At 50.9% G+C, this 108,772-nt stretch overlaps 6 protein-coding genes across 18 annotated transcripts; 3 read left to right on the forward strand and 3 right to left on the reverse strand.

The window, feature by feature from the left end:
- The first annotated feature begins 5,376 nt into the window (after positions 1–5,376).
- Positions 5,377–9,323, forward strand: IGFBP6 (insulin like growth factor binding protein 6). Its single transcript, XM_059934614.1, has 4 exons — positions 5,377–5,918; positions 8,031–8,170; positions 8,328–8,447; positions 9,001–9,323. Exons 1-4 carry the CDS (start codon positions 5,591–5,593, stop codon positions 9,121–9,123), a joined length of 711 nt encoding a protein of 236 aa, XP_059790597.1. The 5' UTR covers positions 5,377–5,590; the 3' UTR covers positions 9,124–9,323.
- Positions 9,324–10,490: 1,167 nt separating this feature from the next.
- SOAT2 (sterol O-acyltransferase 2) lies at positions 10,491–21,098 on the forward strand. 3 transcript variants are annotated; one of them, XM_059934617.1, is made up of 15 exons: positions 10,491–10,701; positions 11,158–11,213; positions 11,723–11,859; positions 12,211–12,270; positions 12,620–12,727; positions 15,189–15,465; positions 15,876–15,945; positions 16,376–16,460; positions 16,966–17,011; positions 17,223–17,352; positions 17,783–17,880; positions 18,991–19,089; positions 19,616–19,751; positions 20,292–20,437; positions 20,646–21,098. In XM_059934617.1, exons 1-15 carry the CDS (start codon positions 10,593–10,595, stop codon positions 20,694–20,696), a joined length of 1,608 nt encoding a protein of 535 aa, XP_059790600.1. In that variant the 5' UTR covers positions 10,491–10,592; the 3' UTR covers positions 20,697–21,098. The 3 variants fall into 3 exon arrangements, with proteins under 3 accessions (XP_059790600.1, XP_059790598.1, XP_059790599.1); XM_059934615.1 differs by lacking the exon at positions 16,966–17,011 and having other exon boundaries at positions 17,297–17,352; XM_059934616.1 differs by lacking the exon at positions 16,966–17,011 and having other exon boundaries at positions 17,297–17,352; positions 20,375–20,437.
- Positions 21,099–36,218: 15,120 nt separating this feature from the next.
- On the reverse strand, positions 36,219–62,089 carry CSAD (cysteine sulfinic acid decarboxylase). 5 transcript variants are annotated; one of them, XM_059935974.1, is made up of 16 exons: positions 62,005–62,089; positions 61,667–61,804; positions 46,214–46,350; positions 45,804–45,930; positions 45,634–45,724; positions 45,206–45,312; positions 44,637–44,752; positions 44,087–44,166; positions 43,719–43,773; positions 39,733–39,849; positions 39,586–39,650; positions 39,219–39,300; positions 38,598–38,797; positions 38,391–38,442; positions 38,141–38,230; positions 36,219–36,599 (listed from the first exon to the last, which is right to left on the reverse strand). In XM_059935974.1, exons 3-16 carry the CDS (start codon positions 46,337–46,339, stop codon positions 36,426–36,428), a joined length of 1,482 nt encoding a protein of 493 aa, XP_059791957.1. In that variant the 5' UTR covers positions 46,340–46,350; positions 61,667–61,804; positions 62,005–62,089; the 3' UTR covers positions 36,219–36,425. The 5 variants fall into 5 exon arrangements, with proteins under 5 accessions (XP_059791957.1, XP_059791958.1, XP_059791955.1 ...); XM_059935975.1 differs by lacking the exons at positions 61,667–61,804; positions 62,005–62,089 and adding an exon at positions 61,446–61,524; XM_059935972.1 differs by lacking the exons at positions 61,667–61,804; positions 62,005–62,089 and adding an exon at positions 61,366–61,438.
- On the forward strand, positions 61,636–70,933 carry ZNF740 (zinc finger protein 740). 4 transcript variants are annotated; one of them, XM_059935980.1, is made up of 7 exons: positions 61,636–61,772; positions 62,598–62,912; positions 64,833–65,014; positions 65,377–65,466; positions 66,059–66,182; positions 66,490–66,608; positions 67,600–70,933. In XM_059935980.1, the coding sequence occupies exons 3-7, from the start codon at positions 64,931–64,933 to the stop codon at positions 67,687–67,689; spliced, it is 507 nt and encodes a 168-aa protein (XP_059791963.1). In that variant the 5' UTR covers positions 61,636–61,772; positions 62,598–62,912; positions 64,833–64,930; the 3' UTR covers positions 67,690–70,933. The 4 variants fall into 4 exon arrangements, with proteins under 4 accessions (XP_059791963.1, XP_059791960.1, XP_059791962.1 ...); XM_059935977.1 differs by having other exon boundaries at positions 64,865–65,014; XM_059935979.1 differs by having other exon boundaries at positions 64,865–65,014; positions 68,306–70,933.
- A 479-nt stretch (positions 70,934–71,412) lies between these two features.
- ITGB7 (integrin subunit beta 7) lies at positions 71,413–80,994 on the reverse strand. Its single transcript, XM_059935982.1, has 14 exons — positions 80,411–80,994; positions 78,351–78,552; positions 78,091–78,261; positions 76,929–77,170; positions 76,193–76,351; positions 75,786–75,881; positions 75,538–75,627; positions 74,348–74,500; positions 73,861–74,054; positions 73,287–73,510; positions 72,822–73,041; positions 72,480–72,688; positions 71,993–72,153; positions 71,413–71,713 (listed from the first exon to the last, which is right to left on the reverse strand). The coding sequence occupies exons 1-14, from the start codon at positions 80,609–80,611 to the stop codon at positions 71,633–71,635; spliced, it is 2,403 nt and encodes an 800-aa protein (XP_059791965.1). The 5' UTR covers positions 80,612–80,994; the 3' UTR covers positions 71,413–71,632.
- A 6,132-nt stretch (positions 80,995–87,126) lies between these two features.
- Positions 87,127–107,457, reverse strand: RARG (retinoic acid receptor gamma). 4 transcript variants are annotated; one of them, XM_059935983.1, is made up of 9 exons: positions 107,231–107,457; positions 102,859–103,190; positions 91,928–92,076; positions 91,569–91,710; positions 90,741–90,901; positions 90,362–90,538; positions 89,765–89,969; positions 89,212–89,370; positions 87,127–88,430 (listed from the first exon to the last, which is right to left on the reverse strand). In XM_059935983.1, exons 2-9 carry the CDS (start codon positions 103,040–103,042, stop codon positions 88,231–88,233), a joined length of 1,377 nt encoding a protein of 458 aa, XP_059791966.1. In that variant the 5' UTR covers positions 103,043–103,190; positions 107,231–107,457; the 3' UTR covers positions 87,127–88,230. The 4 variants fall into 4 exon arrangements, with proteins under 4 accessions (XP_059791966.1, XP_059791970.1, XP_059791968.1 ...); XM_059935987.1 differs by lacking the exon at positions 102,859–103,190; XM_059935985.1 differs by lacking the exons at positions 102,859–103,190; positions 107,231–107,457 and adding an exon at positions 96,928–96,951.
- Between the last annotated feature and the right edge of the window lie 1,315 nt (positions 107,458–108,772).

Here is a 108,772-nt window from a genome sequence, read left to right on the forward strand (position 1 = left end):
CATGAGGATTGTACTGAAGTCTCTTACTCTGATCCAGTACCACAGGGTTCATTCTAGCCTTCCTCCCTACTTCTCTCTGACAGTGAGAAACCCAATATCCATTACTTATTTGCTCAACCCCAGTACATATTAAGCAGTTGCAAAAATTTTAACCCATAAGCCCATGAGAAACAAATTTATCAACCAGAGTACAGTGTTTATGTAGAGTGTAGAGTATGCCATTACATTTATCTTTAGCCTTACAGTTTCCAGTCATAACACTGTTTTCCAAATTACTTAGGTCAGCACCTTTTTTTTCCCTCACCCCCTCAGTGTATTTTTGTCATACGTATATAATACATTTAGATTCACCTGTTACAGTCTGCATTCTATCCTGGAATACCCTACCATCTCGATTGGTTTTTTAGGTGTTTATTAAGTGTGTGTTGGATGGACAGATATTAATTCTAAGCTCCTTGGGAGAACAATTCCTCCCTATTTATGTCCATATAAGGTAGTTACATCCACATAAATAAATGCTCTATCAGTCTACTGAATATATTTTTATTCATGTAATTACCAAGAAAAGCAAAACTCAGACCCCCAGTTATGATTTCTTTTCCACTAATGATTCCCAGCTCCCAACCATCTGGCTGACTCCAGCCCAGTCTAGAAAACTGCTCTGCTCCCTTCCCAGTTCTCCTTTCTCTGATATCACTGGGACACTGGGAATCTAGACAGAACAAATCATGCACACACATCCACATGCATGCCTCTTTCCCCTCATCTCTGTTACACAAAGATGTGCTTTCCTATCTGAGATGCCCTCCTCCCTCTTCTCCTAAACTCTTTTTTTTTTTTTTTTTTCAGCCTTGCCATGAGGCATGTGGGATCCTAGTTCCCCGACCAGGGATTGAACCCGGGGCCCACAGCGATGATAGCACCAGGTCCTAACCACAGGACTGCCAGGGAAGTCCCCTAAACTCTACTTTAAAGCCCTATTCTCGGGACTTCCCTGGTGGCGCAGTGGTCAAGAATCTACCTGCCAATGCAGGGACACGGGTTCCATCCCTGGTCTGGGAAGATCCCACGTGCCCTGGTCCTGGAAGATCCCACATGCTGCGGAGCAACTAAGCCCGTGCGCCACAACTACTGAGCCCATGCGCCGCAAATACTGAAGCCCACGCGCCACAACTACTGAAGCCCACGCGCCTAGAGCCCATGCTCCGCAACAAGAGAAGCCACCGCAAGGAGAAGCCCTCGCACCACAACGAAGAGTAGCCCCCGCGCGCCGCAACTAGAGAAAGCCCACACTAAGCAACAAAGACCCAACGCAGCCAAAAATATAAATAAATAAATAAATAAATAATAAAAATAAATTAAAAAAAAAATAAAGCCCTATTCTCCGGGAAATCCTCTTTGGTTTATCCTGGGGCCAGGTTTCCCTCTCTTATTGAACTCTGACCACACTCTGGCCTCTCAGTCTCTTTGGCCTTTACTTGGAGAACAAGGGGGAGAAATAGGAAAAGAGAGAGGAGGGGCTAAAGGAGTTGGAGAGCCACAAGACCCTCTGGGGTGGGTGGCCTGGGCTAGCTCAGAAGTAGAGGAGCACCGGTGGAGCCTCCAGAAGAGTTACAATGCGCCCACTTCACCTCTCAAGGCCCTCCCCCAGGACTGCCTTTGCTCCCACCCAAAACAACAACTTTTACCTGTATCAATTCCTAACTCCTTATATGAGCTGAGAGCTGGGGGGTCCAGAGGTGAAGAAGGTATGGGGCTCCTGTTCTCAAAACACTCAGAATCTGAGACTTCCCTGGTGGCGCAGTGGTTAAGAATCCGCCTGCCAGTGCAGGGGACATGGGTTCGATCCCTGGCCCGGGAAGGTCCCACATGCCGCGGAGCAGCTAAGCCGGTGAGCCACAACTACTGAGCCTGAGCTCTAGAGCCCATGCGCCTAGGGCCGGTGCTCCGCAGCAAGAGAAGCCACCGCAATGAGAAGCCCTCGCAACGCAACGAAGAGTAGCCCCCGCTCGCCACAACTAGAGAGAAAGCCCGTGCACAGCAACCAAGACCCAACGCAGCCATAAATTAATTAATTAAAAAAAAAACCCAACACTCATAATCTAACTGGAAAAATAAGACAAGAAAAGATGAGCAAAAATTTAAGATAGCAACACAACAATGTGTATGAATTCAAAGAAAGGCAGACAGCTGGCTGAGCAGGTGGGGATGAGGTGGCAGAATTTGGTTTGTGGTGAGAGGAATGGGGGGTGGGGAGAATTTCATCCTTATGAGCTAAAAATTTGGAGTCCAGGGGAAGAAATTACCTCTGAGCACAACACCTTCCCTTCCCCTAATCTCAGTTCAGACTCAGAGATGAGAAACTGCCAAGAGGTTTTGGGGAAGGTGATCCCACCAGATGGCTGAACCAGAGTGTGCTTCCAGGGCCAGCTGTCCACAGGGTCATGATTGGCATATGAGAGCATGGGTCCTTGCGGGGAGAGGGGTCATGGAGTACCACCAAAGGCCTTTGAGGAGGAGAGAGTCACAGGAGCAAGACCAATTGTGTGTGTGGGACAGATGGCAGAAACCAGAGGCTGGAGACCAGCGGAGGTTATCGTAACAGTTCCCATCAGACCCACACCAGACAGGCCATGTCATGATGTGGTCATTGAGCCTCCTCTTTGGTGCTTTCTGTCTGTGGACTGTGCCACCACTTGTCTTTCCTCAGACTCAAAGCTCAAAAGGATCCAGGCAGGCTCCCTCCTTTACCCCTGGTTCTCAAAAGAAAGTCAGCACCTGGGGGTGCTGTGGATTTGGAGGGCTGGGCTGGGTGTGAGAGATGCAGAGCATAAGGGAGCAGGACGACAGAGTGTAACCTGCAAGAGCAGAAGGAAGTCCTGTCAAAGTTTATTTATAAAAAGGCTAGGGCTTCCCTGGTGGCGCAGTGGTTGAGAATCTGCCTGCCAATGCAGGGGACACGGGTTCGAGCCCTGGTCTGGGAAGATCCCACATGCCGCGGAGCAACTGCGCCCGTGAGCCACAATTACTGAGCCTGCGCGTCTGGAGGCTGTGCTCCACAACGAGAGAGGCCGCGACAGTGAGAGGCCCGCGCACCGCGATGAAGAGTGGCCCCCTCTTGCTGCAACTAGAGAAAGCCCTCACACAGAAACAAAGACCCAACACAGCCATAAATAAATTAAAAAAATAAAAAATTAAAAAAAAAAAAAAGCCTAAGTAACAGCCCAAGCTGTTTAGTCTTTTCACAGCCCTGACAGAAGCTTTCCGCAAGCTCTTCTCTCCACAGAGGCCAGACAGAGTCCCAGAGGTTTGTTTGCACCTTGGCCCACACTCCATCCTGGGCACTCACCATGAGCTTCCTACCTCTGCTCTGGGTGCTGAGGTGAAGGGCATCCTAAAGGGAGGAAAAGCAGAGTTCGAGAGTCTCAGACTTCGAGAAAGAGCCTGGTTAGACCCCAGCACTGACAGCACAGCTCGCCGCTCTGGACATCCATGCTGGAGGCATGGGGACGAGGGAAGAGCAGTGCTGGGGTGGCGGGTGGGACTGGGCTGTGCAGTGGCTGTACTTAGACTGCATGGAGGAACCAAGCTGGGCAGCGGGTAGCAGTAAACAGGGGAAATCTGTAAGTGTGGCGGTGGTGATGTGGGAGGGGGAAGGGGGAATTTGGGAAGGCAGCGGTGGATGTGAGAGGCTAGCAGAGTATTGGGCGTCTCTGCAATGTAACCTACCAAAGAATACAAACTTCTTTAAAAAGCCACACTGGGATCCTGCAGGGAGTATGGCCATCTCTTCCGCATCTCAACTTTCCACAGACCTTTCCATCTTACTCAGAAGCAGCAAGATGGAGCTGAGGAGAAAAGCCCTAGCTAGAACCAAGTGCAGGGCGAAATAAATCGTGATAAGGACGGAGGGACAGGATGGAGCTCGCTACCCTGGGGTCAGAGCTTGGAGGAGGAGGTCCCAGAGCCTCCCAGAGGAGAGCCTCCAGAGAGGGGAGAGCTGCTCCTCCCACTCCCCCAGCACCCCCTCCTCCCTGTCTGCCCAATCTGCGTCACAGTCTCAGGGCTACTGGAAGACGCTGCTCGCCAAATGCTGGTCCTAGGGTCCCAGGGTAGCCCTAGGGGGCGGGCTGGGAGTAGAGTTCTTTTTATTTTGTATTTATCTGAAAGTTCAGGAAGCCCTTGCTTACATTCTTGCTTGGAGGCCCAGAATTTAAACTTAGTCACTGCCCAGAGCCGTTGTTTTAGGAAAGAATGAGATGGCCGGTGTTGCGTAACCCAGAGCTGGGTGGGTGTGGGTTGCAGAAGGAAATGGTCCTTCTTCCTCCCTCTAGGAAGGAAGGCTCAGCCAGGAGTTCTCAGATGGGCGGGGCACTGCCTGGAGAAGGGCGGCCAGGGGTGGGGAGGGGGGATAGACAGACCAGCGTGTGAAAGCCTGGGGAGCAGGCAGACTGAAACACTCAGACCAGTCACCATCCAACCCCCCTGGGTAGAGCACAGCCTGAATAATCCAGAAAACCCAAAGGGTGGTACTGGGTGGGTGTGGAGTGGAGGACAGATTCTGGGAAAGGAGAGGAATGGAGGGGTGGGCTGACCTGGATGAAGGGCAGGGTGGGTTGGGGATCTGCTCTCTGGCCGCTGTCCCTAAGAGCACCCAGAGTATGGGTTCCTCTAATCCTCCCCCCCCCCCCCCCCCGCCACCATAATTTCAGCTGGCCAGTCCCCCGTCCCTACCTCCCAGGTGTTCAGCCAGTTCTGCGGGCACGCTCCGCCCCCTGCAATCCCTCCAGACTCCCATGGCCCCAACACAATGCTAGGATTTCTGACAGTTCATTCAGGGTGTGCCTCCTCCTCCCCCCACCTCACCCCTTGCTTCCCCCAACCCCTTCTATCATCTTACCCAAGTCTGGCCCCCAGTACCCGCCTTCCCCTCAGTCACATCTCAGGGAGACCTTCTCTTGCTCCTGCCTCAGCTTTGCTCTTCCTCTCCTCGCCCCTGGTTTACTCTCCTCCATCAGCAGTCGGTTCTCCCAAGACCCCACTCTCCGTCGTCTCCGCCTTTTCTCTCTTTTCGCCCGCATTCCTCTCATGACCCCCACACCATCCCTTCTCCGTCCACTTAAGTCCGCCATCTTCTCACTCCCCATCGGAGTCCCTCCGTCTCCTTCATCCGCCACACATGTACCCGAACTGGATTTCAGGTTTCCCCTTCATCCCTACTGCCGCTTCCACCCCTCCTGCTTCCACCCCTTCCCACCCTCCAGGGCCTCCAGCCAGCTGTCCAGCTCCCAAAATCCGGGCGAGATTCCCGGGAACAAAGCAAGAAAAATCAGAGTAATTTGGGAAGTAAACAGAAACCGGGAGGAGGGAGGAGGTAGAGAAGAGTGGGGAGGACCCAGGTGGAGGGGGGGCCTCTCCAGTCCCACCCAGTTTAGGGAATGCCCCTGCCTTCTCCACCGCCCCCCCCCCTTCACCTGGCTCTTAAAGGGCCTGGCCCCTGCCGGCGGCTACTTAAGGCAGAGGGGCGGCGACGGGCAGCAGCTGCGCTACGACTGCTCTGGGAGGAGTGGACGGGGCAAAAATCTTGACCATGACCCCCCACAGGCTGTTGCCGCCACTGCTGCTAACTCTGCTGCTCGCTGCCCGCCCAGGAGGCGCCTTGGCAAGGTGCCCAGGCTGCGGGCAGGGGGTGCAGGCGGGTTGTCCAGGGGGCTGCGTGGAGGAGGAGGATGGAGGGCCGCCGGCGGAGGGCTGTTCGGAAGCTGGGGGCTGTCTCAGGAGGGAGGGGCAGCAGTGCGGGGTCTACACTCCAAACTGCGCCCCAGGACTGCAGTGCCAGCCGCCGGAGAAAGACGAGGCGCCTTTGCGGGCGCTGCTGCTGGGCCGGGGCCGCTGCGGCCGGGCGCGCGCGCCCTCGGGTGAGTCCGCGCCCCGCCCCTGCCCCGCCCACGTGAGCCCCGCAACTCTGACGGCAGGGTCCGGGAGGGATGCGCACGGGCAACCCTGCTATTAGGGTCCTGAGATTGATGCTTCCTCCTCCCCAACCCTGGTGGGGATACATTTTCGAGGCTGAAGGGGCCAGTGCGGGGAGCTCCTAGGAGTCTGGAGTACGGCTGGGGGCCCTAGGGATGAAGCAGGGAGATGTCTGAGCCCGCAACCCTTTTTTTGCCCCCTCGACCTATTTTCTCTTGAGGGGAAAGGGAGGGATGGAAGGGTTTAGGGACGTGCTGTATGCAACAGAGGCCCAGCTCATTCAGCCCTAGACACCCAAGCTGCAGAAAGGACCCAGGCATTGTTACCAGCTTCCACTTGGAGAAAGAGGGAAGAGAACTCCAGACTCCCAAATCCTGCACACACTGAGAAATATCTCCTCTTAATATCAGGGTGTCCAAAGCACCCGAACATGGGGTGGAGAATAGAAGATGGCTCAAATCCAGAGCAGTTTCAGACTAGACTAGGGTCAGATGTCTGGCGCTGGCCCTCCCCACTCCCCACCCGGAGCGGGGGATAGAGGTGGGAAAAGAAGGAGTCTGCCAAATCAGGGTTATGATTTAAAGCTTCTCAGAACCCTCCACCCACCCCACCCCACCCCACCCTAACCCAGAGAGGAGAATAGAAGGCTGAGTCATTGGGTGGGTGGGACAGAAGTGAGTCAGAACCTGAAAGATGGGGGGCAGCAGGGAGATGGGAAGAGGAGGAAATACAAACGGCCCCCACCCCAGGGGCATCTGAGCTCCCAGTTTTTTCCGCAGGGAAGGATGGGAAATCAACTTGGAGTTTCTTTCAGTCCTAAATGCCTGGGTCCAGGCTGCTAGGGGTCTTCCTGGAAAGAGGTGGTCTGGATGGGTCAGAGGAGGCAGCTGGGAGCATGGTTGTGGTAGGATGCTGAATAGACGGAATGAGGGGCAAGGTCTGAGGAGTGTGGAGAAAGAGGGATCCGACTCAGGATTGCAGAGGAAACGGTTCTTGGCTTTTGAGTAGTAGGCAGATGGGAGCAACTTCAGGACTCATAATATCTCATTTTGCAGCTGGGGCAAATTCCAAACAGTGCCCGCTCCCCTCCCTGTCTTTTCTTTGCCCTGACACCCTGACTTTCCCTTCCCACCCTGAGCTTTCCCCAAACTCCCCAGTACAACGTGTGAAACTTTCTCCAGAGCCAGGGGCAGCCTGAAGGTTGGAAGCCACTCATTCCTGCACCTTTGCAGCCTGCCCACCTTCCACCTCCTGGTTAAGGGCTGAATCACACATGCTCCTGGGACCACTGGGGTTGAGCTGGGCTGAGTCTCAGGGGACCAGAAGGGAGAGGCCCCCACTGCAGTGCCCCCAAAGTAACCATGTCTCAGCCCTGGGAGGGGTGGGCTGAGTCACAGCAGGGTCACAGCGGGGACACACATTCCACTTGGGTCCCTGCTGACCCTCCTCTCACCGCCATTGCTCTTCTGCCCCATCTCCCTGCCTTGGTGCACCCCCTGCTGGCCTCTGGTGGAACAGCCCGGTCTTTTCACCCAAAGCCCCAGGCTTCTCAATCAATGAACGTATTGATTTTTGCTTTCCAAAGTGCTTCTCCTTTATAAGCCTTAAAACTAGTCTGCGGGGGACTTCCCTGGTGGTCCAGTGGGTAAGACTCCGTGCTCTAAACGCGGGGGGCCTGGCTTCGATCCCTGGTCTGGGAACTAGATCCCGCATGCATGCAGCAACTAAGAGTTCGCACGCTGCAACTGAGAGTCCGTATGCCACAACTAAGAAGCCCACATGATGCAACTAAAGATCCCGCATGATGCAACTAAGACCTGGTGCAGCCAAAATAAATAAATAAATATTTTTTAAAAAAACTAGTCTGGGGATATTATCATGAAAGGTAATACTACCATTTGTCAGAGAAAGAAACTGAGGCCAGGAGAAGGTAACAGTGGAGCCAAACTGTAAACCCCCTCGCTACTCTGAAAGCTCCTCTCATTTCCACTCGGCTCTGGCCTTTGACATCTGGTTGATTTCCGGCCTCTTCTTCCCCATTCCTCTTGTGGCTGTAGGGGAGAATCCTAAGGAGAGTAAGCCCCAAGCAGGGACAACTCGCCAGCAGGACATGAACCGCAGAGACCAACAGAGGAATCCGGGGACCTCTACCACTTCTGCCCGGCCCAATCCTGGGGGCGTCCAAGACACTGAGATGGTGCGTTTGAGGCGGGCAGGGAACAGGAGGGGTGGGGAGTCCTGGAGATTCCCATCGGAGACTGCTCCCTTGGGCTTGGCGAAGTCTTCCATCCCAGTCCTGGGAGCCTGGCTGGTGGGGCCAGCAGACTCTGCAGCAGAGCTATCCCTTCCTCCAGGGCCCCTGCCGCAGACATCTGGACTCAGTGCTGCAGCAACTCCAGACCGAGATCTACCGCGGGGCTCACACCCTCTACGTGCCTAATTGTGACCATCGGGGCTTCTACCGGAAGCGGCAGGTGAGGCCATTCCTCTCCTCCCTTGGTCTATCAGTACGAGGGTCCTACCAGCAATTGGGTAGGGGGGCTTACAAAGTTGCATAAATAAGACACTTGCCCTGCCCTTAGGGCTCTCCCAACTTTAGAGCCCACACAAACATAGAGAATAACCAACCACAGCTATGGGAGAGCAGTTAGACTATCTAAGCAATGCCTGACTCAGAGGTTCACAAACATGAGGAGCATCAGAATCACCCTGGTGTGAACACAGGTGGCTGAGCCCCGCCCACAGAGCCTGAAAATTTGCATTTCTAATGCGGCCTCTAGTGATGCTGATGCTGTTGGTTTGGAAACCACACTCTGAGAACCACTGTTCTGGCCTAGAAGAACAGGCACAATTTGGTGGGTGGAGAAGAGAAGCCATGCAAGGGAACCCAGCGGGCCTCGCTGTCCTGAGAACACTCAGATGTTTCCACAGACTCAGACTCAGGAGTCGACAGCCCGGGCCCCAACCCACGGGGCCCCTCCCATCTCTCCTGGGCCACACCTCTGATCCTTGTGCCTCTCTCCCCAGTGCCGGTCCTCCCAGGGGCAGCGCCGAGGTCCCTGCTGGTGTGTGGATCGCATGGGCCAGCCCCTGCCCGGGTCCCCAGATGGCGATGGAAGCTCCCCTTGCCCCACCGGGAGCAGTGGCTAAGGCTGGGTGGGAGGCTGCATGGCCACTGGCAGGAGCGTGGGGCTGTCATCTTGGGTTATTTGTTGAGTGCTGAGTAACTCAGGGGCCCAGAGCCCCACACTCCACCTGCAGGCCCTGCCCCATTGTCAACCTCACACATGGAAAGATTGTTGGTGTTGGCTTGGGGTGTTAATAAAGCTGTGTTGGGGGTCTCTGGCCTACGTCTCTGTGTCACCTCTTACATTGTGGAGTCCCTGGCCCTCCTCTCTACCCCTGTCCAGCCTCTTATAGCAGCTCTCTTCTCCTGTGGACTACCATCTGTCCTTCCCGCCACACTTGGAATGTCAGAGACAGCCACTGGTAGAGGTTTCATGGCCTCAAGCCTCACCCAACTGCCCACCAGGGAGTGGAAGGCAGCAGGTGGGGGCAGGGAGACACTGAGGTCGTGGCCTTGGTCTGAAGTTGTGACCTTGTTTCTAACACTGATCTTTGGACACAAAGGGAGAGGAACGATTAATAGTTAATCCCCACCAGGAACCCAACAAAGAGGAATTCTCAAGGCACTTACCCTTCTGTTACTTCTTACTAAAAAGGGAAGGAAATTATTATTTATTGCACTCTTGCCATGGGCTATGCCCTGGACCATGTGCTTTTACCTGGACTACCTCATTTTATGCTTACAATAACCTTATGAGGTAGGGACTTTTGCCCCTGTTTTTCAGAGGAAGAAACTGTAGCTTAAACTATTAGGGTCATTTGCCTGAAATTCCACAGCCGGTAAATGATTGAGGGAGGATTTAAATCTGGTTCTTCCATAAGTGACAATGCCTGGCATTCCTCAGGTGCTGATTAAGTGTTTGTTTTGCCTCTTTTCTGCCTACCTGCTAACCTAAGCAGGTGTAGGGAAGAGGTGGTGTTCAGGGCCCCCAGCACCTAGCCTTCTACTGGAGGGGCCACAGTACGGCAGTCGTCACAGGTACCAACCTCACAGAATAGTAATCACATGCACAGAAAGCTTTGTTGACAAGGTTCTTTCACGCACCTTATCATGGTCTACGGGAGCTGAGTGCCCTGATACCTGAAGATGTTTCTGACTCCTTCCCGACCTTCAGCCTACTGAGAAAGAGATTGGGAAGCAGCCATACCAGATGATAAGCCTCAGAGGAGCAAAGTCCCCCTCCCCGTGACATGTATGGGTGCAGAGCTCCCATTCCTGTGGGAGGGAGCTGGGCATCTGGGTGGTGGTTGGGCTATCTGTTCAAGGGTTGTGTCCATCCCTGTGACAGCCAGTAGAGCAGAGCCTGTAGCTGAGATGGTACTGCCTTCCGGAAGGGGATCATGGATCGGATAACTTATAACCCCTCCTCCTGAAAGGACTTTAGTCTTTGGAGCTGTCAGAGGAGCTGAGTGAGATAAGAGCTCTGCCAGGCAAGCCTGAAGGAAGGGAGGGAACACTTACCAGCTGCCGCTGCCCAGTCAAGACACACATCATGGAGCCAAGGGCGGCCCAACTGCGGAGGAGAGAAGGGCTAGGAGGAGAGCAGGAGGACCGGCCCTCCAGAGAAGGGGAGCCCCACTTTGGGAATGCAGAATGCCCAGGTGGGGCTGGAGGTGGGGTGCACTGTCGAGAGGGGGTTCCTGCTGTCTACCTTCAATCCTTCCTGCTGTCCTGGGAGGCCAGTGAAGGCAGATTCCAGCCTCTGCCCCCTAACTACCCAGCTGGGGAAGGGAGGAGAAAAGAGCTATTCAGTACCTTGCCTTATCTTTCTGACTCTTTTACCCCAGATGGTTATTAGAGTAGCTTCCTGTTCCCTGGGTACCCTGTTTCCAGGAAGGTCATCAGGCTCCCTGCTTGCCAGTGACCTCCTCACCCCCTGCAAAAATAACTTCCCCTTCTGATTGCTCCCCGCCCCCCCCCCCATGATACTAGATATTGACTGGTTGGGGGTGGGGAGGCTGCTGAGCACACAGAAAGCACTTCCTGGTCAGAGGATGCCTCTGGGTCTGCACTAGGCAGCAGAACCCCAACTCCTCCCCTTTGACCCTTTATCCTAGGAAACAATGAGACACATAGAGGCCCAGATTTGCTACAATGGACCCGACATATGCAGGTGAGGGAGGTCAGAGGTCAAAATGGACAGGTCCTGGAGTAGAGGGAGGGAGGGGTGAGGACTGGCTTGATGATAAAGACAATTTGTTCTCGGGTTCAAACCCCTCAGGTCAGAGCTACGAGTTAAGACAGAGGGGTTTGAAACACAGGTCATCAGGACAGGGGCCAAAGGTCAGCCAGTGAACAGTCTTCTGTTCGTGGGGCTAGAGGTCAGGAGAGGGAAGGCTGGGGTCAGGGAGAAGAGAGTAGGATCAGAGATGACAAGGTGGTTGAGGTTCAGACCCGGAGTCTGAAAGTATCTTTCCTGGATCCTCACTGCTGCCCTGGGAAACCAGAGGGAGTTAAACTGGGGGTGGAAACCTCTGGGCAGGAGCCATGCTTGTTCATCTTTCCATCCCTAGCACTTAGCAATGTGCCTGGCATGGAGGGAGGCTCAGTAAATGTTTGGTGAGTGGGAGGATGGCTGACTGGATGGAGGGACCGCGGGCCCTGCCCTGCTTTGTCCTGTAGGCTGTGAAGACGCAGTTGCTGGAACAAGCACAAGGCCAGCTGACGGAGCTGCTGGATCAGGCCATGTGCGAGGCTATTCAAGCCTACCCGCCACAAGACAGACCAGTGCCCTCCATCCCTCCAGATTCCTTGCGCAAGTAAGAGTCTGAGGAGCCAGGGGGCTGGGGAGTGGCTGCGCAGCCTCCTGCATCGTAAGGATTATGAGCCACAGATGCTATCCCATGTGCCCTTTGCCAGCACTGATGTAACTCCAACTTCAGTCTTCCCTCTTCTCCCCTTATCGCCTCTGCCTTCCTGACCTCCTCTGCTGGGCTTTGCTCTGCCCTGGCCCTCCCTGACCTTCCACCTGGTCCTGCCCGCTGGCCCTAACCCTGACCTTCCCCTACTACTGCCCTCGGCTCCCAAATATTGACATCCCGCAAGGCCCTACCCTCTGCCTACTGCCTTCTTCCTTTGGGTCCTGGCCCAGAACAACTGTCTCAATTCAGGACCCGGGAGCCATCCCTGGGGAAACGGAAAGTTTTCATCAACCGCAAGTCCCTGCTTGAGTAAGTCAAGGGTGAGGACGGGATGAGAAGAAAAGAAAGAGCTTTGTCTGGGGGGTCCAGGGCACCTCATTTGTCATCCTCAGGCTCTAGGTGGTTTGGGGGAGGACTTGGAGAAGGTTTCTAAGGTTCTGTTTCTCTGTCTGCCTTGGGTGTGATTGTGGAAGAAAGGCCACCAGGATGAGAATTGTCTGGGCTGGAAAGAGCTTTGGACAGAAGTCCTAGCCATATTGCAGCCCGTAGCTGCAAGTTCCCAATCACTAGGTCCCATCCCCACTTGTGTACAGTGCCTGAGCTAGTCTGCATGACCTTGAGGACTCTCCCACTGACACTCGGGCCCCTGTCCTTCCAGCGAGCTGATGGAGGTGCAGCATTTCCGCACCATCTACCACATGTTTATCGCCGGCCTGTGTGTCTTCATCATCAGCACCCTGGCCATCGACTTCATTGATGAGGGCAGGTAGGCCCCCCTCCCGCTCGGGATAGGCCCACAGGTAAGATCAGACCACCTGGGTTCCCGGTGTTCCACTTGCCACCGGCCTGAGAGAGCACGGGCCCGTTTGATTGTTAGACACACATCAACATTGCTTTCCAACCACCTTCCCACCCAAAAAGCCCTCTTAGCACAGCCTTGGATGGCCTTTGGTCTGTTTTCCCAGAGTTAGCCCTCTGGAACACTACTCCCCCACTCAAATCCTTCTCAATTGGACCCTTGTCCTGAGGCAAACATACATGTATGTGCACACACAAGCATGGATCTCACCCCACTGCTCTCACACAGTCCTTTCCAAGGCAGTGGTGTTCGGTTCAAGTAACCTCCAGTGAGCCCCTCCTAAGTACAAGCCCTGGGGGGCAGAGTGATGAGGGGCCAACCCCAGCCCTCTCTGTGAGGCACTCCCAATCTTGTGGGGAAGACAAGATCTTGTGCACACAAGTGCCTTGGTGGATCGCTTCCCCCAAAAAGCAGCTCCCCACTCTGGGGATGAGCCTCAGGGAGCTGTAGAGCCCTGGGGGTCTGGACTTGCATGACCCCACCTCACCCTACATATGGCTTAGGAAGCAGTAAAAGGAAGAGGACCAAGGATCTGCAGGTTCAGCAACAGCACTTCCTTTTGGCAAACTTGTTGTTCATCCTTATAATTAAGGATCAAATCTCAGGAAAAGTTTCAAATATATGTAAGATGGCTCGTTCTCCATCACCCCCCTCCATCCCAGACCACTCCCCAGGGGTAACATTTTTAATGGTTTTGAGAGCTTCCCTCCAGAGCATTTCGATGCATCCACTTCCAGATGTATATAAGAACCAAGGGAATGTATTTTATGGGGGTTTACATTAATAAGATACTGTACCTATTGTTTCCTTTTCACTCCCTAATGACCCATATTAGAGATCTTTCCATGTTGGTCCATTGATTTTAATGACCGCAGAGTCTGGAAGTGCCAGCTTTTGTTCATTTAGTTCTTTACTAATGGACGTTTGGGTCGCTTCTAATTTTCTAATTTTTCACCATTACAAACCATACGCTCTTTTTTGGCTGCACAGCGAGGCTTGTAGGATCTTAGTTCCCTGACCCTAGGGATCGAACCCGGGCCACGGCAGTGAAATCACTGAGTCCTAACCACTGGACCTCCAGGGAATTCCCCAAACCATATACTCTTTTTTTTTTTTTTAAGTATTTATTTATTTATTTATTTGGCTGCGCCGGGTCTTTGTTGTGGCATGCAGGATTTTTAGTTGTGGCATGTGGGATCTAGTTCCCTGACCAGGGATCAAACCCGGGCCCCCTGCATTAGGAGCTTGGAGTCTTAGCCACTGGACCACCAGGGAAGTCCCCAAACCGTATACTCTTTTTTTAAATTAATTAATTTATTTAGCTAATAATAAATTAGCTAAATTTATTTAGCTAATAATAAATTATTAATAAATTATAATAATTATTATTAATTAATTTATTTGTTTTATTTATTAATTTATTTTTTAATTAATTAATTTATTTGGCTGCATTTGATCTTAGTTGCAGCACACGGGCTCTCTAGTTGCCCTGCAGCACGTGGGATCTTAGTTCCCTGACCAGGGATCAAACCCACATCCCCTGCATTGGTAGGTGGATTCGTAACCACTGGACCACCAGGGAAGTTCCAAACTGTATATTCGTTTTTTTTTTTTTTTAATAAATTTATTTATTTTATTTACTTATTTTTGGCTGCGTTGGGTCTTCGTTGCTGTGCGCGGGCTTTCTCTAGGTGAGGCAAGCGGAGACTACTCTTTGTTGCGGTGCGTGTGCTTCTCATTGCGGTGGCTTCTCTTGTTGTGGAGCATGGGCTCTAGGCACGCGGGCTTCTGTAGTTGTGGCTCGCGGGCTCCAGAGCGCAGGCTCAGTCGTTGTGGCGCACGGGCTTAGTTGCTCCGCGGCATGTGGGATCCTCCCGGACCAGGGATCGAACCCATGTCCCCTGCATTGGCAGGCAGATTCTTAAGCACTGTACCACCAGAGAAGTCCCCAGACCGTATACTCTTAACCTAAGCAAACAAAACACTCAACAACCTGCTTTCTATTAATTCAAGTCTACAGCTCCAGACACCCCAAAAGTACAAAACTAACAAAAATCAAAGTTAAACTCTAGGCACCTCATACCCTAACACCGGTGGCACGGGATGTACTGAACCCTTCTGCAGTGCCACAGAGGGCTCTAAAGGTAATTTGGAAGCAAAGCCATCCCATGATTGAGTCTCCTCGGGCAATGCCTTGTTGCTAGAAGTCCTGGGCAACAGAGGTGCCATCTTGAACACTTTCAGAGATCGGGAGCTCACAACCTTGGCAAGATGCCTCAGTTTATCTTCCAAGAGCTCTGACTGCAGAGGAAGGGGACAAGGATGGGCCTCACACTTGTCTACTTTGTCTCTCCTTCCCCACTCCCAGGCTGATGCTGGAGTTTGACCTACTGATCTTCAGCTTCGGACAGCTGCCCTTGGCGCTGGTAACGTGGGTCCCCATGTTCCTGTCCACTCTGCTGGTGCCCTACCAGGCCCTGCGGCTGTGGGCGAGGCCCCAGTCCAGAGTGGCCTGGACGCTGGGGGTGGGCCTGGGCTTCATGCTGCTGGCCGGCCACACAGCAGTGCTCAGCATCCTTCCGGTCCATGTAGCAGTGGAGTATCAGCTCCCGCCAGCCTCCCGCTGTGTCCTAGTCTTTGAGCAGGTAGGTGATGGGCGGGACCAATGGTGGGCGGGGCCCCTGGGAAGGAGGGCATTGGATACTGTATTGGTGGGGGCGGAGCTAGTTACCAGGGGCAGAGTCCTTTGCGAGGGATTTGAGACAAACAGCAGGCTCCAAGGAAATGTAAACGAACCGGACCCTGCTACGCAAGTATAATCGATTGGGTTGGCCAGCTGGAGACTCTGCCCTTTCCGGTACCCCTTTATCCTCGATTCATCCCAGCAGCCGTCTGTGTTAGGCTATAAGACAGTCCAACAAAAAGATAAAGTATGGGCTTTGACTGTACAAAGTTTACAATCTGCCTGCCCCTCTCCCGTAAAAGAGACACAGAGAGGTTAAGTGATCTGCTCAAAGTCCCACAGCACCTTAACCTCTTTTCCATTCCATCTCAGGTCAGGCTCCTGATGAAAAGCTACTCCTTCCTGAGAGAGATTGTGCCTGGGACACTTCGGGCCAGAGGAGGTGAGGCCTTCAGCAGGCGCTGCTGTGAACTCAGTCCTCTTGGCTGGTTGCATGAAGCCACTAGCTGCAGGATCCTCATAAAAGCTCCAACCTCCTAAGGCCATCTTGCCCACGGGTCACAGCTCCGGCCCCCAGGTGGGCTCTGTGGGCCTTAGTCATTAGGCATTCTCTTAGGTCCCACCTCTGAGACCCCTCCCCTGCTGCCCAGGACTTCTGGCTCATTCTTATTAAGACCCAGGGTATGAGAGCCTTCCATTAGGTAGTCAAAACAGGAGAGAGAAGTGGATGGTGCAACTTGTGGGTGCCAAATGAAGCTCTGGCCACAGCAGGTCCTGTGCCAGAAGATGGGGGTGCCATTCCCAGCATCCCACCCAGCTGTGTCCTCTCTCCCTTCCCTCTTCACTGATGGACCCCTCTTACTCCTCCCCAGGTGAGGGGATCCGGGCCCCCAGTTTCTCCAGCTACCTCTATTTCCTCTTCTGCCCCACACTCATCTACAGGGAGACTTACCCCAGGTAAGACCCTGCACGCCCTTCCCCAAATGCCCAGGCCCGTCAGGGATCTAGCCCTTCTACTCTCCTCTCCCTGAGGTCTTTAGCCTCATCCCAGACACTGGCCACTTTCTCAGGCAGCACCCCATAATAAAAATGGGAAGTAAGGAGCAGGTATATTACCCCTTCTCCTTGCCCCAGCTCATGGTGACACAAGGGTGACTAACTGTCCTGGTTCGCCCAGGACTGCCCCAGTTTTAGCACTGAAATTCTTACATCCTGGGAAACCTCTCAGTCTGGAGCAAACTCCAGATGGTTGGTCACCTTAGTGGACACTCAAGCTAAAAATCCACTTGTCGTCTCTGTTATAGAAGGTCCAAAGTGTTCTAGACCCCCACCTCCCCAGATAATCCTCCCAGGCCTGAGCAATTGAGGGAGCTGTGGAGAGAGGGCCCCAGGTGCTGGGCCCCGGCCCAGGCAGGAACAAGATAAAAGGATGAGAAACATATTATCCCCATTGCTGCTGCAGGACACCCAGCGTCAGGTGGAATTATGTGGCCAAGAACTTTGCCCAGGTCAGAAGACGGGGTCAAAGGGTGGACTACCCGTGACTCATGGTGGCTGAGGGGACATTTCTGGGAGTGAAGTAAGGGAGGCCTGGGGGAGAGGTCAGAGGGTGGCACTAAGGAAAGAGGAGGCAGTTGCTGGGCCAGAGTCTGATTCCAGAAGGAGGGGCAGCAACCAGTGATTCCTTTCAAAGTTATGCGTCCTCCACCCCCTCCCCAGGCCCTGGGCTGCGTGCTCTATGCCTGTTTCATCCTGGGCCGCCTCTGTGTTCCTGTCTTTGCCAACATGAGCAGGGAGCCCTTCAGCACCCGTGCCCTGGTGCTCTCCATCATGCACGCCACCTTGCCAGGTATGCCCACCAGAGGCAGGGCTGCAGAAGGCTGCACCCTGGGGAAGGCTTAGCAGGGAACCCCTCCCTCCGCTCACTCTTAGTTTCAACACCTTTTCCCCCTGACTCTCCCTTATCTGCCCCCTCCTATGGTTGCTCATCGTCAGGGTCTCACTTCAGATTGCCACCTACTCCCTACCTTTCAACCACTCTATGAACTCCCAACGGGCAGAGGTTTTGACATTCATCTCTGTATCCCCAACATGTGGCATGGGCTTCATGAGCAAATGGAATGAATGAATGAGTGCATGAACTAGTGAATGATTAACAAATGATCGGTAGGGGTTGGGGCCCTGGTTGCTGGGTGAGGGCTTCCTGGGGGGACCCCTGGAGCTTCATGGGGGATCAGGGGGGCCAGGCTGACTTGCAGCCCCTTGTCTCCACTTACCAGGCATTTTCATGCTGCTGCTCATCTTCTTTGCCTTCCTTCACTGCTGGCTCAACGCCTTCGCAGAGATGCTACGATTTGGAGACAGAATGTTCTATCGGGTGGGGCCTGGACCTGGGCTACTTGGGAGCTGGATGCAGGGAGGGCCAGGGAAGGATGTGGGGAGGATGGTGGCTATGTTGGCTGTCACCTTGTTACCGAACCAGGTGCATTTGACCAATTCGCAGTAAGCCAGACACTAAGACACCAAGATTTACAGCAGAGAGAGGGTTTATTCACAAGGCAGCCAAGTGAGGAGAAGGGAGAACAATCTCATATTCGCCTCCCCAAAGGCCAGGGGCTTGAGATATTTATGGGATAAAGAAGCAAGATGATCTTAGGTATGGGGAAAAGTGATTGGAGGTAGAGAAAAGGTGAGGTAATCGGTGTTCTGCACAGGTGTATCTGAGTTACATGCTTCTTCATGGGATGCATGTTAAAAAATGGAGGCATTTAGCATGATCTGAGGGTGGAGTTTTTGGCCCTCTGATGTCAAAAGGTCATTCATCCGACACCTGTGCAAGCCCAGTTTTAGGGTCAGTGGTCCCAACCAGTCTTAGCCCGCTTGAACTAGACAAGAGCCAACTCCAAGTTCCTGGAAAACTTATGCCCCCTGTTACTATAGTGACCCATACATCAGAGGTGTTATCTATACGGGGCAGTTAAGGAGTCAAAAAAAAAAAAAAAATTTAAGGCTTAGTCAGTGAAGGCAGGTTACAAGCAGAAGGGTTTTTTTAACAAGCTGTTCCCTTACCTGCTGTTCTGTAAGACGAGCTCAGGAATTTCCATTAGTCACCAGTTTCTCTTAACCCTGTGGGGCAGGATTTCAACATCAGCTGTGCTGTCAATCTTCCACAGTGAGAAATGTGCTCCTCTGGGTATGGTTGTTTTGTCACCCCTCTACCCCCTGACCAGCCAGGGCTAACTGCTCTTGTGGGGATGCTAATTTGGAATCTTCTTCTCCTGAAAGGGAGAGTAGGAGGGAGGGCAAGGACCCCAGATGCTGAAGAGGGAGTTGGGAGGATGCTTGCTGTCTCTCTCCTGCTGGGAGCCAGCCCTTGTGGAGAACACTGGGACAGGGGGCAGGAAGCAGGGGAGAGAAGCTGGGGCCTGGGCAGAGACAGGGCCCTGATGCTCACCTCCTCTCCCCCCCTGAACCTCCCCCCCCCCAGGACTGGTGGAACTCGACATCCTTCTCCAACTACTACCGCACTTGGAACGTGGTGGTCCACGACTGGCTGTACAGCTACGTATATCAGGATGGGCTGTGGGTATGGGCTCTGCACACTCCATCAGCTCCCAAAGTTAATGGAACCTCTCTGGGGTATCCTCTCCTTCCCTTTCTCTGCACCATTCCTCTTTTCCAGACCTAGGGGCCCCTTTGACTTTCACCTGTCCCCATTCTACCCAACCCAATGGGCAGAAAGTCCTTCTTATGATCTAACTGCCTTCCTTCCTTGTCCTCAACTACACCTCCTCCACAGGGCATTTCTCCCCTCCTTAGCCTTCTAAGGAACATGCATATAGCAATTTTCAGTTACCAAGAATTTGCACATACTACATAATCTGCCCTGTAACCCTGAGAAGTAAGTATTATTATATCCCCTTTTGAAAGTTGCATCTAAGGCCCAATGGACTAATAAAATGCTCTTAAATAGGACATGTCAGCCCTTCTGATCGCAAATCCCATATTCTTTCCGCTGTACTACACAACCTCTGGCTTCCTTAAGGAGGGGGCTCTTTGTGGAGGGGGCTTAGGGAGACTCACTCCACCCTCCTCCCCCCGGCTCCTGCCAGCTCCTTGGTGGCCGGGCCCGAGGGGCAGCCATGCTGGGCGTGTTCCTGGTCTCTGCAGTGGTCCACGAGTACATCTTCTGCTTCGTCCTGGGATTCTTCTACCCTGTCATGCTGTTGCTCTTCCTTGTCATTGGAGGTGAGCTTGGCCTCTTTATGCCCCTGGAGAGGGAGACATCCAGAGGGAAGAGACCTGGAGTCCCGCTCCTGGAGATTCCAGACTGATGGGAGAGGCCATGTACCCAAGACAGAGGGGGAAATGTGTGTGCCTTCTGGGGGAAGGCATGAGAGTTGTGTGTGAGAGTTGGTGGGGGGTGGGGGACGGACTTGGGAGCAGGGAGGGAGGCAGCAAAGGGGTATCCTGGGGGATGTGGGAAAAGACTTCTGGCTGGAGAGGAGCATCTGAGCAGGGCACACATACAGGAAGACAAAGGGGAGAAAACTGGTGTGAGGTTGGGAGGTTTAGTAAGAGATCCAGGATACTGAAGTGTAGACTGAGGAATCCTGGTTTTACATGAGCCACTTGAGACCTCTGTGAGCTTCTGGAGCTGGGTTCAAGAGCTTCCTCAATGGTGCCTTCCTGTTCCAACTCTTCCCCGTGCCCTGAGATAGGAAGGCAGCCAGGAAGATTAGATACAGGTATCTGGAGCTGAGGTGACAACATTTCCTCCTGCATCAGGGCCACTGAACTTCATGATGCATGACCGGCGCACGGGCCCAGCGTGGAACGTGCTCATGTGGACCATGCTCTTTCTGGGCCAGGGTATCCAGGTCAGCCTGTACTGCCAGGAGTGGTATGCACGGCGCCACTGCCCCCTGCCCCAGGTAAGGGGCCATGACCCTCGCTCAGCTCCCCACCCAGGAGGACCTGCCTCCCCTTCAAAAGAGCCAGCCCCCTATTGTTGCCCAATTCCACAGCCACGGTCAGGAGCCAGGGCCCGGTTTGGGGGTGAGGGACGGGGTCCCGTGTCTTAGATGCACAGGGTGGGCACTGGGAGGGACCTTATTCACAACTCACCTTTCTCTGGCACAGACAACCTTCTGGGGGCTGGTGACACCTCGATCTTGGTCCTGCCATACCTAGAGGTCAGGGCACGCTCACTGCCCAGATGACACCACCAAGTCCTCTGCCTGCAAAGCCTGGGACCAGGGCTCCTCTCTGAATTCCCAGACCTAGCTCTGAGTCAAGGGGGCCTGCCATACCTGACCCCACCAGAGAACTCCAAGGACTGAGATCTGTGGACCTGTGGGCAGGTGAGCACAGACTCAGAATGGTGGTGGCTCTTGAGCCCCCAGCCCCGTGGGTTGGGCAAAGGGCCCCCTCTCACTCCATGGCTGTTCAGACTGGGGGAGACACGAAGGACCTTACAGATTTGGTGAAGGTGGGGTGACTTAAAGCAACTCGGGCCATCAAGGTCTGAGAGGTGTTTGTTTCTTTCTTTGTGCTCTTTCCAATACAATAATAAACTCTTTGTATCGCTTTTTATTCATTCGTTTATTCATTCATTCATCATTTGTTGAAGACCCATTTAAAAAAAATTATTAATTGAAGTATAGTTGATTTACAGTGTTGTGTTAATTTCTGCTGTACAGCAAAGTGATTTCGTTATACATATATATGCATTCTTTTTTATATTCTTTTCCATTATGGTTTATCCCAGGACACTGAATATAGTTCCCTGTGCTATACAGTAGGACCTTGTTGTTTATCCATTCTATATGTAATAGTTTCATCTATTAACCCCAAACTCCCAGTCCATCCCTCCCCCACCCCCCCTCCCCCTTGGCAACCACAAGTCTGTTCTCTATGTGAAGACCCACTTTTTTTTTTTTTTTAATCATCTTTATTGAAGTATAATTGCCTTACAATGGTGTGTTAGCTTCTGCTTTATAACAAAGTGAATCAGTTATACATATACAATATGTTCCCATATCTCTTCCCTCTTGCATCTCCCTCCCTCCCACCCTCCCCAAGACCCACTTTTGACAGGCATGACTGAAGACAGGCAAAGTCTGCAGAGGCAAGACTTTGTGATGGGAGGGGCTGAGGGTCTTGGGTGACATCCTCCTTTACCTATTCTATGCCACCCCATCTCCCCAAAACTCAGCTTCACCCCCTCTTCCACCTCTACTCCTTCAGATCACATTTCCCCAACCCTTGAATCCTGCTCCTGGCAACCTCCAGCACATCCTGAGAGGGCACATGGCTGGCCTCCTTTCCTTCAGAGGACCCAGGAGAGGAGCCTCCTGTACAGACCTTAGCCAAATCTTTTAACTTCGTGAACCTCAGCTTCCACAGCTATAAAATGGACATTTAGGCAGTTCGCTGGTGGTCTAGGCGTTAGGATTCAGCGCTTTCACTGCTGTGGTCCAGGTTCAGTCCCTAGTAGGGGAACTGAGATGCCGCAAGCCACGGGTTGCGGCCAAAAAAAAAAAAAGGACACTTAGGTGCTTTGTGACCACCTAGAGGGGTGGGATAGGGAGGGTGGGAGGGAGACGCAAGAGGGAAGAGATATGGGGATATATGTATATGTATAGCTGATTCACTTTGTTATAAAGCAGAAACTAACACACCATTGTAAAGCAATTATACTCCAATAAAGATGTTAAAAAAAAAAAAAAAGGACATTTAAGTTAGAAGTGTCTTGACTCTATGGGGACATACTGTTCCCTCATGCCCCTTTCCAGTCTACTCCTCAGCCAAAGGCAACTACTTTCTGATTTCTACCCTCATATATTAGTTTTGCTTCTTCTACAACTTCACAGGAATAGAGCTCTACAGTATGTGCTCCTGTAGGGATGTAGTCTTGCTTTGCTGAATATAGTTCTTAAGATTATTCCATGTTTTGGATGTATCAATTGTTTGTACTTTCTTCCTGCTCAGCAGTATTCCATTTATGAATATACCACAATTTGTTTATCCATTTACCTGTTGATGGACATTTGAATTGGGGTTGCTATGAATAAGGCTGCTCTGAAGATTCACGTACAAATCATTTTGTGGGTAAATTTTTTCATTTCTTTTGGGTAAATGCCAAGAAACAGAATAGCTGGATCATAGAGGTGATACATGCTTGACTTTATAAAAAGGTGCAAAACTTTTTTCCAATGTGGTTATATCGTTTTACATTGCCACCAGCAGTGTATGAGAATTCTAGTTGGGCACAGGACTTCTCACCAATGTTTGATTTTGCTAGTTCATTTTTATTTTGGTCATTCTAGTGGAGTGTAATTATAATTTACATTTCTCTGATAATCAATGGCATTGAACACTTTTCCATGTGTTTATTGACCGCTCATGTATCTTCCTTTATGAACAATCTATTTAATTCTTCTGCCCATTTAATTTTTTAAATTTTATTTTATTTATTTATTTTTGGCTGCATTGGGTCTTCGTTGCTGTGCACGGGCTTTCTCTCGTTGTGGTGAGCGGGGGTACTCTTCGTTGCGGTGCACGGGCTTCTCATTGCAGTGGCTTCTCTTGTTGCGGAGCACGGGCTCTAGGCACATGGGCTTCAGTAGTCGTGGCTCGCGGGCTCTAGAGCACAGGCTCAGTAATTGTGGCACACGGGCTTAGTTGCTCCAAGGCATGTGGGATCTTCCCGGACCAGGGCTCGAACCCGTGTCCCCTGCATTGGCAGGCGGATTCTTAACCGCTGCGCCACCAGGGAAGCCCAATCGCCATAAACATTTAACAGTATAATATTTTGCCAGGTTTGTTGCTCACTGCTTGTTCTTTCTCCTTTTCATCTTCCTCTATCTTGACTTCTCTGTTCTCTAACCAAAATTTTCTTGAGTAGTTTCCTCAGGTGAGATATGGGATTGATATACTCTCTGAATCCTTTATATCTCCATATATCTTTCTTTCGTGCTAACAGGTGAATGCTTCCTCAGCTGGGTATGAGATTCCGGGGTAGCCATCCTTTTCTCTCAGTATTCCTACTGTTAACTTCCAGTGTTGCAGATGAAAAGTCCTGTGTCAATCTGATTCTTTTCGCTTTGTAAATAACTTGCTTTTTCTTTCTAGACACTTGAAAATATCTTTCTTTAATCTTGGAATTCAGGAGTTCCATGCTTAGATGTATGTCTTCTCTTTTTGTATCTTCCTATGCCCCTTCAGTCTGCAAGCTCAGAACTTTCTTCAGGTCGGCAAAATATTCTATTTTTAAAGTATAGCCTCTCCTCCATTTATGCCTTTTCTTTCTTTTGGAACTAAAATATTTGAATGTTAGGATTACTGGGTCTCTTCTCCAAATCTCATATTTTCCTCATTATTTCCATCTCTTCATATTATTTGCTCTGTGCTTTGAAATATTTTTCCACTTCTTCTTCCAAGCCACTAATTTGAGTCCTGCCAGTGACCAGACTTCTTTCTTTCAGTAAATAGGCTGATTTTTTTGTTGTTGTTGAAAATAATGTTTTTTTGGTTCCAGAAGGTATTTTTGGGGTACAGTACTTGAATCTCTTTAGCTGCTCCTAATATTTTCTTAAGTTGTCACATACCTCTTCAGTGGTTCCTGTGCTGTCCCATAGGCAGGAACACCAGCTATAATGACCTCATCCCTGTAGGGCCAAGGCCCTCTGAGTCATGTTCTTCCAGTATCCCTACAGTCCTGACCTCTGCTCAGGGGCTCTCCAGAGCTGGTCTCCAGGCTCCTGTGTGGTGAGAATGAGGCAGCTCCTCACCTGTCTCCACACCAGGCCTTCCCCATACTAATGCCAAGTCCAAGCCTTCACTTCTATACCCTGATGCCACTGGTCCCAGCTGCAATATGGCTAAGAAGAAGCACATGTTTGGAGATGGAAGTAAAAAATCCCCTTAGAACAGTGGTTCTCAAATTTGAGCATGCATTAGAATCATCTCCAGGGCTTGTGAATATGGATGGTTGAACCCCACCCCAGGAGTTTCTGATTCATGAGGTCTGGGGTAGGGCCTGAGAATTACTAACCAGTTCCCAGAGAATGCTGTTGCTGCTGATCTGGGAACCACACTCTGAGAACCACTGCGTTAGAATACACCAAACCAAGCCCTCCTCCTTCATCTTCTTCAAAATTTTACCTTTTTTTCTCCGGTAAGGAAATTAATCCAATAGCAGGGAGATATCATCTCCTTATTTTATATTGGGTTCTTCAATTTGTTCATGATACGGAGGCCTGTACACAGCTGGTCTCCATCCAGACCCCCTCCTCCACCAAAGCTCTCACAGGCCCTTCAAGACCCTGACTCCCAGTCTGAGAAGGGCACCCAGGTAAGGATGCCTTGAAGCTGGGCTGAAGTGGAATAGAGGTGTCAGGGGAAAGGCGTCCTGAGCCTGTGCAAAGGAGGACCCCTTTCCCCTGGCGGCACCCTTGTTTTACCCTTGTACCCAGAGGGCAGCATCGGAGCTGCCCGGCACTCCCTCCACGACCCCCTGGGGTCAGTGGGGACTCGGGGTGGAAGCGCCTGGAGTGGGGATGAACGTGGGAGGCAATGAGGGCTCTCTGGCCACCCTCCTGCCCAGTGGGGCTCTGCTCCCGGGCTAGGGCTAGGAACCCCGTCTTCCTGTCTGGAGTCTCCTTGCCCTGCCCCACCTGTGTCCCCAAACTCTGTGCCCACTCCCTTGCTTCAATCACACTCTCTTTACCCCTTTGATTCGGTCCTCTGTTTTCTCCAAATTTCCCTGCCTGTCCAGGAACCCCCGTATAGCACCCACTCCACTCTTCTGTGGTCCCCTAATTTGCGCTGGCCCAGTGGTCTATGAGCTCCATAACACCTTCACATCAAAGGCCAGTCTCTCTCACCATCTCAAACACTTAGTCCGTTTGATGAGTTCTGGGCACCACCCTGTCCTTTTCCCTATCAAATTTCTCCCATTGGCATCCAGATATGCTCCTCTACTACAATCATCTCTTCACCCCACATTCTCATCAAGCTGTCTCACTTCTCAGCTTTCTGTCATAGCCAAACTTCTGGAAAGAGTTGTCTGAGCTCCCTCTTGCTGGCTTCTCACACCCATGGGTCTCCATATTTTAGTATGGGTTGCTTACTCCAGTTCCCGTCCCTTACTGCCATTTCCTCTGCACCAAACGTATCCGCTCTAATACATGACAAACCTATACATATTCTTGAAATATACGGTGTTGTACTGCACCTTTTTAATTTATATAAAGTAATTTATGCCATAATTCTCATCCCATTTCATCCATCGTTTTAAAAGATGTACAACGGTGTTACAGGTAAAGTTAGTTAATTTCTGCTGATAGTTCATTCCATCATATGCATGCACCACATTTTATATATGTCTTTTGGACATTTAATAGTGGATATTTAGCATGGGCTTGAGGAGACAGGGGTTCTCTGTGGGATTTCCTAGGAACTTGTTCTTAAGACATATTTAATTTCATTAAGAACAGCCAGATGTTCTCCAGAATAGCTAGACTTAGAGCCATTTACATGTTCACCATCATTCCATGAGGTTTCCTCCATTTTAAAAGCAGGAGGTATCTAACTTAACGTTGCATATAAATAGCCAGTTGTTCCACCACCATTTGTTGAAAAGACTGTACTTTCTCCACTGAATTGCCTTTGCAACTTGGTTAAAAACCAATTCATCGTATATGTATGGATCTATTTACGGACTCTCATTTCTGTTCCATTTATCTATAATTATGCTAATACCACACTGTTTTTTTTTTTTTAAAGGAAGTGGGAAGGAGAAAGGATTTTTTAAAATTAATTAATTTATTAATTAATTAATTTATTTATGGCTGCATTGGGTCTTCGTTGCTGCGCGCGGGCTTTCTCTGGTTGCGATGCGCAGGCTTCTCACTGCGGTGGCTTCTCTTATTGCGGAGCACAGGCTCTAGGCGGGGGGGCTTCAGTAGTTGTGGCACATGCACTCAGCAGTTGTGGAGCATGGGCTTAGTTGCTCCGAGGCATATGGGATCTTCCCGGACCAGGGATTGAACCCGTGTCCCCTGCATTGGCAGGTGGATTCTTAACCACTGCGCCATCAGGGAAGTCCCACTCTGTCTTGATTACTGCTTTTTATTAAGTCTTGAAATCAGGTAGTATAAGTCTTCCTATTTTTTCTTTTTCAAAGTTGGTTTTGGCTATTCTAGATCACTTGCGTTTCCACATGAATTTTAGAATCAACTGTTAATTTCTACAAAAATCATACTGGGATTTTGATTGAGATTACATTGACTTTCTAGATCAGTTTGGGGAGAACTGACATCTCAGCAATATTGTGTCTTTCAATCCATAAACATGGTATACCTCTCCATTTAAGTCTTGTTTAATTTCTCTTAGCAATGTTTCTAGTTTTCAGTGTATAGAATTTGCACATCGTTCGTCAGAGTTGTCTCTAAACATTTCATTTTCTGATGATATTGTAAATGATATTGTCTTTTAATTTCAACTTCCAATAGTTTGTTGCTAGTATATAGAAATACAACTGGTTTCTGCATTTTATATCTTGTGTCTTATAACCTCGCTAAACTAGTCCTAGTAACATTTTTGTAGCTTCATCAGAATGTTCTAAACAGATGATTATATCACCTGCAAATAAAGACAATTTTACTTTTTCCTTTTCAATCATTATTTCTTTTATTTATTTTTCTTGCCTTATTGCCTGGGTAGAACCTCTAGTACAACTTTAAATAGAATGAGTGAGTGTGGACATCTTTGCCTTGTTCCTGATTTAGAGGGAAAGGTGTGTATAGATACATATATACATATATATGAGCTATTTTATCAGTTTTATTCAAATATAATTCACATACCATTCAATGTATCCACATTAAAAGGGTACAAGTTAGGGCTTCCCTGGTGGCGCAGTGGTTGAGAATCCGCCTGCCAATGCAGGGGACACAGGTTCGATCCCTGGTCCGGGAAGATCCCACATGCCACAGAGCAACTAAGCCCGTGCGCCACAACTATTGAGCCGGTGCTCTAGAGCCCGTGAGCCACAACTACTGAGCCCACGTGCCTCAACTACTGAAGCCCACGTGCCTAGAGCCTGTGCTCCACAACAAGAGAAGCCACTGCAATGAGAAGCCCGCGCACTGCAACGAAGAGTAGCCCCTGCTCGCCGCAACTAGCGAAAGCCCGCGCGCAAGAACGAAGACCCAACACAGCCAAAAATAAATAAATAAAAATAAATAAATTTATTTTTTAAAAAAAAGGGTACAAGTTAATAGTTTTAGTATATTCACAGATTTGTGCAACGATCTCCAGAATTCATTAATTTCAGTACATTTTCATCACTGTCTCAAAAAATCTTGTACCCATTCCCCCAATCCCTCCAGCTTTGGGCACCTGTTTTCTAAAGTGACTGTACCAGGGCTTCCCTGGTGGCGCAGTGGTTGAGAATCTGCCTGCCAATGCAGGGGACACGGGTTCGAGCCCTGCTCCAGGAAGATCCCACATGCCGCGGAGCAACTAAGCCCCTGCGCCACAACTACTGAGCCTGCGCTCTAGAGCCCGCGAGCCACAACTACTGAGCCCACGTGCCACAACTACTGAAGCCTGTGCACCTAGATCCTGTGCTCTGCAACAAGAGAAGCCACCGCAATGAGAAGCCCGCACACCACAACGAAGAATAGCCCCCGCTCGCCGCAGCTAGAGAAAGCCCGCGTGCAGCAACGAAGATCCAATGCAGCCAAAAAAAAAAAAAAAAATTATAAAGGGCTTCCCCGGTGGCGCAGTGGTTGGGAATCTGCCTGCTAATGCGGGGGACATGGGTTCGAGCCCTGGTCTGGGAAGATCCCACATGCCGCAGAGCAGCTGGGCCCGTGAGCCACAATTACTGAGCCTGCGCGTCTGGAGCCTGTGCTCCGCAACAAGAGAGGCCGCGATAGTGAGAGGCCCGCGCACCGCGATGAAGAGTGGCCCCCGCTTGCCACAACTAGAGAAAGCCCTCGCACAGAAACGGAGACCCAACACAGCCATAAATTAATTAATTAATTAATTAATTTAAAAAAATTATAAAAAAATAAAAAATAAAAAAAATAAAGTGACTGCACTAGGTTACAACCCCACCAGAAGTGTATGAGGTTCCAATTCCTCCATACCCTCACCAACACTTGCTATTTCTCTTTTTAATTATAGCCATCTTATTGGGTATGAAGTGGTATCTTGTTGTGGTTTTTATTTGCATTTCCCTGATAATGATGTTGAGCATTTTGTCAGTTGCTTATTGGCCATTTATATATCTTCTCTGGAGAAATGTCTATTCAGATCCCTTGCCCATTTTTTAACTGGGTTATTTGTCTTTTATTACTGAGTTGCAAGAGTTCTTCATCTACTCTAGATATAAGTCCCTTATCAGATATATGATTTGCAAATATCTTCTTCCATTCTTTAGGTTTTCTTTTCACCTCCTCGATGCACAAACTTTAAAGCACAAAAGTTTTAAATTTTGATGAGATTCAATTTATCTATTTTTTTCTTTGGTTGCTTGTGCTTTGGTGTCATTCGTAAGAAGGCTTTGCCTGACCCAACCTCACAAAGATTTACTCCTCTATTTTGTTCCAAGAGTTTTATAGTTTTAGCTCTTACATTTGGTTCCATGATCTATTATGAGTTAATTTTTGTGTATAATGTGACAAGGGGGTTCGACTTTGCATGAGGCTATCCAGTTGTCCCAGCATCATTTGTTGAAAAGACTATTCTTTCCTCTAATGAATTGTCTTGGCATCCTTGTTGAAAATCAATTAAGTGGAAATGTGAGCGTTTACTTCTGGATTCTCAATCTATTCCGTTGACCTGCATGTGTATCCTGTAAACCACATTGTCTTGATTACTATAGCTTTGCAGTAATCAAAGCTTCCATTGTAATCAAAGTTCCATTCAGGACATGGTACTGTCTCAGCATTGATGTGTGACAGTATGTAGCAGAAGGGAACAGCACCACAACACCTCCAGTTGACAGTAAAAACATTTAAACCTCTGAGCCAACTTTAAAATGTATGTGATTATAAGAAAAAACTAAAAATACCATGCTACAAACTAAGGAAATGTGCAAGCTCATTATGCTGGCACCAGAGAATTTGCTAAAAATGAACTTCAGGAATTTTTCAAAACTAGGCCATCAGACTACTGGATTCCTCTAACATGTGGAAACTGGATCTCAAGAGCCAAAAAAGTATCAGTCTAGAAAAGAAAGAACAGAATTATTGCATTTGGGGTATAAAATTAAAGAGATGCTGGCTTGTACAAACAAAAGATATTCCTCTTTTTTTTTTTTTAAGATTTAGTTATTTAATTTATTTATTTTTGGCTGCGTTGGGTCTTCGTTGCTGCACACGGGCTTTCTCTAGTTGCGGTGAGCGGGGGCTACTCTTCGTTGTGGTGCGCGGGCTTCTCATTGCGGTGGCTTCTCTTGTTGTGGAGCATGGGCTCTAGGCACGCGAGCTTCAGTAGTTGCGGCACGTGGGCTCAGTAGTTGTGGCTCGCAGGCTCTAGAGCGCAGGCTCATTAGTTTTGGCGCACAGGCTTAGTTGCTCCGTGGCATGTGGGATCTTCCTGGACCAGGGCTCGAACCCGTGTCCCCTGCATTGGCAGGCAGATTCTTAACCACTGGACCACCAGGGAAGTCCCAGATATTCCTCTTTAGAATAAAATACATCTTCTGCTTAAGAGACAGACACTTTTGTGACCTTGTCAAGAACCTGAGCTTTGCCCAGCCTCAGCTGCCTTATTTGTAAAATACGGCTTTAAAAAATCTACCTAAAGGCCAAGGTTGTACAGATGAGTACCTGTTCTGTCCTTTTAATTGCAAGACCAAAAATTCTATGAAACTTGGAATGCTAATGCTAAACCAGGGTCTGCAAGGGCATTGCCATCTTCATACAGTACCCAATCTGCAAGGTTCTCCACTTAACATTAAAAAAAACTCTCTAAAAAAAGAGATGAATCAACTAAGCATCCCAACTCTGTACCTCACCCCCCACCTACCATCCTAGTTTATCAACCTATTCTCTCTGCTGCCCCTGTGCTAGCTCTCAGGGGAACCGCATTTCCCCCTTTAGAACTCTGGCTTTTTGTTTCCCTCAGCACAGTTATGATGGGTTAGGAGATCCAAAAGGATGTTAGTTTAAATTTTTAAATTACGTGAATAGGGAATTCCCTGGTGGCACAGTGGTTAAGGATTCACCTGCCAATGCAGGGGACACGGGTTTGAGCCCTGGTCTGGGAAGATCCCGCATGCCGCAGAGCAACTACGCCCGTGCGCCACAACTACTGAGCCTGCACTCTAGAGCCCGCGAGCCACAACTACTGAGCCCACGTGCCACAACTACTGAAGCCCGCACTCTTAGAGCCTGTGCTCCACAACAAGAGAAGCCACCACAATGAGAAGCTTGTGCACTGCAACGAAGAGTAGCCCCCCTCGCCACAACTAGAGAAAAGCCCACGTGCAGCACCAAAGACCCGACGCAGCCAAAAATAAATAAATAAATAAATAAAGTACATGAATATATCCAGTACCAATGAACATACCTGGTGCCTAGATTGTGGTTTCTAAATGCCGTTCTCCAGTAAAAGGAATCAGGGCTCCTTGCTGATTGCAAGACTGGGCAGAGAAGGGACAAGATTTTTGCTGTGCCAGGAGGAAAGGCAGTGTTTTAAAAAAAAAACAAAAAGTCATGTTTAAAGGACATGGGAGCCAGATTAAAGCAGCTCTCTATGGTCAAAACTGGGACAATCTGAGCATTAAAAATAAGTAAGGTTAGAAATGGATTATAAGTTACTTAATAAAACAAGGGTCTGGGACATCCCTGGTGGTCCAGTGGTTAAGACTCCGCGCTCCCAATGCAGGGGGCCTGGGTTGGATCCCTGGTTGGGGAACTAAGATCCCACATACCGCAACTAAGCCCACGCGCCGCAACTAGAGAAGCCCGCGCACCCCAACGAAGACCCACCGCAGCCAAAAATGAAGGGTCCATATTGAAAAAAATATATGACTAAATGAATAAGGAGAAAGGAGGGCTCTTCTTTATAGTCAAATGCCAAATTATAAAAGTGGAGGGAATGTTGGAGTTAGAAAACCACCATTTGGCAATCATTATGATAAAAGTTGGTTTGGCAAGCATTGTGAATGGATACTAAGTCTAGATGGGGAAAATATGAAGAGGAACAGGATATCTGCAAAATCTCAAAATGTCTCCTCACAGATTATTAGCTGCAAAGGGCACAATAGTAACCATGCCTTGCAGAAGCCAGACACCACCCTGACCACTTTTGACTTTGATCAAAGTTACATCACCAGTAAGGAGCAGATGGACATTGTGGCCCTCGTGATGTGCTTCTCTGAAAAGGACACACGTGACAAGTCATATTGCAGCTTAGAATGCTAACCTGCATCCAGTCGTGAGGAAGCATCAGGAAAAAACAAACTGATGAACATTCTATAATATAACTGGCTTGTATTCTTTTAAAATGTCAATGTTAATGATACAGAAAGGCTGGAAACAACATGATCCTGGACTGGGGTCTTGTACTGGAAGGGGGAAATGCCATAAAGAGCATTGTTGGGACAATCAACAACTTTGGAATATAGACTTTATTTTATCTATCATCTATTTATTTATTTATTTAGGCTGTGCCGGGTCTTAGTTGCAGCATGAGGGCTCTTTGTTGTGGCACGGGCTTCTCTCTAGTTGTGGTATGTGGATTTTCTCTCTCTAGTTGTGGCGTGCAGGCTCCAGAGGGCATGGGCTCTGTAGTTTGTGGCACGCGGGCTCTCTCGTTGAGGCGTGGGAGCTCAGTAGTTGTGGCGCATGGGCTTGGTTGCCCCGCAGCATGTGGGATCTTAGTTCCCCGACCAGGGATCGAACCCGCGTCCCTTGCATTGGAAGGCGGATTCATTACCACTGGACCACCAGGGAAGTCCCTGGAATATGGACTTTAGATGAAAGTATGGTGTCAGTGTTAAATTTCCTGAATTCGATCATCATATCATGGTTAAAATAATATTCTTGTCCTTGGGAAATATGCACTAGAGTATTAAGAAATAAAGAGGCATATTGTTTATAACCGACTCTCAAACGGTTCTGAAAAAAATAAGTTATAGTACATACATAATGATAAAGAAAATTTGTCAAAATGTGAAAATTGATAAATTCAGGTAAAGAGTATATAGACGTTCTTGCAACTTTCCTCTAAGTTTCAAATTATTTCAAAATAAAAAGATTTTTTAAAGGTATATAAAGAGGAGAAATAGCCAGCTTAGGACCTAGGGCGCATAAGAACAGTTCCAAGTGTCCAAATTCTGACTTTACTGTAGTTTGCACCCTTCCATCCACTCTCCTAAAAAGACTCTTACCCCAACCTTGCCATATCCAAGGTGCCCCACCCAGCTTTTAGCTTCCCAGCCCTTGGCCTACCACCCTGTGAAGTCACCATTTTCCTTCCCCAGTCATGGGGAGGCTAGCCTCTTGAATACTTTGACCCCTTTAAACAAAAGAGAAAACCCACTCAAACATTGTAATTCACCCAGGTGTTCCCAACGACCTTGTTTTCTGTTTGATGGTAATACGATTTCTCCAGGCCAAGGGCAAGATGGGTGACCAAACCTGTGAATGCCTTCATTCTTCCCGCAAGCAACAGATCCACAGCATACGGTTAATAAAATGGCCCTGATACCACACACTATGAATTATGTACACCTGTCAACAGAAGCAGACTAGACCCATGGTTAAGAGCCAGAGGAAGATGGTCTGAATTTGGCTTTGACCCACCACTTAAAAGATGTGTGACTGAGAGCAAGTCAACTAGTACCTGGAGCTCATTAACCATTCACTTAACATTACCCACCTTGTAAGTACCAGACTCCACTTTCGGAAGCAATGATACAAAATCTCTGCTCCCAGAGCTTACATTCTAGCTGAGTGAGACCAGGGGAGGCAGGTGTAGGGGAAGTAAGTAAGTAAGTAAGTAAGTAAATAAATAAATAAATAAAATACAGTGTATGCCAGATGCTTATACATGCCATGGAGAAAAACAAGGCAGATGTAACAACAGAGGGTGAAAATGTAATTTTAGATCAACAATTCAAGGAAGGCTTCAATAAGTCGGTGACATCTGAACAAAAATCTAAAGGCAATGAGGGAGCGAATCATGTAGATGGGTGAACACCCAGGCCAAAGGGGCAGCAGGTGCAAAGGGCCTACAGCAGGGACAGGCCTCAGTTGAGGGATGATTGCTTTAGTCTTAGGTGGGCTCTTGGAAGGCAAGAAAAGGAATTACGCACAGCAGGAGCTCAGTAAATGTTGATGGGAGAGAAGAAGGAAGAGAGAGACTACCATATTGTATCCAGAGATTTTAAGATTGAATTTTGGGAATGGAGGAAAAGAAGAATCCGTTTCATAAAGCTGGAGAAAAATAGATGATTCACTGATTTTATGTCCTGTCTTTCTAGCCTTCTCTTTTTTTTTTTATTTTAATTAATTTATTTATTTAGTTTCGGCTGCGTTGGGTCTTCATTGCTGCGCACAGGCTTTGTCTAGTTGCGGCAAGTGGGGACTACTCTTCGTTGTGGTGCATGGGCTTCTCATTGTGGTGGCTTCTCTTGTGGAGCACGGGATCTAGGTGTGTGGGATTCAGTAGTTGTGGCGCGTGAGCTCAGTAGTTCTGGCGCACGGGCTTAGCTGCTCTGTGGCATGTGGGATCTTCCCGGACCAGGGATCGAACCCTTGTCTCCTGCATTGGCAGGCGGATTCTTAACCACTGCGCCACCAGGGAAGTCCTCTAGCCTTCTCTTAAACATACTTCAGAGATGGAGATGATTCAAGGAATTTGAAGATTTTCATTTTTGTTTGGCTTTCTGGCTTTGCTTTGAGCTGAAAAATAAGGACTTTTTTAGTTTGCTTTTACTATGTTTAAGACATTTTTCAGATAAATAGAACTCTTTAAGATTAGGGCTTGGAGCTCAAATTATTAGTACTCTTAAAACAAATTTATTATTTGGAAGAAATTAGAGACCATTTATTGCAAGAATAACAAGTTTATAGGGAAATTATTAGTAATTTATGAATAGAAAATCTTTTTTCCCCCAAATGGTCAAGAGAATTGGGTTTGAGATTTGGATGTTCTTTTGCTATGGTTTGTACGGTCTGTATTTGCTTCTTCAAATAACTTTGGATGACTTTTACATGACCACGTTATTGTTTTCATAAATGGTATTTTTAGGAATTGGAAATAACAGAAAGTTCTGGTAGACTTGCCACTTGTCCTAAATAACTTGTGTAGCTAAATGCCTCTTTCCCAAAAAGTGACTGAGAAGCAACATCAGGCCAGGATTTTAAGTGTTAAATGGATATTTTTATGTAAGACAGTAGCAATAACAGAAGACATAACAGTGGTTGGTTCCGTTGCTGGGCTTTTTTTTTTTTTTCAACTTGCTTTCTGTTGTTTAAATTACAGAGGGAACATTCTTACTTTTTTGGTGTGTGCGAAGATTTTTCAAGAGTGATAAGTGGACAAGGTTCTGGTCTCAAGATACAACCAGTGCCCGTTTTGTTTTCAGTGTCATTAAAGTATAATTAACTTTATTTAAAAAATTAATTAATTTATTTATTTGGCTGCACCAGGTCTCAGTTGCGGCAGGCGGGCTCCGTAGTTGCGGCTCACCAGCTCTGTAGTTGTGGCAATGTGGGCTCCTTAGTTGTGGCATGTGAACTCTTAGTTGCAGCACGCATGTGGGATCTAGTTCCCAGGCCTGGGACCGAACCTGGGCCCCCTGCATTGGGAGCACAGAGTCTTATCCACTGCACCACCAGGGAAGTCCCAAAGTACAGTTAATTTTAGAGTAACTCCGCTTTTGGTCTTCCCCCTCCCACTCAAGATTTTTGGGAAAATTTTTTCCTATTTTTAGCCTCTCTTATACCTTTACTTTTTTGCAAATTTGCGTTCTCCAATATTTTGTTGAAAGATAACAAACTTCACGATATACCAAAATAATACAGCTGAAAATTTAACTTTATTATTTTCCTATTTAAAAGTAATAGAGGGGGGCTTCCCTGGTGGCGCAGTGGTTAAGAGTCTGCCTGCCAAAGCAGGGAACACGGGTTTGAGCCCTGGTCCAGGAATATCCCAAATGCCGTGGAGCAACTAAGCCCGTGCGCCACAATTACTGAGCCTGTGATCTAGAGCCCACGAGCCACAACTACTGAGTCCGTGTGCCACAACTACTGAAGCCCACGCGCCTAGAGCCCATGCTCCACAACAAGAGAAGCCACCGCAATGAGGAGCCCAAGCACCGCGACAAAGAGGGGCCCCCGCTCCCTGCAACTAGAGAAAGCCCACACACAGCAACGAAGACCCAATGCAGCCAAAAATAAATAAATTTATAAAAAAAAAAGCAACAGATACTCCTTATATCATAAAAGGGGAGCACAAAAGGTATAAAGAAGTTAATTTTCAAATTGCCTATAATCCCATCCCAGAGAAAACTATTAACATTTTGGCATATTTCATCTCATCAGTCTTTTCCTATGTATTTTTGAATGCAGCTCAGATATTACCATATATAAAGTCTTATATCCAGCTTTTTCAACATTATATTAAAATTATTTTTCTCTTATCTATAAAAATCCTCTTTGTAAACATAATTTTAATGGCAGAGTAATATTCCATCATATGGATATACTATCATTTATTTAAACATTCTCTTAATATCAAATACTTAAAGGAGAGTTAGTGGGTCAAAGCACATAAAAATTAAGACGGCTTTGTTTCCTGGAGAGGTTGTTCTTGAGAACACGGGGAGGGGATACAGGGAGATGGTAAGGGTTGGGGGAGGGGTCCAGGCCAGCAGTGAGAAGGAGCGGCTCAGAGGTCCTGGCCCAGCCGTTCCAGTTCATTCAGCAGGAAGTCCATATCTGCCTGCGTCAGCACAGGGTTGGCCACGACCATGCGGAAGAAGTTGCCCCGGGTACCGTGGGGCTGGTAGCCAATCATCATGGAGCCCTTCCTCACCATGCGCTCCTTGAGGACTGGGGCCACCTGTGGGAGGAGTGGAGCGACCTTCCAGCTGCAGCCTGGGGTCAGGTGAGGGGGTGGGCTCCCCGACTTGCACCTCCCTCCACCCAGACACCTTCCAGAGACAGCAACTCACGGCTCGGATCCTGACGTGGCCCCAGTTTACCCTTGCCACCATATCCAGCCCACTGGACCTTCTCTACCTCCTGCATTCTTTCACAACTCACCATTCTCCACGTTACCACATGGGCCATTTTCTGCTAAAACCTGACTTTTCACTGAATCTCAACACTGCTTTTTCAGTCTAACTTCAAGCCTTCATCATCCTCGACACCTTCTTCTCCCCTCTCTGAATTCCTATAACATTTTTGATCTGTACCCTGTGATCTAATACAGTGGTCCCCAAACCTTTTGGCACCAGGGACCGGTTTCGTGGAAGACAATTTTTCCACGGACCGGTGGAGGGGGGTGGTTTGGGATGATTCAAGGGCATTACATTTATTGTGCACTTTATTTCTATTATCATTACATTGCAATATATAATGAAATAATTACACAACTCACGATAATGCAGAATCAGTGGGAGCCCTGAGCTTGTTTTCACTTGCCATTCACTGATAGGGTTTTGATATGAGTCTGCAAGCATTGATTTATTATGGTCTCTGCACAGTCAAACCTCTCTGCTAATGATAATCTGTATTAGCAGCCGCTCTCCAGCCCTCGCATCACCGCCTCAGCTCCACCTCAGATCATCAGGCACTAGATTCTCATAAGGAGCACGCAACCTAGATCCCTAGATGCATCACATGCACAATTCACAGCAGGGTTCGAGCTCCTATGAGAATCTAATGCCACCGCTGATCTAACAGGAAGCGGAGCTCAGGTGGTAATGTGAGCAATGGGGAGAGGCTGTAAATACAGATGAAGCTTCACTCGCTCGCCCATTGCTCACCTCTGGCTGTGCGGCCCAGTTCCTGACAGGCCATGGACCGGTACTGGTCCGTGGCCCGGGGGTTGGGGACCCCTGATCTAATATGTAATTTCCAAGACTGCCTTGAACACACTGGTTTCAAATAGGTAACGCTTGTTTTCTGAAATAACTCCTTAAGGGTAAGAACATTCTCGTCCTTTCATATCATCTGCAGCACCTAGTACCGATCTATCCTTAGCGACCAGGACATACCTCCTGGCCTGACAGGGTTGTTCTGTCCCCAGCATTAGTGAGCAAAACTTCCAAGATCTTTCTGCCTCACATCTCTGTCCTGAGCCTGAGCTCCCAGCAGAATGCCCCACACCATGGATCTATGTACTGTACACTGGTGACTTCTCTTGTAATGCCCCTCTCCGTCTTCTTCTTACTTTCCAGAAGCATACCTTATCTCCCATTCCCAGGCTCACAGAAATGAGGACAAGTGGGTGTCGTCTTCCCATTCATGGTCCCCACCTCGGGAGCAAGAGACTAGCCAAGGGAACTGCCATGCCACTCACAGCCAGCAGGGGGCAGAAACACACCAGCTGCATCGGATCCCTAATGGGTTAACCAGAGCAGGGAGGAGACTGCCTACCTTAGCCAGCCTTTCACCGTAATCCGGACTCCCCTTCTTCTCCTGCAGACTGGGGGGCACGTACCAGAAACACACGTTGACAAATTCAGGCTGGGAGGAATGAGGAAGAGGAAGGTGTGAGCTGAGGAAGGGGGACCGTTCCCCTCTCACTGCCCCTCTTCCCCAACCAGGGCTCTGCTGGGGAAGAGGGGCAGTGAGAGGGGAACGGTGGGGGGGCGGGGGATGCAAAAGAGCACAAGGTCGGTCGTACCTCCATGACCAACTCAAAAGCTTCCCGCTTCTTCAATTCCTCCACCAGGTACCTGTGAACACAGAGTGAGACATCATGGGTGGAGGAGGAAAGGCAGAGATACAGAAACAAAAGCAACCCAGAGAGTGAGCCAAAAGACACTAAGAGCAGGAAAGGGGTGCAGGGCTGGAGCCCGGGGAGGGGAAACGGGACCGCCCCCACTCCTACCGGGCAAGGGCAAAGGCCTGGTCCACACGCCGCTCCAGCCCCTGCCCGCCCTGTGCCTTCCACATGAGCCACAGCTTCAGACAGTCCACGCGACGGCCACACTGCACCACCTTGTCTCCAGTGTCCAGAGCCACATCGTAGAACTTGTCCTGCTGGAACAGGTAGCTGGCCTGGGACCCGTGGCAGCGCTTGAGCAGGTTCTGTGGAGGGTGAGGAGACAGTCAGACCCACCCTCCCCGCCGAGGTTTCCTCCAGAGCTGCACTGGGCCATTTCTTAGCTCAGTCCACATGCTTCTTTCCCTGGAACCAGGCGGCACTGATGGGACGGCTGCCAGCTGACTGAAACCCTCTCTCTGGGTTTTCTTCCAACACTCAAGAGTTCTTCCCAAATGACCCAGGATCCCTCCGATTACAACTTAAGCTGGGAACTTTTTCCTTTGCATTACGACAGGGGAATGAGGGAGCCCACTACAGGGGATTAGGGTGGTCACAGATATTCAGCTTCAGATGGCATGGTAAGGAGAACATGGTAAGGCCAGGAGCTCCCCTCAGGTGGGATAGAAAAGAAGACAGAGGTCCAGGGTGGGAAGTGGCACCAGGGCTGGGGAGGGGCAGACCCACCGAGGTGTCCCGGAGAAGAAGAGCTGAGCACTGCAGGCCTGCGGAGAGGAGCTTATGGGGATTCCAGGCCACGGAGTCAGCCCTGGGGTGCACACAGCAAAGCAGGGTCAGCTGGCTCCCCCTCAAGCTGCCCAACCAGAGCCCCCACCTTTCCAGATCTCCAGTAAAAGGGGCTTCGGTCTCACCCCAGCCCAGCAGAAGAATTTCCAGGTCTGACGTCTGACCTCCCAGCCCCAATCAACCACCTCTCCAATCTCCCTCCTACCAGCCTCCTTCCCCTACTCCCATCTGAGCGCCCTAGTCCAAAACTACTCTCTGGATCAAGGATTTGAAGGGTGAGATTCAGGGCGTAGGGGGCTGTATGCACCTCTGGATCCCATTCAGGAGATGTCTATGTGTCTGTGACAGCAGGACGCTCCCACCCCAGGCGGCCTGTGGAGCGAAAGGAACAATGTGGGCCTTGGCCTTGGCCTCAGTTCAGCCCACCCCATCCTCAGGCCTGAGTACCACTCACGTCCACGTGCAGCCACAGCCCATGACGCTGGCACACGTCTGCAACTGCCTCCAGAGGGTCAAAGGCCCCCAGCACGGTAGTGCCAGAGGTGGCACTGACCAGGAATGGCACAGCACCCTGTGGCAAAAATGCAGAGGGAGAAAGAGGCTGTGAAGTCATCTCAAGAGCTACCAAGAGCCTGGTGCTGAGATCCAGCTCTATAAACTTCACATGCCTGACCTGGGCCCTTGCAACCTTACAACGTGTTACTGTCCCCTTTAATTTGCAAGTGAGGACACTGAGATTCAGAGGAGTTAAGAAACCTGCCCCCAAGCTGAAACTCCAGAGATGGAATTCAAACCTAGGTCTGTCTGATGGTCTATTTCCAAAGTTCATACTCTTTCAAAAAAGTTGAATGTCTTACTGGAAGATCAAAATGCTATTTTAAATATCCTAATAGTACAAAAGTTGATGAAGAAATTGAATTAGTATTCAAAAAACTACTACAAAGAAAAGCACAGGCCCAGATGGCTTCACTGACGAGTTGTACAAAACATTTAAAAAAGAATTGATACCAGCTAGGGCTTCCCTGGTGGCGCAGTGGTTAACAGTCCGCCTGCCAATGCAGGGGACATGGGTTCAAGCCCTGGTCCGGGAAGATCCCACATGCCGCGGAGCAACTAAGCCCGTGTGCCACAACTATTAAGCTTGCGCTCTAGAGCCCGCGAGCCACAACTACTGAGCCCACGTGCCACAACTACTGAAGCCCGCATGCCTAGAGCCCATGCTCCGCAAGAAGAGAAGCCACCGCAATGAGAAGCCCGCACCGCAGCGAAGAGTAGACCCCGCTCGCCACAACTAGAGAAAGCCCGCGTGCAGCAACAAAGACCCAACACAGCTAAAAATAAATAAATTAAAAATAAATTAAAAAAAAAAAGAAAAGAATTGATACCAGCTCTTCATCCGCTTCCAAAAAAAAAAAAAAGAGGAAGGAACACTTCTGAATTCATCCTATGAAGTGAGTATTACCCTGATACCAAAACCAGACAATATATCAAAAGAAAACTACAGAATATATCTCTTCTAAATATAGACATAAAAATCTACAAAACACTAGCAAAACAAAATCAGCAACATATAAAAATAATTATACACCATGACAAAGTGGGATTTGTCCCAAGAGTGCAAGCTTGGTTTAACATCCAAAAATCAATTAATGTAATACATCTTATCAATAGAATAAAGGAAAAAACCCACATTTCAATGTGGTTTATTGATCATCTCAGTAGACACAGAAAAACATTTGACAAAATCCAACACTCCTTCATGATATAAACACTCAAAAAACTAGGATTTGAAGGGAACTTCCTTAACCTGATAAAGGGCAACTACAAAAAAAACCCACAGCTAACATCATACTCAACGGCAAAAGACTGAACGCCTTCCCCCTAAGATCAGGAACAAGACAAGGATGTTCACGCTCCTCATTTCTATTCAACATTGTGTTGAGGTTCTAGCAGGGCAATTAGGTAAAAAAAAATAAGAGCCACCCAGATTGGAAAGGAAAAAAGCAAAATTATCTGTATTTACAGATAACATTATATTATACCGAGTAAATCCTAAGGAATCCAGTAAAAAATACTATTAGAGGGCTTCCCTGGTGGCGCAGTGGTTGAGAGTCTGCCTGCTAGTGCGGAGGACACGGGTTCGAGCCCTGGTCTGGGAAGATCCCACATGCCGCGGAGCAAATGGGCCTGTGAGCCACGATTACTGAGCCTGCGCGTCTGGAGCCTGTGCTCCGCAACAAGAGAGGCCGCGATAGTGAGGGGCCCGTGCACCGCGATGAAGAGTGGTCCCCGCTTGCCGCAACTAGAGGGAGCCCTCGCACAGAAACGAAGACCCGACACAGCCATAAATAAATAAATTAATTAAAAAAAAATACTATTAGAATTAATAAATGAGTTCAGCAAGTTCACAGGGTACAAGATCAATATTCAAAAATCAGTTGTATTTCTACACATTAGCAGTGAACAATCCCAAAATGGAATTAAGAAAACAATTTCATTTATAAGAACATCAAAAAGAATAAAATACTTAGGAATAAATTCAACAAAAGAAGTGCAAAACATATACTCCGAAAACTACAAAGCACTATTGAAAGAAATCAAAGAAGACCTAAATAAATGGAGGCATTCCATGTTCATGGATCTACAGATTGAACATATCCCTATCAAAATTCCAGTTGGCTTCTTTGCAGAAATTGACAAGCTGATCCTAAAATTCAAATGGAAATTTAAGGGACCCAGAAAGCCAAAACCATCCTGAAAAGGAACAAAGTTGGAGGACTCACACATCTGATTTCAAAATTTACTACAAAGCTATATTAAGACAACGTGGTCTATAGGATAGACATGCAGATCAATGGAATAGACCGAGAGTCCAGAAATAAATCCTCACACTTACACTCAATGGATTTTAACAAGGATGCCAAGACAATTCATTGCGGAAAGAACAGTCTTCTCAAAAACTGATGCTGCAACCATTTGCATGTGGAGATATATATATATTTTTTAAATTTATACTTAAATACATAGTTGAGGTATTTTCAGGTTAACATATATATTCCCATCTTATTCTTTTAAATGGCTACATACTACTCCAATAATAACAATAACAACAATGGCAGCTAATATTTATATACTGCTTCACTCTTCTAAGTGCTTTACACATAATTCATTTAAGCCTTACAACAACCCCATAAGTTCTATATTATGCTCATTTTACAAAGGAAGAAACTGATACAGATACATCATAATTTATCTATTGATGGATATTTAAAATTTTTTTTTAAATTTTACACTTCGCTCCAGTGCACACAATTCTAAGCACTTGTGATGATGATTTATAGACTAATCCTAGCAGCAGAACTCAGAGTCAGTGGATAGATACATTTTAAAATGGTATAGGACTTCCCTGGTGGTCCAGTGGCTAAGACTCCGTGCTCCCAAAGCAGGGGGCTCGGGTTCGATCCTTGGTCAGGGAACTAGATCCCACATGCCACAACTAAGAGTTCACATGGGACTTCCCTGGTGGCGCAGTGGTTAAGAATCCGCCCGCCAATGCGGGGGACATGGGTTCGAGCCCTGGTCCGGGAAGATTCCACATGCCGCGGAGCAACTAAGCCCATGCGCCACAACTACTGAGCCTGCGCTCTAGAGCCCGCAAGGGGGAACCCCGTGCCACAACTACTGAAGACCACGCGCCTAGAGCCTGTGCTCCACAACAAGAGAAGCCACCACAATGAGAAGCCCACACACCTCAAAGAAAAGTAGCCCCCTCTCGACGCAACTAGAGAAAAGCCCGCACGCAGCAACGAAGACCCAATGCAGCCAAAAATAAATAAATAAATTTATTCAAAAAAAAAAAAAAGAGTTCACATGCCGCAACTAAAAGATTCCGCATGCCACAACTAAGACCCGGAGCAGCCAAATAAATAAATAAATATTTGTAAATAAACAAATAAATAAATAAGTAAATAAAAATGGTATAGATAGTGCTGAAACGCCCTCCAAGACGGCTGCAGCAGCTCCCATGTCCACCAGCGCGGAGGGGCGTGCAGGGGCCTCCACATCTCCCATTGCTCCAAGTCTGCATTGCTCACCACTGGCCCGCACATCTTCCTGAACTTCTCCCTGCACAGACCCTGCCAGCTCACAGAAACCTTCTGTGCTACACCTCAGGTCCCCAACATCCTCCCTGCGGTGCCCCTTGGGACTCCACTCAGTGAATCAGTCCTGCCCCTGCCCTGGGATCCGATCCTGCCCATAGGTCTCAGCAGGACTACAGTGTCCTTGCTCCCCAGGGATCACTTCAACCCACCAGGGAAATGGGCACAGAGATCAAGGAGAGGGATGAGGGGAGCCTTGAGTAGGGACAGGCCAAAGAACCCTCCAAGAAAGGAACAGAAGGGTCCTGTTCCACTGCCTCATCACCCCTCACTCACTCACCTCAGCCTCGGCCAGACCGATCTGCCTCTCCAGATCCTCAGGGATCATTTTCCCTCTGGAAAAGAAAACTTAGTGGGTAGGGGAGTAATAGGTTCTCTAGGCTGGGCAGCAGAACTGTCGAGAGCAGGGTAATGTGCGGTTAGCAATGCAGAGGCCACAGTGTTGATTTTTCCCTAAGAGGGGTAAACAGATCTCAGGGGACAGGGCAGAGACTCTAGCAGGCACTGGTAGACAGCAGAGGCAATTCGGCGGGAACAGGGCAGGGAGAGAAGTCCACCGGGGTGTGCGCCAGAGGCCAGAGCCTCTGGCAATGAGAAGGCACACTGTGCCAGGCTGGGTCTGAGACACGCAGACGGAAGGACCTTCACCTCTCATCTGCCTTGACCATTCGGACACTGTCGGTGCCAAGTCCCAGAAAAGCAGCTCCTTTCTTGACGGAGTAATGACACTGTGGAGGAAGGCAGAGGGCAGGGAGGGTGGGGAGGAGAGAGACTGGTCAAACAGATGAGACCCTGTAGACCAGGGCTTCTGAAACACTCATGGGCCTACAAATCACCAGTGTGTCTGGTTAAAATGCAGATTCATATTCAGTAGGTCTGGGCTGGGGCCCGAGATTCTGCATGTCTAACAAGCTCCCAGGTGATACTGATGCTGCTGGTCCGTGGCCCATACTCTTAGCAGAAAGGGTGTGGACTGTGTACACTGCACTGGATGCCCCTCTGCTACCCCCACACAGGAGGCAAGGTGAACGGGGAGCGTTTACACAGCCCCCTTGGTTGGAAGGAAGCACATCCGCCTGGGGGCAGGCTGGTCTCCGAAGAGATGGGTCTGAGCAGACAGAGGACCTGACAGGTCTCGGACTCAGCTGGCTGGAGATTAGAATCGGGGAGCCCAGGGTAGGCCTGTGCCTCTTCCCACCTCCTTTGATGTGAAAAGGGCCAGGGGCGGCAGTGCTCGGAGGCCCCTCTGTTTGCAATCCGGGTAGCGCTGATAGCGGGCCAGGTTCACAGCATACATGTTGGAGATGGAGCCACCTGTCACAGGGAAGGGGTGGTGGCAAGAGGGAGGGGCAGTGGGTCAAAACTGGAGCTTGGCTCTCTTGACCTCTCCACCCAGAAGAACTGATCAAAGAAGCACGAGTGATTGGTTACCAGGCCACGAGTTCCGAGGGCTCGACAAATGGCACGCTGGTAACCCAGAACAGCGGGATCTGCAGATCCCCTGACTCCCCCTCCTTATCCTGGGCTGATCCCAGGATCCACCACCCCACCCCACCCCCCGCCAGGACAGCAGGCACCGATCCCATGTATTATCTGGCAAACACGAGGATACAGGGGACTGGGCAGCTTCTCTCTGGTTTGGCCCGAGTCCAGCTGGAGAAGAAACAAAGAAGAATCACCCCTCCCTGCCAGCTTAGAGCAAGAGAACAGTGGGGAAGGAGGAACCCTTGAAAAGGCCAAAGAAAGGCCGCCCTCCTGTTTACATACCAGGGCAGAAGACGCCATCCCCAGAGCTCCAGCCCACCAGGGCCCGGAGTTTCTTCAGCACCTCTTCTTCCATGAGGACAAACACGGGGGCGATCTCATATGTGTACCTGCCAGGAGAGGGAATGATGAGAATGGGAAAGAGACAGGGAGAGAGGAGGTGGAGAGAGTGAGTGAGAGGAGGGTCCAAAGAGAGGACTGAGTTGGTGAAAAAGAACCAGGGAGGAAAAGGTGAGAAAAAACTGGAGCCAGGAGACATGGGAAAGCTTGGGAAAGGAAGCCCAAAGGGTACGAGGGGAAAGACTCTGCCAGCAGAGATTCCCAGAAAAGACAGGGGGGCAAGCACCATTCTCCTCTCCCACCCACAGAGTGTGTCTCCCGCAAACCCAAATCCTTTCGGGGTGGTGGAAGGGGGCCCTGGGATGGCTCACTGGCTGGTGTTGAGGCTCTCAGTGACAATGCGCCCGGCCAGGGCATGAGGATCCAACCCTGAGAAGAGCTGGTTGAAGAAACGAGGGTGACCTGGAGAAGGGGGACGGGGGCTCAGAGTGGAGCTGAGTACGAATTCTAGACACGCCTCCCCGCAGGACCCAGGACCCACAGGTCTTCACACTGTAGCGGATCACAGCCCGGCAGCGCTCCAGGATCTGCTCCTGTGACTCCCCCTCATTCCGCAGCTCCAAATCCAGAAGCTGCTTCAGCTCCTCCGGCTCCTTCCACTCGCAGACCTAGGAGGAGAAGCGGGAGATTCTGGGGGCACTGAGGCACCCCACTGACTGGCTGCCCAAACCACATCTCAGCAGACAGAAGACACCACCAAGCTGCACTTACAGCAAGTTAGGAATATTTTCCAAGCAACACATGAACAAGGGTAAATAAACACAGTCTGGCCCAGTATGTAATCCCTGAGGCACACAGTGAGAGTGATGAATTCTGGGGAGAAGTCTGGACAGAGGAGGAAAGTTCTCAGCCAGGTTTGATGGGCAGGAGGAGGAGGGAGAAAAGACCCACCTTCTCGGAGGCACTGGTCCCTTTCCGAATGACCTCATCCACCACAATCCCAAACACATCCTGGAGCAAGGCTTCTGCAGCCACGGCGTCCCCATCAAGGGAGAGGAGTGGTTTAGAGTCAGCCATCAGGAGAAAATCTGTGAGCAGAGCAGGAGTTATTCCCTACTCAGCCTGTGGACCCCACCTGGACCTAACCAGCAGGAACTTCAACTCCGTAATGGGCCTAAGGCCTAGCCCCAGCCTTCACTGTACAGATAAGGGCAAGTGAGAGTGTCCAGGGAGAGAGCCAGCAGAAACAGGTGGGAAAGAAAAAGGCAGTTAGTGCTGAGCAGGTAGAATCCAGTGGCCACTGCTCACCAAAGGCAAAGGTGAGAAGCTTACCTTTCTGCTCAGGTCTTTGTCCAGGTGAGCTGGAAGCAGGGGACACAATTGGCTTTTTAGAGTGTTAGGACTAGGGCAGCAGAGGGAGCAAGGTATAGGCAGCAGTCACATGACCATGACATCATTCTCATGACCCTTGCCCAAAAGATTTGGGATAGGGCCAGCAGGTTGAGAGAAGTTTCCTGAATAACCATTAGCTGACATGAAGAAGGGGGGAGATGAGATGTAAGGCAAAAACACATGCCACTTTCACTTAGGCTGGAGAAGAGCAGAGAAATGGTTTAGGCAGGCCTCAGAGGCCAATCTCTTTGCATCCCAGCCCCCAGAGTCTTCTCAGAACTGTCCTGATTTCTACAGCCCTCTTCTCCAAAGAGCAGGAAGAAAAGGAGGCCACACTGAGGAGGCAGATTGTTAAGCAAGTATAATCCTGTGCCTTGCAGGTTGAGAGTGCTCAAGAAACAGGGAGTGGCTGTTTGAAATGACCACCAACTGTGTTCACACCAGGGTGCCGGGGTCGGGGTCGGGGTTGGGGGGGGAGGGTGGACACTGACGCACGTGCAACAGTTACAGCCCAGGGCACTGGCTAGATACTGATCCCAAGCGCTATTCAGGAGAAGAGATGGATGAAGGCTGAAGACTGGGGAGGATCTGCAGTGGGACTGGGGCTGCAACTTGAAAGCGGGCAGGAGAAACAGGACTGGAGAAAGGGAGGAAGAGAGGCATTCAGGGACAGGGGGGAATGCCATGAGCTTACAACGGGAATGAGTATGGCTGATTCTCAGGTCAGTGAAGGTGCCTGGCTGGCTGGAGAGAAGGTCTGCAAGGACGACATGGGAGCAAAGGCAGGGTGGGCAGAGCTGCACAAGATTATGGAGAGCCTTGAGTGCCAGCCAGGCCAAGAATCTAGATTTTATCCTGCAGAAAATGGAAAGCCACTGAAAGATTCTGTGGCAAGGATTAATGTGATGAAAACAACGCTCTCAGGAGACCAGTGTATAGCAGATGGATGCAGAAGAATGAACAGGCCATTGCTGTAAACCAGGAAAGAGGTGAGCCACACGTGAATAAGGGTGGTGTCGCTAGGGACGGACAGGCAGAGGAACACGCAGGCTTAACCACTTGCTGGATTATACTCAATTCAGCACTTACGGAATCTACATTGGAGGGGAAGGAAGGGCCAAGGACGACCCTGGGGTTTCAAGCCTGGGTGACTGGAAAAATAATGGTGCCCCTAAAAGAAATAGGGATGCGGAAAGTGGAGGCTGGATGGAAAGTAAGATTGTTATTTCTTGGAAATACTCATCTAAGTGGAAGTGTCCAGGGCTACAAATACGCATATGGGAGGAAGTCAGGTCCAGAGCTCTGCTGAGATGCAGGAATGAGAAGCAGACTCGAGAGGTGGGCCACAGCTGAAGCCTTGTGATGGGCTCCATTCCCCAGGGGAGAGAACGCTCACAGAGATGGCCAGGGAGAGAGGGGCAAACACCAAGGCCTGGGGAACCTGCCAAATGAGGGGATAAGAGGATCCAGAAAACATGGAAAGGAAGGAATCTTCCTCTGGTATAATCCACTGTCAGCAGCCACTGGACCCCAAGCTAGTTGAAAACACAGGTCCAAGGGACCCTAGTGGTCCTATCCTTAAACTTCTCCTCAGTAGATTGGTTTTTGGGAAACTAGGGGAGCTGGCTCAGCCTTGAGAATAAGACTCAATCCTTCATCAGTGTTCACTCTGGCTCCCCTGATAGGTGGCAGCAGTGGGGCGTTTTAGGTGGAAAGGCTAGAAGGAGAGAGGCTAATAAAAACAGGCACCATGGAAGTACTTACCACATGCCTCATTCTGTACTTAACATGCATTATTCTCATCTTCACAACCACTGAAGTTAAGTTTATGACCCACATTTAAAGATGAGGGAACAGATTTCAGAGACACTATGTATGTAACGTGTCCAGGTCATGCAGCCAGTATGTGGCTGAGCTGGGTCTGGACAAGGGTGTGCGGGGCTCTGAAGACCCCGCCCCTAATCACCAGGCTCCACCGCCTCATGCGGGGCACCCTCAGCCACTGAGCTTGCTGTGGCACAAAGGCTTCTGGGCCAGGAGGGAGTACACCTCAGGGCCTCAGTTTCTGTAAAATAAGGGATTTAAAGAGAGAACCTCCAAGGTATCTGTGGGTGTTCATCAGCTCAGGCTGTTGGATACGGCAAGCAGGCCAGGGGAGTGGAAAACAGGCTGCAAGGAGGGAACGACTGGTGAAGAAAGAGAGACCCCAGGCTGGAGGAAGGCTTTTCCCAAAGCTCTGAAGAGAGGTCTGCAAGGAAGATATGGCTCTGTCCACCCGGCCCCTTCTGTATCCATCCCACCAAAGTCACCACTCAGAAATGAAGGGTGGGGACTTCCCTGGTGGCGCAGTGGTTAAGAATCTGCCTGTCAATGCAGGGGACACGGGTTCGAGCCCTGGTCTGGGAAGATTCCACATGCCGTGGAGCAACTAAGCCCGCGAGCCACAACTACTGAGCCCGCGTGCCACAACTACTGAAGCCCGCGTGCCTAGAGCCCGTGCTCCACAACAAGAGAAGCCACTGCAATGAGAAGCCCATGCACCACAACGAAGAGTAGCCCCGCTCGCCGCAACTAGACAAAGCCCGCGCACAGCAACGAAGACCCAGTGCAGCCAAAAATAAATAAATAAAATAAATTAAAAAAAAAAAAAAAAAGAAAGAAATGAAAGGTATAGATGAGGGCTCTGAACACCCCCAGTTTCCTCCGGGGTAAACAGGGAGGTGAGGCATCCCTACCCTCACGCCCCATACAGAATCCTGTCCTGGGGACCTGAGAGAGTTTTCCTTTTTCAAAGCAAGAAGGACATTAACCCCCAAGATAGAATGATAAAGCAAAGAAACATGAATAAACTTAGGAACAGCACTTTCGCCCCTGGCTGAGAAGATGCTGGAATGACCAAGTAGGGTTTGTTTAAAAATTGACAAGTTTTGTATGGACACCAAGGGGGGGAAGTGGCGGGGGGTGGGTGGTGTGATGAACTGGGAGATTGGGATTGACATATATACACTAATACGTATAAAATAGATAACTAATAAGAACCTGCTGTATAAAAAAATAAAATAAAATTCAAAAATTCAAAAAAAAAATTGACAAGTTTTTCTGACTTCATGGGATCTTTAGTTCATAAACTCCTCCAGCCATCAACTCCCTTGTATCTTTCTTTCCTTCACTTACACAACCTAGATTGTATGGTCTGTTGTTTCAACCACTCTTTGTCCAAAATCCTCAACTCCCTGGCCCTAATGTCCTTCCACCAAATCCACCTGGCAAAACCCCAATCCAACTGGCCAGTCCTTTTCTTACCAAATCCACCAGGACTGCTGAATTCTGCTAGTGAAAACCACCTAACCATTCAAATTGGTTTTGCTATAAATTCATGGTCTCTGTGCTCATTCCAATAAAACACACCAGATTAAATGCATATGTTTACTACTACTCTTTCCTGAAACCCCACTAAAATTATATCAGTGGAATTTTAAATCCAGAAGAATAAAGCAGATGAGAGACAAGAGGTGAGAGATGTGAATAACTGTAGAAGATAGAAGGCAGAGGAGAAGTGGTAAGTGGTTCAGCAAATGCAGAAAGTTAAAGCCAGTCTGTCTGCAGAGGGTTATGCCAACAGGATATAAGCTGGTTCTTAGGGCAGAAGCCCAGAAAGGCTCAGGAATTTACAACAGTAGCTACCTTGGAATCCAGGAGGAGGAAGCACAGCTAAAAACGTGGAAATTAGATGAAAATTTATATAAGGAACATTTAGGCCCTCACTCTTCTCCCCCTGCCCATTCAGCAAGGCAACTCCCCTCTCCTCCACCTAATTCCAAAGAAGCAGGAAGTCTGTTTTCTAGAGAAACTGAAATGGAGCGGCTGGGACTTAGGGATGCCAAGCACAGCAGAAGGTGAGGAGGAGGCACTGTACTGAATACAAGAGGATTAGCAGGAAGTATCCAGTCAAGTCCTTTCTCCCAATCAGTGTTCAGAACCAGTGGCCTGGGGTAAACCTTCCAGGGCCAGGAGACTGGAGGATTCCTCTCTGGAGAAACTGACCTCAATAGCCCTAGAGAAAAGATCTGACACTCTTATTTCAGTCCTCACCCAATCACCTAGTCAGTGACGCCCACAAGTCAATAAATACATCCTTTCTATGCACTTGGGCCTTCCAATATGCCTTAGTGCCTCACTCTTAAATGTGAGCAGACAGACAGCCAGGGACTACCCGACACTTGAGGAAAGCCCCTAATGTGAACCACAGAGGTAAAAACAGACAAACTGAAAAAAGGTATTTGGTAGAAGAGGAGAAATGCAGGGAGCAGAAGAAAGCTTCAAAAATTCAGGAAGATACTGCATCCATAACAAAAAAAAAGGGGGGGGGGGTTGCTCTCAAAAAGGAACACTCATAGAACAATGAGAAGCTCTAGGGTTTTAAAAATATGACAACTGAAATGACAGTCAAGAAAATCACACAGAAAGATAAAAATATAAAGAGATGGACAACAAAACAGAAAAGAACTATAGAAGATCAATCCAAAAGGCCCAAGAGTCAACTAATAGAAGTTTCAGAAACAGAAGGGAAAAAAGGAGGAAAGAAATTAAAAAAAAAAAAAAAAGCTTTATAGAATAGGATAGATTAAATGGATCCACTGAATGACCAACAGGAAGACAGATGATAATATTGTTTCAGAACAATGGAGGATCCAAAGACTTCCAGAGACAAAACCCAAACCAGGTCACAGACAAAGGACAGAGAATCAGACCACATCACATTTCGCCCAACACAGGAGAGAGGTGAAGGGAATTCCCAGGACTGTGATGAAGGTAGTAACCATCTTCAGAGACAAAAAGCAGCAATGACTCAGCTCAACTGGACACACAACACTGCCTGGCAATATTACTATTCTTCTATTGTCGGCTCTATCTCCAATTCTCTGGAGCAATTATTTCAAAAATTTCCCACACCTCTCAAATTATTGACCTATCAACCTTCTCCCTGTTTCCCTCTCATTTCAAATTTCTTATAGAAAATAAAAACCATCCCAACTCACTCAATTTTTTGTCACCTGCACTCTGGATCCCTCTCTGCCTTACTTCAGTATTTATTCAGTATCTGGTATATATGGGCCAAGCACTTTGGTGACCACTAGAGGTCACAATGGAGAGCAAAAGACCACAGCCCTGTCCTCATGAGGTTCACAGTCTAAAGCACAGGTCACAAACTGGAAGACGGAGGGCCAACTGCATAGACATGGTTTTGTTTGGCTTGCATAGTACATTTTAAAACTTTAAAAAATAATTGTCAATACCGAAACTTCCAGCTTCTTGTGAAAAAAATCAGAAGATCTCGGGCTTCCCTGGTGGCGCAGTGGTTGAGAATCTGCCTGCCAATGCAGGGGACACGGGTTCGAGCCCTGGTCTGGGAAGATCCCACATGCCTCAGAGCAACTAGGCCCGTGAGCCACAATTACTGAGCCTGCGCGTCTGGAGCCTGTGCTCCGCAACAAGAGAGGGCGCGATAATGAGAGGCCCGCGCACCGCGATGAAGAGTGGCCCCCACTTGCCCCAACTAGAGAAAGCCCTCGCACAGAAACGAAGACCCAACACAGCCATAAATTAATTAATTAATTAATTAATTAAAAAAAAAAATCAGAAGATCTAGCAACACGGGGCCTGAATTTTAAGGAGCAACAATCATGTGTAGTTGGAGTTCCCCCTTTATTATTATTATAGTTGTGCATCCATTGTGTTTTCTTTTCAAATTTTTGATTAAGCAACATATTCAGGTAGTTCAAAAACAAAATATATGAAAATACTAATAGTGAAAAGTCTAATTTCCACCCTATTCCATATGCCCCATTCCAGGTAACTATTTTTATTAGTGTCTCAGATAATCTTTCAGAGTTTTTAATGCAAATACTAACAAATGTAAATATGTATTATTTTCTCCTTTTTCACATAAAAGCACATAATCACTGTTGTGCACCTTGCTTTTTTTCAGTTAACAGTATATGAGTGATCATACCAGAACATATAGAACTTCCTCATTCTTTTTTTTTAATATAACAGCTTTATTGAGATAATTTACATACTCTAAAGCATATCCTTTTAAATTGTACAATTCAGTCCCACCTGCGGTACCAAAAAAATTTTTAAATAAAAAATAAATTGTACAATTCATCGGTTGTTCATATAGTAACAAAATTGTGCAACCATCATCACTAATTCCAGAACATTTTCATCCTCACAAAAAGAAACTCCCCATTCTCCCCTCCCCCCGCCACTGACAACCACTAATCTATTTTCTGCCTCTAAAGATCTGCCTATTCTGGACACTTCACATAAATGGAAACAAACAGTATGTTATCTTCTGCGACTGGCTTCTTTTACTTAGCATAATGTTTTCAAGGTTCATCCATGTTGTAGCATGTATCAGAACTACATTCCCTTTTATGATCAGATAATATTCCATTGTATGGATATACCACATTTTAAGTATTCATCAATTGATGGACATTTAGGTTGCTTCCACTATTAAGCTATTGTGAATAATGCTGCTATGAACATTAATATACAATTTTTTGTGTGGACATGTTTTCAATTCTCCTGGGTACATACCTGATAGTGGAATTACTAGCTCATATAGTAACTTTACATTTGACTTTTTTTTTTTTTTTTGGTTGCACCAGGCCTTAATTGCAGCTCACAGGCTCCTTAGTTGCAGCAGGAGGCCTCCTTAGTTGTGGCATGCGAACCCTTAGTTGCGGCATGCATGTGGGATCTAGTTCCCTGACCAGGGATCGAACCCGGGCCCCCTGCATTGGGAGCGAGGAGTCTTAACCACTGCACCACCAGGGAAGTCCCACATTTAACTCTTTGAGGAACTGCCGAACTGCTTTCCAAAGTGACTACACTATTTTACATTCCCATGAGGGTTCCCATTTCTCCACATCCTTGACAGACTTGTTATTGTCTGTCTTTCTGATTACAGCCATCTGCATTTGTAACTTTGATAAGGATTGCCAACATCCATAGAGGTGACACCAGTGTATGAAAGCGCCTGTGTTCTCAGCCTCAGTAAAAGAGTATGCTGTCAAACTTCTGAATCTTTTTAATTCGAGGAGTAAAAAAATATCTTAGTATAGCTTTATTTTGGTTAAACTCCTGTATTAGTCAGTTTTGCTGTGGTTAACTAATGACTTCAAAACCCCACTGTCTTGGGACTTCCCTGGCGGTCCAGTGGTTAAGACTCTGCGCTTACACTGCAGTGGGCGAGGGTTCCATCTCTGGTTGGGGAACTAAGATCCTGCAAGCCGTGCACGGTTGGGGGTCAGGGGGGACCACTGCCTTACAATAGAGATTTATTTCTCTTTCATTGTTTATGTTGGTGGTAGGGCTGGCTATAGCTCTGATTCATGTGCCTTTATTCCAAGACCCAGGCTGAAGGAATAGCCCCTACTTGGGACACAGTGTTCTCACAGCAGAGAAAACCATGCACCAACTCCTAAAACTTCTGCTCAGACCTAGCATATGGCACATCTGGTCAGATCCAGTTGACCAAAGCAAGCCCTGGGGCAGTGGGGTGAGGATGTATATTCCTCCCACAAGGGGGCACTGCAAAGTGCATGGCAATGGATGACGACTGGGTGACAATCCTCAGAAGAGGACTGGCCACAGGCCCTTAGAATTTTGCATTCTGTTTCACCTCAGTCCACACTAGTCCACCTCACTCAGCTGCTTTACCTGCCTGGCCCTGTAGACATCTGAGTTGGACCCATTGGTCTAAAGGCTTCCTCTCCTTCTCCTTCAGGGATACCTCTTGATTACCCCCGGCCCCCCCCCCCCCATTTCTCCAACTCTCCTTCCCACTTCCTCTTTCTCACAGCATTTTTAATTGTCTAAACCTCTCACAACACATTCCCACTCCAGCCACTTCCTCTTCTCAGCCAACCTTCTTAAAAGAGTAGTGCCCACTCCATCTTCATTTCCTCTCCTCTCACACTTTCCTGAGCCCACCACCATGTAGCTTGCACCTTCAATGCCACCAAGAACATCCCTGCCTCCAAATCCAATGGACACATATCATCTTTATCCTACTTGACCCCTCTGGAGCCAACACACATTTGCCATCCCATCTTGAAACATTTTCTTTCACTGGCTTCCATATGACTACCCCTGACCATTTCTTAGTTCCCTTTGCCTTTTCACCTTCCTCTGGCCCTCCCTCAGGGTTCTATCCCAGGGCCTTTTTCATCTGTGTTCTGCACCTCTCCCTGGACAATCTACTCTGTTCCCAGGGCTACATGCTGGTGACTCCTCCATCCCAGACCTCTCTCCCCAGCCAAGATCCATGATGCCACCTGCCTAATTTGGAAGTCTCACAGGACTTCACACTCAACAGGTCCAAAAGTGGACTCATTATGAGTCTTTTTCTTGAGGCTCTTTTTCTTGAGTTCCCTGGTTAGGTGAATGGTACCATCTTCTGAAACCTAGATTCTAACTGAGCTCCTGCCTCCTCGTCCTTGGCTGATTTTTTTCCTTTTTATTTAATCTTCAAATGTTATATCTTTCTCTCTCATTCAAAACATCAGCAGAACACTAAAACCTGGATAAAGCTTTTTCTTCTGGGTTATGTTGTAAAATTCTTTTCCTTAAAAGCACTTTAAAGGGAAGTGGTAACTTTACAGTGGAGAAACCTGGTGGACACCACCTTACCCAAGTGATCAAGGCTAACATCACCAGTAATGGGATGGATGGACCCATGGGCCTCCTGACGTGAGGCATGGAAAAATGGCAAAAATGCACAACCTGAATTTAAACATGAGGAAACAGAGGTATCTAAATTGAGGATCATTCTACAAAACAATGTAGCCTGTAATCTTCAAAAATGTCAATATCATGAAAATTAAAGAAAGACTGAGGAACTGTTCCAGATTGAAGGAAGCTAGAGACATTACAACCAAAAGGAATATGTGATCTTAAATAGGCTCTTGGATAAGGACGAAAAAAACCTGCTGTGAAGAAAGTTACTGTAAGAACTGGTGGACTCTGATATGAAAGGCCTCATAAGTATTAGAATTCTTCTGTCAGTGCTACATTTCCTGAACTTGATCATTACATTGTAGTTATATAAAAGAATGTTCTTATTCTTAGGAAACATGCTAAATCATTTAGCAGCAAAGGAGCACTGTATATGCACTTTCAGTTCAGAAAACAATACTGTGTGTATGTACCTACAAGCATTTTTAATTTATTTATTTTATTTATCTTATTTTTGGCTGCATTGGGTCTTTGCTGCTGTGCGCGGGCTTTCTCTAGTTGCGGCAAGCGGGGGCTACTCTTCATTGCTGTGGCTTCTCTTGTTGCGGAGCACGGGCTCTAGGCACGCAGGCTCAGTAGTTGTGGCATGTGGACTCTAGAGCACAGGCTCAGTAGTTGTGGCGCACGGACTTATTGCTCCGCGGCATGTGAGATCTTCCCAGACCAGGGCTCGAACCCGTGTCCCCTGCATTGGCAGGTGGATTCTTAACCCTTACAAGCATTAAAAAAAAAAAAAAAAAAACAGCTTTATTGAGATACGATTCACAAACCACAAAACTCACCCTTTTAAAGTGTACAATTCAGTGGTTTTTAGTATATTCACAAAGTTGTGCATGGATCACACTGTCCAGAACATTTTCATCATCCCAAAAAGAAACCCCATACCTGTTAGCAGTCACTCCCCATGCATTTTTTTAAAAACTGGAAAAGATGGAAAAAGTCTTCAAAATACTAACTGCGGTTATTTCTCGGTATTAGGATTATAGATGATTTTCATTTTCTTATTTACACATTTCTATATTTTTATAATTTTATATGATAATTCCATTGACTTATGTAATTAAAATAAAGATTATTTTTAAGCAACATAAAAGATTAAGGAGGAATGAAGGGGCAACAAGAATTCCAAACTATACAAATTGCCAGGCTCAAGGAATGACCCCATTACACCATGTGGTTTCCCAACTCCTCAATCAACTCTCATCTAAAAGGTCTACCAGGTGACAAAGGTAGCTACATACTGCTCATTTCTACTATGCAGCCCAATTGGCTCTCAGAGAGAGGAACGAGTTCAGGTAGTTCAACAAACACTGACTATCTAATGTCTGGCACTGCCCCAGGTGGTGTGTCTGCCTTGTTTGCTCCAGCTAACAGGCCAGGAGGGAGGCCAGCACATAAAATAAAGGCATGCTCGCTCACTAAAGAAAGGGAGGGCTGTTTAACTCTGCTCAATTGGCCCAGGGCAGCCTTCAAAGAGAAAACATTCCGACTCTCCTTAAGGCGATAGAGAGCTGGTACAGGAAAAGACTAATCGGTAATCATTATGATACTACCTGAAAAAGTGATGGGGTGGGCCTGAGGGGAGAGTGTACCAAAGAAGGTGGGGAAGGTCGCCCAGGAGGAGGCCTGCCTGAGGGCAAAGGGATTAGGGCAGTTGCTTCTTAAAGCACTTTCAGCCAGGCTTATTGTTAGAAAGTGAAAACACTGACCTCCTAGCTGTCTACCTATTAACAAACCCCACCAACTCAACACCCACGTTAATAGTGGCTCCAATTCTTATGTGTACAGCGTTTTCCCCTCTTCTAGACTGTAAATTCCTGGGAAGAGAGGTCTAAGTCTTATCCTTCTTTAAGTAAAGCACCAAATACAAAATAGGCATTCAGAAAAATGTTAGTTTTCATCTTTCCCACTCTCCTCTCCCTTCCCCCAAGGTCTTGCACAAACTTGAATAAACTATTTCCAGGTACTGAAAAATGATGTTGCACTACACTTACATTGATATGCATAAACCAAAAATCAGTATTAAAGATAACTTAGAAGATTTGCAAAGGGTTTTTTTTTCTTCGTAAAGCCTTCTCACCTATGATCTCATTTGAGCCTCACAGTAGTGCTAGAAATTAGCCTGAAAAAGTATTTATTCACCCTCATTTTCAAGTCAAGGGCTCTTGAGCCAAAAAAAGTGAGATTAATTTGTCCAAGATTACAAAGGTGACATGGGAGGAAGCCTAGATCGCTGATTTTCTGGCATCTAGGCTAGTACCTCTCCCATTACATTATTGGTACCTTTTAAGTCTGGCATTTCTCCTACTCACCACACACACAAAGAAACTGCAGGGACTTCCCTGGTGGCGCGGTGGTTAAGAATCCGCCTGCCAATGCAGGGAACATGGGTTCGAGCCCTGGTCCGGGAAGATCCCACATGCCACGGAGCAGCTAAGCCCGTGCGCCACAACTACTGAGCCTGCGCTCTAGAGCCTGCGAGCCACAACTACTGAGCCTGCGCTCTACAGCCCACGAGCCACAACTACTGAGCCTGCATGCTGCAACTACTGAAGCCCGCACTCCTAGAGCCTGTGCTCCACAACGAGAAGCCACCGCAATGAGAAGCCCGCGCACCACAACAAAGAACAGCCCCCACTCACCACAACTAGAGAAAGCCCGCGCGCAGCAAGACCCAACGCAGCCAAAAATTAATTAATTTAAAAATAAATAAATAAAATAAAAATTAAAAAAAAATAAACTGCAGCTGAGATAAAGACATAAAACTGAAAACATACAACCATAAAAATACCAGAAGTGGGCTTCCCTGGTGGCACAGTGGTTAAGAATTTGCCTGCCAATGCAAGACACATGGGTTCGAGCCCTGGCCCAGGAAGATCCCACATGCCACAGAGCAACTAAGCCTGTGCGCCACAACTACTGAGCCTGAGCTCTAGAGCCTGCAAGCCACAACTACTGAGCCCACGTGCCACAACTACTGAAGCCTGCACGCCTAGAGCCCATGCTCTGCAATAAGAGAAGCCACCGCAATAAGAAGCCCGTGCACTGCAACAAAGAGTAGCCCCCACTTGCTGCAACTAGAGAAAGCCTGCACACAGCAGCAAAGACCCAACACAGCCATAAATAAATAAATAAATAAATAAATAAATTAAAAAAAAAAAAAATACCAGAAGTAAGTACAGGGAAAAATTTCTATAATCATGAAGTAGCATATCACAAAAACCCAAAAGCCGCAGGCAGATCTGACTACGTAAAACTTTTAAAACTCTGTGTAAAGAAAGACACCATTAAAGTGGTTAGGGACTTCCCTGGTGGTCCAGTGGCTAAGACTCTGTGCTCCCAATGCAGGGGGCTGGGGTTCAATCCCTGGTCAGGGAACTAGATCTCGCATACCGCAACTAAAGATCCCGCACGCGGCAACGAAGATCCCATGTGCCACAACTATGACCCAATGCAGCTACATAAATAAATTTTTTAAAAAATAAATAAAGTGGTTAAAGATGATTTATGGCTTTATTTCCCCTCCCCCACCATTATTTTACCTACTCATTGCTTTCCAAAAATGGTTTTTGCTTTCCTTGCAATTTTTCCTTTCCATGCAGATTTAAAAGTCAGCTTAAGTTCCATGCAAAGTCCTGTTTTAATAAGAATTTAACCTAAAGTAAAAACTGTGTCTCTGCAATATTAAGTCTTCCTATTCACGGAAATGGTAAAACTTTCCATCTAATCAAGCCTTTTGGGAATTCTCTGGCAGTCCAGTGGTTAGGACTCAGTGCTTTCACTGCCTTGGCCCAGGTTCGATCCCCGGTCGGGGAACTAAGATCCCGCAAGCCACGTGGTGCAGCCAAAAATAATAATCGGCCCTTTTTTTCTTCCACTAAAATAATCTGATTTTCTTAATGCATAATTTGCAATTTCCTGTTAAATTATGCCTATAATGTAACATTTTTATTGTGAATGAGACCTTTCTATGACATTTTTATGGTTGATTATTGTTCTCATATCTTATTTATATAATTTTTGTTTGTTAATTGTATATCTGGCGATGCTGCTGAACTCACTGGTTTTAGTATTTTGTCAACTGATTCTCTTTGCGGATGGATATATCATGTGAAAATAATGAGTATAAAAATATGAAAATAATAATGACTTTTGGGTGGCCAGTACCTCTAATAGAATATTAGTTTTGATTGTAAACATTCCTGTCTTGTTACTATTTTCACAGGAATGTTTCAAATATTTTCCCATAAAGCATAACTTTCACTCTAAAAACAGTTCAAAGATAAATGAAAAACGAAGAGAAAATATTTTAAAAGTATATGACAAATGAAAAGTTAATATAACATAGAGATTACTATCAATCAATACGAAATAGACAAATGATCTTTTTTTCCTTAACAGGCAAAAGATGTGAACAGGCAGTTTACAAAAACAATTAAAATGGTCAAAAAGCAACAAGAGATGCTCAACTTCACTATTAACGACATGCAACTTAAAATAATGAAATTACTATTTTTCACCTATCAACTTGGCAACTGTACAAAAATTCATAGCATCCAGTATTGCCAAGGTTGTAGGAAACGGGGACGTTCACACATGGCTCTGAGTGTGTAAATTGTCACAAACTTCTGAAATTCAATTTCACAGAATCTATTAAAATTTAAAATGCACATATCCTACCTACGAATCTATCTAGAAAAACAAAAAGATAACTATATAAGGATGTTCATTACAGCATGGTTTATAAGACAAAAAAGCTATTAGTAACCTAAATGTTCATCAGGATGGGTCTAGACAAATTAAAATAGTTGGAATACTATGCAACAATTTTTAAAATGTGAAATGACTTAGAAAATGTCTAAAATACACTTGTGTGGTCCATTGTAGGTGCTCAAAAATATGTTTTGGATGAAATAACAAATTTATGAACATAGAAAAAAGCCTGGAGGTATATACACCAAACTTGTAAAAGTGACTACCTTTTACATGGAGCATGGAATAGTAAATGGCAACATATTTTTTGCCTTTTAATTCTTTTCTGCCGTGTGGACTTATTAAAATAAGCATGAGCTAATTTTTTTTAAATTAAAGCTTTATTTCTGATGATCTCGCTCCATTTTATCTGGTCTATGATCATCTTAAGAGCACAAGGATTTGCTGTCAATTACTCAAAAAATGGAGCGCTCAGGGAAATGAAATCTGTGTACAAAAAGTGGCTGGCAATTCTTGTCTTCTTTCATAAATATTTTTTTTTCTTTTGGCAGCTCCGTTAATTCTCCTAAACTCACAATCTGACACACCTAAATAGAATCGACATTTCCTTCCATCAAGTGAACTAAATGCATTGCCCATCTTTAGCAGCACCCCTCCCTAAAGTTGGGAATAGAATTTAAAGAAAGGCTCAAGTTTTCCTAATGTAGCCGGTCCCACGGGCCACCCTGCATCGCTAAGTCTCCAAAGAGATTACATTCTCCTACTGAGGGGAGTCCTATGGCTTTTTCCAGGCGAGGAGGCCAAGGTTAGATGCATGGACGGTCTGGAATAAAGGCGGAAGCTATATAAGAAAATCAGAGGCTTCGGGGTGCGCAGACCATGTCAGGGAATCCGTTCTCAGATTGGAGTCGAGTGTACTCGGCAGGAGCGTGCAAAAAAAGTTAACTCCCCTCCCAGGTGACGCGGCGGCCCTCAGAATCTGCAGATCTGGGCCTGATGGAAAGGTCGGGTAAAGATGACCTCGACCGAATTACGTGAAAAAGCCTAGTACAAAGTATTCTGGCTTTATTTGGGGCTTCAGGCTCAGAAGCAACAGGGAGAACATCTGGGAGGAAGGGAGAGTGATGGCGCTTCTTCAGGAGTACTAACCAGCTCACCTAGCAAAACCGCTCAACGAACACTCAGCGTACCAACATTTCAGAGCCCTCGTTCCTTCCCTGAATCAAGATGGCCGCCGAGGCGCGCCCCCACCACGGCGCAAGCGCCGTACCTCCGGTCCTCCCTCTTCCCGTCCTTCCGCGCGCCGGCACCGCCCACTCGCCAGCTGCAATCCCTCGGTGAGCCCTCAGCCTCACCCCCTTTCTGTCTGCCCCCGCCCGTCCAGGGTCGCGAGCCCGGAAGTGGATAATGCTGCTCAGGGGGGAGAGGACGAGGGGGGAAGGGGAAGTGCTTCCGGGGAAACGGGTCCCGGGTTGGTGTTTGTAAACTTGCCTCGGTTCCGGCGGGGGCAGCGGTGGCCACGGGGTTGGCACGGCGTGCTGCGGCCTGGAGGAGGGGCCGCGCGGCGGGGGAGACAGCAGGAGGCCGCGCCTGGCAGGTAGGAGCACGCCCCAGGGAGCGCAGCGTCGTCTGGGCAGACGGCAGCGCTTCAGCAGTTCGCAGGCCGTGGGGCGCCGCGCGGGAAGGGGGAGGGGAGGGGAGGAGGGGCGCGTGGCGAAGGGAGGGCGCTCCCGGGGAGGGGTAGGGGCCGCGCGCACACCACCGTCCGGCCGCGTCACCGGCTGGGCTGAGGGGGCTTGCTCGGAAGGGACGCGGGCGCGAGCACGCACCTTGCGCGCTCCTCGGCTCTCTCCGGGTGCGTGCGGCGGGCGCAGCGGCTGGCTGGCTGGCTGGCTGGCTGGCTGGGGCGAGGGAGGGAAGATGGGAGGGAATGCACAGAGTTGGGCTTCGCCTCCCTGCCTTCCACCTTCGCAGCGAGTTTACGTACCTTCGGGCGGACACGGAGAATGTGCACGTGTGGGCCGGCCCGGGCGCGTACTGCCGGTTCGGTTTCTGCCTACTGCCCAAGCGCCCTGAGCTTTTCTCTACCCCACTTCTGGTCGCCTTAATAGAATGCGAGCTTCGCGGGCCGGCCCGCTGGACACAAAAGCCCCAGAGGACCTCCGCCCCCTTCTTCCAGTTCTAAGATGGCAAATCCAAGCAGTTGACCTGCTGCAGTTCCTCCACCAGAGGCCCCAGTTACTTTTGCTCCTGTTGGCTGCCCGGAGACCAGTTTCAACTCATGACCTAGAAAGAAAACTCTGCTTGACTGATGTCTTCTTTTGGAGTTGCACAGAGAGCGCCTGGCAAAAAGAGTTCACCTCACTGCAGGTTGGCCTGAGGATGTTGCACCTAACAGCCCCATCTCCCTTTCTGGTTTCAGGTTTCTGAAACAGATCGTGAACTTCATCCAGAGAATTCAGCTGGAAAACCAAGACTGGCAGACTCTTTCTTCAGACAGTAGGCAGGAGCCAGGCAGAGATCAAGGATTCTTGGAACATCTATCTTCCTTTTGGAGGACACTAAGTTCTGTTTGAAGACAAAGGCAGTTCAGTATGGCAGCAGGACTGAAGGGACGCGAAGGAGTTGTTACAGTGATTTGGTGACAGTTCTTCAAACAACAGTGTCTTAAGGAAAGGTGGATCGAGAAACTCCTGAACTTTTGGGTTGCATTAAGTGAGAAATCAGCATGGCTCAGGTAAAAAGCTCTCGAGTCCTCCTCCTTCAAGATCACTGGGAAGCGTGTTTGCAATTTCACTCTTGAATGCTGCCTTAGTCAACATATTGACCAACCCAGTGAGCGAAGCTCTGTATTAAGCACCAGGGGGAGATCTAGAGGAAGGAAAGGAGACAGGCCACAGCCCCTGCCTTCAGGGAGCTTCCAGTCAAATGAAGGAGGTAGGCTATACTGCATCACAGGCCCTGATGGGACATTTGCAAAGCAACATGTACTCAGTTTACACTCGGTACATTAACTGCTGAGGGGCATGAGGGAGTGAACAGTCTGGTGAATGCTTCATTTATTTTTTTCAGCAGGAATTTAGTGAGCTCCTGTTACATGCGAGGCATTGTGCTGGGAATACAAAGATGAATAAAATTGTCCCTGTCCCCAGCAAGCTTCCAGGCTAGTTGGGTTGGGGCGGGGGGAGATGAAGAGACACTCTATTGTTTATCTTTATATTCACAACACCTTGCCTAGTGGCTGGCTAGTAGTAGAGATGTAGTGAATCTGTTGATTGAAGGAATGTGCAATAATAGAGGTATGTACACTGAAAAGGAAGGAATGATCCTTCTGCTTGGATGAAAAGAGTTGAAGCTGGAAGGATGCATAGGATTTTGCTAGATAAACAAGCAGAACAGGGCATTCAGACAAGGAGAACTGCATGGGCAGAGGCTTAGAGACATGGAAGGATGTGATGACGTTAGGAGTACCGCAGGTAGTTTGCTAGTTAAGGAGGAGAGGATTTAAGTGGGGCATGGTTAGAGGAATATGGTAGATAGTGATAGATGGGAACGTTAGGGTAAGGGAGTTGTTTCCTGGAGAAACAAGCAGAGTGTGACTGAAGGGCCTTTTATGCCTTGCTGAGGAATTAGTCTTTATTCTGTAAGGAATGGGAACTCTCTGAAGAATGTTAAGCAGCAGAGTTACGTCACATCAGTGTATTTGGAAGGTAATTGTCATTGTGGGGATACAGGATGGATAGGAGAGACAGGATGACTTGATAGGTTATTGTAGTTATCTGGGTAGAAAAGCTATATGCAGGCAACCCCAGAGCTGCTCCCAGCTTCCTTCCAGGGACCCTCCCCTACCAGTCTCACCAGGATGGCAGCCTGATTACAGTATATTTGGCTTTCTTCCAGCTGCATGCATAGCTTCCTCCTTTCCACGCAGAGTAGGAGCCCTTCAGTTTCTTCTTCCTTTGTTTGCAGCCCACTTCACAGCATCGTGTTCACTCTTGCTTAAGGCATTTTTAAACTGTATGTATAACAGGGAATGTGAAAAAATATGGATATGCACACATATAAATGGTGGGCCGGGAGGGGGAGAGAAATTGTATATTCAACTCCAGAATCCTTCCAAGTGGTTTAATTTTTATATCTGTTGTAATTGGCAACATCTAGGGAATTTAAAATCTAAAGGGAGAAATTAATCTAACTTTACTGATAAACATGTTTGTAGGACCCGATAGAATGTACATTTGGCACCAGTGAGGTCTGCCAATCATCAGTGGGCTCTGTGAAGCTGAGTGTCATCAAGAGTGGAAGAAGGAAGTTCCCCTAGAAATCTCCCATGTCAGTGGGTCAACAGGAGAGACCCTCATGCCCACACACAAGGCTTAGAAATACTTCAAAGGAATACATAGACACACGCTTTACCCAGCACAGTGCTAATGACAGAAGTGTCAGTGACATTTGATTATTCACTTGGTCTGTATCTAAATGCTGACAGATGACAAAATGAGTAGTTCCTGGTGAGATGAGTTAGGGAGGACTCTTGAAGGAAGCTGGGTTTTGTGGTGAGGAGGGACGCTCCCTAGAGAGAAGCAGCATGTTAGTAGCTGGGTGTGAAAGGTAGTTCTATAGAAGTTGGCAGTCTCTTTTTGCCCTGCCCTGCCAGGTGACCTGACACCTCATCTCCTTTCAACTTAGGCAAGTCTCCTGGCTTGTGAAGGCCTAGCAGGTGTGAGTTTGGTTCCCACTGCAGCCAGCAAGAAGATGATGCTGAGCCAGATTGCCAGCAAGCAGGCCGAGAATGGAGAGCGGGCAGGTAGCCCTGATATGCTGAGGTGCTCGAGTCAGGTACAGCACTTGAGTCCATTGTGGCACCTGGGGGTCGGGTGGCCCGAGCTCTCTGCCAGAAGATGCCCAGCTTTGATTCCTTAGTGCTTCTATTTAGGGAAGTGGGAAAGGGGATCCAGCTGGGGAATGAATGAATGTGGGTATTTTAGAGGATACAGAAAAGGGTACAGAAAAGGATGGTCTTTTCTGTACAACAGCTCCTTAAAACCAGGGTACTTGGAGAGGAAACGAATGCGTACTTTCTCTAAACCTTTGGGGCAGGTGATTTACTCTCATTTATAAGTTGTCTCAAAGCAGCTTTTTGGCCTCCTGTCTTGTGTTCTGAGATGGACTATGAATTTAGATTTGATTTGTATTCAAAGAGCCACCGAAAAGACAGCGATAAGTCCCGGAGCCGCAAAGACGATGACAGCTTGGCTGAGGCCTCTCATTCAAAAAAGACTGTTAAAAAGGCAGGTAATGGGGAATTCCCAGCGGTCCAGTGGTTAGGACTGGGCACTTTCACTGCTGAGGGCAGTCCCTGGTCGGAGACTAAGCTCCCACAAGCCATGTAGCACGGCCAAAAAAAAAAAGAAAAAGGCAGGTAATGGGGTAACCCCCAAACTGGTCCAGTTTGGGAATAGGGCAGTCCTCCTCTTTGTTCCCTCTCTGGCTCAACCCGGAGCTCTCCCTAGATGTTTTGCTCCCTCATAGCCAGTGAGTGTGTCACCCTGATTCCATCCAGAGACCACTTTGGTAATTGATCTCTGCCCTCTCTGGAACATCCTTGGTAAGGGAAGGAGGGTCAGGGGAGCATGAAATTCTGTGGCAGAGGGGCAGGCAGACTCCCCCTCAGGTCAGTTCAGAGTGTTGGGTTTGACAAGGCAGATAGCTTGCCCACCCTACCTCCTTCCTGAGAAGGTCTTTTAACTCTAAGGAATATGGAGATGATGACAGCATCAGAGAGGTTACTTTGTCCAGCAGTTGGAAATAAACCCAGAGCAGAATGGGGGCAAGAAGGGAGCAGAGGGATAGCCTCATGACATACCTGACTCTTGCCCCCAGGTGGTGGTAGTGGAACAAAATGGTTCTTTTCAAGTAAAGATTCCCAAAAATTTTGTTTGTGAACACTGCTTTGGAGCCTTTAGGAGCAGTTACCACCTCAAGAGGCACATCCTTATTCATACTGGTAAGTCTCTTGCTCACATTCAAAGGGGGAGAATAGTCCATAGTTTGTATTATATTTGTGTGTAGTTCTTGTTGGGTTTATTTTAAGGAGTAAGTATTAGGAATACTTACTAATAGAGAAAGAAGGTAAGTGAATGAGGCAGAGAGATTGTATGTATCTAGTGTCACTGAGACCAGCAGCTTTGGGGAGCCTTCCCCATTAGGTGTCTGCACATTACTAAAAGTTAAAGATTTCTGGGAAAATACCTGGAATGAGGTCCCTGCCATGTATACCTCCTGATGTTCGCTTCTCTCTCCACCTGGGCCAGGTGAGAAGCCATTTGAGTGTGACATATGTGATATGCGCTTCATCCAGAAGTACCACCTGGAGCGTCACAAGCGTGTACACAGTGGGGAAAAGCCTTACCAGTGTGAACGGTGTCATCAGGTAAGCTCACGTGTCATCCATTCACGCCCACACACAAACTTTCTTCCCTAAGAACCAGGGCTTGCTGCCATTCGCTGCCTGACAAGGGGCCACCTAGCATTCCTGGCCATGATAGAGTTAGTACCTCAGGGTGATGTATATCTCTCTGGCCTTATGCAGCTGATCATGGGTAGGGGCCATTAGAATAATTGTAATAATAATAATAGCGTTTCTTGGGTACTTACTCTGTGTTAGGCACTGTGAGAGCATATTTGACATTACTTTGTTTAACCTTCACATTAACTCCGTGAGGAAGCTGTGTTGTCCTGATTTCACCCATGGGGAAATTGAGATTTAGAGAGGTTGAGTTTCCCGAGGACACAGCAGATCCGGGACGAGAGACAAATTGAATTGAACTGCAGAGCAGGTGCGCTTTGGAGGAAGAGATAAAATCTCTGCCCTGGGAGGTCAATATCTGATGTGTAGAGAATGTAAGAGCCAGGACCAAAATAAGACAAGAACAAGACATGAGAAACGATAACAACCAACACTTCCTGGATGCTTTGCTGGGTCTCAGGCTTTGCTCCGTGCTCTTAGGTTGAATCTGCAAAACACTAGAATGAAAGCTCCAGGAGGCAGAGACCTTGTCCCTCTGGTTCTCCACTCTGTCCTCAGCCCCAAGAACTGTACCTGCCTTGAGATAGATGCTCAATAAATGTGTGATAAATGAAGCAGCCACTCTGTGAGTAGGTACCTTTAGCCCCGTTTTACAGATGAGTGTACAGATTCAGGGCTGTTAGATAACTTGCCCAAGGTTGCACGGCTACTAAGCACTAGGCCAGAATTGAGACTTCAGAGATTGCGTTCTTAACCACTGTGCACTCATGCCGTCTGTGTATGTGCCAAGGGGGTGTAGAATGGGATGTGTGCCTCTCCCGTGTGGGGAAGGCAGCTCTAGCCAATAGTAACTGAGTTTCTCCTCTCAGGCACTTAACCCTCCCTTTCTTCTCAGTGTTTTTCTCGGACAGATCGATTACTCAGACACAAACGGATGTGCCAAGGGTGCCAGTCCAAGACTTCCGACGGGCAGTTTTCTCTATAGGCGCAAGGGGCCCCGGGTGGTGGGAGTGATCAGAAGATTCTACCGAAGAGCGCACCCCTCTGGTCTGATGGTCCCACCACCACCCCGTCTGTACCTGTCCCCCTCCTGGAGGAGTGGACCCAGGAGACCAGAAGAGTGCATCGGGGACAGCGGGCCCCAGAGCTTCAGCTCTGTAAATAATCTGAGACTATGAGTATCTCGGGGAAGTTCCTTCAGCATTCCTGGGTAGGGAAGCTAGTCCCTGGACCCTTGTCTGAGGTCATAGGTGGGGACTAAAGGTACAGGACCAAGACTGAAGTGTGGCTCCCACAACCTTGGACTCCAGCTGGCAGCTGAAGTGGAAAAGATCGGGGAGAGGGATTTGTTTGTTTGTTCTGTTCTTGTTTTTGTTTATCCAAAAACAATTTCAGCAGGTGCACTGTGGAAACAGGTAATATGGAGGTATAGAGTCCTGGTCAAAGTAGGGACTGTGGCTGGTCCAGCCCTCCCCCAAAATTGAGTTTTTAGTTGCAGTTGATCCTCAGTGTTCCACAGCCCTGTACCTCATCTCCTGTTTGAAGGAGAATAGGATCAGGGATGGCAGCTGAGCTTACTTTGGTCTCCTTATACACTGTAGGGACAAAAGGAAGAACAGTGACAGGAGCAGACAAGGGCTGGATCCAAGAAGAGTGGACAGGTACCTCTCATTTCCTTCGGGGAAGAGCAAGAGTTGTGGCCATGGCTGTTGTAATGGCCCATGCCACACTGGTACCTAACGGGGTCAGCTCAAGTGCCTTCTGGAGGAAACTTGGGTGAGAGTGGCCCGTGAAGCCCCTTTCCTTTCTCTCTTTGGGCAGTTGGTCTTGGAGATAGTTTTTGGCTACCTCGCTGATATTGACTCCTAAGCCAGACAGATGTTGAGCAGGAAGTCATGGATGTCAAAGTGGGTTCTCTCTCCTTGTGCCCTCTTAGGAGCAACCCAAGACTAGCCCCAAGTTGGGTAACAGCTGTTGAAGAAACGAAAGGAATTTGGTGTCCCCTGACATGACTGTTGAGCAGTGTGAGCTGCTCTCCCTGCCCAAGTCCTATCACTGTATTCAGGTAGAGGAGATAGGGGTCTGGCCTTCAGTCCCAAAGAGCAAGGGCTTGGCTTCCTTCTTGATGGCCGTCCCTACCCAACCAAGAACTGCGGGGGGTGGGGATGCTGCGGAGAAAAAACTGAGGAGGAAACCTAACGTAGGTTTTACTCTTAACTGTACTCTTTGCTCCTCTCTGCTCCGACCCCACCACCCTGTCCACCCCACAAAAAGCGATCGGGGGGTGTGTGTGGGTGTGTGTGTGTGTGGTATGTGAGTGAGTGTTTTTGTATGCTTGGAGATGGCATATTATTGAGCCAAACCCTTCTCTAGCCCTCAGCTCGGGAGGATGAGCATAAAACAGCCTCTCCTGACCACCTCCCCCCCCACCAAACAAATCTGAAGGGTGCTTGAGGTCCCAAAAGAAGCTGAAGAACTCATCTTAGGGGACTGGAGGGCTTTGTTTTGGAGGGGATTTTTAAGATTGATTCAACAGACTGGTGGTTAGGATGTTTCTAACCCAAACCAGGGCTTGTGAATATGAATTTTCTAAAGTGAAATAAAAACCCTCTTTCTTCCTGCTAAGGAAAGGATCCTTATGGGAGGTTCTGGGGTTTGGTTGACTCCCAGGTTGTGGCCTGCCCTGACCTGTGGGGAGGAGGGGTGAGTAATTATGGAAGAATCATGGAGACTTGACTTGGTGAACCTGACCAAGCTGTCAGTGGGGATCTGAGATGGCAATCTCCAGGAAGTGGTTTCATTTCCCAGAAAAATGTAGGCAGTAGCAGCAGCAGACTCCTGGCTGTTACTTATTCTGGAGGAAATGGCGGGGTGGGGGTCTCCATACCTCTGAGGTGTGAGGATTTCAGGGAAAAAGAAAGGAGGCGTGGCACCCTTTAGATCTTCCCTGACAGCATCTGAGATCCTGTGGGGGAGACGCTGGGGAATGTGTTTGCTACCTGTGCTTTTCTAGTTCTGTGCTGGCACTCCCATTTAATGTGGTCCAGAAACTAGACCGCGAGTCCTTGGACCTGCCCTTGGTCCCTGCAAGTAGGGCATCTTTCTGCATGTGATCCAGCCCCCTCCCTGTTAGAGGGCTCTGCTGGGGGCTGGGATTTGTCTAGGATACATTTAGAAAATTCTGTCCTTCCAAACGCGCTTTTGAAAGTGGGAGGCTTTGCTTCCTGTCACCTGCGGCTAATCTGTTTATGGTTGGGGTGAGTTGGGGTATGTGTGGAGAGAATCACACGAGTGATCTGTGCCCCTGAGTGTGCGAATGTGTGTTTATGTCCAGATGTGCCCTGGCCCTCTGCAGACCTTGGCTTCCTGCCTGGGTGGGCGGGAGAGAGGGAACAACTAAGCGTATGTGCAAAGAGCCATACCAGAACCACCCCTGCCGAGGACTGGGTGAGGGGAAACACAGGAGCAGGTGGTTAGCTCAGTTGTCCAGGTGCTGATGGTCTGGGGCCATGGATGTGTGAGGAGAGAGGAGCTGAGAGGCCAAAGGAGTGATTTAGCGCCCAGGGAGCCCAGGAGTCCCACTTACACCCCAGGGAAATCACAGACCAAGACCGCTGCAAAGGCTCCTGGGCCCAATGTTCCACCCCACTGCTGGGTGGGGTCTAGCACTGGAAAGCCGCCTCAGGTGTGTCTGGAGTGAAGGGAGAGGGAGGTAGGGCCGGTTCTTAAAGACCAGGACATGGGATTCAGAGACCTGGGAAAGAGTAGCGCCAGTTCCTAGGTGGGCTCCTGTACCAGGTCCCACCAGCCCTGCCCTTCCCAGCACCCCAAGTCTTTTCCGTCCACCCCCCCCAATAGCCTCTTGTCATCACTTAGCTACTGATTGTGCCCCCATGGCTTGACATTGGAGGGTTAAATGAGGCGTGGAGTCCGCCACAACTTTTAACCCTCTCCCCAGATGTTCTTTGCCTCTGTGTGGCCCTGGGGCTTTTATCTTAATCCCTCCTACCCTACCCTTCCTCTCCATCCTCTTTTTTTTTTTTTTTTTTTTAATATACTTATTTTGCTATTGGGGGAGGGGGATATCAAATGAACAAGATCACTTTTAAATGGTAGTTTTTATAAAATGTTATAAACTTGTATCTTTTTACCATTAAAGTGCAGTGTATGTTCCTTCGTGATATATTTAGGATATTTAAATAAAAAGAAAATGGGGCTTTTGTACATACTATCTCCTCTTTGGGAAGAATATCCTTGGGAGAAGCTTTTTCACTGGGGCCAAAGTAGTTTTCTTTTTTTCCACCAAGTGTAACCAACCACCCCACGACTTCCAGCACCCTGTAAGCTCCCCTTTGCAGAGAGAAACAAGTAGAATAAATACAGGATACCAGTTCAGAATAAGGAAAAAAAACATGCACAGCAGGACAGAATGAGGCCAGACACCAGGAAAGGCAGTGTTTCTCCAAGCGTGGTCTGTAGGCCTCCTACGTCAGCATTACTTGAGGATTCACTAGCCCACCCCAGCCCACTGCTGCTGCTCCCCAGGCAACCCGTACTGTGCAGTCTGTTCTGCACTTTAAGTTTGAGAACCTCTCCTTGCCCTCAGGCGGCAGGAGGAGGAATGCACAAGAGCCTTCCTGAGGCCCAGGCTCTACAACCTGCTCTGGCCTTGGGGTAAAGCAAACTGACAGGTGTGCTCTGAGGTAAGACTCTTTATTGTATACATACATGGGGGGTAGCCCCCACTTCTGAGGTAGGGAAGCAAGGTTGCAGCAGAAGGTAGTCCTCTCCGGTGTCACTCTAAGAATGAAGTATGGGTGACCACTCAGCAGCGGATTAGCCCCCTACCAAGCTGCTGACTGAGAGACCCCATGCCCCAATTCCCTCCATCCCAGAGAAGAGCCCTGCAGTGAGTGTCCCTCCCCACTTCAGAGAGGGGCGCTTTCCGCCTCTTGAAAGCAGGGGTTGACAGTGGTCGTGATGGCGCTCTTGTAGAGAGGATTGTTGTCCTGGGGAAAGAAGTTGGAAATGATGAGGAAAAGTCCCAGGACTCCGCTTTTATCTAGTCCTAAGAGGCCAGCCTAGAACTTGAGCAGGAGGACCCCAAGAGCTGATGGAAATTAGCAGAGGAACCAGAGTAAGCCCACAGAGGAGGGCTAGGCCAGCGGGGGGGGCGGCTAAGTAGACCGAGTCAGGGTGGAGGGTGAGACGGTGAAGCAGAAAGCAAAGCCCCCCTAACCAGGGGAAGCAAGGAAAACCTCACCCAGTGGGGTAGGCGGCAGCCTCACCTGCTTCCACTTGAGCTGCTGCTGCTCCTTTTCAAAACGACTGTATTCTCGGCGGTCGTAGATTTCCACCGAGAGCCGATAAGCCAGGACCAACCCCAGTCCCACTGCCACGATGCCCCCCACACAGCCCAGCACGATGATTTGGGTGTGGTCTGCCCCCTCTATGGGAAAGAAACAAGAGACTTCTGGGGGCCGGGGCCTAGGAATTGATCACCAGTTACCACAGTGTGTCCAGCCGCATCCAGCCTCCCCAGGCTGCCTGTTATTGAAAACAAAGGGAACCTCCACAGGGTCCAAGGTTATCCCAGTGCTCAGGGCCTTAGCCTTGTCTGTTTGGTCCAGCACCTGCACTTTTGCCTGGATTCATTAGCTCTGCTTCAACCCCCAGCCTGATTTCCCATTGTCTTTACCTCCAGAGTTCTGAGGCCCTACCCATTAAACTTCCAGGGCCCCATCTGGCACGTCCACAGCATCCCTGCCCACTTACTTTCCGGGGGTCTCACTGTCAGCATGACCCTGCCTCTGGCTTCATCCTCTGCCAGGAAGAAGAAGAGCTGGTTGTCGTGGGTCCTCTCTTTGCACCAGCCATCATCCAGAATAGGGGCCAAAGCCAGAGTCACGTTGGCATGGGCACACGCCAGGCTGCAATTCATGGCCAGAGGACCAGTCCCAAAGGCGCCACACTCTGCACAGTCCCTGTCCAGCGGGTGCCAGTAAGTTACCAGCTGGACAGATGTCACCCAAACCACATGCAGAAAGAGCAGGTGGGTGGGAGGGGCTCAATGAGCCCTGTGCCCCTGTTCCCAAGGCGGAAGGCCTGAGGGCTCACCTGTGTGTCTCGCATGGCGTCTTGCAGCCTGAGCACTGATCACATAGGGCACCGTAATAGCCGTCCAAGCACTGGCAGCGGTTGCAGGTGCAGTATCCACGCCCATTGCACAGCCCTCCCTCGGGACTGACACAGTTGTCTGTGTCCCCGCTGCATTCGCATGCTCTGCCCGTGCGATTGGCGTGACAGTGACACACTCCACATTGGCAGCGGCCAAAGCCTGAGGCAGAGCCACACGCAGGGTGACAACCATCCTCCCCACAGGCACTGGATATCCCGTGCCACCACAGGCTGCCTAGAGCTGACCTGTTCCTGTGCATCCACTTCCCTCTCAAGTGTGCCGGATACCCTCCAACCCCTACACCAGAATCTTTGATTCCTCCCCTTAGTGCAGAGAAGTTCCCAGAGCCTAAACACCCTTGGGGAAGCCATTGTGACCCCGTCCTCCCCAAAGTCTCCAGGTACCTCCACAGAGGATTCCCTCATGTCGCTCACAGCTGGCATCATCACATTCACACAGACGTCCAGAGCTCTGTCCGCTGCAGGTGCAGCGTCCACACTGGCACTGTCCCCTCCCACTGCACAGGGGTCCTGTGCCATTGGGGGCTCGACACCCAGATTCCATATCCAGGGAGGACAGCTCAGCCTCAGAGCACTCACAGAGCCGACCCAGGTGGCCAGGGACACAGCTGGGAGGGGAAGGCAGGGGAGGGAAAGGGGAGTCATAGATTTTGATCATGCCTTGACCTGCCTTTCCCAGAATCCTCTAAACCCAAGATCTCAAGATAGTTGGAGAGCCACCAGCGGCTGACAGGAGGCCAGAATATAATGGAGCACCAAGGTGTATAGAGGGGGTGGGGGGGAGTTCTGGTGGAGGGGAGGGTTTGGCATTTCTGAGAAGCTTCAGGAGGTGAAAATCAGGGTGGAGTCTTGGGATGTCTACGAACAAGACGTCTAGAGACGCCAGTGGGAGGAGGGAAGGCAAGGGAGGAGGAATACAGGGGAGCCATATAGGTGAAGGGAAGCAGGAGGCCCTCACCTGCACACCCCGCATTGTAGGTGCCCCTGGCCGTCACTGCAGTGAGGAGCCTGGAGCTGCGTGTCACTGCAGTTACAGTCACACAGTGTGTGCAACTCCACAGTCAGCTCCTCTGAGAAGCCACGGGCTCGGAACCTCAGCAGATGGGGCTCTGGGAGGCAGTGGGTAGCTTGGAGAGTAACCAGAAAATTCACCTGAGGACGGGGCAGGCGGAAATCAAACTAAGATCATGTGCACTCCTGTGTGTGCACGGACACACACCAAACACACTGGTCATCCAGAACCCTACTTCCTAGTAAACGAAGGGATAGGGTCGTGCTAACACCCATCTCCTAGAAACACTCTTGAGGAGGCTGCTCGTTAAAGCTCCTCAGAAAGGATGGGTGGAAGGCTACCCCATGCTTTTTGCTTTGCTTCCTGGGCCTGTCCTCCATCTCTCCCTGCCTGCTCAATTTCCCACTCCCACCCCCACGCCCTTCCTTCTCACTGTCTGGTTGATTCGGACGTGGTTGCACTGGCCCCTGTCACCAGCCTCATCCTGTCTCTTCTCAGGACCCCCACACTGAGAATCATAAGAGATGTGGACCCCGGGAGGGAGTAGAGAGCGTTCATGTTCAAGGGTCACAGTGGATGATAGGCTCTGTGGAAAGGGAGAAAGAGAGAGTAACCATGTGAAGGCAGGACTCCAACTCCACCTCATGCCCTCTCCAGCTGTTCCAAATCCTGCCAGAAGCCTGCCCTCAGCCCACCTGGGGACTCCTTCCATTCTGCCCAGTCAGGAGGAGTTTCTGCAGGAAGGACCTGTGATAACCTTGAGTGAGAACACAGAATCCAGAGGCTTCTAAAACAGCATTTCAGTGCAGCTGCAGCAAAGGCCTGCCGGGGGTCAGGGGCTGGCCAGCACTGTGAACGTGCAGTGGCTATGTTTTTCAAACCCCAGATCAGGACACATAACCGGTGTGCATAAAAGGTCTAAAGGGCAGATGCTTTCAATTGAGTTTGTCCTGGGAAATTTGATATTGTCTCAAATTTTCTGGCCATGGGTTTAGAACATGGTCCCTGTTATCAAGAAGGCTACAGTCTAGTTGCAGGGATAAGACCTAAACGCAAGAAACACAAATTTTTATGGTTCCTTCTACCTGTAAAATTCTATGGTTCCTGTGAAGAATATCTCTGAATTATTTATAAGCTTAGTGAAGGCAGTCTCCAGATGTCACATTCTTTATGTACAGACTGACTGGGGGACAAGTGCCAGCCGTTCCATCTGTTATCTCTGTGACCTTGGGCAAGTCACTTAGCCTCCCTGTGTCTGTATCCCCATCGATAAAATTGGAACACTAGTTTCCAAGCAGGGGTTTTAGTGGGATAAGTGAGACAGCAAACTTTGTGTGTACTCAGGACAGTGCTTGGCATGAAATAAAAGCTCAATCAATGTTAATTCCCTTCCTTGCCCAGAGCAGGGCCCCATGCTCTGCACAAATCAGGCACTTAAGATTTGTGAATGCAAGACTGACTGAGTGAATGAGCTGTTAATGACAGCCACATGCAAACTGTAGGTAGGAGCTGTGGAGTGTTACACAAAAAGTGATCGTCCCCTTTTAGTTCTGCCACCCCACCTGAGGGTCCCTTTCCACCTTTCCCCAGCGCCCTCCCCCTCCCCCCACGCTGGCCCCTCACATTATAAGCATCCATGATGAGCTGGACCACATTGCTGGAGTCCTCACTCAGCTCCCCCACTGCGGACTTGGGAATCAGCTTACTCAGCTCCTGCGACGTGAGGAGTTGAGGGAAATGGTGGGTCACAGCTCTAGGGAAATAAGCTTCTGGGGGTCTGGAAGGAGGGCATATGGGGGAAGGAGGATGGGCCTGTGAGGGAAGTGAGAAAGGCTGGGAGTGGGAGGGTTTGGCATTCAGACAACTCTCACCTGGTAGACAGGCAGTGTGGCACCAGTGACAGCAAAGATGGGCTGGATGTTTGCCGCAGAGAGGGCCTGGGCTACCTGACCCACGGAGGGGTAGTCCTGGAGCAAGGAGTCAGGACAAGGTGAGCGCCCCAAGTCCCCCTCACAACACGCAAGGTGCCCTCAACCCAGGAAATCCAGGGTTCCACCAGCTAGAAGAGCCCTGGAGGCTTGGCAAGAAGGAGGGAAGGGCCAGGGAGTGGAGTGACTTGGGTTTGTCTGAGCAGTGGGGGGACATGGAGAGGAGGAACTTCTGGGGAAGATGGCAGGGTGGTCATCACCCATAAGGACAGTGAGGCTGGAGGGTGGGTTCCTGGGAGGAGAGGAGGTGTGGCTCTGATGGAGCAGGGCAGGTGAGGGTGGCGACTCACAAACTCTGGGCTGCGACTGTAGAGGCCATTGCTGTCCAAGTGGCAGTGCCCGTCGCTGGGCATGAAAATGCCACCCAACTTGCCATCCCCAGCTGTGTGGAATGTGTCATCTGAAGTGAACACCAGTAGCCGGGACACATTTCTCCAGCCAATCTGCTCCTGGGGTGGGATGGTGGGTAGGCTGTGCACTTGGGCATGGATGGCCCTTGAGCCACCCCCGCCTGCTCTAGGAGCAAGGATTTGGCCAGCCTTGTTGTGGTCAGTTTGTCCAGCCCCTTGTCTCCAGCTCCCTGCTTCTCCCCAGCCCCTCAAACAGGGTTGCTGCTAGTGGAGGCTTTCTTGTGAATTAGAAAAACACGCCTCGGGACTTCCCTGGCGGTCCAGTGGTTAAGACTTCGCCTTCCAATGCAAGGGGGTGCAGGTTCCATCCCTGGTTGGAGAGCTAAGATCCCACATGCCTCGCGGCCAAAAAAACCGAAACATAAAACAGAAGCAATATTGTAACAAATTCAATAAAGACTTTAAAAATGGTCCACATCAAAAAAAAAAAAGAAAACACACCTCTTCCTCAAGACATTTTACCCCAATCCACCAGCAAATTGTCAAAACAGATATGCAAACTACAGGGACTATAATACAAAGACCACCCCCTAGAATTGTGAACTGCATAACCATAGGTGGCCATCTTGGGCCCCAAGCAGCCCTTCAGGCTCAGGGCCCCTCCCCACCCCCTCACCTGGCAGAGGGCAGCCTGCAGAATGGCATCAAAGCCACCTTCAGGCGAGTCCAGGTTGCCGGACACGCTCTGGCGTCCCACCTCCCGTTCGAAGGCCTTAGCATCCCCGGTGAGGGATAGCACATGGTGAAAGCTGAAGGGCGGCTGGCAGCGCTCCAGCCGGGTGGGGCAGGGGTGGCGAAGCTTGGAGGGCACTGTGCTCACGAAGGGCAGCACCATTTTGTCCACGAAGGAACCAAAGCCTGGGAGGAGGAGTCATGAAGGCAGTGCCAGAAGTCACTGGACAGCAGCAGGATGCAGGGCGGGGTGGGGCACTGCTGAGGACTCAGGAGGGGAGTCCCTGGGAAGTGGTGGTGGGGGGACAGTCATAGCGGAGGTGATGGGAGAGGGTGCTCCTAGAGGGCGGGGACCCAGGACCCAGCAGGGGCAAAGGGGTGAGAGCACAGGTTCAGGGAAGTGGAGGATGGAGATGAGGAGGAGGGCACAGCGGTGGGCAGGCAGGGGGTTGGTTAAAGCTGGGGAAGAATGCACGGGTGTGCGGTGTAGCAGCAGCATAAGATGAAGGAGGGGATCTTGAACGGGAGGGATGAGTGCAGAACGTACAGCAGGGATAATGGCATTTAGACCTTGTCCAGGAGACACGGGGCCTGAGAAGTGGCATCAGGGCAGTGTCCAGGTGGGTGCATCTAGGGCACTGTCTGACCCTCGGAGCTGTCTGAACACAGTCTCTCCAAACTCAAGGCCTCAGTTACCCTTCCAGTAAAAATGAGGGGTCCTACTGGACAGTCTCTTAAACCCCCTCTAGCTCTGACCTAGAAGATAGATGTCTTTGGGGAGAGATGTCAGGAACCCGTGGCCTGGCCAGGTCCGTTAAACACGGGGAGACGGCACAGTGAATATTCTGCCCCTTCATTTCTACGCCCCACATAACCGGCTGGCAAAAAAAACTCAGGGCAGCTACTCACCTGAGTCTCCCTGCTCTTCCCTTGAGAGCATACTTTCACTTAAGTAAACCCTCGCTTTACTTTCTTGAAAAAAACAGAAAAAAACGGGAGAGGGCAGGTGGGGCCCTTGTGTGTCCTAGACATTGGCAGAAGCTAGGGTGGTGGTTGGTTAGAGGCAGAGGGCCAGCAGGTGCGGAGCAGGGCTCTGCTGGGCTCACCAATGCGCACGGAGTGGGTGACTTCCTGCAACCTCACCAGCAGCGCGTGCCCAAGCTGGCGCACGCGCTCCAGGTCGTCCTTCATGGAGTAGCTCAGGTCCATAAGGTAGTACAGGTCCACAGGGTATCCCTCGGCTCGAAGGAAGCGGACCCGGAGCTGCTGGGGCTCTCCTGGGGGTGGAGGTAGTGGGGAGGTTGGTGGGGCGCGGTGGAATCCCAGCCCAGCCCGGGGCCCGGCGGCCCACCACCCCCTAACTCACCCGGCCGCAGCGTGACCCGGACCCGCTGCGGTGCCAGCTGGGTGGCCCCCTCGCCGCGGGTGCCCTGGCTGAGCGGCTCGTCCTGCAGCACCTCCTGCCGGCCGCGGGGCTCCTCCAGCTCCCCCGGGGGGCAGCCCCGGGCCAGCAGCTCCTCTCGCAGGGCGCAGCGGCGCACCTCCGCCTCCCCGGACGCCGTGAAGTTCTGCGCCGCAAGGGGAGGCGCGTCGGGACCCTAGTCCCCTGGACCCCTCAGCCCTGCTCTCAGAACCACCCTGGCATCCCGGCCACTTCCAAGCCCTCCCCTGTCAGGCAACTGCCTGGGCCCCCCTGATTCCCTCCCCTCCCTTCCACAGCTACCCTTGAACGCCGTCCTTTCTTCCTTGTCAGAGCCCACTTCCTACAGCACCCCCCCTTCTCCTACCCTTATCTGGATGCCCCCTTTCCCCAGACACCCTACCTCTCCACTCACCCAGTGCCACAGACTTCCTGTTGAGATCTCAGGGACCTCACTGCCATTAAAAAAGGAGGAGCCTGACCTCCTAGTCCAACCTCCCCTGAATGCTCAGGCCAAAATGGGAAGGGGGTCAGACTAAGACCCACAGTCCCTGGGAAGGGGAAGGATAGGGACAGGAGAGAACCCCCCGCTCCCCCTCAGTGTGTCTGGTACCCCTGGCACTGGCTGGGAAGCCACAGGGGAAGGAAATGGTTAGAGTGGCTTCTCAGCTGACCCAGGTGCCAGCCTCTGGTCGGGGGATTGGAGGAGACAGACATACCCAGGTGTCCCAAGAGTCCCTGTCTGGCATCTCTGGCCTCTGCCTCCCACTGACTCTGAGTCTTCCCCCTCCCGGCCTCCCAGATTCACTATGTGCATTTCCCCTGGACCCACTCAGTTTTGTGGCTCTGCCTCCTAGTGAGTGTGCCCTCATTTCTTATCTCATCTAACTCTCCATCTTCCTGTGAGAGAGACAGTTCTGCCCACCCTCCAGTTCAGGCGCCCCTCATGCTCTGCTACACCATGAGCCCTGTCTCTTTAAGGCATAAACAAAAGAACAGCCTGGGACTTCCCTGGTGGTCAAGACTCCCTGCTTCCAATGGAGGTGGGTGGCACTGGTTTGATCCCTGGTCGGGGAGCTAAGATCCCACATGCCATGCCGCATGGCATGGCCAAAAATTAATTAATTAATTAAAATTTCCCAAAAAATTAAAAAAAAACAAAGAACAGTCTTGTTTGACCAGCCAGGGAGACACCCTCTCCCCAGCATCCTTCTTGTCACTTAGGTAGCTCAAGCCTTTCCCCCAAAGCCCACAGGCTTCCAGCTCCTTCCTTTCTACCCTCCCAGTCACAGGCTTCTACATACCTAGGAACATGCCCCACCCCCAACACAGATCCAGAGACCCAATCACATACTTTCTGCAGTGGACTGACCCCCAACATGATGATATTTGGAGATGGGGCCTTTGAGAAGAAATTAGGGTTAGATGAGGTCATGAGGGTAGAACCCTTATGATGGGATTAGATCCCTATAAGAAGAGACACCAGAGAGCTTGTCCGCAGCCCATCTGCAAGCCAGGAGAGTTCTCACCAGGAACTGAATCAGCTATACCACCTTGATCTTGGATTTCACATCCTCCAGAACTGTGAGAAATAAATTCCTGTTGCTTAAGCCCCCTAGTCTATGGTATTTTGCTATGACAGCCCAAGCTGACAAATACACTTTCTCACATGTACACCCACAAAAGATCCCTCTCCCTATACACAAGCATGGGTTCCAGCAGGAACATGCTTCCTCCAAATTTATGGTCACAAGTCTTCTCCCCATATACACAAATACACAGATACAGACATAAACATACATGCGCAGGAAACTTGAGTGCATGTATATGCACACACACATACACACACGTACAATCAGACAGGAGTCCTATGTGCACAAACTCAGTCACACACAGAACTACAGTGTGCACCCAGAAAGTCACATACGTGCCCACACAATCACACTCGTATATCCAGGCTGTACACACACATACACTTGGTTCAAAGGCCACAGACCCATCTTTACCAGTTGCTTGCACCATGCACAGCTCGGGTGTGAGAGGATGCACTTTTGACAGGAGGGAGCTGGCTGGCAGGACCCTGGTAGGGACAGCCCAGGATCCCGCCACTCTGTGGTCTCCTGTGGGGATGAGATCTTGGTGTCCAGTTCACTTTCACCTCTGCTCAGGGCCAGCAGGAAAACAAGGACCATTGACAAAGCCACCATGGTCTGTAATAGGACATAAAGGGGGACATGTGGGTCCTCAGCGAGGGCCCCCAAGCTCTCAGCCCTCTAAACTTAGCCTGTGGTTGTCCCTCTCAAAACTCTACCCCAACTCTTTATCTCTCCCCATAGTTTCACTTCCCCCTGTGGATTCAACAGTTTCTTCAAAATGGCAGGAAGGGGCAGATCCCAGGCTAGGGTTAGGAGGCTTGGAAAAGACCCAGCCCTCCTGCGTGCAGACTTCATGAGGCCAGAGTGGGCAAAATAGCCTAAGAGTCTGGAGAGTGGACCTGGAGGCACTAAGGTCTAGACACAGGTCTATTCACCAAGATTCCAAGCCATAGTGGAAAGAGAACCAAACAGGAAACGGACCAGGTCTGGTCCTGCCTCAGTCACTCACTGGCTGGTGTCAAGTCAGATTTTCTCTCTGAGCCTTAGTTTCCACAGCCGTAAAGTAAGGGAGTTGAAAAAATAATCTGACAGCCCTTCTAGCTTTCATAACCTTGGATTCTAAAGGAAGAGGGTCAGGGGCTCTAAATAAGGGGAAAAAGTCAGGGATTAGGAATGAGAGGAAATAAAGCTGGAGCAGATGAGGGAGTATGTGAAAGAGGCAGGGAAAGTCAGCTGTAATTGACTGACATGGTAGCAAGAGGAATAAAGATTAGACCATAAGAAGAACTGTCTAAAGGTCTGGGATAATGGAGGAAGGAAGGCCAGGTTTGGTAAAAATTTCTCTTTCCTGTACATTGCACAAAGGGGATCTAGGTTAAAAATTTGAATAGGCAATTTATTACCATGCTTCAAAAATCAAAAAGTTAAATCCCAATGGCCGTTTTTATAGAAATGGAAAAGCTGATCCTAAAATTCACATGGAATTGCATGAATAGCCAAAATAATCTTGAAAAAGAAGAACAAAGTTGGACTCACACTTCTCACTTTCAAAACTTACTACAGAGCTGCAGTAATCAAGACAGTGTGGTATTGGCATAAGGATAGGCAAATAGATCAATGGAACAGAATTGAGAGTTCAGAAATAAATCCATCCCTATGGTCAGTTGATTTTCATCGAAGATGCCAAACCATTCAATACAGAAAGAATAATCTTCAACAAATGGTACTGGGATGACTGGATATCCACATGTAAAAGAATGAAGTTGGACTCCTACCTCACAACATATACAAAAATTAACTGAAAATGGACCAAAGACCTAAGTATAAGTTCTTAAAACTATGAAACTCTTAGAAGAAAATATAGGGATAAATCATCATGATTTTGGACTTGACAATGGATTCTTAGCTATGACATCAAAAGCACAAGCAACAAAGGAAAAAATAGATAAATTGGACTTCATCAAAATTTAAAACTTTTATGCATTAAAGAACACTATCAAGAGAGTGATAAGACAGACCACAGGATGGGAGAAAATATTTGCAAATCATGTATCTGTTAAGTATCCAGAATATATTAAAGAACTCTAACAACAACAAAGAGAAAAACAACCCAGTTTTAAAATGTGCAAAGGACTTGGACGTTTCTTTAAAGAAGATAGACAAGTGACTAACAACAGATAAAAAGATGCTCAGCACGATTAGTCATCAGAGGAATGCAAATCAAAACCACAAGATACCACTTCACACCCACTAGAATGGCTGTAATCAAAAAAAAAAAAAATAGAAAATAAGTGTTGATGAGGACGTGGAGAAAATGGAGCCTTCATACATTGCTGGTGGGAATGTAAAATGGTACAACAACTGTGGAAGACAGATTGGTGATTCTTTAAGAAGTTAAAACACAGAATCACCCTAGCACTTGACGATTCCACCCCTAAGGATATCCCTAAAAGAATTGAAAACGGGTATTTAAACAAATACAAACTTGTGCAATACTGTTCATCGCAGTGCCATGCACAGTAGCTAAAAGGTAGAAACAACCCAAATGCCCATCACCTGATGAATGGATGAATAAAATGTGGTATATCCATACAATGAAATATTATTTGGCCATAAAAAGGAATGAAGTACTGATACATGCTACAACGTTGATGAACCTTGAAAACATTATGTTAAATGAACAAAGCCAGTTATGAACAACCACATATTGTACAACTCCATTGATATGAAATAGCCCACCTAGACAACTCCATAGAAACAGAAAGTAGCTTAGTGGTTGCCAGGGGTTGGGGAGGATGGGGAGTGACTGCTTAATGGGCAGTTTCCTTTTGGAGTGAAGAAAAAGTTCTGGAACTAGATAGCGGTTATGGTTGCACAACACTGTGAATGTACTTAATGCCCCTGAACTGTACACTTAAAATGGTTAAAATTATAAATTTGATGTGTATTTTACCACAATTTAAAAAACCAAAAAGTTAAGATGATATAAATCTCCCACTCCTATCCCCCATCCATCCCAGTTTCCACACTTAACTTCAAATAAATAACCATCATTTATTATTATCTTTTGTTGCCTATAATCTTTCTAGAGACTTTTAGTGTATATACAAACTAACATGAACACATATATACTCTTCAAATGATAGAATCAAACAATAGAATTCAACAAATGCTAGAATACTTTACACCCAGTTTTGCATCTTACTTGATCAGACTAGTTTTCTTGGAGTTCCTGCCACCCAAGAAAATAAAAAACTCCCTTGTTCATTTTTACAGCTATATAGATTTCCACTGCATGGATATGCCATGTTGTATTTAGTCTCTTGTAATGGAAATTTATGTTGTTTCTAATTGTTCACTATTATAAACAACGCTGCAGTGAAAATTCATGGATTTATCATTTCACATGTGTGCATGTTGTAGGATAAACCCCTGGAAGAGGATTTGTAGGGTTAATAAATAGGTATCATTTGTAATACTGGTGAGTAGTGCCAACATAACTGACATGACCTCCTGAAGGGCTGCGCCAGTTCACATCCCCATCAGCAGTGTATCTGAACTAACTCCTTGTCGGGAAGCATCTGCATCCTTCTCAGCCTGGGCCGAGACTCAGTACCAGATGATCTACACGGGGTGTGGCGAAGGGGTGTGGTGCCAAGTCGCTGACCGCCCCTGTCCTGCTTCCCACCACCTGTAACCTCAGGCATAGTAGATATATATTTAACAGAGCCTCCACCCTCCTGTGAGAGGCTAGCCCAGGGCTCAGCCTCAGCATAACCTCAGCCTCGTTGTCTCGGCACGCCTGTGGTCAGCGAGGCTGGGGATGCTGCAGCACGGAACCCAGTTTTGACTCATCTCTCACAGGTGGGGCTCCGGGCCACACTGTCCCCCAGGATAGGACAGTCCCAGAGGGCTCAAAGGAGTCACTCATCTCCCCTAAAGGGGGCCCTTGGACTCCCCTCCCCAACCCCCCTTCTCGCCTCCTCAGGATACATGACCTGCCACCTGCTTCTCTTAATCTGTCTCTCCCTTTCTCTGTCTCCCCTTCCTAGTCAGAAATCTGATTCCATCTCGCAGCTAATTTTCTCTTCTCCACTTCTTCACAGTTCTTTGTTTTACTTCCTTTCCCACTCTGATCCTAACCGTAGAATGGCAAAATCTTCTATTTCAACCCCCTCTTTTTGCAGATGGAAACCTGAATCCCAGAGTGGTGAGTGACTTGCCCAAGGTCCCCCAGCGAACTACAGCAGAGCAGGGACTGACACAGGCCAGGCCTCTCGCTTTGTTTGCTGCTTTCCTCCCCTCCAACCTGGGCACCATCTTCATGGAAAGTTGTGCCTTCTCCCCACCAGCCCCGATGGGCTCTATCTGATCCCCTTTCTCTTTCCTTCTGGCCTTCCTCTATCTTCGCTTCTCTCCCTCTGGGGTTGTCCATTTTCCTGGACTTAATTCTGACTCCAGTATGTACCCCACTGCCCTCTGAGCAGCTGAGAAAGAGAGCATCTCCCCAACCCATCCAGATCTCCCAAGTCAGGAGGAACCCTCTGCTGCCCACTCAGAGTCACAAGGAGGGGACAGAACTGAGCCGCTGAGCCACAGTCTTCCAGGAGTGTGGGATCTGTGGCCAAGGTACCAACCGGGAGGAGGCCTGAGCCAAGCACAAGGCATCAGGCAGCAGGGATGGCAGCTGGGGAGTAATACTGGGAGAACCTTACCTCGTCATAATCCATAACACATAGCCGGCAAGCAAATGATAGCACTCATGCATCCCCTACCTCCTTTTTCTCTCTCCAGTCCCACTCTTGGGAAACCAACACAAGAGGGATGGGTGGGGGGAGGGAGGGCTTGTGAGACTGGAGGAGGGAACAGGAGACCTTGGGAATGCAGAGAGGTCTTCAGAGCCTTTCTCAAGACTCAGCTGAACCCTGGGTGTCTTCAGGTCAGAGCCCTCTTCCCAGGAGGTTAGGACCAGGTGGGGCCTGGGCGGGTAGGAGAGGAGGCAGGAGGGCTGCTGCCCTGGTACTCACAGGTGCGTGCGGAGCAGCCCTTCCTCCCTCCGGTGGTAGCAGCAGCCTTTGTGTACTGATCTGGGAGGCTGCAGAGGAGGAAGTGACACGCCCCAGGGTGGGGGAGACTTGGGGCTGGTGGGGGTGACTGACCTAGGAGAAGGTGGAGCAGATAAGGGTGAAATTGGGCCAAGGGAGTTGATGATACAGGGATCTGGAAGAAGGAAGCAAGGAAGCTCATCAGTTGAGCACCTGTTATTGTACTGGGTGTATCATAATGTTAAAATTCATTCTCACAGCAGCAACCTCATGACATAGGTGTTAACCTCCCTCCAGCCCCCTAATTTTACAGATGTAGAGGCTTAGAAGTACAAAGTATTTTGCCCGAGGTCACATAGTTAGCAACTAGATGGTCTGGATTTAAATCCAGGTCTGCCTGCCTCCCAAATTGATGTTCTATTTCCTCATATAGGAACATGACAGGAAGGAAGAAATATGGAGGCAGTAAGTACTGTCGGAGGGGGAAATGAGTGACTGTTGTTCATTCTGAAAACCTGGTGCCCACTGTCTTACAGTGTGTGCTTAACTACACGGGCTCTGGAGCCAAACTGCCCAAGTTCAAATCCTAGCTCTATCACTTACTAGTAGTGGGACCCTAGGTAAATTACTTACCCTTCCTGTGGCTGTTTTCTCATCTGTCAAGTGGAACTCATAGCATTATTGTGAGAATTAAATGAGATTATTCGTATCAATTGCTTAGAGGACAACATGGCACTTACTAAGGGCTCGATAAGAGAGAGAATCGGTGGATGAGAAGTAATGGAGGTGGGAGGCTTTGAAAAATTCAAGGACCAGACAGCTGGGAAGTTGGAGAGACAGGCACAGGGTCAGGCTCAGAGAATGAAGTTGGGGGGCCAAGGAGCCAAACGGTGCTGGGGCCCGGGACGTGGGTGGAGGAGGCGAACCGCGCAAAGCTGAGCACAGGCATGGCAGCTGGAGCCAGGCAAGGACGAGGCTGCAGGGAAAAGAGGCTGAGGCCCACACTTGACCACAGGGAGTTTTGAGAAGGAACTGGACGTGACGTCTGTTCACAGGTCTGTCTCCTCCACCGGCAAGGGACTGACTGAAGCCGCAGGGTCCGTCTCCTAGCAGGTGTTCAGTGAACATCAGATGGGTCGTAGGAGGAGCAACTGGAGAGAAGGGCATCCTCCTCTGGGTGGGCTTCAGCCACCAGCTCTCAGACCTCTTGCCCTTCCCCCACAACCAGGGTTGCCATGGCAATGACCCCTCCTTCCCCACAGGCCCTGTGGTTTCCTCTAGAGTTTCTTTCACTTTCTTCTTCTGCTTTCCCCCCTCTCCTCTCCTCCGCCACTCCCACATCCTCAACCTCTCTCTCCCACATGCACGGGTCATTGGTGAAGACAGCCAGGCGCAGGTAGGCAAGGCACTGTCCCAGGGAAGAAGGTGGGTGGGGGTGGGTGTTCATGGGGAGTCACAGGGGGCAGTGGCAGAGGCCAAAGTCAATGGGGCTGAGGTTGGGGTGTTGCAGAGGTTAAGGCATGCAGGGGCAGGGAGAGGTATTAGGACAGAAGGTAACAGTGGGGTCGTGGAGGGCAAGCAGGGTCACAGGGAGATGGGTGGGGGCAGAAGGAGTGACTCAGAAGGTGATAGTGGGGTCGCAGGGTAGGCGGCTTATGGGGTGAGGGGCTGGCATAAAGCAGAAACACTGTAACTTAGATGTACACCGTGGTTCTTTTCTTCTGGGGCCAGGGACCCTCATGGGAACCAATTGAAACTGCATCGACCTCCTCCCCAGAGAAGGGCAGATGTGCATGTATACAGAACTGGGGGTGGGGATAGCCTAAAGACCTCTGAGGCCCAGGACCTTACTAGAGGTTCACAGAGTCCAATCAAAGCTCCAATACCTGGTGACCATGGAGGCCCAGACAGTCAGGACAGGCCCCTGTGGACTCCCTTTTCGCCACCTTCCCACCACACCCAACCAGATACATTTCATCCTATTTCTTTAGTTCCCCTAAGAAAGCTGCAAAATCCACCCTCCCCACCCAGTCCTTCTGCAGATCAGCTCGTTGCTTCCCCCCTAGAGGGAGCCACATCCCATGAGTTTCCATCACTTTATTTGCAAAAATAGAAAACTCAGCAATATGCGACACAGCGGGGTGGAGGGGAGATGTAAACAGGGGAGGGGACAGCACCCTGACCCCCCCAGAGAAAAAGGGGAGCCAGTGGGAATCTTATTTGGCAGCTAAATACAAACTGGGGATTGGAGGAAGAAGGGAGGGGTCACAGGGGCCCTGGGCTCCCCCTCCCAAGACCCCTGGAGGAAGGGGTCAATTCCAGGGTGTAAACAAAAGCTAATAAATAAATAGAGGCTTCCTCTGGGTCAGGGTGGGATCAGCTAAGCAGTGCCCACCCCCCCTCTCCCTGGGCCAAGCTGCTCTGGGGGTCACGGGGGGAAGGCACTAGGGGGAGAGGGATCCCCTGGCCCCTCTGTAGTGTAGGAGGGTTCCTGCCCCATGGCTGAGATGGGGGGCAGGGGGAGCCCAAGGCACATGACAGGACTGGGGGAGGGGCTTGTAACTGAGGGCACAAGGTAAACTCTGGGCCCAAGCAAAGAGGTGCAGAATGGACCTGCCTCTGTCCCTTTCACCCTCTGGCCCCCCACAGAAATGCAGGGCCCGACCTGCCCCACCCTGACCTGGCACGAGGATGGGGGCACAGCGGGCAGCATGCACCCGGCAGTTGCCTTACGCAGCATTAGGCACCAAGGACAGGGGCAAGAGGGTGGGCTCAGCCCTCCCCCTACGCCCCCCTCTTTTGGTCTCTAGTGTTCCTATTTGCTCCCAGAGGCCTAAGCACCCGGCAGAGGAAGGGGCTGTGGAATGGCAGGGTCTTCCTCCCGGGCCCTGGGGAGCCCGGGACCCTGGTGTCTGAGGGGCAGTGCTGAGATTTTAGAGTCCAAACCCAGGCTCACCCCTCTGCCCTCTCTCCTGGAGGGAACAGGGCAGGCTCCCAAGACTGGAGAGGGAGCCGGTTAGAGCAGGAAGGGGATGAACACGGAGGCACCCCTGGAAACTTTGGCAAAAACAAGGAGCTCAGTGGAAGGGGTGGGGAGAGGGCAGAGCAGGTCCTCCCCCAGTCACTGGCGGTGTCTGGGAGATGGTCAGTCTGCTGCCTGGAGCCCCCAACCCGAGACAGGGGAAGTCAGGGGCCCTGGTCAGGGTGGGGGCTGCGGCCCCCTCTGCCCTGGTCCCCAGGAACCTCATCCTCGCTGGAGGCCTTGGGGTGGGGGCCAGGCTGCGAGGAGTCGTCCTCAAACATTTCGGGGTTCTCCAGCATTTCTCGGATCAGGGGAGGCATCGGGCCCGGAATCTCCATCTTCAGGGTAATGGCCCTTTCCGCTCCTGCAATGGAGGGACAAGGAGGTTCGGGGGGGCTGAGGTACAGCCCCTAAGGCTGACACCTTAACCTTGCTGGACTGCCCTCTAACTCCCCTCTGGGGGCTCCCAGCACAGGCCTGCCACCTCTGTCACCCTCTCCCTATTCTAGGGTTCCTGGGGACTGCTCCTCTGCCTGGAGCCTCTGCCTGTCTTCTCTGCCAAGCCTGCTGCCCATCCGTCCCATCCTTTCAGGCTGTCTCCTCAAAAATCACGTGGTGCCCAATTCCAGCCCCACTCCCTGGACACCCCTCCCCCAATGTCCATAGCTTGCCAGTTGTTCCTAGGGCTGTTCTTAATAACGTTTATAATTAGAACGAATATTTATCAAACACTATCTGCCAGGCATCCTCCTAAACCAGTCTTGTCCAATAGAACTTTCTGTGATGAGGGAAATATCTCCTCTGTCCAGCGCAGTAATAACTGGCTGCACAGGGTTACTGAGCACTGGAAATGTGGCTACTGCAACGGAGGAACTGAATTTGTAACTCAGTGCAGTTCTAAGCCCATCGTGTGTTAACTCGTTTCATCCTCACAAAACTTAGGAGGTAGGTGGAAGTCTAGCCCAGTTTACAAGCAGAAAAACAATAAAAGAAAGGCACTTGCCCAAGTGTCCCCACTAGCATGTGGCCAGAGCTAGGATGCTCGCGTAGGCTGCCTGGTTCTCACCCACTCTGTTCTTGTCTCTGCCTGACCCAGGAGACCAGCAGCTCCGGGAAGAGAGAGGGGAGGCTCGCTCCCGACTAACCCTTGGTGCTGATGCCCCGGAGGTCAGTGATCTTCATGAGCATCCTCGGGAACATGTAGGGCTGGCTGGGCCGTCGCCGCCGGGCATAGAGCCTCAGGGCTTCCAGCAGCGGCTCCTGAAGCTTGTCCACTTTCTCAGGCTCCTCCAGGTCCATGCGGTCTGTGGGGAAAAGCACAGGGGAGTGAGAGAGGAAGAGATGGGGAAGACAGTGACAAGTGGCCCTGCCCTATGGCCCTCCAGGCCCCAAACTTTGACCATGAGCCCCACCCAGGACACCTCCCCTGTTCCAATCCCTTCCCTGCCTCTGGCAAGAGGTTTTCTCTGGTAAATCGCTCCTGCCCAGACCTCTATGTCAGCACTAGTATCGGGGGTCTCCTCAGCTCCCCCTGGCTCTTCCCCTCTTCTTGTCCTTTGTTCCAGGCTGCCAGGGAGTCTGTACTGGAGCTGAGGAGTCTGTGGATGGGACCAAGGTCTCCCGCCAGGTGGGAGATCAATCAGGTGTAGGGTGTGGTGGGAAAGTAGTCCGAGCAAACGCCAGGGGGCGCCCCCGCACCTCCGCAGATGAGGCAGATGGCACTGAGCAGCCCTGTCTCTGTATCATCCATCTCCAGTGGCAGGAGCTGCCCAGCAAAGGCAAAGACGAGGTCTGTGAGGGGCCCGAAGCCAGCGTTGTGCATCTGGGTCCGGTTCAGGGTCAGCCCGTCAGAGAAGGTCATGGTGTCCTGCTCTGGGGTGTACCTTGTGCAGATCCGCAGCATCTGGAGGTAGGCAGGGGGCAGGGTTAGTGCTGTCTCTGGGAAGGAGCGCTATGGGGGTGGGGAAAAGAGGGAATGAGGTGCAGGTGGAAAGTGAGGAGGTTAGGTCCTGAAGGAGGGCCACCTGAAGCAGGCAGGGGGAGCAAGGCAGAGAGATGGAGGGTCTGAAGTTGGGGGAGGGAAGAGAAGTCAGAAGGAGGCAGGGCACCCAGAAGTCTAGGATCAGATCTCAGGGGCAGAGATGAAGACAAAAAGAGCTTGGGTTTTGAGGAGATCTGGGGAGTCCCAGATTGGAGGGGGGGAAGAGCGATAATGAAATCTCTGTGTGGACCAACTCCTTGGTCTCATATGAGGGTCAGGCTGTGGCAGAAGACAGGCCACGGGTCTTAACTTACTAGGATGTCCAGGCAGGCAGCCTTGAGCAGAGTGATCTGGTCAGCAATGCTGAGCCCTGTAAAGCCCGGCAGCCGTTTGGCAAACTCCACAATCTTGATGATGCACTTGGTGGCTAGCTCGCTGAACTTATCCCACAGCCCCAGATCCAGCTGCACCCGGTGGTCTGCACTGGAGTTCTGCAGGAAGGTCCGGTTAGAACACAAACGAAGGCCTATCCTGGGGGGCTGTCTTCTTTCTGCCAATACCCCAGGCTCTCCCTTCTGCATTCGGATGCCCTCCTTGTTTGTCAGCACCGGACCATGGCCTCCAACACAACCCCTACCCATTCTCCAAAGTCAATGGTCCCCTGCCCTCACTGGGGCCCTGCCCACTCCTCACCGTGGTGTATTTGCCCAGCTGGCAGAGCGAGGGGAAGGTCTCCTGATGGGCTTTGCTGACCTTGGTGATGAGCTCTTCTAACTGGGGGCTCAGCTCATAGCTGTCAAGTGACCCTTCTTCCTTCACCTCTTTCTTCTTCTTGTTCCGATCATTCCGCACAGCTTGGGGGTGGAGGCGCAAGGAGAGGATCAAGACCCTCAGAACCTCCCCCTGGGTATCCCCTCTTACCCTAATTTAATGTGCTCCTGAGCATCCCTTCCCTGGGACCCTGGGCAGGGCCTCAGTTTCCCTATCTCCTACACTAGCTCCCATTCCCAGGCTGGCTCTCCCCAGCCCCACCCAGGGCCTGCAGGCCCTGCTCCCTCCCCAGGCCCTTCGGCTCCATCCTGCCCTTCCTGTCACCCTGCAGGAGCTGGGGAGGGGGGGCAGGATATGCAGGCAGCAGGATATCCACTTATAGCCTTGGCAGCACAATGGTGCAGGGGAGGGGGGGCACCCCAGATCCACCTCAGGCTCAGTCCTGGGAGCAGGGGAGGGGACTGGCAAGCCCCCCTAACATCCCCATGAAACAGGGAATGTGCACTGGTAACCCCCATTCACTCATTCAGAGGAAGGGTTAAGCTCTGAGAAGGGAGAATGGGAAGGGGTGGGGTCTCCTGGGTGAATGGAGCTAATCAAATAGGACTGGCCAGGGAGGAGGCACAGCACTCCAGGGCGGCTGGAGGCTGGACTGCAGAGGTCAGGAAAGTGGGGGTGGCCAGTGGGAAGAGGGTGGCAACCACAGGCTAGGACAGGAGCACTCCTGCCCAGGCAGGCCTAAGGGCCTACCTTCCTTGGACATGCCGACTTCAAAGCACTTCTGTAGCCGGCAGTACTGGCAACGATTCCGGGTCACCTTGTTGATGATACAGTTTTTGTCGCGGTGACATGTGTACACCATGTTCTTCTGGATGCTGCGGCGGAAGAAGCCCTGGAGTTGGGGGTAAGGGAGGAGGGTCAGTGAAGCAGGATGTTGGGAGTACCAGCCTCTCACAGGCCTTGCAGGCCTGAGCCAATCTATTAACCACCTCTGTGCAAAGCAGCCAGTCCCCTCCCACCTCAGAGGGATACCCACCCACACACAGTGAGTCTCTGATCTCACGCAGGTAACTGGGTGCCCAGTGCGCCCGCCTCCACCACGTACACACCTTGCAGCCTTCACAAGAGCTGACCCCGTAGTGGTAGCCAGAGGACTTGTCATTGCACACGAAGCACGGCTTGTAGACCCGGGGAGGTGGAGGGGGTGAGGGCGAGCTGGGCACCATCTCCTCTGAGCTAGTGCTCTGCGTCTCCACCGCTGCGGGGAAGCAGTGATGTGAGGGTCAGGGAAAAAGGACCCCTCAGATCTCTAGGCATCCTCATCAGATACACACTGCCCCCCCACTCCCACTTCTTCCTCTGGCTCAGCGGTGACAACACCATCGCCACCACAGTGATTTAAAGTCCCAACAACCCATATACAGCCCCATAGTAAACACGTCCAGAAACCCCTAAACGACCACTATTACCTCCCAGTCTGGCCATCTCCCCCTACAATAATGCCCTACGGGACACTGCTCAATTCTCCAAATTCTAGGTCGAGGCCATTCCAGAAGTTAAATTCTCTGGACCTCAGTTTCCCCAGCTACAAAGTAGGTGTGTTACGTCCCGTGGCTCTGAACTCTCTAGTCACTCCCTTTCATATCGGGTCCCTGCCGGGTAGTCTCCCTCCTACCCTTCTCCTCCTCATGAGGCCATAGATCTGGGTGTGAGGAGGCAAATTCCAGACCACCTGTGGCTAGCACCTGGCTAAATGACCTGCTGGGAGGCTCAGGAGGTAGAACAGAACCTCATTTTCTCTCAAGCAGTACAGGGTAGACAATCCTTGAGCTTCTCCCCCTCATATCACCCCCCCAAATAATCACCAGTGTCCTTTTCCCCAGAAACCACTGAGACAGTGGAGGAAATGGGACACAGGTATTGGGAAGGTAGGTTAGGGCATATGCAACAGCCTTATTTTACACCCGAAGAAACTGAGGCCAAGAGAGAGAAGCGACCAGCCCAGTGCCACACTGCCAGTTATGGTGGAGCCAAGGCTCTCAGGTCTTCTAACTAGATCTACGTGACCTGGCCAGGAGTTAGAGAAGTTGGGAAAGGGAGACAGGTATTTGCTCAGATTCTCAGGTCTAGAAGCTGCTGGGGGTGTAGCAAAGCAGAGAAGTCAGGCGACAGTGGGTAAACAGGGCTGATGGGGGAGGGGAGCTATCTCTGGACCCTCTGTGAGCCATGTCTTCACTCCTAAACTTCCCCTGCAAATACCCAAACACAGCTCAAACGAGATCTCCGCCCATGCCACACACAGTGTGGGGGGGAGGATGCCCTCTGTTTGGGAGGCTGCTGAGTTAAACCTCTTTTGGGTGTGTGGCTGATCTTCAGAGGCTTGAAAAAAAATCTATAAATTAAATTATTCAACCTGTAGGACCAGTTGCCCAAACCTGGAGGGCCTAAGTTAATGCAAGAAAACCCTAAGACCCTCCCTAAGGAGTGTCCCTTGCTTGCACCCACCTCATGAACACCTTCTTCCTTCTAACCTGCTGTAGCCCACCTGGTCAGAAGTCCACCCAGGCCACCAGAAGGACAGAAGGAAGGCCCGGACGCTGGGGTTCGGGCTAGCTCCACCCTCCCCACAGGAGGAAAGCCCTCCCCACCCCCCGACACACACAGACACTCAATTAGCATAAGAATCCAGTTGGAGTGAGATTCCCCAATGAAAAAGGAGAGAGGAGGGGAGGAAAGGAGGGTGCCTGGAGTCTATTCAGGACCTGGTGGGAAATGGGGGGGGGCCCGCTGGTGCTGAGAGATGGGGGGTGGGCTGGAATGCCTTTCAGGATGGTTCCAGTGTCCTCTGAGGGCACATGTGCTGCCCACAGGCCAGTGCGTGGGGTGGTGCTCACTCGGCGCTGACGCCCTCCCTGCCCGCAGAGCGCTGCCTCATTTCCTCTCTTGCAAAAGGGCCTGGGTGTGGTCAGACTGGCATGGGCCAGTGCCAGCCAATTATTATGAGACTGGGGGTGGCAGGGAGACTGGCCCAGGGGCAGCTTTTCTCATATGCGTGGTACTGTCGCCCCTTCTCGGAACCCCTCTGGCACACTCCCGTCCCTGAACCCTAAAGCGCAGCCCAGTAGCTCTGGTCAGTCTGGGAGCGAAGGGCGCAGGAAGGCTAATCGTTGTCACTCCACTGAGATTCCCTTCTCAGCCCTGGGCAGAGACCCCAGCACCAGGGGGATGCCACTCCTGGCTAAGCAGGGGCCCCTGCAGGGGAGGAGGCGGGTGGCTCTGGGGTTTTCTCCTTTTAAAGCCCAAATTGCTGAAATTGAGGAAATTCCTGGCCAGGCTGAGCGGAGCTTCAAACAAACTCTTTATAACCGGCTGTAAACACTCCCAGCTGCGAGGCCCAGGGCTGAGAAGCCTGGACTCACAATCTGACACACACCTCCTTGGAGACACTCTCACACGTCAACAACACACGGGGCACAAAAGCAGGCACTTTACCAATGGGCTCCTATACCCCAACGGGACCCTGGCACAGAAGAACACCCAGGCGGGCACAGAGGCACACTCACTCCAGCCACACCGTGGAGCTGGATGCACAAGTCATAAGGAGGACACACAACACCCAGCGCTCGCTTCACAGTTGCAAGCGAGAAGCTCTGCCCCCAGACAAACACCCATGGCCTGCCAACGCAGCACCAGGACACCTACGCTGCCAAATACAAACACACCAAAGGACCTCTTTCCTTCCCTGGTTTAGACACACAGGTCTAAACTACTTTCTCTCTGAAAGTGTGTGGAGCAGGCCTGAGGCCCACCAAGACCCTAGAGGCCAAAATTGTTGGTCCAAACTGAAATGCAAAAACATACTGCCAGCCAAGTCCCACGGGCTTCCCTGGGCCTGAAAAAGACGGGGTTCCTGCCCAGCCCCCACAAAAACCCTTCCTGGGAGATTCTCTCCATCTCAGCACCCCTCCCAACATACCCCATATCCCCATCCTATTGGGCCATGAGAGAAGGTTAAGAATTCACAAGGATTTGGTGCAAGGCAATAGTTCACGCTTTCCCCGCCCTTTAAATGCTACGCTTTTCATTCTTGCCCCACCCCACCTCACAGTACGGTCTCCTGTTTGCCACCTCCCTCTTCCAGTCTCCCAGTTGTTAAATCTGAGCAGCTCTGCCCTGCAACCAAAAGACCAAAAAAAAAAAAAAAAAAAAGCCGATCTCGTAAACAGCGCTGCCGAGTGCCAAGGAGCGAGGCGCGTTGGCGGGGGCTCAGTGACCCCGCGCGCGCACTCCCCGGGCGCCCGCCGCCCGCCCCTTCCCAGCGTGCCCCCCAGCCCCGCGTCCCCGGGCTCCGAGCGCCGTCCCAGCCCCGGGGAAATTCGGGGGTGTTCCAGGCTCCCCTCCCCACCCCCCCCTCACCCCCGCCAGGCACTTCAGCCCGGGCTTCAAAGCCGCCTCTCATCTGGACTTCATTTTTACTGCCTCTCAATCCCCGGCTTTTTATTACCGCTCTGGAAAGGGGTTCCAGGGCCCCAGGCCTGGCATCTCCCATTTCACAGAGAGGGGAAGATGGATATTTGGGGACCCAGGAGTCCCGCTCCCCCTGCCGCTGCCAGGCCACTCCTCACCATAACACCAACTTTTCTTGAAACTTTTCGCTTCCTACTGAAGTTGTGGGCTCGAGCCATAGGAAAAAGTGCACACAACCCTATATACATTTCCTAAAATTTGTTTTCTCAATGGGGGAGGGGGACGCCAGAACCCAGCCTGGCCCCGCTTGCGTGCACAACCCCTTACACCCCGCACGCAGCACACACACAGAGGGTGCACGCTCGAACACAGCACTTTCCAAAACCGCCCCCGCAGCCACGCAGGGCACACGCCCTCCCGGCCTCAAGTCACAAACATCCCCACACGGGGCCATGCGGACCTGCCAACGCTGGCGGAGGGCGACGCTGCGTGGAGAGACCCTTACGCCCACACCCGCACCGCCTAAGCGAGGCGCTGCACACTCCAGGGATGCACACGCTCTGCAAATAATATTTTTACACTCGCGACTTCCCACATGGACTTTACAAACGCCACTCACGGTCCTGGGTGCCATAACCCTCCCGGGCCACGGACCTGCCGGCACAAACTACCAACGCACCTCGGCCTCTCCCTATCCCCGGGAACTCTGGAGGGTCACCAACCACAGGTCCTAGCTATACACCCACCATAAAAAATACACACACACTCCAAACACTACTGCACACACCCAAAGGAGTCGCTGAGGCCCCCACGTTTAAAGGGCCAGTACCTCTCTCCTACACACCCGTCCCTCACATGGAAAGGGTCAGAATCTCCGCTTGCAACCCAAGTCCACCTTTTACACACGGAACGAGACAGCCGCTGCCTGTCCTGCACCCCGCACCCCACCCCCAATGTAGGGCTCGGGTACCTACATTGCAGACTGGCGGGTTGCGGCCAGGCAAAAGACTCGAGTCCGGCGAAACAGGAGCTGCCGGTGGCTCTGCGCAGCAAGCCGGCCCCGGGTCCGGCCGCCCCATACAGCCGTCGCGGACCCGGGGCAAACGTTTCCATGCAGTCGTACATCGCGACCCGGCTTGGAGGGAAGCTGGGTGCTAGGAACACCGAGGACCCGCAGCCGATTCCCCCTCCTCCCCCGGCGGCGCCCCGCTCCTGGAGGGGGGGAGGGGGAGGGCTAGCGTAGGGCGCCGGGCTGCATGGGGGGTAAGGGGTGGGCGGGGAAGAGGGGGATCCCCAGCAGGGGAAAGGGACTGGGCGGGGCGCAGAGCCGGGGCTGCAGCTCCAGCCGCGGTCCGCCTCACTCTGGGCGCCTCGGCGGCTAGCACTGGGGAGACGTTTTGTAAAAGCGAAGCCCGGCGGGGTGGGGGTGGGGCTTGGAGAGCTAAGGGGGCCGGGCACCAAGATGAGCAGAGCTGGGAGTGGAACACACGCACTCGCACCGTGGCGCGCTTGCTTGCTTAGACGCACATCCGTGCATGCATTTATCTTGGCAGGCACCACGCATTTGCAAATATGCAATAGTGCACATGCATGTCTGCACGCGCATAAAATTAGAGGTGCACACACGTTTTTGCAAACACACCTGGCTCAGGAGAACACTTGCAAGGATTCTCTCTCCACAGCTCGGAGGCTTTGCAAGCTTTTGCACTTAGGCGCGTGCCAAGGTCGGGGATGGGGGAAGGAGTGGAGAAACCGAGCACACGCATTTCCTTTCGAGTTTCCCCCTCCCCCAGCGCTCCTTTTTTTTTACACAAGTCAGTACAGGCAGGGGTGTCAAGGAGGACTGGGGAGAGGGAACATGGAAGTTCCCTGCGCGCGGCACTTCTCCAGAGCCCAGGGACCTGCACTACCTTCACCCGCTCATTCCCAGGCCTGGCTCCTCCCTCTCCCTCCGCGCGCGCGCTGCAGGGCCGAACATTACATTCCTGCGGCTCGGCGCGCGCGGCCTGCTCCTTCCTTCCCGTCCTCCCACCCCCGGTCGGAGGGCCGGAGCGCGCTCCCGCCGTGAACTCTCCGGGAACCCCCCTCGGGGCGGGTGGCCGGGCGCGCTCACCTCCTCCTGACCCGGCCCCGCCCCACCCCGCCCAGGCCGTAGCCCGCGCCGCCGCGGAGTCCCCCCGCCCCTCCTGCGCAGCCGGAGTCTACCCTTCTTAGGCCGAGGAGTCCTCCCTCCGCCGCGGCCGGGGCTGCCTCCCTCCGAGTCCCCCAAGCCCCATCCCGCGGCTGACACTCCCGGAGCTCCTCCAATGCCCCTTCCTCGAACCTGACTTCAGCACAAGACTCCCACCCCAAACTGCTCCCGCCGTGCCAGCTGCGCCTCGGACGACACTGCCTTCCTGAGTGCCAGCTCCCCTCCCCCAGAGTCGCTACCGTGCCAGTCGCCCCCAAGTGCCAAGTGCCTTTTCGGCAATAACTGCGCGTCTGGTCGGTAACTGTTCTCAGAGTCATTAAATACCCCCACCAGTGGCAAACTGCCCCTTCTCCCCTTCAGCGCCACACTTGGTGCCCTTCGGATCTCCGAGGGCCGCCCCACTCCTCCCTCACGGGCCCCTTCCGGGCACTGAGTGCCCTCGACCGGCGGAGAAGGGGGTGGGGGGGCGGGAGTTTGGCCACGTCAAGAGTTTGCCCTCGCCGAGCCGGGCCGAGTCGGGGACCCTGGCCCCGGGACAGCGCCAGTGGCGGCGACTGCCGGAAACCGCCCCTTTCCCCACGCCCCGCCCGCCGCCCGGCCGCCCGGCCGCCCGGCGGGCCGGCCCAGCCGGCTCTGTCAGCGCCGCTCACAAGGGGAGTGCCGGGGGAGCGGGAGCGGCGCCCGGCCCGGCCCCTTCCCCCTCCCGGCGGCGGTGGCTGGGCCAGGGCGGGGCGCGCTTTTCTAAGAATCTGTTGTACCGGGTGGGGGGCGCACTGGGGTGCCGCAGGAGTGGGGCGCCAGTTTGGAAGAATAAAGAGCAGGAAGGGGTGCCAGAGTAGGCGAGGGAAGGGAAGGCAGGCGCGGAGGAGGGGCCGGGGTGGCTGCCGGGGACTGAAGGGGGCAGGGCTGGGAAGGAGGGCCTGGTTGGCGGATGGGGGGCCGCGGGGTGGCAGGGCCGACTCGGGGGACTCGTAGCAGGGATGAAGAGGGAATGCATTGCTCTTTCCAGTCCAGCCTGAGCTCCCTGCTCTTGCCCCAACCCCAAATACCCCATTTCTGACTCCAGCCATCCCCCACAAAAAGAAAAAAGGGGTGGCAGACTTCTGAATCAGAACCTGGCCAGTGGCAAAAAAAAGTCAATTAAGTGCAAAATGGGGAGTACCCCCAAAACAAGGGGAGAAGAGAGCCCTGATTAGTCAACTCTAGGCTGTCAGTACCCCCCACCCTTCCCCCTCCGAAATCTGAAAGGTCCCAATTAAGTCAGGCCTGCCTGGTTGGTAATTAGAACCAGAAGTGGCCAGGCCACAGGGAGGGGGGTTGGGAGTGGGGCACAGGAGGAGTGGGGGGAGGGCTCCAGGAAGTCATGAGTTCTCAGTAGACCCCTTTTCTCTCCACCAGATGCACCCCACTCCTCATCACCCCATCTGTTTGTGCTTCCCAGGCATTGCAGGGAGAGGGGGCTTTAGAAGGGACCAGGCATTGGGGTGTCAGGCCCACCCTAACCTCCAACCCCAACCCCCCATTCTAGACAGTCTTAGCCTTGAGGAGAAGGTAAGAGGATGGGGGAATCTAGTGCCCCCTCTTTTCCCCAAAGTCCCCCCAGCCCTTATTGCAGCAATTAGACCCATTAGCCTTCTAGCATTTCATGGGAACCAGATGTTCTCCACCAGCCTGGTGGGAGTATGAGGGGGGGTTGCTGCCTGACTCACCCCCTTCCCTATGATCCCCACCACCAAGGCGCACCCCTCCCAGCTAGAGCCCCACAAAGTCATGGCCCCAGAGGCAAGGAGAAGTGTACCCCTCCCCCATTAAAGAAGCCGTTCGCACTGAATCTGGTGTGGTCACCCCTCAGAGCCTCTACCACCCTGGCAAGGATGAATTTGGCCAACGAGAGGCTCTGCGGGGAGGAACAGCTAACCCCTTCATCCCTCCTTTCCTCCCCTCCTGCCACCTTCTGGAAGGGGCTTGAGGATAACTAGCTCTGAATTCCTCATGCTAAATTCTCCTTTTCTTCCAGAACCTTCCCTCAAAAAACTGAAGTGGGGGCATTTCAAAGCAAAGAAGGCCCCACCCCAAGGGTAAGTCCTAACTTAGGAGTCCCACCTGAAGGGCAATAGGAGGGGTCTCTGGAGGAGGGGGCAGCAGTGGAGCGAAGGAATAGGGAGGTGTGAATGAGGGACGGGCCCCAAAGCAGGAGTGCTGGGCAGGATGGGGGCTGGGACCGGGGAGGGGGCCAGGAGAGGGGGGTGCAGCCTGGGCCCCAGCGGCGGCGGCTTGCCCAGCTCCCCCCGCCAGAGAGGTTTCCTGTTGCAATCAAAGCCCCGTTTGTGTCGGCCTGGAGCTGGAGCCCGAGCCTGAGCAGGAGAGACCAGGGAGGGGAGGGGAAGGAGGCAGTCGGCTGGGTTTTTTTCCTGGAGGAGGCCTCTCTGCCGCCTGCTCACCACCGGTACCGCCCGCTTAACAAGTCCCCTTGCCTCTCCCGGAGTCTGGGTTCTCTCTGTGTCTGCGCCTTTCAGCCTATGTTATTTCCCTCTCATCTGGTTTAGGTCTCTGAGTCTCTCTTTTTCAGTTTCTTTTAAGTAGAACTCTTTTTCTTCCTGTGCCAGCCTGTCCTCAGTTTCTCCATGTGACTTAGTATGGTGGAGCCTGGGCTCCCTTGCCCAGAGACACTGTCACCAAGTTCAGACGACAAGCAGGGCTAGGCCCTCAGGACACCAGCTATCTCCTCAAGAGGGGGAGGAGGGCAAGGCTTCCCTTCCCTCCCATCACACTCTGTTCCCTGCAGTCTTGATAAAACAAACATACAACACACCAGTGTTCATAAACATGGAGATACACGAGGACACAGACACCAGGGTTTTATGCATGTGTGTGAGCAAGCACACCCAAACCTGTGTGCGTGTGTGTACACACACACACACAGACACACACACACACCCCTCCGCTTTCCCACGCACACAGGCCTGTGCTGCCCCGGCGGCACGTGCTCCCCTTCCCACTGCCCTCCTCCACCACGAGGTTCTGAGACACCTGCCTTAACCACTCAGGCCCCTAGAGCACCCCAAGAGATGGAGCAAGACTGCCCTTCTCAACATGGATGTCTCCAAGGTGCTAGGGACCCCGCAGTAGGATTCAGGAGCCAGCCCCAGGGAGAAGTTCCAGACTCCTTCAGGGACCACCCCACCTCCCTCCCACAGACCAGGGGAGAGAGGCTGAAGAGAGAGACCCAGACTCCAGGTGAGTGTGGCTTTGGCATCAGACTTAGGCCTCCAATCCCCCTCCATTAGATGTCCCAGCCAAAAAGGGACAGCAGGGCAGAGAAGTGAGAGAATACACTTTCCCCCTTCAGCCACTGTCCCACCGCGGGAGGTCTCCCAGACTCCGGGATCCCCTCCTCTCCCCACTGCTCCCTCTCATTCACCACTAGGTGCTGCGTGCCCCACTCCCATGCAAGCTGTCTGGACCCAGGCCTTCCCCTCCTCCCCACCCCACTGCCCCCTCTCTGCCCAGGCCTGTCCCCCTGCTGCCAGCCACACCCTCCCCAGCTACCTGCCCTGGTTCTGGCTCCTCCCTGGGATTTCTTCTTTCAGCCCCTCCTCCTGCAGGGCAACCTTTGGGGATACAGCCCAGTCTGACCCCTTCCCCTACCTTGACCTCACTTTGAACCCTGACCTTGGTCTCAGTGTGTCCAGGGCACAGGGGCACATGGAGAACTTCACTGGGGACTGGCTACTGGCTCTCAGCATTCTCCCTGCCACCATTCTCTGTACTCTGCCTCCTCACTCACGCTCCCTTAGCTGCCTCAGGAACTCGGGAAAATCAAGTCCCAAGATACTGAGTTGTACTGCCCTCTGCAAGAAGTACATTCATGTGGGGAGGGTGGTTCCCTCCCACCCCCCAGACCCTGGGACAGATTCATGGGGTGCAAATGAGGTAGGGGAAGCCCAGCTGAGGTTTCCAAAAAGGGGGGCTTTGTGCTCTCTCGTTCACCTGCGTGCCACCCAAATAACCCCTGTTGGACTACAGACAGGCCACCGGCAGGCCTCACCAAACCCCAGACACACCGTCAGCAGCCCTATGAAATACTGCCTCACTCTTCACACTGACTCTTTGTTGCAACCCTGGAATTCTGTATGTGAGCAGCGTCTCAGGGCCATGCTGTGCACACACAACTGCATATGGCCTCTCACACACGCACACGCCTTCTCTAGATGAGCAAGCTCTTTCCAGCAGAGCTGCCAGCCAGGCCTAGTCACCCCTTCACACACACACACACACACACACACACACACACACACACACACAACTTTCGGAGTGCCTGCTCCTAAACGCAGGCCCCTTCTCTCCACCTCTCTCTCTCTCTCAGCTTGTGGAGCTATAAAGGATGTGTCTTTATCTTTTGGTCTTTTCTTTTACCCCTGTCTTTCTCTCTCTCTGGAACTGCCCCTCTCTCTATCACCTCCCCTTCTATCCAGGTGGGGGCTTCTCTATGCCAGCTCCCGCACTGACCCTCTACCCCACAGAGGCCAGCATCCCAGCCTTCCGGCTCACGGACACCCACGCCTGTAATGGCCTAGCGAGGAGGAACAACTACCAAGTGGAAGGAGAGGGGATCCAGAGGGACGAAGAGAGGCCTAAGGCTTGCTGCCGTCAGCACTCAAAGGCTTCACCCAAAGAGGGCAGGCCTGAGGGACAAGTAGGGATCTGCACAGCATGTGGGCACCATGCCAGACCTAGAGAGAGGGGAGGAGTCCACAACCCACATGGCTGGAGCAGAGGATGCTTCTGGAACACCCCCTGCACCTCCCCGGATTACTTAATGGTACAAGAGCTACCTTCATTGCGGCTGTTTCCACCCTCCCCAGAACCAAGAGGGAAGTTTCCTGTCCCTACACATCTTTGGGCACCTGGCACTAGGTTCCTTTCCTCTTTCTGCAGCCTCCCCCTAATTCAGAACAATTTTACCTCTTGATCACAGAGTTGGGGTACTGGCCTCCCAGACTCCTCCGTTTCGCAGCCTGGCTCCCCACACCCTGCACTGCAGGCAGGCAGCAGCCTCAGGCTTCCCCAGACCCACCTTTGGCTGCCCGTACAAAGGGGTTCTCCCTGCTAGTTGAGTCATTCAGGAGGCGACTGCAGAGCCCCAAATTTTAGGCGTGCTACTTTCCCATTCTAGTTGCACAGGAGAACTCTCATTTGCAAGCATGTCCATTTGCTCCACATCCAAACCCCCTCGTGGCTACCCCTGTCACCTCCTCCATTAGATCAAACCCCCAGCCCGGCCTGCCTTCCTCACTGGGGCACCAATTTTCTCTATCATCCACCCACCAAATGCCCTCCTGTTTCCACTTGCCCTCATCCCCCAAGATCCCTGAGACTCACACAGAGAGGCCATCTCCTTGGGGAGGTCAGGCTGGCCCAAGCCCCGGAAGCTAGGACTCAGCATCTCGAAAGGTGGAGACCCCCTGAGTGCCCCCGGGAAGGCGAAGGGGAAGCCAGCCCCTGGGTAGCCAGAGCCAGGCCCCAGGGCACCAGGCGTAAAGAGTCGCTCCTTATTGGTGGCCATGGCTGCTGCAGTGTGGGAGGCTGAATCCCCTGGGGTCTGCAGTGGGCGGGGGACTTCTTCAGCCACAGCCCCCGCCCATGCCCACTGCCCTGGCCTGGGAGGCTCCGTGCCCGCCCTGCTTGGCCTGCTCACTGGGTCTCCAGGACTCCTAAGGAGAAAGAAAGGAAAAGGAGGAATGAGAGAATGATCACTCTGAGGTTCCAAGCCCCATGGCCCTCTCCCAGCTGGAGTCTTTTCCCTCCTTGCCGCCCTCTGCCACACAGTAGGGGAGGCAGGGCAGGTGCTGATGCAGGCTCAGAGAAACTCTCCTGGAAGGGTAAATTGAGTTTCCAAGGTGATTGATGGTCTTCAGACTGCTGGCAGAGAGGACTCCTAGGCTAAGAAATGACCATTAAACACCACCATGGGCTGGACACTTGATTTAACCCTCACATCAATCCTGTGAAGTAGGAATTATGATTCCCATTTCACAGATGAGGAAACTGAGGTTAAGGGACTAGTTTAAGGTCACATGGCTGTAAATAGTAGAGCCAAGATTCAAACTCTCTACCATCCTGGAGAAAGCAAACATATCTGTTTTAACATTTTTGTTAAAAAATGTTACACCTCTCTGGACCACAGACTCTGGAGCCAGACTACCTGAATTGATGCCCACCACTTGCCAGCTGCAGGACCTTGGATGTATTAGTGTTACTTAATCTCTCTGGGCCTCAGTTCCCTCCTTTGTCAATTGGGAATCATAATAAGCCTCACTTCATAAGGTTATTAGGAGGCTTAAATAATTTATCATATGTAAAGTGTCTAGAATAATATAGGGCACATACTAAATGCCATATAAATGTCTCCTGTTCTTTCTCTTTGTACCTTCTTTTCCTCCATACCTCTCTTCTAATTTGCATTTCCTTTCTTTCCACCTTCCTCTATACTCCCTCTCCCGTTTTCCCCTCCCAGTTCTGTCTCTGTCTCCAATTATCCCTCACTCCCTAACTTCTCTTCAGATCCACAGAGGTTAATGGAAGCCCCGCTGTGTGCCAGGTATGATGCTAAGAAGCTCCTCTCCCTGTCCTTAGTTTACTTTGCTTCTCCATCTCTTCTCTGTCTTTTCTGAGCCCTCTGCTTATAGGAAGCCCTCCCTACATCCTCCCCTCCCTCAAATGTAACCTGACCTCAGAGGTTTTTAACCTGAGCCCAAGGGAGGGGGAGGGGAAGGAGGGAAAGAGGAAGTGGGAATCCTAGGGCCAGGCAGGTGGTTCCTCTCCTGATGCTCTGACAAGGGAAAGGTAGGCTTTCCCAGGAGCCTCAGAACCACCCACCTGTCTAGGGAGTTAGGGGCTAGGGAAGGAGAGTCACCCCAGCCTGGGTGCCTCCTCTACCAGCCAGAACCATAATGGACTAGATGAAGAAGGACAGAGAAGGACCGAGAGAGAGTGAAACACAGAGTCCTCGGGGTGGGCAGGCCCAGAGGTAGGTGATGGGTATTTTGCATCTCTTTCCATAAGTCTTTGCTTCTAAGATCAATATCGCTCCGTCTTTGTACCTCTGCTTTTTTTCTTCCTTCCTTTTCTATCTCTCATCTGCCTTGGCCTTCAAGCTCCTGAGGGTAAACTGTCATGGAGGTTACAGGAACTCAGACCCCAAGCCACGACCCTTCACTCAGTCCCAATGCGTAAAGCAGCCACTGTCCCTCACTAGCCACCACCCAGATCCCCAGCACCCTGACTCTTCAGCCCAGTGTCTCCCCAAGCCCTAAAAGTCTGAGCTATGAGCCCCCAGGGTCCATCTCCTTTACCTTCCCCTATTCCCTGAAGTCCTTGTCCCAGGTTAAGCCCAGGTAGAGCCAGGAGTCCGGGCCCCTGAGGCCCCTGGGCCATAGCTCAACAGGCTGGGCCACATTCCAGGTGGATTAACCCCTCCAATGCTAAGGATGAGAAGCTATTAGAGGTCCCCCCAACCCCATCTTCCCCAGACTGGCTTAGACTGAGAACCCGGCTCTGGGCTCCAGCACTCACTATCTTTGCTTCTCACCTGTGGGTGGGAAACAGAGACCTGGGGGTGGGGCAGGAGGACTCCGAGGGTCCCAGAGAGGGATGCTCAGGCCCCTGGTCCTTACGGAGGAATGAAGCTGTGAGTGAGCCAAGCTCTCCCTGGCCTTCCTCTTATTTTGCCTCAGAGAAGGAACTTGAGAGTTGAGTGAAGAGAGGAAGGGGACAGAGATGCATCCCAGTTCTGAGCCTTGGTTTCTCTGCCTTGGCTGGGAAGGGAAGGGGAGGGTCCTAAGTCCTGGGTAGAGGAAGGGACCAAGGAATTGAAGACAGTGGTACACAGCGTAAAAGGAAATCCTAAACTAGGAACCCAGAGGCCTTGGTACTTTGGAGGACCTGAGGAAGGGAGAATGTACTTCTTTCCTCCCAAGATGCCACCTCAGACTGAGGGGGGCTGACCAGGGGAAAGGGGCCCTTGCGAAGTTGCTTCTCTTCGAGCTGAGGTGGAGCTGAGGGGAGGGCATGGATGAAGGGGGCTGCTGGATGGAGGGGGGTTGGGGGCGTCTCTCTGCCGTCCTGCCCGCTCCAGAGCCTGGAACAAAGCTGCTCTTGTCGGCTGCACTCCACCCGCTGCCCCCCTCCCCTCTGTATAAACACGACCACCTTTTTCCATGACCCCATCCCCAGCCTGGGCAGAGAACCCAGGCATCCTCTGCTCTAGCCTGGGCCCCCAGCCTGCTCCCCAGGAGGCAACAGTGGGCTGGGTTTCCCTGGCCCTGTGCCACCCTTGGGGGAGTCCAGACCCTTGAGTCTCCACCTCCCATTACCAGGTGCCTTCCCTCTACCTCACTGGCCCCAGGGAGGGGCAGTACCCAGGAGGCAGGCAGGCAAGGCCGGTGGAATGTGTGTGGGCATCAGAGGGCATGGGTAGGGTGGGGCAGAGGGGGGAACTGGAGGTGCCAGTTGGGTGGCTTTCTGAGCCAGGGGTGGGGGTGTGCCGGGATGGGGGTGTGTGCCCTGTGCTGCCTACTAGGCTCTAAGCCATGGCGTGTGTGTGCATGTGTGTGTGAGTGTGTGTTTCCCTATTTGGGATACCCAAGCTCCAGGCACCCTTCACACACTGCCTCCTGCCCCCTCCCCTGTCCTCTCTTTTCTCGCCTCCAGGATATGGGACGCTGCCTGTGGTCCTCAACCCCCAGTCAGCATCTGAGGAGTGATGGTAAGGGGTAAGGGCAGGAGCCTCAGACCTGAGGACTCGGATGGTAGCTGCCCTGGATGTGGGCCCTGAAGGGGCACAGTCGTCTCAGGTTCTTGCCCTACAGGCCCCTCCTCGGGCTCCCCTGCCCACCCCCCCACCTCACCCCCCGCCCAACCCTGTGTACTCTTACTCTCTGGCCACCTGCAGAGATTCTCTCCTACAAACTGGGTCAGGTTGAGGGAACTGGGCTGTAAGTGCTAGAGACAGTGAGGCAGCGTCAGTGAGGCTCCGGGACTGGAACTCCCAGGTCCCTGCCCCAGTCTCCCTGTTCTTCCTTTGTACCATTCGGGCTCCCCTCAAGAATACTCCTGAGGAGCCCCCGACCTTGGCTGGAGGGAGCCCGGACTCACACCCAAGGTTGCGGATATGAGAGAGGGAATCCTGCACTGCGGTTCAAGGCAACTTCATAGACCCCTATCCTATCCACTTGTCTCTCCAAATTGCTGGACCCAGACGGCCAGAATCACTTGCCTCTGGACCTTTTCCTCGCCCTTCTGTTGTCCAAGCTGTGCCATTCCACTAGGGAAGGATCAGCGTGGACCAAAAATCCTCCCCTCAGATTCCCCAGGGAAAGCCTCAGGGGAGGCGGATGGTGGACCTTCCACGCAGGAGGGGACCCTATCTCCCCTCACACTCCAGGCACAAACATAGGATAGAAGGCCCCTGGCTGAAGACTCTTCCCGCAAAGCTCTCCCCGACTACTCACCGCAGTGAAGGGTGGATAAAGCCCAGCCCAGCCCAGCCTGTCTAAAATCTTCCCCATTCCCTTCCCACATCAGGGCTGACCCCCAAGTCGGGGCAGGAAGCCCCCCTCCACCCCTGCGGACAGCCGGACCAGCGCGGGGAGGAACTGAGCCGGCGTGGCTCCCGGCGCCCCCGCCCCCGGCCCACCTCGCCGGAGGACCCGGGCGTCCGCGGCGGCCGAGCCTGCTTCCCCGCCTGACTCACCTGGAGGGGGAGGGAGGGGGAAGGGAGGCCGCCGAGCCCCGAGGTCCCGGCGTCGGGCGGTCGCGGGGATAGAGCGTCGCAGTGGCAGGGGCTCTCGGTGATGGGGGGCTCTGGGGGGGCACAGACTCTAGGCTGGGACGGTCCCGGGGCCTCTCGGAGCCCGCCCGCCCACGTGACCGCCCCAAAATATCCGACACATTTTCTCCCAAACCGCACACTGACTCTGCAGGCGGGGACACGGAAAATATTTTCTTTCTTTTTCTCCCTCCCCACCCCCCCACATCCCTCCCAGCCTGGCTCCCTCCTCCCCCTCCCGCCCTCGCTCCTCCCTCCCCTGCCGCCTGCCCCTGCCCGGCTCCCTCCTCGGTGCCCTGGGGCTGGGGGGCGGGGGGTGGGGGGGAGGGGGGCTGGGCGGGGCGGGCCAGGACGCCTGGGTCTCTGCCCCGCCCATTTGCTGGGCTTCCGTGGCTTCGTCCCCGGGAGGCCGGGCAAGGCTGGCAGAAGAGGTCAGTGTCCTGGGCCCATGATGCCACCCTTTCTCTCTGGCACTTTTCCCCTTCCTGCCATTTGGGGGGTACTGGTTGAGTCCTCTGGCCGGGCTGTGGTTCACGGAGGCCAGTTTCTGTACCTCCTCAGGGTAGGCAGTGGGGGGCTGTATCCACGACCCCCAAGGTGTGGAGTGACCGCGCAGGGATATGCCACAGCAGATGCCACTGTCTTTACCCTTTGCTTAGCCTTCACCTGCAGGTCAAAGTAGGCTCCACTTCCGCTTGCCTACCCCAGCCTGTTCTTTGGTCCCAAGAGCAAACTGGTTGAACTAGTGGAGGTTGTGCGGATGCTAAGTCCAGGGCTTCAAGACCTCTTCCCTGTCACCCTGCCTTGAGTAAGCTTGGGCTAGGGCTCCTGGGTCCCTGGCTGCCTACCTTTAGGCTGGGGTGGAGGGCAAGGGGAACTGTAGCTGGGAGTGGGAGGAGCCTGGGGCTGGGTGTGAGGGGGAAAGCCCAAGTCGAGGGTGTGTGTCTGCCTTACCTAGAGCCTGCCTGCCTGCCTGCCTGCCTGCCTGGTGGATGTGCCACGGATGTTGTTGACTCTAGCCGTGTGTGTGTGTGTGTGTGTGTGTGTGTGTGTGTGTGTGTGTGTGTGTGTGCAGGCATGCGCACCCAGTGTCAGTGTCAGGGTCTGATGGGGACATTTCTCTGACTTCAATGTGACCACCACAGACTCTCAGTCCTAGAGTAGGAACCCCGGGGTGTCAGCGTCCATTCTACTGAGGACAGAGCAAGAGGAGAGTCCAAGCTCTGTACATGGAGCTCCAACACTCCTACAGGAACTAGGGTGGGAGAGAGAAAGTGGAGAAGGGCAGCAGTAGCAGTGAGGGCTGGACTCGTCCGGAGAGATGCACCCAAGGGACCTTCCCCCAGCAACAGTTCTGGGGTGGCCAGCACTGGGGACACTGACTCTTGGTCACGTCACATCTCCCATACCGGAATTACTTTGCTCTGTCCTCACTGCCACCCTAGGGACCAGGTATCCTCCCTCCAG

The sequence above is a fragment of the Balaenoptera ricei genome, chromosome 10 (assembly GCF_028023285.1).
Source record: "Balaenoptera ricei isolate mBalRic1 chromosome 10, mBalRic1.hap2, whole genome shotgun sequence".
In the NCBI taxonomy this organism is placed as follows: Eukaryota; Metazoa; Chordata; class Mammalia; order Artiodactyla; family Balaenopteridae; genus Balaenoptera; species Balaenoptera ricei.

Bases quoted from the DNA above. Each gene is read 5' to 3' on its own strand.
- IGFBP6 (XM_059934614.1), top strand. From the start codon at position 5,591: ATGACCCCCCACAGGCTGTTGCCGCCACTGCTGCTAACTCTGCTGCTC. The intron at 8,171-8,327 runs GTGCGTTTGAGG...CCCTTCCTCCAG, and splicing joins GCGTCCAAGACACTGAGATG to GGCCCCTGCCGCAGACATCT. The intron at 8,448-9,000 runs GTGAGGCCATTC...CTCTCTCCCCAG, and splicing joins GCTTCTACCGGAAGCGGCAG to TGCCGGTCCTCCCAGGGGCA.
- SOAT2 (XM_059934617.1), top strand. From the start codon at position 10,593: ATGGAGCCAAGGGCGGCCCAACTGCGGAGGAGAGAAGGGCTAGGAGGA. The intron at 11,860-12,210 runs GTAAGAGTCTGA...GTCTCAATTCAG, and splicing joins CCTCCAGATTCCTTGCGCAA to GACCCGGGAGCCATCCCTGG. The intron at 19,090-19,615 runs GTATGGGCTCTG...GGCTCCTGCCAG, and splicing joins TATATCAGGATGGGCTGTGG to CTCCTTGGTGGCCGGGCCCG.
- CSAD (XM_059935974.1), bottom strand. From the start codon at position 46,339: ATGGCTGACTCTAAACCACTCCTCTCCCTTGATGGGGACGCCGTGGCT. The intron at 45,725-45,803 runs GTGGGTCCTGGG...CCCCTTCTCCAG, and splicing joins CCGCTACAGTGTGAAGACCT to GTCACCCTCGTTTCTTCAAC. The intron at 39,301-39,585 runs GTGCATACAGCC...TGTGCACCCCAG, and splicing joins CTCCTGAATGGGATCCAGAG to GGCTGACTCCGTGGCCTGGA.
- ZNF740 (XM_059935977.1), top strand. The intron at 65,015-65,376 runs GTACAGCACTTG...TTGTATTCAAAG, and splicing joins TGCTGAGGTGCTCGAGTCAG to AGCCACCGAAAAGACAGCGA. The intron at 66,183-66,489 runs GTAAGTCTCTTG...CACCTGGGCCAG, and splicing joins GCACATCCTTATTCATACTG to GTGAGAAGCCATTTGAGTGT.
- ITGB7 (XM_059935982.1), bottom strand. From the start codon at position 80,611: ATGGTGGCTTTGTCAATGGTCCTTGTTTTCCTGCTGGCCCTGAGCAGA. The intron at 73,511-73,860 runs GTGAGGGCCTCC...TTCCCCTCCCAG, and splicing joins CTACAATGCGGGGTGTGCAG to CTGTGTCCCTGGCCACCTGG. The intron at 73,042-73,286 runs GTACCTGGAGAC...GCTCTGCCTCAG, and splicing joins TGAGGGAATCCTCTGTGGAG to GCTTTGGCCGCTGCCAATGT.
- RARG (XM_059935983.1), bottom strand. From the start codon at position 103,042: ATGGCCACCAATAAGGAGCGACTCTTTACGCCTGGTGCCCTGGGGCCT. The intron at 89,371-89,764 runs GTGCGGGGGCGC...TTTTCCCCACAG, and splicing joins CATCTGCCTCATCTGCGGAG to ACCGCATGGACCTGGAGGAG. The intron at 88,431-89,211 runs GTTAGTCGGGAG...CCTCCATTGCAG, and splicing joins CCGGGGCATCAGCACCAAGG to GAGCGGAAAGGGCCATTACC.